The 144179-nt window shown below is 37.3% G+C and overlaps 3 protein-coding genes and 5 pseudogenes across 3 annotated transcripts; 7 read left to right on the top strand and 1 right to left on the bottom strand.

Moving 5' to 3' along the window:
* The first annotated feature begins 26729 nt into the window (after window positions 1–26729).
* Window positions 26730–27647, top strand: LOC122674798 (olfactory receptor 4A15-like). The gene has a single exon (XM_043873349.1). The coding sequence runs from the start codon at window positions 26730–26732 to the stop codon at window positions 27645–27647; it is 918 nt and encodes a 305-aa protein (XP_043729284.1).
* An 8523-nt stretch (window positions 27648–36170) lies between these two features.
* Window positions 36171–37800, top strand: LOC122673954 (annotated as a pseudogene).
* A 13558-nt stretch (window positions 37801–51358) lies between these two features.
* LOC122673797 (olfactory receptor 4A15-like) lies at window positions 51359–52276 on the top strand. Its single transcript, XM_043871658.1, has one exon. The coding sequence runs from the start codon at window positions 51359–51361 to the stop codon at window positions 52274–52276; it is 918 nt and encodes a 305-aa protein (XP_043727593.1).
* A 7194-nt stretch (window positions 52277–59470) lies between these two features.
* LOC122673951 lies at window positions 59471–60387 on the top strand (annotated as a pseudogene).
* A 13685-nt stretch (window positions 60388–74072) lies between these two features.
* Window positions 74073–74999, top strand: LOC122674915 (olfactory receptor 140-like). The gene has a single exon (XM_043873534.1). It carries the CDS (start codon window positions 74073–74075, stop codon window positions 74997–74999), a length of 927 nt encoding a protein of 308 aa, XP_043729469.1.
* An 8350-nt stretch (window positions 75000–83349) lies between these two features.
* LOC122673950 lies at window positions 83350–84284 on the top strand (annotated as a pseudogene).
* A 545-nt stretch (window positions 84285–84829) lies between these two features.
* LOC122673949 lies at window positions 84830–105985 on the bottom strand (annotated as a pseudogene).
* Window positions 105986–114202: 8217 nt separating this feature from the next.
* On the top strand, window positions 114203–115131 carry LOC122673769 (annotated as a pseudogene).
* Window positions 115132–144179: the final 29048 nt, after the last annotated feature.

Genomic DNA, 144179 nt, shown 5'->3' with positions numbered 1-144179 from the left:
TGTTTCCATGTGCACTTGACAAGAATATATATTCTGCAATTATTGGGTATTGTCTAGGGTCTACTGAAGGTCATCAGTTTTCAGTATGTTCTCTCCGCTCTGGCTCATAGAAACTCAAATGTCTCCCAACTATGTGTGAGCTATGGAAATTGTTCCATTTAGAGCTCTCCAGCAGCTGTTCTTTGCACAGTCCTGTAGAATTTAACCCTGTGCATACACAAATTAGTGTTCATCCAAAGACAGAAAAGGGAACCTTATACAGATTTTGGGAGGATTGTCTCTGCTTAGCGCTCTCCTTTCTGTTATTCTTCCTCACAAATTCCAGTCAATCAGCTGTCTTCTAGTGTTCTTATCCTAGTCTCTTCAACTTAGCAAGATTTTAATTTTAGTTTGGGCTTTTTCTGCCTCTTCTAAGTTCCAGAAATTAATCCCAAACAGCCAATGCATTCATAAAGCTCATATAATTTTATTCAAACTCAGCAGAAAGCCAGTGCCTTCCTAAAGCTCATCCTTACTATTTCCTACTCTCAGTAACTTTGCTGTTTATTGCCCAATGTCTAAAATAAGTTTGTCTTGCTTTTTAGGTGTTTACGGTATAAATATGGGATAATTCTTATATGTGTGGTTTGGACAAAAACTTTAATGAAATAAACAAGCAAGCCATGTAGATACCTATCTACAGGAAAAAGCATTCTTGAAAGAAGCAAGAATGGGTTAAAATCTCTGAGGCTAACCCGTGTGTGACTTAGGTTCTACTATTCCTGCTTCATAGTTAAGAGCCCAAGAATCAAAGAGGTTAGCCATCTATCTAATCCCTTTTACAGATAGAAAATGGCAATTTCGGCCCACATTTGAAAACAGTATCTGAACTCCTTCTCTTGGGTCTTATTACCTTCCTTGAAGGCTGTCCTGTTAGAGAAGGGGAGATTTATGGACTATGACTAACAGGTGGAACTTGTCATCCCAGTAGGTTTTATGAGCTGAAAAATATAAATTGCTTAAAAATGTGCTTAGACGAACTCAAGGTTGGTAGATTTGTAATGGCTTATGGGCACCAAGGGACTTTCCAGTGAACGTTTGTTAGTTCTGGGAATGGCACCCTCTCAACACATTTTTCCTCTGCAGTGCTTTCAGCTTGCTTCCTGGGTGGAGGCAGAGCACCTCTCCAACTCAGTACAGATGAATGAGGTCTGCGCATTAACAACAGCTCCAGAACTTCAAAGTCCAGCATGCTCCAGGTGCTTTACATGGATTATCTTGAGTCTGCCAACAGCTCTGTGCAGTAGCATTGTTACACCAGTTTGCAGAGCAATAAAGGAGAGCTCTGAGAAATAACTTGTCAAGTCCATTCAGTTTGCAAGTGGTAGAATCAAGGCTGAATTTTGCTTATCCTCTTTTTGCTACATTTTGCTCCAGTGTTTACTAAACACTAGACAGAAGGATCTTGGGACAGAAGAATACAGCGGGATTATATTCTGAGTCACTTTATCAGGTATGAGACTCTACTTTTTTCTCTTATTTTTTCTGTGATTTCTGTAAGAAGGTTAATAATGAGAAAAATAAATGGCAAATTCAAGGAAGTTGAAGAGACATGTTTCTCCCCTCTTCTAAGACTGTGGATTTTTGCTGTTGTTGTTGTTTATTTTGTGGGGAGTGATTGCAGGTTTAGGATGATGAATCAGGAAGAGCACAGAGTCCAGGTTATATCGTATGGGAGAAGAGTTATTGTAGATTCTCAGATGTGTGAGGTGGTGTAGGTGCCAGAATCCCAGAAAAGAGAGAGAGGCCAGATCCCAGCCAGTTGTGTGTTCACCTACTGCAAAGAGCTTGGGAGAACAGAAAGAACCCTCTACTGGATTTCTTCTGCCCCCGGCAGAGAGGAGAAGGACTGTGTGGGTGACTCTCAGCATCCATAGATAATGTGATCACTGGGAAGTTTTTCACTGTTTCTTTTGAAGCATGGTATTAGGACTGCTTTCAATGCTTGGGTACAGAGTGAATAAGGAAGAGGACATTGCTTGTTCAAGCTATGAGACATTTCTAGGTATACTGTATGTGCAAGCAATGTAAGAAATCTCTAGAAGTAATAATACTTTTACAGGCCAAAGGAAGACATCAAGGTCACTTTTTTTTTTTTTTCTTTTCCCACTTATCATTTATGAGAGTAAGGAGCTTTCTCTCATTTTATGGCATTTCCTCCCTCCTTTTCTTCCTCCCTCTCTCCACCCCTCCCTTCCTTCCTACCTTTCTTCCTCCTCCTTCCCTCCTCCCTTCTGTAATATTTATTGAATTACCTGTTATGTGCCAGGCCATGTCCAAAACATAGCTACCTTTCAATGTTCATAGATGTATATCGCAATCTTGACTACAGTACCGTACCACCACTGACTTCAACATCCCTTTCATCATGACAACAGTCCACAGGCTGTGCTAAGTACCTGGGAAGTAACTGAAAAAGATGAGAAGCAGAAACTCACAAGACCAGTTAAAACAATTCTTCAGCTAGTCTATGGCCTATGAGCAGTTTGCAGATGGACCTGGGATCTTTGACATTATGGCAAAGGAGGGGTGCCATGGTCCTCCATCATTAATAAATAAGATCAACATCAAAACTGCAAAAACCTTACACATCAACCAGGGGAAAGGTGGGGCAAGTTCATTGACAATGGAATATTGGTGCAGGCTTATTGCTCAATGGCTTTTTTTTTAATGTAAGAAAATGCAAAAACTGAGAGGAGAGAATATACTGCCATCACCTGCTCAATTGACCAAAGATAATTTAACTCTAGGCTCCTGTCATTTGAACCACGGATTTTGACTGTATCTTCTCAACATTATCACTTATTAAAAAAAAAAAAAAAGGTACAAAGTAATTTACAGTAAAATCAAATTAAAAATAAGGTGAAATACAATAACAGGATAAAGAACCTAGTGAAAAGTACCCCCAAAAAATATGAAAAAAAGTGTCTCTATAAAGTCTGTAGCGTTTGCACACAAAACTTAGTTTTGAGCTTCCTGACAACTTTGGAAAAGAAGGAAATGTTAAGGCTGACACAGCTCTGACAGTCTGGTGGAAGGATGGCTGCAAATTATTCAGAATCACAGCCCTGAGCTTTGGGAGAATTTTTCACATGACCCCCTATACTGGGGCATTGAACTCTATAATCTTGTGGAAAGATTTATTTGCAAAGATACTCCATGCAACTAGTGATCTCAATACTGGTATGCAATGAAAATACTAATATTTCTGTGTTCATTTCATTTAATACCAAGCTATATTTTATTATTTGAATTAGCTAATTAATTTAATTATTAATATAATGATTGAAATTCAATTGAAGTAAAAATGAATAAATGCAACACAGACATTTACCATAATTCACATAAAATTTATTCACATTTCAAAGCATAAAGTCAAAACATCTATAAAAATGTCACATCCATTATGGGCTTCCCAGGTGGCACTAGTGATAAAGAACCTGCCTGCCAATGCAAGAGTTGTAAGAGATGTGGGTTTGATCTCTGGATTGGAAAGATCTCCTGGAGAAAGGAATGGCAACCCACTCCAGTATTCTTTCTTGGAGAATCCCATGAACAGAGGAGCCTGGCAGGCTAAGGTCCTTAGTCACAAAGAGTCAGACATGATTGAAGCGACTTAGCATGAGTATCAAGCATAGGAGAAGGGATGAAGGAGAGAAGAATTATAGACAGAACAAATGGTGAACAGAATTAAAATATGTGGCCCAGAAATATTGTTTTGTCCATAAAAATGTCATTGTTTACTAGAGTCAAAAATATTCAAAGTTGCATTGCAATCACTAATTGCACCATTATCTTTAAAGAGAAATAATTTATAATCTTGCTTAGATTAGTATGTGTCCAGATGACGAAATATTCAATGACCATTGGCATATAATGTCAAACAATTTTTTATGACCTGAAAAATGTTCACAATACAACTTTAAGTTAAAAAAGTCAGAGTTGAAAACTCTATATTCATCATGATCTAACCAAGAGGATCTTGGAAAAGATTGGGAAAAGTAAACCGAATGTAACCATGGAAAACAAAAAGGGGGAAACTGAGTTAAAGAATTTGAGCTAAAAAAAAATTGAGCCAAAAAAAATTAAACCCAAGAATTGCCATCAGGGGCTAGGCTAGGACCTTGCCCAAGACCCAGAACCATACCTGGGACAAAACATGTTGGCCAAGTTTCTATGGCCTAGAGCAAGAAGCCAAAGCAGTATGGATTTCTGCTTCTCCATTCCTAAGAAGACAAAAAGAGGACTACATCTCCATCATCTTGGCACCACTCTAATGGGTGTCAAGCACCATTTGTTCATGATCTCAGGGGTAATGCAGCTTTTTTACTGTCATTTAAACCATGGGTTTTGATTACATCTTCTCAACATTACCACTTATTTAAAAAACAGATATGAAGTAATTTACAGTAAAATCAAATTTAAAATAAGGTAAAATACAATAACAGGCTAAAGAACCTAGTGAAACTTGACTTGCGTGGGTTGAGTCTGAAGGTGGAAAACTTATAATACATTTCTGTCCCTGACTTTCTTTGTTCTAAGAATGCAGCGTCCTAGACAAATGAAATCATCTTAACAAAAACATGTTCAGTTAAGTTCTGATCATTTAACATGACTATGTAGGCAGTGTCACATTTTGACTCCTACTCAGACAAGCATTACATACACCTGGTCCCAAAAACACCCCGAAGATTTGTTTTATCTTTGAAGCTCTGGTCAGGACTTCTTTTTCTGACTTTGGCCATTAGAAAAATTCAATCCTGTGGGACATGGTTGAGGATTTAAAACAAGTTCTTAGCTTTTAGGACCACAAGGTCTACCTTGTATTCTTCTCTTTTAGCGTAAGTTCCTCCCATGGTTCTTGGCACCTATCAGATGCTCAGTGGAATCAGTTATTTCTGTAGTTACCATGAGGGCTCAACAGAGTTCATATGCCATTGCCTGCTCAATTGCTCAACCCAGCTTGTCCAAAACAGAACTCTAGACTTCCACCCCAATTACTTCTTCCTCAAGTTTTCCCTACCTCCATTCAACCAATGGTTCAAACTTGACCCTAAGAGTCACCCCTGACCTTGACTCTTCTCTCCTTCATGTCCAGTCTATCAGCAAATTTTGTTGGCTCTGCTTCCAATAGATCCTAAATCTTATCACTTCTCTTTGCAACACCATCATCACTCAAATAGACCATGAACTACTTGTATTAGTTTGCTGGGCTGCCATAACAAAATACCAGAAATTGTGTGTCTGTAGCATTAGAAATTTATTTTCTCATAATTATGGAGGCTGGAAGTCCAAGATCAAATTTTCGATAAGGTTCATTTCTTCTGAATCCTCTCTCCTCAGCGTGTAGATAGCTATCTTCTCCCGGTGTCTTCACATAATCATCCCTACGTGTCTGTGTCTTAATCTCTTTGTAGTTAGTATTAGTCACTTAGTCCTGTCCGACTCTGTGATCCCATGGACTGTATTCCACCACACTCCTCTGTCCATGGAATTATCCAGGCAAGAATACTAGAGTGGGTAGCCTTTCCTTTCTCCATGGGAATCTTCCTGACCCTGGATTGAATCCTGGTCTTCTGCATTGCAGGCAAATTCTTCATCATCTGAGCCACCAGGGAAACCCAATCTCGTCTTATATGGGCACCAATCTCATGGAAATAGGGGCCATCCTAATGACCCCTTTTAACTTAATTGCCTTTGTAAAGATCCAAATACATTCTGAGGTACTAGGGGTTAGAGTTTCAAGATGTAAATTTTGGGAGGACACAATTCTGCCCATTACACAGGTATCCTTGCTTTGATTCTTGACTCCTAAAGTCTGGTTCCCATAGTGAATTAGAGTAATCTTTACATATCTTGGCACTCTGCCATTCTGAAAATTCTCTGGTGGTTTCCTATTGCACCTGTATTTACACCAGAGATTCCCTGGTGGCTCAGATGGTAAGTGTCTGCCTGCAATATGGGAGACCTGGGTTCGATCCCTGGGTCAGGAAGATCCCCTGGAGAAGGAAATGGCAGCCCACTCCAGTATTCTTGCCTGGAAAATCCCATGGATGGAGGAGCCTGGCAGGCTACAGCCCATGGGCTCACAAAGAGTCAGACACTACTGAAGCGACTTAGCATGAGTGACTTCACTTTCTTTACATTTAAGACTTCTTCCTCGGCCTGTGAGGCCAGCCCTACCCTCTTCAAGGCTCATCTGTTCTGACCCTGGTCTGCTCAGCCCTTCTGGCTTCGTTTCTCTCCCCCACACATGCCTAAATCATCCTCACCCCAGCGACTTTGCACCCACTGTTCCTGTTGGGCAAAGCACCCTTCCTCCAGCTGTCCCTCAAGGCTGGCATCTGCTCACACTCTGGTTCACCCCAGAGTTGCTATCACTTTCCTGGGTGCTCCCCTTTCCCTCCTGCCCAGCCAGTGTCAGCTTCAGCATGCAGACCCTACCGAGATCCTCATCCTGTTTGATTTCTTTCATAGAATAATCACTTTCTGAAGTTTTCCAATGTTTAAATTTGTTTTTTCTAAATTGTCTACCTCCCCCATATTAATGTAAATACTAATGTAAATTCATAGTTCAGTAAGTAATAGTTATTTAATTAACAAAGGGAACCTTCAAAATGTGGACACAGAACTTTTCTTTTGCCAGTAAACCAGCATTTCTTTACTGATGCTCTTCACAAATGACATCATTCACTAATTCATTCAACAAGTATTGACCAAATGAAGGATGGTAGAGCAGAGAGAGCAATGGATTCTGCAGTAAGCAGATGGGGAATTTAAATGTTATTTCTACCTACAACTTTGTCATGTTGCCTTTTGCAAAATGTTTAACCTCTCTAAAACTTTGTGAGTCTGTAAAATAAAGACTGAAAATATGTTTGTCCTTACTTTAAGATGCACCAAAAATAAGGTGGATTGACAAATATATAGAAGGATGAACAGATGGAGAGTGTGTGATAAAACAAGCAAGCAACCCCATAAATAGTCCATGGAATTCTCCAGGCCAGAATACTGGAGTGGGTTGCTATTCCCTTCTCCAGGGAATCTTCCCAACCCAGGGATCGAACCCAGGTCTCTTGCATTGCAGGCAGATTCTTTACCAACTGAGCCACAAGGGAAGTCTGTAAGCAAGTATGACAAAATGTTAATTGTAGAATCTGGGTGGTGAGTCTATGGGTATTCATGAAAAAATTCTTTCAACTTTTCTGCATGTTTAGAATTTTTCATAATAGTATATTGGGGCGGGGGGAGCAAATCAAACAACAATCTTGCAGGTTTGTTTTCAGGATTAAAGGATGTGGTGTTTATAAGGTACATAGGCGTGGTTGGAGTGCTGTCAGTTCTGTTCAGTTCAGTTCAGTTGCTCAGTCGTGTCCGACTCTGCGACCCCATGAATCACAGCACGCCAGGCCTCCCTGTCCATCACCAACTCCTGGAGTTTACTCAAACTCATGACCATCGAGTCAGTGATGCCATCCAGCCATCTCATCCTCTGTTGTCACCTTCTCCTCCTGCCCCCAATCCCTCCCAGCATCAGGGTCTTTTCCAATGAGTCAATTCTTCACATGAGGTGGAGTGCTATAGGATTCAGTAAATGCAAACTGCTGTTGTCTTTTTCCTCAAATATGCTAAGTAATATGGGAGGATCCAAGAGGAATAAGACCCCATATCCTCTCCTACTGGGGGAAGCAGATACAAATACTCCCAGCCAGGGAAGAATTGCTCTGCTAAAACCGCTGCACCAGCTAAAGGCTGAGGAATCACAGGAGAGGGAAGGACTGAGCATGCTTCTGTTGGGAGGAGGAAAGGTACAAAGAGACTTTGAGGTGTGCCTTGAAGGGTGAGGAGATATCCACATGGAGCAAGAAAGGCACTGGGCTTTGTTTAGTGGACAAGTTAAATTATATCCCTTCCCAGCCTGCAGTAGATTAGAACTCTCCTTTCCACAAACTTTTCTTTGAGTTTTTAGCCACATCTTTCCAACTTGGATGCCAGATATTCCATTTCATATCCTGCTATAGTTAAACTTGGAGCCCTATCTTGAGATGCAATGAAATTTAAACTTGAGGAGTAGAAACTTGAGTGATTAGAGAACTTACATCTACTTCTGAGTTGTGTCTTGGGAAAAAGCTTATTTTAAAAAAGTTATTTATTTTTGACTGTTCTGGGTCTCCATTGTGGTGATGGGCTTTCTCTAGTTGCTATGTATAGGCTTCTCATAGATGGAGTCTTCTCTTGTTGCAGAACACAGGCTCTAGGGTGTGCAGACTTCTGCAACTGTGGTGCATAGGCTTAGTTACCTTGTGTCATGTGGAATCTTCCCAGACCAAGGATCGAACCTGTGTCCCCTGACAGGTGGATTCCTAACCACTGGGCCACCAGCAAAGTACAAAGACTTGCATTTTATTAGTGTTAGGTACTTTAGCATACAGTCACCTAGGAAGATTTCATGATGGTCAAACTTTCTGGAAGACCCAAGCTGAAACTCCAATACTTTGGCCACCTGATGCGAAGAGCTGACTCATTTGAAAAGACCCTGATTCTGGGAAAGACTGAGGGCAGGAGGAGAAGGGGACGACAGAGGATGAGATGGCATCATCGACTCAATGGATATGGGTTTGGGTAGACTCCAGCAGTTGGTGATGGACAGGGAGGCCTGGCGTGCTGCAGTTCATGGGGTCGCAGAGAGTCAGACACAACTGAGCAACTGAAGTGAATTGAACTGAATGTGGCAAGCAATAGGGAGGGGAGTGGGGTGGGTAGATTTCCTATATGCCTTTGCCCTCTAAATAAGGAAGATCTGATCTGATCAGATCAACAGAATTGATCATGGATGAGTGTTTTCTTCCAAAGAACTTGCAAATGAATATATTCATTTCTTACAACTGATGTTATTTCTTCCTGGAAAACCCAGGCAAAAGAAATGTCTAAATGCAGCATAAAATTCAAGGCAGCCAACTGTCAGCCAGGGAAGATGTGAACAAAATCTTTCCAGGTCATGTAGCTGTAGCTACGTTCCAGGCATTCCCTCATTCCCTCAGCAAACTTGCACAACCTTCTGTTCTGAGTCAGGCCCTTGTGCCAGAACTTGAGAATGTGAAGGTACTTTGTGGGGGTTCAGAACAGGCCTCCCCAAGATATGCCACCTTGACATGTGGCCATTTAGACCCTCTGGACCCAAGAGAAGCTACTTTCCCTCCCTTAACTAACCTAGAAGAATTTAAACTGGAGATTTTTCCCAGGAAAACAGTTCTTTTCAGGGATAAATTTGATCTAAGTTACTGTCTGTAAGGCAGGGCAAACACTTAATTACCAAACATCTGCTCTTCTTCTTGCTGCCCTGTGACTGACCCTCCTGTCCTTGAGAGCCCCAAGTCCCTATCCCATTCCTTAGCTCAGGACGGCATTTTTACCTGGTTTTACTTTTCTCTGAACCTCTCACACATGTGGGATTCTTGTACCCAAGAAATTAAATTCCATTTTCTCCTGTTAATCTGTCTCATGTCAATTTAATTCTTAGACCAGCCAGAAGACCCTACAAGGGTGAAAAACAGTTCTTTTACATCCTAACAACTTAGACACGTGCCAGTTCCCCAGGAGCCCACAGGCTAATGGGGTGGACCAGTGCATGTGGACAGATATTAACTATGTGAAGAGGGCAGCATACATACAAAACATACAAAGGGGTGGGACAGAATGAAATTGTGTTGGACATATATAAAAACTATAAATTCATTCTCAAACCTGGTGCACTGGGAAGACCCAGAGGAATCGGGTGGAGAGGGAGGGGGGAGGGGGGATCGGGATGGGGAATACGTGTAAATCTATTGCTGATCCATGTCAATGTATGACAAAACCCACTGAAAAAATAAATAAATAAATTAAAAAAAAAAAGAAAAAAAAGAAAAAAGAAAAACTATAAATTCATTCTTATGAATCAAAACCAGAATATCTTTGCTTTTTTCTTTTCCTTAGAAAATCATCAAAAGGAAAGGCTTTGTGCCTGTTTTCAAGAAGGCCATGTAAAACATGCCAAAAAGAGCTTTAAGACCTAAGGGACTTGAAAAAAGATTTCACCAAGGTTGTGCTGATAAAAGAAGGGAAGGGAGACCCAATGAATACAGAGCATTCATCCTGGGCCAACTCTTAACAGAAAGCATTTCATATAATTCTCACAACAACAGTAGGACATATCACAGGAGGAAATGAGGTTCAGGGAGCTTGAGTGCTCCTCTCAAGCACATGGACCAGAGCTGGGATGCTAACACTAATCTTCCAGTCCCCAAAGCCCATACTCTTTCTGCCAGACCCTCACCTCCAATTTTAGAGAGAATTCTTTTTTTTTTTTTTTTTTTTTGGGGAAGAAGGGCGTTATCATCTTTCCAGGGGCAAATCTGTCTTGTGAGGTTGCTTCAGAGGTCAGGATAAAGGTCACTGCCCTTGACCATGAGCCACAGTAACCTCTGGAACCTGAGGGGAGGAGGTATAGGGAGAATTGAATGGTTGTATCTTTAGGCAAAGGCCCCTCCAAACTAGGGTTTCCCATGGGGTGCTAGTGATAAAGAACCCCCCTGTCAATGCAGGATACATAAGAGACACAGGTTCAATCTCTGGGTCGGGAAGATCCCCTAGTGGAGGGCGTGGCAACCCACTCCAGTATTCCTGCATGGAGACTCCCATGGACAGAAGAGCCTAGTGGGCTAGAGTTCATAGGGTCACGAAGAGTAAGACCTGACTCCAGCAACTTAGCATGCATGCCTCCAAACAAGGCTGAGATTTAGAGCTCTGTTGTTTCATTTCACAGTCTCTTTGGTATTTCTCTTTGGGTTTCCCTTGTGGCTCAGACGGTAAAGAATCTGCCTGCAATGCGGGAGATCTGGGTCCATTTCCTGGGTTGGGAAGATCCCTTAGAGAAGGGAATGGCTACCCACTCCAGTATTCTGGCCTGGAGAAGCCCATGGACCATATAGTCCATGGGGTTGCAAAGAGTCAGACCCGACTGAGTGACTTTCACTTCACTTCACTTAGTATTTCTCTGAAGAGGTTCAGGGAAGTAGACAACTAAAGAACCCCCGGGTCAGCTGAGATGTAGTCATTGTTAATTGGGGTGCTTAGGCATGAAGGGAGGGTAATGTTGATATGGGAAGGTACTATGGGCAAGGACCGAGGCAGGAGTGCTCAAATCCCATTCTGTCAGTCACCCTCCGCCTCTGAAAAAGTACCTAAGGCAGCTTTACACTGAACATTAAGAGAAAAGCTAAAATTAAACCACCACTTTGTCAATATCTGATTAAGTATGTGAAGAGATTTCTGGGAAAGGTTTCTCCAAACCAGCTGCTCTTCTTCAGATCTAACTGAGGGACCAGAATGTCCATGTGGGCTTGATAGGAAAGAGAGAGCTACCCAGACCCATGGGAGGTCAACTTCTCTGAGTGGTAGAGAAGAGGCTGACATTCCCTGAAGAACTAGACCCATTAGGAGATGTGAGAGCATGAAGAGGAAGCATTTAAGATATAGCTATGGTTTTTCCAGTGGTCATGTATGGATGTGAGAGTTGGACTATAAAGAGAGATGAGTGCCGAAGAATTGATGCTTCTGAACTGTGGTGTTGGAGAAGACTCTTGACAGTCCCCTATCCACGTGGAAGTAGCCAGCTCCACATAAATGTGAGCAGAACTTACATATATTTTCGTGGGAATAAACTTAAAAAGCAGGTTCAAGCTTCATCATATTTTTTAACGTTGAGTACTGGTGACAGGTCATATTTCTGCAATGAACTGTTGCCTGTCTATATGAAGGATTATTATATAAACATGGAATTTTGAAACTTATATAACTCTAGAAATAGAACACACAACTAATAATTGCAATTTTCCATGTCCAAATTTATTGTCTGTTATTTTGATTACCTGAATAGCACAAACTTATTATAATAAACTGAACAATCTCAAAAAAAAAAGGGGGGGGGAATAGAACAATTTACTCTGTGGTTTCCATAATTAACAATAATGATTGTTTTTATATTGATCATTTCTAATATGAGTATATATGTAAGGTTTGAGGTGTACAACACTTGTGCTTTTATAGCAGACACTTACTTTTACAAAAATTTAAATCCTTTCCCTTACCCCCTAACTTTCCTAACTATCATCTCTAGGAAAATGTATTAAAAAACCATGACTTGTGAATATTTTTCCAGTCTCATCTTATACATGCAAATATTTTAATGATATCTTTTGTTTTATAAATTCAACAAACCATATTATTATTTACTCTGATATACACATAAATGATGCCTAATATTTATTAATATCATTGTGCAGCATCATTTGTTAAACTACATTCCCAATAAAAGGTGATTTTTACTCTAAGAAATAATTTCCCTGTAGAATAATTGCTAGGCCAAATTATATGTAATATTTTAATTAAGGTCCATTACCAACTTAGTTTTAAAAATTTCTGCAACAACTCTATGGAAATGAATAATATACTTTCCAATAAGTTATATAACTGAGTCTGTATTACAACTGGGCTTGTTATAGCAATTCTTGTCTAAAGTTCTTACCACAAGAGAACATTTCACAATAAGGTTACAGAATTCCCAAACGAATGATTTGCTATTTGTTAACCTATATACAACTGTATAACTGCAGACAGAAATATCTTTTAGAGTTACAAGCAATTTTTATTTTGGTAATAACTACCACTTTATAGACAGATAAATTGAGTTTAAGATAAATATTTATTGAAAATTTATAACAAATATATAAGAAATCAATTTCCAAAATGCAAGTCACTTTTTCAATGAACTAAGGTATTTGCCAAAGCCTTTGACTGTGTGGATCACAATAAACTGTGGAAAATTCTGAAAGAGATGGGCATACCAGATCACCTGACCTGCCTCTTGAGAAACCTATCCAGGTCAGGAAGCAACAGTTAGAACTGGACATGGAACAACAGACTGGTTCCAAATAGGAAAAGGAGTATGTCAAGGCTGTATATTGTCACCCTGCTTATTTAACTTATATGCAGAGTACATCATGAGAAATGCTGGGCTGGATGAAGTACAAGCTGGAATCAATATTGCTGGGAGAAGTATCAATAACCTCAGATATGCAGATGACATCACCCTTATGGCAGAAAGTGAAGAGGAACTAAAAAGCCTCTTGATGAAAGTGAAGGAGGAGAGTGAAAAAGTTGGCTTAAAGCTCAACATTCAGAAAACTAAGATCATGGCATCTGGTCCCATCACTTCATGGGAAACAGATGGGGAAACAGTGGAAACATTGTCAGACTTTATTTTTGGGGAGGCTCCAAAATCACTGCAGATGATGATTGCAGCCATGAAATTAAAAGACGCTTAATCCTTGGAAGGGAAGTTATGACCAACCTAGATAGCATATTAAAAAGCAGAGACATTGCTTTGCCAACAAAGGTCCGTCTAGTCAAGGCTATGGTTTTTCCAGTGGTCCATGTATGGATGTGAGAGTTGGGCTGTGAAGAAGGCTGAGCGCCAAAGAATTGATACTTTTGAACTGTGGTGTTGGAGAAGACTCTTGAGAGTCCCTTGGACTGCAAGGAGATTCAACTGGTCCATCTTAAAAGAGATCAGTCCTGGGTGTTCATTGGAAGGACTGATGCTGAAGCTGAAACTCCAATACTTTGGCCATCTTGTGGGAAGAGCTGACTCATTGGAAAAGACCCTGATGCTGGGAGGGATTGGGGACAGGAGGAGAAAGGGACAACAGACGATGAGATGGCTGGATGGCATCACCGACTTGATGGACATGAGTTTGAGTGGACTCCAGGAGTTGGTGATGGACAGGGAGGCCTGGCGTGCTGTGATTCATGGGATCGCAAAGAGTCGGACACGGCTGAGCAGCTGAACTGAACTGATACCATGTTCATATTTTTATACCTTATTTCGCTTTAGTCAAATTTAAGATACCCATGTGTTCATGCCTAGTTGCTTCAGTCATGTCTGACTCTGTGCAACCCTATGGACCATGGCCCACCAGGCTCCTCTGTCCATGGGATTCTCCAGGCAAGAATACTGGAGTGGGTTGCCGTGCCCTCCTACAGGGAATCTTCCCGACCCAGGGATTGAACCTGTATCTTTTACATCTCCTGCATTGGCAGGTGGGTTCTTTACCATTAGCACTACCTGGGAAGCCCAAGACATCCATATGTATATATTAACATGAAAAGTAAATTTAGAAAATGTATTGACCTACAAGATATATGCCAGTTTTTCCCACACTCATGGGTGTTCCAGAAGAGATGTTTCCCCACAGCACCAGCCTTGTGGAGAACAAAGACCAGGACTTCCTTAGTTTCTTCTGGGTCATGATTTTCTGATCTTAGCATGAATTTTACATAATGGAGGGCTATGGGAAAGTTTTATTTTTTAATATTTATTTTTATTTATCTTTTTTTTTGGCTGCTCCAGGTCCTAGTTGCAGCACACAGGATCTTTAGTTGCAGCACATGGAATCTAGTTCCCTGACCAGGGATTGAACCTGAGCCCCCTGCATTGGGAGCTCGGAGTCTTAACCACTGAACCACCGGGGAAGCTCCGTGGAAAAATTTTAACATGAAAATGCTATTCTCAAATTCATTAAGTTCTAGGATTTTAAAAAAAAATTTTATTCTACTTTTGGCTGGGCTGGGTCTTCACTGCAACACATGGTCTTCTATAGCTGGGACACACATGCTCTAGAGCCCACAGGCTCAGTAGTTGCTGCTCTTGGGCTTAGTTGACCCACTGCATGTTAAATGCTTAGTTCCCTGACCAGGAATCGAACCTGTGTCCCCTGAGTTGGAAGGCAGATTCTTAACCACTGGATCACCAGGGAAACCCCAAATTCTGGGATTTCAATATTGGGTCTTGATTGAAAGAGCAATCTACCCTACCTTTACCACAACTGATCCTGATTTCTATTCACTTCTCAGTTCACCCAATCAGAACTGGCTACATCATTTGCAAGGACCAGTGCAAAATGAAAATATGGGGCCCTTTGTTCAAAACTTAAGAATTTTAAGACAGCAATATCAGAGCTTGAAATTAAATGTGGGGCCCTTCTAAGCACACTGGCCCCATGCAGCCGCATAGCCTGTGTGCCTGTGAAACTGATCCTGGGCATGTGTATTTGAAGTGATCATACCAATTACACATTTTGCAATGGCGAAAATATCATTAAATTGCTTATGTTGGTAAAAGTTTTAGTAGAGGGTACAGGGCACAGTAGACAGATCTCCCCAGTGGTGTATGAAACAAGGAGACTTTACTATTGGTCAAGGTTCCATGACCACTTTGGTGAGGGGAGACAATATCTCAGAGGTTCATCTCAGGTCCATCTCTTGTTCATTTCACCGTTGGAGGCAGGTCAGGCAACAGTCCCCTGATGATTTACTCTGAGCATCTCTGGAGCTTCCACCTTCTAACTCTACCATCTTGGAGTTCTTTGCTTCTAGTCACAAGGAGGGGAGAAAGAGTAAAGGAAGCCCTTTGCTCATGTTCTCATTGACCAGAATTCAATCCAATATTCCCAGGCTAACCTCATGGAACCTGAGAAATACCATTTTCTTGTATGCTCCCCCAAAAAGCAAAGAATTGTGAACCTCTTGCTTGACTTTGCCACATAAATGGAAATATGGAAGTAAAATAAATTCATCAACTACATATTAATTAGTGTTGCCTAAGTAGGGCTTCCCTGGTGGCTCAGAGGTTAAAGCATCTGCCTGCAATGCAGAAGACCTGGGTTCAATCCCTGGGTCGGGAACAGCCCCTGGAGAAAGAAATGGCAACCCACTCCAGTATTCTTGCCTGGAGAATCCCATGGACAGAGAAGCCTGGTGGGCTACAGTTCACAGAATCACAGAGAGTTGGACACGACTGAGCAACTTAACTAACTAAGTATAGGATTGTGCTGCTCTTTGAGAAGACATTAGAGAAAATATTAGCGTATCTTCTGTCAAAAAGTCTAATGCTTCATTATGGATATAAGACACACAAACACCAAAAAGATTCATATCAAAGTAAACTACTATATTAGTGTATCCTGAAGAGTTAGGCAACCTCCTTGCAGGAAATTACTTAAGAGCAAGGATAAATGAAGGTCATTCAAATGCAAACAAGAGAAGGCTTTTTTAAATTAGTTTTTTATTGAAATATAGTTGATTTACAATGTTGTGCTAATTTCTTCTGTATAGCAAAGTGATTCAGTTATACATATATAAACATTCTTATATATATATATTTTCCATTATGGTTTATCACAGGATGTTTAATATATTGATATTTTCCTGTGCTATTCAGTAGGACCTTGTTGTTCTCCATTCTGTATACACTAGTTTGCATCCGCTAGCACCAAACTCCCACTAACCCTTCCCCACCCCACTTCGGCAACCACAAGTCAGTTCTCTATGTCTGTGAGTCTGTTTGTGTTATATTTTAGATTCCACATATGAAGGTATCATATGGTATTTGTCTTCCTCTTTCTGATTTACTTCACTTAGTATGATCATCTCTAGTTCCATTCATGTTGCTACAAGTGGCATTATTTCATTCTTTTCTGGAATCAGTAGTATCACATTGTATATATGTACCACATATTCTCTATTCATTCATCTGTTGATGGGCATCTTTTTTGTGAATTAAAACATTTTCATTTTTTTTTTATTCAAAGCTAACTATAGCAAGAGAGTTATCCACCATCACTTGCATTTGGCAGGGACTCAAAAGCAGGTGGAGGAGCAGGAAAGTTTCACTGTGGAAAAAGACGAAGGCTTCATGTATGCCCTGGCTAGAGGCTGCCAAACTAGGGAAGCTGTAGGTGAGCGAGGTGGACAAGGGACACTGTCTGGGTAGGGGTGTATATTTGACTGTCTCCAGATGACCCTAAGTTGGAAGTGAGGGGTGGGGGATGAGGGAAGTGGTCAGTTATGAATCAAGTCTTGGCCTTTTGGGTCATTGGTCACAGGGGTTTTGGCTTCCTAGACTGGCTGCAGGAGACAGAGGGCTTACTTCCTACAAGTCTGAGTTGTGGATAGTAAGTTAGTTTCCTGGGTTGCTTTCTACAGATAGTGAGTCAGAGTTCTATTTTACACATGGTCTGGGTGTTATCTGTTTGTATATTCAGTCTCTCAAGGAAATCTCAACCACAGGACTGAGCTATGTGGAACTTGGAGCCCAGGCCCAGTTTCAGAAAGTTTCAAGTGGGTGTGTATCTGGTTCTAACTTAGCCTCATCAGGAGGTGGCCATGTGTATCCCAGAAGAAAGTCAGCTTCAAGTTTGCAATCTAATTCTACCCCTGATGAGCTCTGTAACTTTCATAGCTGAGTCTACTGGTCTGGGTCTAGTTCCTTCATCAGTAGAAAGAGAAAAAACACACTTGATAAGGTTTTGAACAACTGAAAAGAAATTACTATTTAAAGTAACTGAGAGGGAGGACTTCCCTGGTGGTCCAGTGGTTAAGACTCTGTGCTCCCAATGCAGGGGGCCTGGGTTCCATCCCTGGTCAGAGAACTAGATCGCACATGCTGCGATGAAGATTGAGGATCCCTCATACTAAGACTCTTCAGATCCAAATAAATAAATAGATTTTTTTTAAGGAAATAATAAAGTAACTGAGAGGGTACTTGCGGGATCTCAAGAACCCTTGGTTCCTCTCCTTTTCCTGCCTCTTTGTTCATGTGCCACCATGAGGCGGTTACAGTTCTGAGGACTTTCTAGGCGGGAAAGGTCTTAGCAGATCTAAGCCCATCTCGGGTCCAGCTCTGAGGAGTCTGTGACACAGTGACCTTGGGCTACTGAACACAAACTGTTCCCTTCTCCTGGGCTGACCTTCTCTTGAACATGCAACTCTGGATAAAACGTGCCCTCTGCAGGCCAGCTAACATGGTGGATCCTGTGCCCAGGGTTTTAGAAACTTGTTTCCAGTCAGTCAGTTTCACTTGAGGAAAAAAGACTTCATTAAAGGAGGCAGCCAGAGAACAAAGGAGTCACTCGCTCCCCCAGTGCAAATACCTTGGCCCAAAGGATTTAAAAGGGCCAAACTCCCAGGGCCCCCACCAAGGTCCAAAGTCACACCATGACCTTTTGTACACTCACCCTTGAGTTCTCAGATTCATAATGAGATTAGTACACCATCAGCTCCCTGGCATCCACTGTTCTGACTCAGAAATCTAGTTCCCTAACTTCCTTTGGAGCAGGGAGTCATGGTCTCTCACAAGAGCCTCTCAGAGCACACAAACCCCTATGCTCCCATGTTGCTCCACAGGTTCCTTGATCCCTGCATTTCTGAGGCAGGAGACACAGTGAAATGTTCCTCTTCTCTATAACACACTCCTTTCTCTCTTTCTCACCCACCCAGAGCTGGCTGGCAGCTCTGAGGGCCACAATGAGCACTGTGCAAAGAGAACCAAAGTGACTCGCACTCCTGCAACTCAGCAGCCAACAGGCCCTGAGACCCACTTCAGCATGTGGCTGTGTTTTCTCAGTTGGGACTGGGATAAAGTCTCTTTATACAGTTGTGTAGATTGCACGTTGGCATGAGGCTATACCCACCAAGAAGACATTAGATGTCTTTGCCTAATCTTCAGAGCTATGGCAATTCTGAATGTCAAGTTATATGCATTCTACATTCTAAAATATTAGAGCCAAAAGAAATCAACCTATTTGAAGGCGTTCCAGGATGGTAAGTTGCCATCTCCACCAGTCATGCCAACACACATCTGCATCAATCTGTATATCATTTCAGAATCCAGTGGCCTCATGTAATGTCAATAGAAGGCAGGACTTGAAGTCAGCTGGACTGGGTTTGGCCCTTGGATCTTTACCTTCATTCATTCATTCAACAACTATTTACTGAGGACCTCTTCCATGCCAAGAGTAGGGCAAAGCGTTAGGGACACAACAGTTAATAAAAGACAAAAATCCCAGCCTTCATGGTGTTTACAAACTATCTGGTAGTAGACAGACAATAAATAAAATTAACAAGTGAAATATGTTAGAGGGTAGAAATTGTTGTGGATAAAGTAAAAATGGGAAGGGGGATCAAGTGTCCTGGAGCAGAGGGCATTTGTATATATGTGGTAGATAAATGGGGGAAGAGCGTTCCGGGCAGAAAGAATAGCAAAAACAAAGGCACTAAAGCAGGAGAACGCTGGGCTTGTTTGGGAGACAGCCAGGAGGCCACTGTGGCTGGAGCAGCATGAGGAAGGGTTACCAAAAGTAGAAGATGCAGTTTAACTATGAGGTTGTGAGCTGTCTTGTAGCCCTTTTAAATCCTTAGTTTCCTCCTCTGTAAAAAGGGACCAGGGATATCATTTCACAGGGAGTGATAAAGTACTGGAATACATGTGGGAGAGCTCTGCACACAGTAAGAAACTGTAAGGTATTTGTAAACTGGGACAGCCACTCTGTCCCCCCTCCCATCGGGCGGCCATTCTCATTCCTCCTTCTCCGTGTCCCTACCCAGCCGCAGGTGCCACACAGAATGGAAGTGCATCATCCCAAATTCTCCCAGAATGAGGTCTAGAATCACCATCCCCATCATATCCTGACTCTGTGAAACATAGAGCTCTCTCACACCCAGTGCTTGGCCAGTTTTAGAGAAGGAAGAAAGGAAATACCCACCAGACACACTTGGCCACCCACCAGCTACTACAAGACGTCACTCAGCTCCGCACAGTGCCTGGAACACGGAAGAGACTCAAAAATGCCCAGTGAACTGGATCCAACTGAAAGAGTTTAAGGTGCAGATGAGAAGACAGAATGATAAGAATATTCACAAAACAGAGGCAAAGAACTAGGGAAGGTCTCTACAGACACTGATAATTAGGATGAAATCTGCAGCTAAAACTATAAAATCTGGGTCTATCACAGAAACCCTTATTGCCCTGTCTAGCACATCAAGCTACACCTTCATGTCAGATGGCTCCTGTGTGCATCTGCTCCCACACTGAGGATACATCTCTGCTGAGGTTGAGTAGACTTATAAGGGAGTTGGGAAATCACTGGAATGGAGAAAATCCCAGAACATTAAGGCTTCTACTCACATCCTTCTACAGAGCCAATCCATGTTTACTGTCTCATCCTACAGAAAGGCTGGTTCCAGCATTTGACCCTCAGAGGGGCCAGTTCCCCACTCATGGCGGGGCAGTGGCTGAACCAGAGCAGTTGTCAGCTAAAAGGGCTGTGGCAACAGCCAAGGGTGATCCACTCAACAAGGGAAAGGATGAGGCTATATCCACCAAGAAGACATTAGATTTCTTTGCCTAATCTGCAGAGTTATGACTTCTTTGAATGTCAAGTTATATGCATTCTACATTCTAAAGACTCTTCAGACCTCGGGGCGATCTAATTACAAACAGCAGATCCAGATGCAGAATCAGAACAAGAGTGAGGAGCCAGGACTCACATCTGGCAAAAAGAAGACCAGAGCAAGAGAAGCTGACCCAGGAAAAAAGAAGCCCAAGTTACCTGGAGCATGAAATGAGTGTGGGTCAGTCACCGTGGCTTAAAGGGCAAGAAGCAGATTCCATACCAATTTAGGAAACAGACATCCTTCTAGCCTTCCTCACTGCGAGGGCGGTGATACCCTGTGAGTCCACTTGAGCTCTCTCCTTTCTCCTAGTTACATTTACCCATGCCTATATTTTCATTTTTATCAAATAATAGAGAACAGTATGCAGATTCCTTTAAAAAAAAAGAGAGAGAGAGAGAGAGAAAGAGAGAGAGAGAGAGAGAGAACTAGGAATAAAACCACCATATGACCCAGCAGTCCCACTACTGGGCATATACCCTGAAAGTGAAAGTCACTCAGTCATGTTCGACTCTTTGCAATCCCATGGACTATAGAGTCCATGGAATTCTCCAGGCCAGAACACTGGAGTGGGTAGCCTTTCCCTTCTCCAGGGGATCTTCCCAACCCAGGAATCGAACCTAGGTCTCCAGCATTGCAGGAAGATTCTTTACCAGCTGAGCCACAAAGGAGGGAAGCCATAAGGGAAGCCCATATAATTCTGGAGGAAACCAGAATTGAAAAAGATTTATTTTAAAATTTAAGATGCATCTATTGCCCTTGAGCACTTTTACTTCAGAAAAAGAGAAACCAGGCCCTTTTACCTTTCAGAACAGGCACAGCAGGGTGCCTACAGGACACATTTTTACATTTAGTGGTACACACCCAGACCGTAAAGGAGACTCAACGGCCAGCATACACTGAGAATGAGTCAACTACCAGACCATGTGCAAAGTACTTCTATCAGAATTTAATCCTCAAAGTACTACCTATGACATGAGGCTACCTTTTAAAATTTAATTATTTAATTTTTGGCTGTGCTGGGTCTTCATTGCTGCGAGGGCTTTCCTCTAGTTGCAGCAAGCAGGAGCTGTTCTGCAGTTGCGGTGTTCAGGCTTCTCATTGTGCTGGTTTCTCTTGTTGCGGAACACAGGCTGCAGACTCTAGTGTGTGGGCTCAGTAGCTGTGGTTCCCAGGCTGTAGGGCACAGGCTCCATAGTCATGACGCACAAGCTTCACTGCTCCAAGGCATGTGGGGTCTTCCTGGATCAGAGACGGAATCTATGTCTTCTGCATTGACAGGTGGATTCTTTACCACTGAGCCACCAAGGAAGCCCTAACACTATGTTATTATCTTCATTGCTGAGATGGGGAAATAGGTACATAGCTTGCCAAGACCACAACACTAGTAACTCATGGGGCTATAGGAAGTTTTTATCTTGTAAATTCATAATTTTTATAGTTATAGGACTAATGATATTTCCTATTTTTTGCATGTCAGATTGAGTAAAACAGATTTCCTAGGAATTTAGATAGCTCATTTAAATATTTGAACTTACTGGCATAAATTTGGTCAAATTTCTCTCATAATTTTAAAAATTCAGCTTCATTTCTGATACGGGTTTTATGTGCTTCTTTCTCTTTTTTTAACTAGTCTTGCTAGAAATGTATAAATTTAATTAGTCTTTACAAAGAAAACATTTTCTTGATTTGTTGTCCCTTTCTATTATAGATTTGTTTCTTATTTCATTAATTTCCCCTCTTATCTATATTATTTCTTCCTTCTGTTTTCCTTGGGAGTTGCTGGTGATTTTTCTTTTCTAGTTTCCTGATATGGATACTTATTAGATCATTGATTTTTAGCCCCTATTCTTGTCTAAAGTAACCCTAACCCTAAACCCTAACCCTAAACCCTAACCCTGACCCTGACCCTAAGCCCTGACCCTGACCCTAACCCCTGACCCTGACCCCTAACCCTGACCCTGACCTTAACCCTAAACCCTAACCCTGACCCTGACCCTGAGCCTGACCCTAACCCTGACCCTAACCCTATAAGCAAGGTGAAAAGACAGCTCTCAGACTGGGAGAAAATAATAGCAAACAAAGCAACAGACAAAAGATTAATCTCAAAAATATACAAGCAACTCCTGCAGCTCAATTCCAGAAAAATAAATGACCCAATCAAAAAATGGGCCAAAGAACTAAACAGACATTTCTCCAAAGAAAACATACAGACGGCTAACAAACACATGAAAAGATGCTCAATATCACTCATTGTCAGAGAAATGCAAATCAGTGATTTTTAAGAACACAAACAATACTGTAGTCAACAAGACATTATTTCTTTTTTTAATTTGTTTTTAATTTTTTTTCTTTTCAAATTTATTTTTATTAGTTGGAAGCTAAGCTAATTACTTTACAATATTGTAGTGGTTTTTCCCATACATTGACATAAATCAGCCATGGATTTACATGTGTTCCCCATCCCGATCCCCCTTCCCGCCTCCCTCCCCATCCCATCCCTCTGGGTCTTCCCAGTGCACCAGCCCTGAGCAGTTGTCTCATGCATCCAACCTGGGCTGGTGGTCTGTTTCACCCTTGATAGTATACTTATTTCATTGCTATTCTCTCCGAATATCCCACCCTTGCCTTCTCCCACTGAGTCCCAAAGTCTGTTCTCTACATCTGTGTCTCTTTTTCTGTTTTGCATATTGGGTTATTGTTACCACCTTTTTAAATTCCATATATATGCGTTAGTATACTGCATTGGTGGTTATCTTTCTGGCTTACTTCACTCTGTATAATGGACTCCAGTTCCATCCATCTCATTAGAACTGATTCAATTAAATTCTTTTTAATGGCTGAGTAATATTCCATTGTGCATATGTACCATAGCTTCCTTATCCATTTGTCTACTGATGGGCATCTAGATTGCTTCCATGTCTTGGCAATTATATACAGTACTGCGATGAACGTTGGAGTGCACGTGTCTCTTTCAGATCTGGTTTCCACAGTGTGTATGCCCAGGAGTGGGATTGCTGGGTCATATGGCAGTTCTATTTCCAGTTTTTTTAAGGAATCTCCACACTGTTCTCCATAGCAGCTGTACTAGTTTGCATTCCTACCAACAGTCTAAGAGGGTTTCCTTTTCTCCACACCCTCTCCAGCATTTATTGCTTGTAGACTTTTGGATAACAGCCATTCTGACTAGTGTGTAATGGTACCTCGTTGTGTTTTTGATTTGCGTTTCTCTGATAATGAGTGATGTTGAGCATCTTTTCATGTGTTGTTAGCCATCTGTATGTCTTCTTTGGAGAAATGTCTGTTTAGTTATTTGGCCCATTTTTTGATTGGCTCATTTATTTTTCTGGAATTGAGCTGCAGGAGCTGCTTGTATATTTTTGAGATTAATCCTTTGTCTGTTTCTTCATTTGCTATTATTTTCTCCCAGTCTGAGAGCTGTCTTTTCACCTTGCTTATAGTTTCCTTTGTTGTGCAAAAGCTTTTAAGTTTCACTAGGTCCCATTTGTTTATTTTTGCTTTTATTTCCAATATTCTGGGAGGTGGGTCATAGAGGATCCTGCTGTGATTTATGTCAGAGAGTGTTTTGCCTAAGTTCTCCTCTAGGAGTTTTATAGTTTCTGGTCTTACATTTAGATCTTTAATCCATTTTGAGTTTATTTTTGTGTATGGTGTTAGAAGGTATTCTAGTTTCATTCTTTTACAAGTGGTTGACCAGTTTTCCCAGCACCACTTGTTAAAGAGGTTGTCTTTTTTCCATTGTATATTCTTGCCTCCTTTGTCGAAGATAAGTTGTCCATAGGTACGTGGATTTATCTCTGGGCTTTCAATTCTGTTCCATTGATCTATATTTCTGTCTTTGTGCCAGTACCACACTGTCTTGATGACTATGGCTTTGTAGTAGAGCCTGAAGTCAGGCAGGTTGATTCCTCCAGTTCCATTCTTCTTTCTAAAGATTGCTTTGGCCATTCGAGGTTTTTTGTATTTCCATACAAATTGTGAAATTGTTTGTTCTAGTTCTGTGAAAAATACCGTTGGTAGCTTGATAGGTATTGCATTGAATCTATAGATTACTTTGGGTAGTATAGCCATTTTCACAATATTGATTCTTCCAATCCATGGACATGGTATATTTCTCCAGTTATCTGTGTCCTCTTTGATTTCTTTCATCAGTGTTTTATAGTTTTCTATATATAGGTCTTTCGTTTCTTTAGGTAGATATACTCCTATGTATTTTATTCTTTTTGTTGCCATGCTGAATGGTATTGTTTCATTAATTTCTCCTTCTGTTTTCCCATTGTTAGAGTGTAGGGATGCAAGGGATTTCTGTGTGTTAATTTTATATCCTGCAACATTACTGTATTCATTGATTAGCTGTAGTAATTTTCTGGAAGAGTCTTTGGGGTTTTCTATATAGAGAATCATGTCGTCTGCAAACAGTGAGAGTTTTACTTCTTCTTTTCCTATCTGGATTCCTTTTATTTCTTTTTCTGCTCTGATTGCTGTGGCCAACACTTCCAAAACTATGTTGAATAGTAGTGGTGAGCATGGACACCCTTGTCTTTTTCCTGACTTTAAGGGAAATGCTTTCAATTTTTCACCATTGAGGGTAATGTTTGCTGTGGGTTTGTCATATATAGCTTTTATTATGTTGAGGTGTGCTCCTTCTATGCCTGCTTTCTGGAGAGTTTTAATCATAAATGGATGTTGAATTTTGTCAAAGGCTTTTTCTGCATCAATTGAGATAATCATATGGTTTTTATCTTTCAATTTGTTAATGTGCTGTATTACGTTGATTGATTTGCAGATATTAAAGAATCCTTGCATTCCTGGGATAAAGCCCACTTGGTCATGATGTACGATCTTTTTAATATGTTGTTGGATTCAGTTTGCTAGAATTTTGTTAAGGATTTTTGCATCTATGTTCATCAGTGATATTGGCCTGTAGTTTTCTTTTTTTGTGACATCCTTGTGTGGTTTTGGTATTAGGGTGATGGTGGCCTCATAGAATGAGTTTGGAAGTTTGCCTTCTTCTGCAATTTTCTGGAAGAGTTTGAGTAAGATAGGTGTTAGATCTTCTCTAAATTTTTGGTAGAATCCAGCTGTGAAGCCATCTGGTCCTGGGCTTTTGTTTGCTGGAAGATTTCTGATTACAGTTTCGATTTCCTTGCTTGTGATGGGTCTGTTAAGATCTTCTATTTCTTCCTGGTTCAGTTTTGGAAAGTTATACTTTTCTAAGAATTTGTCCATTTCTTCCAAGTTGTCCATTTTATTGGCATAGAGCTACTGGTAGTAGTCTCTTATGATCCTTTGTATTTCAGTGTTGTCTGTTGTGATCTCTCCATTTTCGTTTCTAATTTTGTTAATTTGGTTCTTCTCCCTTTGTTTCTTAATGAGTCTTGCTAATGGTTTGTCAATTTTGTTTATTTTTTCAAAAAACAGCTTTTAGCTTTGTTAATTTTTGCTATGGTCTCTTTAGTTTCTTTTTCATTTATTTCTGTTTCATGTTTCATTTATTTCATTTATTTCTTATTCATTTATTTCATTCATTTATTTATTTCATTTATTAAAGATGATATAGCATCTGTAAACCCTGATTCAGTGATTTTTAAGAACACAAACAATACTGTAGTCAACAAGCCATTATTTCAATTCAAACTTTTCTGTTCACAGATAAGCTTCATCATCCTATAATATGTTTCTTGTCCATTTAGATGTATTCTTCTTTAATTGGATGTTGATAATTTAAATTTATTTTATATTTTTATTGACCTTTTTAATTTGTGGACTGCTTAGAAACGTGTATCTGTTTTGGATATTAACTCTATGTATATCTTCTAAAATGTAAATCTTTCAAAAAATTACTTTTGTCAGTTGGCATTATTGTATGTTTTCCTAAATCCTAATAAGAAATTTGAAATTGTCAAATATAGCTATTTGTTGGTTAAGAAGATTTTTCCACACCTATAATGGAGAAAGTTATCTTTTTAATAAATGGAAAGAAAAATAAGAAAATCTTGCTTTACTTTGTAATTAAAATTTTAATTAATGTTTATAAGGTAATAATTATTTGTACAATTTTATTAGCTTCTGGATAGAAAGAGACTGTGGCAAAATATTTACTTAAAATTTGCTCTTTTCTCACTAATGTATCTTGATAACTTGCTTCTGTGTAAGATTTGAGGTTTGGGACAGTGTTTTAAGCAGCTTTGTATTATAATCTCTGAAAATACTGGATCATGATAAACCATACAGCCCAATGGTTAAATGAATAGACAAATATCTTAAGATTTAGGAAATTAATAAGTATATTTACAGAAAACTTTGTCCTGAACAGTGGAAAAAGATATACAGAAAGATCTATGGAACAAAGGAACAATGTAACAGAGTTTGTCCTCTTGGGGCTCACTCGGAGTGTCCAGGGTCAGAAAATATTATTTGTCATTTTCCTGCTTATCTACATTGTGACAATGGTGGGCAACTTACTCATTGTCATGAATGTGGTGGTCAGCTCAATGCAGAATGCCCCTATGTACTTCTTTCTTGGCTATTTATCATTTATGAATGCTGTTTATTCAACTATAGTCACTCCAAATATGATTATAGCCTTGCTGTGTGAGAAGAAAACCATTTCCTTCCAAGCTTGTATGACCAAGCTGTTTATAGGACACTTATTTGGCGGTGCTGATTTATGCCTCCTGGTGGTCATGGCCTATGACCGCTATGTGGCCATCTGTAAACCCTTGCATTATCTGACAATCATGAATAAGCGAGTGTGTGCTCTGCTGCTGCTCTTGGCCTGGGTTGGTGGGCTTTTGCATGCTGTAATTCATCCTCTCTCTGTTTACAACCTTCCCTATTGTGGCCCAAATGTCATTGACCACTTCATCTGCGACATGTACCTCTTGTTAGAACTTGCCTGCACTGACACCCATGTTATTGCCCTCATAGTGCTGGCCAACGATGGGGCGATCTGTATGGTCATCTTCACACTGTTACTCATCTCCTATGGGGTCATTCTGTACTCCCTGAAGAATCTTAGCCAGGAAGGCAGGCGCAAAGCCTTATCCACCTGTGGCTCCCCCATTACTGCCATGCTCCTCTTCTTTGTGCCCTGTATTTTTACGTATGTGAGACCTCCTTCCACCTTATCCATTGATAAATCCTTGACTGTGTTTTATACCATTATTACCCCTATGCTGAACCCTCTAATCTATACTCTGAGAAATGGAGAGTTGAAAAATGCCATGAAAAAGCTCTGGATCAGAAAAAGAAAATGAGGCAGGCAGTAGAGAAACATATCACCTATTGTCAATGAAGAATAGTCTTTCCATGAAAGCCTTTTGTGATTATTTAACTGTAGTGTCTCCTCAGATGTAAAAAGAAGTATGTCAAAGCATTTACATGAATGCTTGCAATCATCACAGCATACTTTAAAGATTTTCATTATTTCCTAGTCCAAAGTATGTATTGATTTTGAAATAGCATTTTTAAGATTTTCAGAGTTTCTTAGAAAATACATACAGTGGGGGTATAAAACATCACTATTCATTTCATTGATTTATCTTCTATATGATAAGGTAAACAATAGTTAGTACTTTAAATTTATTTTTCTTATTGATTTTCTCATGGTTTTCCTATAAATAAATATCATAATCTTTCTCAGATTTGATAGAACACATTCCAGATTTCAGAAAACAAAATATATGACATAAAAATTTCCTTGACTCCTCTCTACACATAGCCACCTATATTAATATAAGAGATATATATTGTATTTTGTATCTACAACACATTTTGCATATATATTTCTTCATATTGCTTAAAATGTTAACATCAAAGGAGAATGGTGTTTCATAATTGTATATTTTAAGCATAAGGAGGCTAAATTTATAAAAATAATCCAAATGAACAAAGTGCAAATATAGATAAATAACCAAATCTTACTTACACTCCCAACTGGGTAATCATAATATCTCGAGTGGAACAGATTTGTTTGCACTATATTTTCATAGAGATGACCCAGTTATATTCTCATCCAGTTTAGAATATCTAATAACACTTCTGCTATTTTTCAGTATCTCCATCTCCTTTTTTGCTTATAGTTTTCCATAGGCTTTTATGGAGAGACAGAGTCTGACTTTCATGTGTAAATTTTGCATAAACCATAATCCATGAACTTCAAAGATGAACTACAAAGCTTGATACAAGATATTTTGGGTGATGTAGACATTAAAAATGCTAACACCATACGCTGTTCTTATAGTTCATTAATAAAATACAAATTATTAGGTAATAAAGAGGTCAGAATATATTGCCTTATTTAGCAAAATCCTCTTTTATAAAATTCTCTGCCTCTCTGAATGAACTTTGAAGCAAAATATTATCCACTTCTAGACAGAATCATGTGGTCAAAGAAGCTTATTATTCTTCCTCCCTCACTTAGAATTCGTGAGGGACTACAGCTATGAGGTGGTGGGTGTTTTTAATAAATCACATTGTATGAGAAAAACATCCTATGTCAATTTTTTTGTCACTGTTACATGAAGATTTCTTACATGATCTCAACAACTTCTCAAACATGATACTATCCACTAAATAAAACCAACCATTTGGGTTTACCAGATGTTCTATAATTTATTTCTCCAGTTTCAGGTACTGTTGTAGATTGAAAATGTGTGTCCCTCTCCAAAATTGTAAATAAGTTCCTTTGTAATGTGGTGAAGTTGGAGAGGAGCTTTAGGAAATATTAACTAATGAAGGTTGTGCCCTGACAAGTGAAGTTAATGTCCTTATAAAGAGACTTCAGAGACCTCACTTGACCCTTCTGCCATGTGAGGACATAGGAAAAAAGGGCAGTCTATAAACTTCCCTGATAGCTCAGATGGTAAAGTGTCTGCCTACAATGCAGGAGACCCGGGTTTGATTCCTGGGTTGGGAAGATCCTCTGGAGAAGGAAATGGCAACCCACTCCAGTACTCTTGCCTGGAAAATCCCATGGACGGAGGCTGCTCCATCCATGGACTCGCAAAGAGTTGGACACGACTGAGCAACTTCACTTCACTTCACTTCATGAACTAGGAAGGGGAACTCCCCAGCTCTGGGAATCTGCTGGGACATTAATCTTGGGCTTCTGAGCCTCCATACCTGTGAAAAATAAGTGCATATGGTTTAAATCATCTAGTCCATGGTATTCTGTAACAGCAACACGGAAGGACCAAGCTTGAACTTTAGTTAATTTTCAACTTTGGGTAGATATCAAATGAAGAGATAAAAGTCTTTGTTAATATGCTAAAGTCTATGTTCATTCATCTGTAATATCCCTGAGGCCATGAAAAGTTACTTAGTTTTCTGTGTTCTTTTTTCCTTGCACAATGTATGGAGCATAGAAACAACTCTATAGATTTTGTCAACTACTTGAATTCTTGATCTATTGAAGTGGGAATTTTTACTGAAAATTATGATTGACTCTATCTACATTAAATACATACATATATATATGTATATATATATATAACATATATTTAAATTTGATACAAATATTAACTTTGTTATGTTATTTATGTTATAGTTATGAGTGCTTTACATACAGGTGTTATATTTTTCTTCCACTTTTTCATGTGCTCTATCATATCACTGTGGTAAAATTCTATACATTTCCAGTGACTTTTAATTTTCAAACATTTTTTAAGTACACTTTAAAATCTGGTAATATAAATATTGATTTCAGTAATAATTTGAAATATTTCCATTTATTCTGCCAGGTTTCACACCATCTAGAAGGTTCAATTTTGGGACAATTTCTACTCTTCTCCCCAACAGTTTCCTCTTCCTCTAAGCTTTAGGCTCATTTGGCAAAGGTAGAAAACGTCCAGTGAAAATATATTTAGAATGTCACGACACTAAATATTTATTTTGAGGAATACTGCATGTTTTAAAATTTTGTTTTCCTATCCAGAATAAAACACATATTGTGAAGGATTGATTGATGTCTCAAAAATTTGGTATTCTTCTCCACAAAATGGACGTAAATCTTGCTTTATGATTTTATTCTTTAAAAGGAGGACACTTTTATCTACATTTGACCTTACACTTAACAATGAGCTAGTCAGAAAAGGCTTAGTGCCTTTTTCATCCATGCCTCTTTTGACAGAATGATCTAACTTCTCACTTCATGGGTACTGTATGTCTAATTTAAGAAGTCAATGGATTCTGTGATCTAACAATATTTAGCAAACATTTTAAGATTATGACGTTGTGACGAAGAGTAAGAACACTACCTTCAGGATCAGGAGACATGAGTATTATTTCACACTATGCCCTCATCTTCCTCTATAAATTTAGCAGACTTCCCTATTTCTACATGAGGTTTACTTAAGTAATTGGAAGGTGTTTCCAAGTTCTGTGATTCTGCCAAGTCAGTGTGTTTATTGTTGTAAATATTTATATTAACTTCTACTTCAGTTAGCAGTAAAATTGGAGGAGTTATGAGACCACGGCCCACCTCCCCAGACTTTTCCATTCCTGGTAACAGCTTAGATGCCCCACTAGGATCTTCAGATGGACTAGTACGATATGAACTCTACTCTCGGGTGCTTTGTTTCTTTGAGGACAGGTTTCTCTGCCTATTGAAAAGCATGAAGATGCCCAGAAGAACACTTTGGCAGGTAGATGGACTTTTTTGAAATTAGGACCTACCAAAAGTCATATCATCCCTCAACTAGTTTCTGATCAACTGTGATATGATCCATTTATGTAATAACTTTTACTTTCATTCCAGTTTATTGCTCAAGTTTGAGAGTCTGAGTGGCTCTTTGTCCAGGGCTTTACTACATTCTGCCCCTGAATTTGTATTCTAAAAACAGAATTTCCTGATATAATTCCAGGCACTACTTTTTTTGAAAAATTTCTTTCATAGAGAACATTTTCAGATTTAGATCAAGCAGAGTCTCTATCCATGGCATGCTACTCTAGTCTCTGGGGAGCTGGAATATGCAGGTGTAGGGATTCTAAAGCAACCACTCTATCAGCACAGTAGCTATTTAAGGAGAGGCTGGATGACCACTCAATGGGCCATTGTGAATGGATTTCAACTTTCTATCAGGTTGGGAATGATGACTCTGGCAGTACTGCTAATTCTCTGATATGAACCTGGCTTTCATTTCAGATATGAAAGAGTCAAGAGATTTTGACTATAATACTTTAACAAAATCCATATTTCTTACAATTGTTTAGATGGTTTTAAATCCTCATTCAGATTTTCTTTGGCATCTGCAATCACAAATGTTCTTATAGCACTATCATGTTAAAGGCTCTAGTCAAACTAGGTTTGGTCATGTGATTTCAGCATTCATAAACTCTTTTCCTTCATGACACATTCTCTAGATTCAATCTGGAGTTCTGTACAATTTATTTGTCTTATTAGCACAAGCAAATGTGAACATGAGAACACCCAAAGTTAATTGAATTAAATTTATTTTTTTAGAAAATTTCAAGTATCATAATTCATTTCTTTTAGTACGTAGTTATAATAGGCCTCATGGTTGGTGGCAGCCTAAACTTGTAATAACACTTAGCTTATAAAACAGTAGTTTAAAGGTAAATATCCTGACCCGGGATTTAGTGGTCTGCTTCTTATTTTGCCTTTGAAAACAGTATTCAGATTCCATGTCCTATATTTCCTGTTGTAAATTATGCATTCATACATATTTTTTCTATTCCGTAAGAATATTATAAGAATAATTTTAAATGACTGAAATAATGAATTCTACTCACTCTGAATATAATTGAAAAATAGAATTATTTTCATCATTGTCATGTTGATCTAATTCCAGAAGTGAAGCAAGAGACAAACAGATACAAATGAAAAAATTTATAAAGATCACCTTATGTGAAGTGCCAGTATTATAATAGAGTTCATATCATGCACTTACTGTGTATTAGAAAGCAGTATTTAAAAGTTATGATTTGGTAAATGGTAGCTCAATTAAAAAACTGAAGTATGTCTACCTAAAGAAACAAAAGACCTATACATAGAAAACTATATGTATGTATGTATGTATGTATATATATATATGAGGTGGGAGAGGGAATCGGGATGGGGAATACATGTAATTCCATGGTTGATTCATGTCAATGTATGGCAAAAACCACTACAATATTGTAAATTAATTAGCCTCCAAATAAAAAAATAAATGAAAAAAAAAACACTGAAGTACATAAAGAAAAGCATTAAATAGTACCCCCCTAAATGATGACTTTATACAATAATCAATAGTCAGGGTACATCTTAAGCTCATTTGCTTTCAAATACCTAAAATCATAAATGGTTAACTTATTTTTTTCTCTTGTAATACTGTTTTGTCTTCATGTTGAACAAGAAAGAGATGACAATGAAAGATGAATGCTATAAAATTTATCTTCTAAAGTTCAGCTATGTTACATGAAATAATTGGGTTGGTGGCAGGATCTACTAATGATGGTGAAATACCCCTGAGGTCCTATTAGCCTGAGCTAAGAACCTGTATAGAATTTGTCTGCAAGCAGGAAATGTGGTAGCACTTTTAAGGTTCAAACGAAAGCCTTATGGCAATGTGCCATCTATAAATCAGCAAAGACATTAACTGTAGTTGAGCTAGTTGACATTTTTATTCTTACAACTTACTTCTTGGTGAACTGACAACTACCTAGGGTTCTGGCCATGGACCCACATCAGACACACTCATAGGTAAGATTCTGTTGTTCAGGAAATCATATAATGTTGACTCTCAGGTTTAAATGGATCTTAGAAACCATATAATCACTTCTCATTCTCACCATTCAGATTTAATCACTTCTTCAGCATGTAAAATATCAAGAAAGGTTAACTCAATTACAACATTATCAATTTAATAGTGAAATAATTGCTTTTAATTTATATGTATAGAAATCATATATCAATAGAAATAGAATAATAAAATAATTAGTTAAATAAATTAAAATAATCATAAATTTATGTTCACATCTAAAATTTTCCCCAATTAATGATATAACATAAGAATTTTCCTATGATTTTATACAATTTTAAGAAAACATTTATTAAAAACTACACACTAATCAAATATATGAAGTATATTTTAATTGATTTCTCCAAAGTTGAACATTCCATGTAGTTTCTAAATTTTCCACAGATCTTAATAATTATGCTGAACATTTGTGCAAGTAATGAGTTTTTTCTTTTGAAAGTATTTTCCTTTAATGTCTATCCTAGAAAGAGTATTGTAGAGTCAAAGAAAACGAAAAACTGATTTTTATGTCTTCATGATGGTTTCTAAAATACTTATGTCTAATTGCTACTTTATATACACTAGCCTCCTTTCTGATCTGTTGGGGGACCCCATCTCAGTATAAGGAAATGGGGTGGAGCTGCAGAACTTTGTTTCCACTTAAGTGTAACATTTTCAGATAATCTTTAAAAATCTCTTTACTTATTTTATTTTATATTTGCTTATATTTTTTTCTACATTTATTCCTTTGTTTGCCTTTCCTACTGGTCTTTCCCCCTTGCACTTAATCTTTATTTATTTATTTATTTATTTATTTATTTCCATTTGTTTTTATTAGTTGGAGGTTAATTGCTTTACAATATTGTAGTGATTTTTGCCATACATTGACATGAATCAGCCATGGAATTACATGTGTTCCCCATCCCGATTCCCCCTCCCACCTCCCTCTCCATCCCATCCCTCTGGGTCTTCCCAGTGCACCAGCCCTGAGCACTTGTCTCATGCATCCAACCTGGGCTAGTGGTCTGTTTCACCCTTGATAGTATACTTGTTTCAATGTTGTTATCTCAGAACATCCCACCCTTGCCTTCTCCCACAGAGTCTAAAACTCTGTTCTGTACATCTGTGTCTCTTTTTCTGTTTTGCATATAGGGTTATCATTACCATCTTTTTAAATTCCATATATATGCATTAGTATACTGTATTGGTGGTTATCTTTCTGGCTTACTTCACTCTGTGTAATGGGCTCCAGTTTCATCCATCTCATTAGAACTGATTCAAATGAATTATTTTTAATGGCTGAGTAATATTCCATAGTGTATATGTACCACAGCTTCCTTATCCATTCATCTGCTGATGGACATCTAGGTTGCTTCCATGTCCTGGCTATTATAAACAGTGCTGCGATGAACATTGGGGTGCACATGTCTCTTTCAGATCTGGTTTCCTCAGTGTGTATGCCCAGGAGTGGGATTGCTGGGTCATATGGCAGTTCTATTTCCAGTTTTTTAAGGAATCTTTACTTATTTTAAATGAAAAGTTTTTTTTGTTTTTTTTGTGTTTTTTTTTTGCAGAAAGCATTGTATTATATTTATGTTTAATCCTCTCTTTTCCTTGGGAAATTTATCTTCATTAATTTTTCATTCTATTCAGTTCAGTTCAGTTGCTCAGTCGTGTTTGACTCTGTGATCCCATGGACTGCAGCACGCCCGACCTCCCTGTCCATCACCAACTCCTGGAGCTTACCCAAACTCATGTCCACTGAGTCGGTGATACCATCCAACCATCTCATCCTCTGTCATCCCCTTCTCCTCCTGCCTTCAGTCTTTCCCAGCATCAGGGTCTTTTCAAATGAGTCAGCTCTTCTCATCAGGTGGCCAAAGTATTGGTGTTCCAGCTTCAACATCAGTCCTTCCAGTGAACATTCAGGACTGATCTCCTTTAGGATGGATTGGTTGGATCTCCTTGCAGTCCAAGGGACTCTCAAGAGTCTTCTCCAACACCACAGTTGAAAAGCATCAATTCTTTGGCCCTCAGCTTTCTTTATAGTCCAACTCTCACATCCATACATGACCCCTGGAAAAACCATAGCTTCAACTAGATGGACCTTTGTTGGCAAAGTAATGTCTCTGCTTTTTAATGTGCCATCTAGGTTCATTCTATTAGTAATGTAGTATTCTGTAACCATGAATTATGGAAGCTGGGTGCTATGGGAAGATAGGAGAAAAAAGTATAGTAATGTATATGGAAGCATAACAGAGTGGGAAGATCATTCCTGCCATGGATGGATGAGCTGCTGCTGTTTGGTAATAAAATTGCAGGCATTAAGAGGGACACTCTTCATGACTTTATGTGAACAAATATACATTCATATACACAATAAGTGTCTAATAAATATCTGTTAATGAATGAACTGCAGTAGCTACATTTAATAATAGATGTTAAATGTGTTTTTCTTAGTTGATATATATATGCTTATAAATATGTTGGCTTAGTTATTACTCCAACTTTTTCAGAAAATTATTTATTTTATTCTCCATATTAACTTTTTTTTCTTTTAAAACATTGAAAATAAGTATTTCCTTTGCTTAATAGACTACCTTGCAATAAACAAATATCAAATAGTTTTTTTTAATCTAAGTATACTGAATTTGTATAATTATTTAAGATGACTTTTAAATTGTATGTGAAACTGAGTTTTGAAGAATAAAATTGTTATTTTAAAAGCACTGCAATTATCTTGACAATAATATGACCTAGTAGGATAATTTCTAATAGAGGTCATAATTATTTTCCTATGTACACCTTACTGTGTGCCAGAAAATATTAACCTGGAGTGTAGCTTTCTTTCAAACATTAATTTATTTTTCTCATTGAGAATTATGGAAAATAGAGCTAGCAGACAGGAGAAATTGATTCCCGATAAGTTTATGGTTTGGGGAACCTGCCTCATGCTCTCCCGTGAAGAACGGCAACTCAGCAAGCATTTGCTCATCACTTAACAGATTCCAGGCACTGCACACGTTATGCCAGGTCGCTATGGTAAGCAAGGAAACACACCCTAATAATATATGTTCTGCAAGGTACCAGCTAGCCTGTGTTGCCAAGGATGTATACATTTCCCTAAACTTCTTGTTTGTGATAAATATGTATTGACAATGTATTTCTTTCCACAGTTAGAGCTGAAGTTTCAAATGTAAATCCTCATGGAAGAAGGAACAACTCTTACCTGAAGGCTTGATCACTTAGCTTACAAGGTGCGTGCATGCATGCTAACTCACTTCAGTTATGTCTGACTCTTTGCAACCCTATGAACTATAGATTGCCTATATCCTCCTCTTTAGGTGGTTACTATTTTTAAACTCATAGAAACAGAGGAGAACGCAAAAGCATGGGACACCAAGGTGACTTAGTAAAGTTAAACAGATTTGGAAACAGAATACAGATCTCATGTAAATAGCCTGGTGTTTTCTTAGTAAATTACGCATCAGCTATTATCTTACAGAGAGTTTACAGGTGATGGGTACTAGATGTCTAAAGAAATAAAAAGCCATCACGGAAGAAGTTAGAAAGAACTGGAAAAAGTACTGGGGCAAAAATTCCAAGGACATGCTCCACAGTCACACTTACTGCTCTAATTTTGTTCTAAGAAATTTAGATGACAAGCCTTTCATGATTCAGAAGTATCAGTCTTTATTCCTTTGTAGGTAATTCAGGTCCCAGGAAGGTGTTACTTACTGAAGGGATCTGCTCATGCCTCCCAACAACATGACTGAATTTGTTCTCTTGGGACTCACACAGAACCAACACCTGCAGAAAATACTCTTCATTGTCTTTCATTTTCCTTTTCACTGTGCTAGCCAGTCTGCTCATTGTCATCACCATCTCCCTCAGTCCCACACTTTCTGCCCCCATGTACTTCTTTCTCACTTACTTGGCCTTCATACATGCCTCTTACACATCTGTCATTACCCCCAAAATGATCATTGACCTGCTGTACCAGAGGAGAACCGTCTCCTGGGGTGGCTGTTTGACTCAGATGTTTTTGGAGCACTTCCTAGGAGGATCAGAGATTATACTCCTTACTGTCATGGCCTATGACCGCTACGTGGCCATCTGCAAACCTCTGCACTACACGACCATCATACGACAGGGGCTCTGCCAGCTCCTGGTGGTGGTGGCCTGGATTGGGGGGATCCTGCATGCCACTGTGCAGATTCTCCTCACAGTCGACTTGACCTTCTGTGGTTCCAAGGTCATCGACCACTTCATGTGTGATTTCTTCTGTGTTGCAACTTGCCCGCAGCGACACCTACTGGTTGGGAATGGTGGTGGCAGCGCACTCAGTGGGGATGCTTTCACTGATTTTTTTTTTTTTTTTTTTTCATGCTCCTCATCTCCTACACAGTCATCCTGAGCTCCCTGAAATCCCATGGCTCTGAAGGACAGCACAAGTCACTGTCTACGTGTAGCGCCCACTTTACAGTAGTGGTCCCTTGTATATTCGGCTACACACGTCCTGTGGCCACTTACCCTGGGGACAAGTTGGTGGCTGTGTTTTTTGCAATCCTCGCTCCCATTTTAAATCCTATCATTTACACAGTGAGAAACACATTAAGTGAAAGATGCCATGAACGGTTTGTTGACGCTGGAGCGGAGAGTAACTTAGGTTATCCACTATGCCAAGAAAAGGATATGTGTGGGAATGATTATATATGTAAATTGTGGGGTTAAAAAAAAAAAAAAAACTTTTGCAGATCCCTGGAAGGAAAAAAAAAAAAAAAGACCTAGAAACTAACATCTGTTGAAGATTTAATTATAACTAGACATTTATAAGACATTTTGATAACTTGTACTTTAACAAGGCTTCAATGTTCACATTTATAGATTCAGAATAAACAATGGAGAGAACAGCTATTAATATTTATGCTTCTGTTGATCACTGTAGAAGAAGATTCTTCCCAGAGTGTTAGTTCTATTTTACTAAATTCTTCATATATGTTATTTGGATGAAATTGATTTTTTTTAGGATCTTGATGTAAGAAATTATTTATTTGTTTATTTTTGCTTAGCCTGTGGTATATCCAGTAAGAAATGGAAATTCTTAGATAGATACATGGGGAAAGAACTGTTGAATGAAGCAATCATTGATTTTATTTTTTTTGCACTATGTATTTATCAAAAGCAAAATGAGAGACAGCCACTAAAAGGGAAAATGATAATTGTTGATCTATCTCTAACTCTTTTTGTTGCACAAATTCAACCAGAAAATTTGAAATTACTGTTAACTTGTTCTTATATGCTTAAATATCCTTTTGGCTTACAGATTTTCTTGAATATAAAGGAAATGTTTTATTTTGCTATATCAAGACTTGAGGAGCCATTAGAAACTAGAAACTAGACTTTATTTTTTGGGGGGTTCCAAAATCACTGCAGAAGGTAACTTCAGCCATGAAATTAAAAGATGCTTACTCCTTGGAAGAAAAGCTATGACCAACCTAGACAATGTATTACAAAGCAGAGACATTACTTTTCCAACAAAAGTCTATCTAGTCAAAGCTATGGTTTTTCCAGCAGTCATGTGTGGAGAGTTGGACTATAAAGAAAGCTGAGCACCAAAGAATTGATGCTTCTGAACTGTGGTGTTGGAGAAGACTCTTGAGAGCCCTCTGGTCTGCAAGGAGATCCAACCAATCCATCCTAAAGAAGATCAGTCCTGGATGTTCACTGGAAGGACTGATGCTGAAGCTGAAACTCCAATACTTTGGCCACCGGATGAGAAGAGCTGACTCATTTGAAAAGACCCTGATGCTGGGAAAGACTGAAGGTGAGAGGAGAAGGGGATGACAGAGGATAAGATGGTTGGAGACATCACCGACTCGATGGACATGAGTTTGAGCAAGCTCCGGATGTTGGTGATGGACAGGGAAGCCTGGCATACTGCAGTCCATGGGGTCACAAAGAGTCAGACAGGACTGAGCCCCAGCGACTGAACTGAAACACCTGTTATCAAATTTCAATAGAAAGACATACGTTTATTTTTCAGAGCTGTTGCTCTGTAGGTCTGCTACATATATTTACATTAAATAAACCCTTTATTATTTATCAGGCATATTCACCTCAGTTGATTTATTCACAAACTAAACAGGTATTAATAGTTCCATTATTATTATCCCCATTTTATGTAGAAGCAAATTGAATACAAGAAAAGCTTACTGACTTAACTGACTCAGCTCACGTATGCTTCCACCATAAAATGTGTCAGGAACTATCACACTGAAACACAGATGTCTTTCACAAGTTTCAGCTACATATTTCAACTCAGGTCTTTAAAACTCAGTCTTACTTTCTTTCAAAAGAAATACAGTTGTCTGTCTTATGTTTAAGTATATAGATAATAAAATTATCTGCAGTTTTAATGATTCAATTTGTCCTTCAAGGAGACAAATGTGTTGTTTCTGCTGTGTTACATTGGTTTTAGCTTTATCTCAAATGTAGTACTAGAAATTGGTAGCATGTTAACTTTTTTTAAAAAATTAACCCCCCCTTAAGATTTATTTCTCATTAATGAAAAGAAGGACTAAAGTATGTCTTCATAAACACAATGTGACTGATGCAAATTTTCGGAAAGTGGGAGATACCTACAATGCTTCTCTATGTAGTTGAAGAATATCTGATCATTCTACATTATAACATAACTCATAAATCAGAACTCCTCTGACTATGACACTCCTACTCTTGTTATTTCTCAAGAAAGTAACTTTCTCAGACTCAATGATGTACTGGGACTATTTCTTCCATAATTTGAACATGCACTAACACCTGAGCATGGTCCTGGGGTGACAGTGTTGTCACTGTCTAAGTGTGTGTAAGTTGTGTATGTGTATACACTGACTAAGTTGTGTATGACTGTCTCAAAATCCTAGGAAAGAGAACCTTTTTCTATGAAGTCTAGATCTGAAAGAGTGTATAATTACCACTTATCTATTTAAATGACCAGGTTTGTAATTACTGGTGAGAACGAAATATTTCAATAGAATCTAGGCTAAATGATATGTGGTTCATTTTGTCTTGTGACTATTAGAGAGGACAGGAGTGTAACCCATGAGTTACATAGGAAAAGTACTAGGTAAATGTTGTTTCTACTCTAAGACCAAAGAGAAGATATGAAGAGGGAAACAAAGGTTAATGGTTGTGTCTTAAGAGCTGTACCAGAGGCTCCGTGGAAGAGTGAGCAGATAAAGGTGGCACAGATTATAAACTGTCAACAGCAAAGAGGGAAAGCCTAAGAAGAAGGAAATGCAAGGGAGGCGGGCATTCTCAATGGATAGAATCTTGCTGGTTTGTGAGTTTAAAGCTTGCTTAGATGCTCCTTTGCCCTCATCACCAAGAATCTTCTCTGAGGAACAACTGCCACCTGACTAGAATGTTGCTTCCCCTTCATGATACTCCATGTTGTCCTGGTGTGAAAAATGCCAAAGACAAATCTAATCACTGGTCACATTGCAAAGGTTGACACTGAGGGATTTTTCTCTTACTTTTGTGTGGAGTGCACTTTCTTCCCATTAGCTCTATGTTGACTTCCATTTCCTATGCTATGTACACTCTCTTGATTGTGTCAAGGAAACATCACCTGACGATCTTTTTTGCAGATATATTTGCTTTCATGGGTATCAAGAAAAGTGGGCTGTGATAGGTTCAAGGAATGAAATTCAAGTTGTTGATTTTCAAAAGAAGTGAAGTTCCACTTGTGTGAAAGAAGTTTGGAGTAAGACAGAGCAATTCAATGATTGAGGAGACTGATACTCTGTACATGTGGTAGCATCTTGAAGAGCTAACTAGATGTAATTTCCACAGGGCTTTTCCTATTGATATCTCACAGTATTAACATTCATTTTGGGAAAAAATGTCATTATGGCCAATCTAATTTAGGTAAGTTTGACTTATTTATTTTATTCACAAAATACCATTCAGTGCAACAGTGGGCCACAGAGTTATAGGAACTGGGGTATCCAGCACAATAATAAAAAGGTTGTGTTTGTGCAGAACTTAAATTCCAGTGGGCATAGATGGATAATAAGCAAGTAAATGATTAACTAGAAATATAATATTTTTAGTAATGAGTAAGATAAAATCATTTTATGAGAGGGTTATGCAGGATAGAATAATTGGATAGAGATTCATGTAGTTGTTTGAAATACAGCTAGAATTTCAATTTGGTCTGAGTAAATAACCACATTATGCTTCCTCCTTTCTGAAAACTAAGTAGGTTGTTTTAAAATGTGCATTTGACATGGGAGAAATGCCTCTACCAATAAGGTACAAATAGTTCCTTGGGGGACAAATGTTTCTCACTGTTTCTATGTATAATGCAGAGATATACATAACTCACATAGATATAACTACTTTCAAGGGACATATGATTAAGGAAACAGGGTATCTAAGAAACACTTTTAGGGGCCAATAGTGGACAAAGATTGAGGGATATTGCCTTAGCTTATGTCTATATGGTCAGGTAAGACCATGGAGTAACTAGAATGTTAGTAAAGTGCATCCAAGCACAGATGTTGGCCCATCATCTACGAGGATCATCTTCAGTAAAACTGAGAGACTCCTTCTTCTTAGAAGATTTCCCAAAGTCAGTGGTCAACTCCATTAATGAACCAGTTGTAATCTGTGATACATTTTCCACAATAAGAGGAAAAAAAATGAAGGCTCTAACTCCAAACATTTCTAGATATAAAGCCTCCTACGGGGCTTCCCTCATAGCTCAGTTGGTAAAGAATCTGCCTGCAAAGCAGGAGACCTGGATTCAATCCCTGAGTTGGGAAGATCTCCTGGAGAAGGAAATGGCAACCCACTCCAGTATTCTTGCCTGGAGAACCCCATGGGCAAAGGAGCCTGGCGGGCTACAGTCCATGGGATTGCAAGAGTCAGACACGACTTAGTGACTAAACCACCACCACCACTGTTATACATGCATGCTAAGTGGCTTTAGTCGTGTCCAACTCTGGGATCTTCTGGGCCCAGGGATAGAACCCACATCTCTATGTCTCCTGCATTGGCAGGTGGGTTGGCAGGTGGGTTCTTTACCACTAGCACAAACTGGGAAGCCCACCATTATGCAGTGATAAAGAATTTATTCAGTTTTTCTGGGTGGTGAATATTTTCAAACTCATTATAATGACAACTGCCCTGCACTTAGATGTGACACAATATTAATAGCAGTTTTGAAAGATGTAGAGACTACCAAATAAAACAATAGAATATTTCAGTCCTGGTACTAGCCAGATGGCCAAGAACAAGTTCTATTGACTTTTCTTCACCTATATTATCAGGCAAATGAATCATTGTGTGGACATTTTACTGAAAAAGAGATCTTAGTTGCGGATAAACTGATTGAATGAATAATACCATGAGCTGACTTTATGTTTGTGGGGCATCTGCTTGGCCTGGCTCCAGTGAACCTCTGCCCCTAGGAAAAGTGAATCATTGCAGGGCTGGATGGAAATTCATTTATATGGTGATTCGTGCCTCAGTCAGCAGAGACACAGTCTCAAAGGGAGGCAGTTCAAAGGATGAAAGTCTGAATACTTTGAAATTCTGTGCCATTGGAAAATGACATCTTGATCTCTTTTAGCCCAGGTCTGTTAACCAAAGGAGAACATCTTAGTAATGATGCTTCTTCTAAGGTGTGGGTTGGAAACAGTTTACAAATTGAATTCAAGTATAGCTAAGTGAAAGGTACGGATCCATCATTTTATACAATGGCCTAGCTGACTGTCTTTCTGGTAGCCTTTTCTATGTAGATGAAATATGAATTCTTCTGCAGCCACAAGCATGTTTTTCTGTTTAAATCTTTGGACACTTATACCATCTGTTTTAATATTTCTTGAAAATCATTAGAAATTGTTGTCCTATTGAAATAACTCCCACTAAGTGATTGGATGATATATAGGATAACAAGTGAAGGGGATTTGCGGGATGAAGTGAGACTGAAAGACACATGGTCATGGATTAGTTTAACAGATGAAGTTTAGACATAGGGAGCAGGAAAAATTGAAGGCAGAAGCAGAGAGGGCAACAGAGGATAAGATCGTTGGATAGCATCAATGATTCAATGGACATGAATTTGGGCAAACTCCAGGAGATGTTGAGGTATAGGGAAGTCTGGCGTGCTACAGTCCATGGGGTCATGAAGAGTCACACATGACTTGGTGACTAAACAACAACAAAAGGAAGCAGGAAGCCCAGAGCTTACAGGAATGGAAAATAATCATGATAACTATTTGGATAGTGCTCTCCAAACATTCTCATGCCTGTTTGATTCTTATGAAAGTGTTGTGAGGCAAGGCGTAAAATTCTTGGAGGGGTTGAGAAGGGAGTGATTAGTAGCCTGAGCTACAAATTTAGCCACATAGCTACCAAAGGCTTTGGGCAAATTACACAAGTTCTCTGAGCCTTATCCACTTCATTAAACAATCAAGATAATGCTAGTTCCTATTTCATATGGGTTTTGTGGGACTTAAAAACTAAAAATCTTTAAGATCTTATCACAGTCTCGCAAACAACTCCCTGACACACACTGACTGACCATTGCATTGTTTTGTTTTTTTTTTTGGATTTGTATTTTGCATGATCAGTAAGCGACCTGACTGCAGTGGAGAGTTAAATCTGCACACCCTGAAACCCAGGGCCTTTCCCACTGCATAAAATAGACTGAAGTGTGTTCAGGAATAAGCGACAGGCTTGACTGAGTGGGAGGGACTCTTAGAAAAACATGCGGTTGACTATCGTGGGGGAGGGTCTTGAGTCTTAGACAGGGAAGTTGCGATGTGAACTAGTAGGCAATGGAAATTTGTGATGGATTCATAGATTCATAGTTTGGTTTGTATTGTTGTTGATATATAGATCTTTATTTATTCTGATATTAATTTCTTTTCAGATATATTTGTAAATATTTTATCCAGTTTCGTGGGCTGCTGTTGGCCTCTATTAATAGTCTCTTTGATGCAAAAAAATTAAAATTTGATAAAGTAAAGTTTTCTATTTTTTCCTTTCTTACCTGTGTTTTTTGTGTCATACTCAAGAAATCATCAATAAATGCAGAGTTATGAACTTCTATATTTTCTACTGTGTTGCATCTCCTGCATTGGCAGATATATTGTTTATCACCAGGTCCACCTGGGAAGCCCACTATTTTAAGTGTCTTTGATAAACTTTGATTTGTTTTTTTGCATATGGTGTAAGGTAAGGGTTCCATTTCACTCCTTTGTGAATATAAGGCTTTCATAACACCATTTGTTGAACAAGATGTCCTTTCCTGGTTGAAAAATCACTGGGCACATACACACAGGTTTATTTCTAGGTTTTCTATTTTATTTCACTGAAGCCCAGGTGGCTCAGTGGTAAAGAATCTGCCTGCCAACTCGGGAGTTGCAGGAGACAGGTTCGATTCCTCGGTCAGGAAGATCCTCTGGAGGAGGAAATGACAACCCACTCTAGTATTCTTGCCTGGAAAATTCCTTGGACAGAGGAGCTTCGTGGGCTACAGTTCATGGGGGTAGCAAAGAGCTGGACATGATTGAGCAACTGAGTGTGACAACAACATTATTTTTCATTCCAGTTTTATTGAAATATAATTGTTATAGGGCACTGTATAAGTTTAAAGATGTATAGCATAATGTTTTGACATATATACGTCATGAAATGATGATTACAATGGGTTTAGTAAACATCCATCATCTCATATAGATATAAACTTAAATAAATAGAAATAAAATTTCCCTTTTATGAGAATTTTTTAAATTTACTCTCTTAACAACCTTCGTATGTAACATAGAACAATGCTAACTATATTTTTCATGTTGTATATTACCTCCCTGGTACTTAGATATCTTATAACTGGGATTTTGTACCTAATGACTGCTTTCATCCGATTCCCCTTTCCCCTCTCCTGTTTTCTTTGGTAACCAGAAATATGAGCTCTTTTTCTGAGTTTGTCCATTATCTTCTGAAGTATTATTGACCTTCAACATACAAGAATGTGACTATTGACTATGTTCCCCATACTGTACACGTCATATCATGGCTCATTTATTTCATACCTGAAAGTTCATTTCTCTTATCTCATTCATCCATTTCTCTCCACAGCCACTCCCATCCCTCAAGCAGCTGTTTATTCTATTACTTTGTTTCTGTTCATTTGTTTTTTTATTCCTCATGTAAATAAAATCATAGGATATTTCTCTTTCTCTACTTTGTTGCACTTATTAATGGTTTAATACTATGTTGTAACAAATGGCAATATTTAATTTTTATTGTGGCAATATTTCTTTATATATAAACTTTCATTGCACACACCTACATACATATGTTCTCTTGATGGGTATTTAGGTTGCTTCCACAATGTTTCTATTGGAAAAAAAAATGCTCCAGTGAACATAGGAGTGCATGTCTTTTCTAATTAACATTTTCCATTTTTTAAGGTAAATACTCAGGAATGAAATTGACTGACTGTGTGGTAGGTCCACTGTTGTGTAGCTCTGGGTCACAAAACAGCTGACTTTGGAGTCCCAGGGTACCAGGGCCAGTGTTGGTCAACTGGTGGGTGGAACTCCACCATCTTGGTCATGCCACACTATATGTCTTTCTCTTTATGTCAATACCATTCTCTCTTCACTACAGTAGCTATATGGTATACTTCAGAATCAGAAAGCATAATAATTTTGGTTATTTGCAATCTCTTGTAATTTTATATAAATATCAGGATGGATTTTCCTCTGTTTGCAATAACATTTTGATAGAGATTACATTGAACATGTAGATCAGTTTGGATAATGTTGATATCTTAATAATAAATAATCTAGCTTGTATTTTTTTAATTTATTTTTTAATTTTTGTAATTTATTTTTATTTACAAAAAAAATGTCATTTATAACATTGTTCAGCAACATTTTGTAATTTTCAGTGCATAAGACTTTTGCTGCTTGATTAAGTTTACTCTTAATTATTTTATTTTCTTTGATGCTAGTACAGATGGGAATTTTTTCTTAATTTCTCCTTTGTGTTCTTTATTGAAAATATAGAAATTCAGCATCCTTTCATGATTAAACAAACAAACAAACAAAAAACACCTCTAGAGCAAATTAGTCACAAAAAGATACCTGAACATAATAAAGGCTGAATAGGACAAATTCACAGGTCACAGGATACTCAGCAGCTTTTCAATTAAAATGTAAGTCAAGACAAGAGTAAATGCACCACTTCTTTGCAACATAAGTACTCCAATGAATTCCAAAGAATTCTCTAAAATTCTTTTAGAGATTTCTACATATATATCAGGTCATCTCTGAAACAAGATAACTTTATTTAGTTAATTTTTACTTAATTTTGCTCTCTGTAACAGTACTCCCACTGGTAGCCACTTTCTGCCCTTTCAATCACCTTTTAGGAAAGGACTTCAATGATTACTTTATTCATAGTAGAATTGTCCCTCCTATGTCTGCCCTCTATTTTTTTTGTCTAGAAGCACTTAATAAGACTATAACTACTTTTTTTAAATTGAGACTGGTGATAATCTCAAAATGATTCTAAAGATATTTTTTCTCCATGGACATCTTTCTTATACTAATTCTGTGATGTGATTTAGTAGTATCTTTGCATAAATATGTACTTTTAAATGTTAGTGGAAAATGACACCGAATTTAATTAAGCAAGAATCAGTCTTGGATCAATTTTGATTCTAATGATGTTAGAAGGGAGACAATGTCCAATTATCTTCACACCTACAGGGAAAAATTATACCCTTTTAGGCCCTTTCTTAGACTTGTGTTTTCCTGCATGCTCAGTTGCTCAGTCATGTTCGACTCCTTGTTTAGCCCATAGACTGTAACCTGCTAGGCTCTTCTGTCCATAGAATTTTTCAGGCAAGAATATTGGAGTTGCCATTCCCTTCTCCAGGGATCTTCCCAACCAAGAGACTGAAACCAAGTCTCTTGCATATCCTGCAATAGCAGGTGGATTCCTTGTCATGGAACCACCTTGGAAGTCCTTGGTAGGCTTAAAGTGGCATTGGAAAAAAAAAGTGTATAGCATTACATATACAGGAATGTCTTTCAAAATCTTAAGTCAAGTGGTCTGGTCACACTAACATGACAGAATAAGAAAGAGTAAACAATTGAATGCTATTATAATACCTTGAAATTAGTAGGAAAAGAAGCTACTTGAGATGCACTTTCCTGGAAAATGGTTAATTGCTGTCTTATTTATTTAAACATAGGATTTGCTGCTCTTTTTGATGAATTATCCTAACATGACAAGCTTTAGTATTTTCATGGTCACCATGGAATTTCTCTTAAACAATATTTAGTGCAAATTAAAGTGCTTCCCTGGTGGCTCAGATGGTAAAGTACCTGCCTGCAGTGCAGGAGACCCAAGTTCAGTCCCTGGGTGTGGAAGATCCCCTAGAGAAGGGAATGGCTACCCAGTATTCTTGCCCAGAGAATCCTATAAACAAAGCACTTATAGACAGAGGAACCTGCAGTGCTACAGTCCACGCAAAATTTGGACACAATTGAGCAACTAAGCACGAGTGGAAATAAAAATATTTTTCTGAATAGTCAGAAGATTCCACTGAGAAAATGGACAGTTAAAGAAGGTATTTACTCAAGCAATGATGCAGTCTTTTGCCCTCTGTGTTCATACTGGATGAAAGAAGAGTTCCAAGTCTTTGTAAGTAACTTAGGAGCAACTCAGATTGTGAACAAGCCTTCATCAGGAAGACTATCAGAAAATTGTGGAAATTAGGATTCACAAGAGTATTGCCATCTTTATAATGTAAGATATTAAATTATTTTGAAACAATTCAAACTTGTATTCATATCCTACCTTTGTTACATAAAAATATGTGCTCTTGGTCAATTAATGAGACGTTCTCAGCCTCAATGATTTCAGGTAAAAATGAGGATTAGCATTCTTACTTAATGTGAGACATTCAACTGTGGGTGTGTGATTGGAATCTACTGTGGGAGTTTTGAACTGTTGAGAGATATAATTAGAACAAGATTTAAAGAGTGTAATTTGTGCTACTTGAAGAGAATAACATCTTCAAAGGGATTATGTAAGTAGAGAGACTTGTCAAGATGCTGTTGTATAAGCAGTGGGCCAGGAAAAAGTGGAGATTGGGTGTGGGGAATGAATAAATAAATGATATATTTTGAAAGTAGAGACAACAGATTTTGTTAAAGTTGTCCATAAGTAATCTGAATGCGATGAGAGAGAAACTGTAACTTTTGTGTCTGACGAATCACAGTGCAGAGGGTACCACTTGGTGAGACGGCATACCGATGCTTTCCAGCACTGATTTACAGTGTCGTGCTGGTTTGAGGTGTGCAGCAAAGCACACCAATGGCCCGCCTCCTCTTGCCCTCAGTCTTCCCAGCATCAGGGTCTTTTTCAATAAGTCAGCCCTTTACATCAGGTATTGGAGCTTTACCTTCAGCATCAGTCCTTCCAACGAATATTCAGGGCTAATTTCCTTTAGGGTTGACTGGTTTGATCTCCTTGCAGTCCAAGAGACTCTGGAGAGTCTCTTCCAGAGCCACAGTTTGAAAGTATCGATTCTCCAGTGTTCATCCTTCTTTACAGTCCAACTCTCACGTTCATACACCCGGGGGACTCAGCTTTCAGTGTCATATCTTTGTGCTTTTCCATACTGTTCATGGTGTTCTCAAGGCAAGAATGCTGCAGTGGTTTGCCACTGCCTTCTCCAGTACTTTATAATATGATATATAAAAATTATATATAAAAATATAAGTGTAGTGCATTACTATCAATCTACCTATCCATATATCTCTCTACCTACACTGTATAAATCCTTTGCAATGTATTGCAGCTAGGCAATGGCATAGGAATTGTCTACTTTGGTATCTGGCTAATGAATACTTTCAGATGAATGGAATAATAGTTTCACAAATGTTTTCTTTATCCCCACTTCCCTACTAGCACCAATTTTATCAACTTGCCTTTCTGAAACTATGTGACAAACTATGTGAAAAAAAATTATCTGCATTTGAAACAGGTTTTGAATGACTTGTTCTGATATCAGCATCCATCATTTTCCAGAAATCAAATCAGATATAATCTTCAATGAAAGAGTTTAAACTGAAGTAGGTTTACCTATTTTGTAGGTCATAATTTAATCAAGGAAATTTTTAGATATTTTACTACTGTCTAGACTGGGCTTTTCCATTTTGGTAAAATGGCCTAAAATTTTTTTTTTATAGCTTTTCTCCTAGAGGACAGGTTTCTCCAAGTCCTGTTCCACATGATGATTACCCTCGTGGCATCTCTAGAGGTAAAGAAAGTACTATCAAAGTTATGATTATGGTTTCCCAAGGAACTTAATTAGTCCAAAATTATCCCTGGAGAAGCACCAATTGAATGACTCAATAATATGTGTGACTTTTCAAATATAGATAAGGTGTTTATGGACCTTTTCTCTCACTTCACATGTCAGACTTTTATGAATTTAAACAGTAGACTCAAATCATGTTCAACTAAGTATATGAAATTATTCTCCATCCTTCAGGAAAACCAAAGTTCAACAATGAAGAGAAAACACTCAAACTGGTTCAGAATCAAAACACTATAAATGTTAGTTCACTATTTTACTTTGATTGGTATAAAATACATAGAGCAACATTTTTATGTAAATAATTCATACATAATTTCCATTTTTCTCTCCAATTAAAGTGTTGATTTATCATTGGTGTTCAGAAAAAATCCTGATAACTATGAATATTCTGAGTCTTTCTTCATAATTGAGTCAGAGTTCTTTAGGTAACAGGACATTCATATTCACATTGAAAATCCAAATAGTTTGAAAGATAATGTCTTTCTGAAATACTGAGATGAATTAGATTTTCTGCAAACATGGAAAGAGTTGGTCACATGGAAAGGCAAATGATAATGAATGTATCTGACTTTTTGTGTTCACAGAGTTGGCATCAGTTACGATGGGAAAAGGAGAAAGCATCAGAGCCCAGAATATGGATTACATGATTATCTTCTTATGCAGGTAAACTGGAATTGCACTTACACACAAGATTCTGCCTTAGGCTTTCCATTTTGCAAGAGTACATTGGTGGTGTGAGAATTCAGTCGTTTAAGAGTTTTCCTTTGTGATTTTCATAATCAGCCATATTAGGAATCTTTTGTGATGACTAAAATATATTAATAGTGATTCCATTTTGTAATACTTTTTAGATATCTTCATGTTCTAATTCACTAAAATAAAATTTCCTTTCATAACATAAAGTTTTAATAGAAATTAATTTCAAGTGTAACTATCTGGGAATATTTTCATGAACATATATTTATAAATTTGATGTTAGATTCATTCGCTATGTTCTCTAAACATTATATGTTAAACTGTTCAAAATTAAAAGATGATGTAGCATCTGTAAATGTTGATTCAGTAACTTTCAAGAAACCAAGGTAAAATATCTACTTTTCTGTTCACAGGTGAGTTTCAGCATCTGATTGTATGTTTGTTGGTCATTTAGATAGATGTATTCTTCCTTTAAATATTTTTATATTTTATTTATAATTTTATTCATAGCTTATAGATATTTGTCTATTTTAGAAAGTTACTCTATGTATACTCCCTAAAACATAAATTGTTTTTCAAGCTATTAATACTTTTTTCAGTTGATGTTATTGGATCTTTCCCTAAATCTAAAACAGAAATATCAAACTGTCAAATATATCAATTTGAAATTTCAGTGATTGGTTAAGAAGATTCTTCCACTCCTGGAATGGAGACAGTCATCCCCTTAATAAATCGAATATAAAATAAAGAAAATATTGCTTTACATTTTTAGCTAAAACTTTATTCAGTTTTTCTTTTATATAAGATATTAACTATGTTTGCAATTTCATTAGCTTCCAGATGGAAAGCTAGTTGTGGCACCTATTTTATTTAATACTGGGTCCTTTTTTCCATGTATATAAGTCTCAATTATTTGCCACTCTGTAAGATTTTTGAGATCAAGCCAATGTTTTGATCAACCTTATAATATCTGACTGTACTGCATCATAATAAACCTTAAGGTTCATTGTTTGAATGAATAAACAATTTAACTTAAGACTTCAGAAATCCTCTAGTAATTATATTTGAAGGTAATTTTGCCCCAAATTTTGAAATAAGACCTACAGAAGAACCTATGGAACAAAGGAATAATGTAACTGAATTTGTTCTCTTGGGGCTCCCACAGAGTGTCCAGGGTCAGAGAATATTATTTGTTGTCTTCTTGCTCATCTACCTGGTGATGATGATGGGCAATCTACTCATTATCCTGACTGTGGTGTTCAGTCCAACTCTGCATGTCCCTATGTACTTCTTTCTTGGCTACTTATCATTTCTTGATGGTGTTTATTCTACAACAGTCACTCCAAATATGATTATAGACTTGCTGTGTGAAAAGAAAACCATTTCCTTCCAAGCTTGCATGATCCAACTTTTCATAGGGCACTTGTTTGGTGGTGCTGATATAATACTCCTGGTGGTCATGGCCTATGACCGCTACGTGGCCATCTGCACACCCTTGCATTATTTGACCATCATGAATAAGCAGGTTTGTATTCTGTTGCTGCTACTCACTTTGGTTGGTGGGTTTTTGCATGGGGTACTTCATCCTCTCTTTGTTTACAACCTTCGCTATTGTGGCCCCGATGTCATTGACCACTTCATCTGTGACATGTACCCCTTGATAAAACTTGCCTGCTCTGACACCTCCATCACTGTCCTCACAGTGCTGGCCAATGATGGGGCAATCTCCTCGGTCATCTTTACGCTCTTACTCATCTCCTATGGGGTCATCCTGCACTCCCTAAAAAATGTTAGTCAGGAAGGGAGGCACAAAGCCTTGTCCACCTGTGGCTCCCACATCACTGTGGTGCTCCTCTTCTTTGTGCCCTCTACTTTTACATATGTGAGACCCCCCTGTACTTTACCTATTGATAAATACTTGACTGTGTTTTATACCATTATCACCCCTATGCTGAACCCTCTAATCTATACTCTGAGAAATGGTGAAATGAAAAATGCCATGAAAAAGCTCTGGATCAGAAAAGGAAAGTGAGGCAGCAGGGAAACATACTATCTATTTTCAAAGAAGAATTGCTCTTTCCAAGAAAGTCTTGTATGATTATTTAACTGTATTAAATTTCTACTCAGAATTAATAACCTGGATATTTTGAAAATATTTATGATTTGAATACTTAATGATCAAAATATGAATTTTAAGAATTTCATCATTTAGTAATTCAAAGTATATATTTTGTTCTAAATGTAATTTTAATATTATCACAATTTCTTATGAAATTATGTATAGTATGGTAGTGTAACATTGTCTATCTGGGGACTATAGATTTTTGGTCTCTATAATAAGTTAAAGTGTAGCAAATACTGTAAAATTAGTCAGTAGAAGATTTTCTAATGTTTCTCATATACTGTAATATTTTTCAGAATTAGTAGGACACATTACAGATTTTGAAAAATAATGTCAGTAATATGGCATTAAACCTTTTGTTCATGTCTCTCCATACAAAGATCACCAATATTGATATCTGAAGCATGCATTTTAGTTTTATGTATGTAATTTTGCTTACATATATTATTTTGTTAATATTGCTTAGTATGTTAATATCAAAGTAGAATGACACTTCAGAGTTAAAAGTATTAATCATAAAAAGTCTAAGTTTATAAAGATAATCTGAATGAGCAAGGTTTATATACAGAAAAATAACCAATCTTAATTATTTTCCAGATTGTTTTATCATAATATATCAGGTGGAACAACTTTGTTTGGAATTATATTTTCATAAAGATGATCCATTAATCTTCCCAGATAATTTAAAATGTCTGGTAATACCTCTGCTATTTTTCAATATCTCCATCTCTTTTTTTGTTTGTAGTGTTTCACAGCTTTCTACAGAGATCCAGGTTCTGCCTTTCATGTGTTAAGCTTAGCATAACTCATAATTCATTAGCTTCAGACATGAATTACAGAGCTCAATACCAATTTTTAAGAAAGATGCCAATAATATATGCCATTCTTATTCCTTTTATTAATGAGATATAGACTACTAGGAAATAAATAGGCCAGAATATATTGTTTTACTTAATGGAGATATCCTTCATAGAGTCCTCTCTCTTTCTCAGTCAAGCTTGAAATTAAATAATATGTGCTTCAAAATGATGAAAGCATGTGATCAAAGAAACACTATGCTGCCTCTCATAATTTGTCTGGATTCATACTGGGCTAAAGCTATGGGGCAATGAGTTCTTTTCAGTAGTAACTCACACTGTAAGAAATCTCATATCCTGATTTTTATTCCAGTTACATGGAGATTTCTTATATTATCTCAAAGTCTTCTCAAACAAAATTGTTGTTTAGTTGCTAAGTCGTATCAGACTCTTTTGCAACCCCATGGATTCTAGCTTGCCAGGTTCTTCTGTCCATGGGTCCATGAATACTGGAGCGGGTTGCCGTTTCCTTCTCCAGGGGATCTTCTTGACTTAGGGATCCAATCTGTGTCTCTTGCATTGGCAGGCAGACTCGTTACCACTGAGCCACCAGACGACTCCCTCAAGCACAATACTGTTCACAGAATAACACCAAGCATTTGAATGGATCAGAACTCAGGACATGTATCTTTCCGCTTCTGAATGTTGCTATATAAACCTGAATGTCTGTGTTGTCCAAAATCTTGCTAACTCCTTTAAAATGTGGTGGCATTTGGAGGTGGGTTTTTTCAGGTAATGAATGTGATTAATACTCTATAAACATACTCCAAGCGTTCACTTGAGCCTTCTGCCGAATGAGGAAACAGCAACAGATGGCTGTCTACCAACCAAGGAGGTAACCTTAACAGACATGGAAACTGCCGGCACTTTAATCTTGGATTTATAAGATTTCAAAACTTCAAAAAATAGATATTTGTTGTTTAAACCATCCAGTCTATGATACTTTTTAATAACGGCACAAAAGGACCAAGACAGAAATTTAGTTTTCAAAATTGTTTAGTTATTTCAAGTGATGAGATAGATTTGTTTGTTAATTTATTAAGTCCATGTTTATTGGTTTGTAATTGCTTTGAAGTCAGGGAAAGTTACTTCATTTTCTTTTTGTTCTTGGTTTCTTGCACAATGTATGGAACATAGAATTCCTTCTTCAGACCTGTCAATTACTTGAATTCTTAACCCATTAGAGTGAGAATTTTTACTGATAAATGTTGATTAGCTCTCTATATCTATTTACTTCATTATAACATTTATGTTATAAATATTATTTTTAATATAAAAATGGTTAAGTATTATTTTACTTTTTGATTAGTTTTATCATATAATTTTTGGAAAATTCCATACCCTTCCAATGCTCTTATAACTTTTAACTTTCTTAAAAATAACTTTTTAAAACACTTAATTTTTTTCAAAACAACTTTATTTATTTTGTTTGTGATAAAGAAATAGTTTATCCCAAACAAGAAAAAATATGTCTACATAATTATTAAATTCAGTGATAATTTTTAAAATTTCCACTTACTATGGTAGATTTTACACCATCTGGAAGCTTCTATTTAGGGACATATTTTTCTCCTCCTCCTCTACCTCCTTATCCTCCTTTTCTAAATTTTAGAGTCATTTTTCCAAGTTTGAAAATTTTCTATAACATTATACTTAGGATGATATGACAATACATATTCATTTTGAGGAAAACTACATTTTAATATCTTGATTTATCATCCAGAGTAAAACAAATATCGTGAAGGATTGTTTGATGGCTCAATAAAAATTTGTAATCATCTCCATAGATGTCATGAATTTTGCTTTATGGTTTTCTTCTTTAAAAAGAGGACAACATCCACTGGATCATCCGAAAAGCAAGAGAGTTCCAAAAAAAAAAAAAAAACACCACACCTATTTCTGCATATTGACTATGCCAAAGCCTTCGACTGTGTGGATCACAACAAAATGTGGAAAATTCTGAAAGAGATGGGAATACCAGACCACCTGACCTATCTCTTGAGAAACCTGTATGCAGGTCAGGAAGCAACAGTTAGAACTGGACATGGAACAACAGCTTGGTTTCAAATAGGAAAAGGAGTGTGTCAAGGCTGTATATTGTCACCCTGCTTATTTAACTTATATGCAGAGTACATCATGAGCAATGTTAGGCTGGAGGAAGCGCAAGCTGGAATCAAGAATGCTGGGAGAAATATCAGTAACCTCAGCTATGCAGATGACACCACCCTTATGGCATAAAGTGAAGAAAAACTAAAAAGCTTCTTGATGAAAGTGAAAGAGGACAATGAAGAAGTTGGCTTAAAGCTCAACATTCAGAGCATGTTGAGCATCTGGTCCCGTCACTTCATGGGAAATAGATGGTGAAACAGTGGAAACCAGGTCAGTCTTTATTTTTTGAGGGCTCCAAAATCACAGCAGATGGTGACTGCAGCCATGAAATTAGAAGACACTTACTTCTTGGAAGGAAAGTTATGACCAACCTAGATAGCATATTAAAAAGCAGAGACATTACTTTGCCAACAAAGGTTCATCTAGTCAAGGTATGGTTTTTCCAGTGGTCATGTATGGATGTGAGAATTGGATTATAAAGAAAGCTGAGCATCAGTGAATTGATACTTATGAACTGTGGTGTGGAGAAGACTCTTGAGAGTCCCTTGGACTGCGAGGAGATCTAACCAGTCCATCCTAAGGGAGATCAGTCCTGGGTGTTCATTGGAAGGACTGATGTTGAAGCTGAAAGTCCAATACTTTGGCCACCTGATGCAAAGAGCTGACTCATTGGAAAAGACCCTGATCCTGGGCAAGACTGAGGGCAGGAGGAGAAGGGGACGACAGAGAGTGAGATGGTTGGATGGCATCATTGACTCAATGGACATGGGTTTGGGTGGACTCTGGGAGTTGGTGATGGACAGGGAGGCCTAGTGTGCTGCGATTCAGGGGGTCACAAAGAGTTAGACACGACTGAGCGACTGAACTGAACTGAGCTGATGATCATAAAGAATTTCCATCTTTGGTACAACGAGGACTAGCTCAAAATATTTTGACAGTGTCTGAATTTAGAAGATGAAGTTGATGATCTGATGAAACCCAGGCAGCTAGAACTCTGAGAGTGGAATAATGTGCATTATAGACCCGCAGACTTAGTGGGAAGGGAAGAGAGAGAAGGAAAAAACAAGAAGAGAGAGAGAGAGATTGAGAATGTTGGAATATTAAAGAGGATCCTGTTTAATTTGTAAATAATTTGAAAATATTATACTATTCCTAGACTTTTTGTTTAATTACATTATATATAATATATAGCATATACAGTAACATATAATATAATATGGCATAGTTGTATAATATGATATGTAAATATAATTTAAATATATTGTTTATGTAATATATTTGCTATATATTTATCCATCTATCTACCTACACTATATAAGTCCTTTGAAATGTATTACAATTTTGCCATGGAATAATATATAGTCTACTTTGGTGAAAGGCTGATTAACACTTTGAGATGAATGGAATAATAGTTCCACAAATGTTTTATTTATCCCCACTTCCATACTAACACTGATTCTATCAACTTGCCTTTATGAAACTATGTGACAAACTCTATGGAAGATTTATCTTCATTTGAAGTTAAATGACTTGTTTTGATATTAGCATCCTTCGTCTTCTGAAAATCAAGAAAGATTTCTTCTCCAAAGATAAAGTTTAAACAGATTTGCCTATTTTGTCATCATGATTTAAACAAGAAAGTTTTTATTACTATACATTTTATTTATGTCAAGACTTTTCCCTCTTGGTAAGATGATCTCAAGTTGTTTTTGTTTGTTTGTTTGTTTGTTTTATAGCTTTACCCTTAGAGGACAGTGTTCTCTAAGTCCTATTCTTAGTAAGTAAATGTTAATCATTCAGATGTGTCTGACTCTTTGCAACCCCATGGACTGTAGCCTGCCAGGATCCCCTGTCCGTGAAATTCTCTAGGCAAGAAAGCTGGAGTGGGTTGCCATTCTCTTCTTCAGGGGATCTTTCTGACCCAGGGATCAAACCCAGGTCTCCTGAATTGCAGGTAGATTCTTTACTGCCTGAGCCAGCAGGGAAGCCCGAGTCCTATTCTACATGGTGACCACCCTTGATCATTTCTGGAGGTAAATGGTGTGTTATCAAAATTATGACCAATGTCCCAACGAATTTAATTAGTCAAGAATTATCCTTGGAGATGTGCCAATTAAATGCCTCAATAATATGTGCCCTATTTCAAATGTATATAAGATGTTCATGGATCTTTTGCCTCATCCCATATGTTAGACTTTTATGAATTTAAATAGGAGACTCAAAACATAATAAATTATGTATATGGAGTCATTATCCATCCTTCAGGAAAAGCAAAGTTTGACAATGAAGAAAAGATATTAAAACTGAGAATCAAAATACTATAAATGTTACTTCACCATTTTACTGTGATTTGTATAGAATACATACAGCAACATTTTTATTAAAATAATTAAGAAACAATTTTCTGATTTCTCTCCAATCAAAATGTTGAGTTAACATTTGTTGGTGTTTAGGAGAAATCTGACAGCTATCAATATTTACTCAGTTGGTAAAGAATCTGCCTGCAATGCAGGAGACCCGGGTTCATTTCCTGGGTCAGGAAGATCCCCTGGAGAAGAGAATGGCAACTCACTCCAGTATTCTTGCCTGGAGAATCCCATGGGCAGAGGAGCCTGGTGGATTACAATCCACGGGTTGCAAGAGTCAGACACGACTTAGCAACTAAACCACCACCACCACCATCAATATTTAGGACCTCTGTTCACATTAAGAGTCAGAATTCATTAGCTAACAGAACATTAATATTCATTTTGAAAATAAGAACAATTTGAAGGTAATGTTTCTCTGAAATACTGAGGTGAATTAGATTTTCTGAAAACATGGGAAGAGTCAGTCACATGGAAACAATTCAAAGTAAAGTGATGCTGCATGTACTTGGCTCTTTGTGTTCACAAAGTTGGCACCAGAAATAAAGGGCAAAGAAGAAAACACCAGAGCTCACAACGTGGACTGAATGGCTGTCTTCTTATGCAGTCAACCCAGACGTGCATTTATACACAATATTCTACACTAGACTTTTTATTTTGCAAGAGTACATTGGTAGGTGTGAGTGTTCAGTCTTTTAAGAGTTTTCCTTTGTGATTTTCATAATCAGTAGTGTTAGGAATCTTTTGTGACTTCTAAACTATGTGAAAATTGATTCTATTTTATAATACTCCTTTAGGTATCTTCACATTCTAATGCTCTGAAGTAAAGTCTCTTTCAGTAAAATGAAGTTGTCTTAGATACTAATTTCAAGTGTAACTATTTGAGGATATTTTCATGGGCAGATATTTGCAAATCTGATGATATTTTCAATTACCGTGTTCTATAAACATTCTTTGTTAAGCTGTTAAAATTGAAAAGGTGAGGTAGCATCTGTAGACCTTGATCCACTGACTTTCAATAAACAAAGGTAATACTTGTAAGCAAGCAGTTGCTGCAATTTCTGCCTTTCTGTTCACAGGTGAGCTTCAGCATCTTGTTTTATGTTTGTTGGCTATTTAGATGCATTCCTCCTTTAAATAGTTGTTTATATTTTATTTATATTTTTATTCATAAATTTGTAAGCTATTTATCTTTTTTAGTTATTAACTCTATGTATATCCCCCAAATGTAAATCAATTTCCAAACTACTTTTTTCAATTGATGTTGCTGTATCTTTTCCTAAATCCTAAAGAGAAATTTCAATTTGTCAAATATATATATTTTAAACTTCAGTGATTTGTTAAAAAGATTCTTCCACTCCTGGAATGGAGACAACTATCTCCTTAATAAGTCAAATGCAAAATAAAGAACATCTTTCTTTACATTTTAATTAAAACTTTATTCATTTTAAAATTTTTATATAAGGTATTAACTATAAATACAATTTCATTAGCTTCCAGATGAAAAGAGACTTGTGGCAACACATCTAGCTAATAATTAAATTGTCCTTTCCCAACATGTATCTTAGTTATTTGCCACTCTGTAAGATTTTGAGATTCAAGACAATGTTTTTATCAGCCTTTTATGATAATGTCTGAAACTACTGAATCATAATAAAGCTCAGTAGTTGGGTGAGTAAACAAACTATCTTAAATTTCAGGAAGTGTCTAGTAATAATTATATTTACAGGTAATTTTTTCCGAAACTCTGACATAAGATACACAGAAGCAATATGGAACAAAGGAACAATGTAACTGAGTTTGTCCTCTTGGGGCTCACTCAGAGCCTCCACGTCAGAGAACGTTATTTGTGGTCTTCTTGCTCATCTACCTGGTGACGATGATGGGCAACCTACTCATTGTCCTGACTACGATCTTCAGCCCAACTCTGCATGTCCCAATGTACTTCTTTCTTAGCTACTTATCATTTCTCAATGGCGTTTATTCTACTACAGTTACTCCAAATATGATTATAGGCTTCCTGTGTGAGGAGAAAACCATTTCCTTCCAAGCTTGCATGATCCAACTTTTCATAGGGCACTTATTTGGTGGTGCTGATATAATACTCCTGGTGGTCATGGCCTATGACCGCTACGTGGCCATCTGCACACCCTTGCATTGTTTGACCATCATGAATAAGCAGATTGATATTCCGTTGCTGCAACTTACTTTGGTTGGTGGGTTTTTGCATGGGGTATTTCATCCTCTCTTTGTTTACAACCTTTGCTATTGTGGCCCCGATGTCATTGACCACTTCATCTGTGACATGTACCCCTTGATAAAACTTGCCTGCTCTGACACCTCCATCACTGTCCTCACAGTGCTGGCCAATGATGGGGCAATCTCCTCGGTCATCTTTACGCTCTTACTCATCTCCTATGGGGTCATCCTGCACTCCCTAAAAAATGTTAGTCAGGAAGGGAGGCACAAAGCCTTGTCCACCTGTGGCTCCCACATCACTGTGGTGTTTCTCTTCTTTGCGCCCTGTATTTTCATATATGTGAGGCCTCCTTCCACCTTACCCATTGATAAATACTTGACGGTGTTTTATATCATTATCACTCCCATGTTGAACCCTGTAATCCATACTCTGAGAAATGGAGAGATAAACAATGCCATGAAAAAACTCTGGACCAGAAAAAGAACATGAGGTAGCAGGGAAATGTGTCACTTGTTTTCAGAGAAGAATTGCTCTTTCCAGGAAAGCCTTGTATGGTTATCTGTATTAAATTCCTATTCAGGATTAGTAACTTGAACATGATGAAAACTTTTATTATTTGAATATTTCTATTGATCACAATTAAAATGTTCATAACTTCATTGTTCAAAATATGTATTTTGTTTGAAATATACTTTTGAAGATTATTACAGTTTTTTATGTAAATATGTATAGTTGTGGGGTATAATACACCTCTATGGAGGCTATAAATTTATGTTCTAGGTGATGGAAAGACCCTGATACTGGGAAAGATTGAAGGTGAGAGGAGAAAGGGATGACAGAGGATGAGATGGTTGGAGGGCATAATCGACTCAATGGACGTGAGTTTGAATAAACTCCGAATGTTGGTGATGGACAGGGAGGCCTGGCATGCTGCAGTCCATGGGGTCACAAAGAGTTGGACACGATTGAGTGACTGAACTGATATGATGAGTTAAGGTAAAGTAAATACTGTAAATTTATTTTAGCTAGTGGAAAATTTTATCATGTTTCTCTTTCCAATAGTACAATTTTGTTTTGGAATTAATGGAACACATTACAGATTTTGAAAAACACTGAAAGTAAATTTTTTGTTCACTTCTCTGCACACAAAGACAGCTAATGTTAATATCTGAAGTATGTGTTTTACTTTTGTATCTATAAGTTAGTTTCTTAACTGAAAGTGTTTGTCTCTCAGTCATGTCTGACTCTTTGTAACCCCATGGACTGTAGCCTGCCAAACTCCTCTTTCCATGGAATTCTTCAGGCAAGAATACTGGAGTTGGTTGCCATTCCCTTCTCCAGGGCATCTTTGCAACTCAGGGATCAAACATGGGTCTCCCACATTGAAGACAGATTCTTTACAATCTGAGGCACCATGGAAGATTACATACATTATTTAGTTAATATTGCTTGACATGTTGGTGTCGAAATAGAATGATGTTTCAGAGTTTTTAAGTATTAATCATAAAGAGTCTAACTTGATAAAACATCTGAATAAACAGTGTGTAATTACAGAAAAATAATCAAATCCTACTTACTCTCCCAATTGGGTAATCACTATATCTCAAGTGGATTACCTTTGATTGGAATCACATTTTCATAGATATTCCATTTATCTTCTAATATAGTTTAGAATATCTGGCAATACTTCTGCTATTTTTTAATATTCTTGTCTCTTTTTTTTTGCTTATGGTGTTTCATAGCCTTCTATGGAGATACGGGCCTTGCCTTTCATGTGTTAGCCTTAGCACTATCCACCAGCTTCAGACATGAAATACAGAGCTCAGTTCAGTTCAGTCACTCAGTCATGTCCAACCCTTTGCAACCCCATGTACTGCAGCACACCAGGCCTCCCTGTCCATCAGCAACTCCCAGAGTTTGCTCAAACACATGTCCATCAAGTCTGTGATGCCATCCAAACAAATCATCCTCTGTTGCCCCTTTTCGTCCCGCCTTCGATCTTCCCTAGCATCAGGTTCTTTTCTAATGAGTCAGTTATCTCCATCAGGTGGCTAAAGTATGGGAGCTTCAACTTCAGCATCAGACCTTCCAATGAACATTCAGGACTGATCTCCTTTAGGATGGATTGGTTGAATCTCCTTGCTGTCCAAGGGACTCTCAAGAATCTTCACCAACACCACAGTTCAAAAGCATCAATTCTTTGGTGCTCAGCTTTCTTTACAGTCCAGCTCTCACATCCATACATGACTACTGGAAAAACCACAGCTTTGACTATATAGACCTTTTTCAGCAAAGTAATGTCTCTGCTGTTTAATATGCTGTCTAGGTTGGTCGTAGCTTTTCTTCCAAGGAGCAAGTATCTTTTAATTTCATGGCTACAGTCACCATCTGCAGTGATTTTGGAGCCCAATAATATAAAGTAAATCACTGTTTCCATTGTTTCCCCATCTATTTGTCATGAAGTGATGGGTGATCTTAGACTTTTTGTTTTTTGGATGTTGAGTTTTAAGCCAGACTTTTCACTCTCCTCTTTTACCTTCATCAAGAGGCTCTTTAGCTCCTCTTTGCTTTCTGCCACAAGGGTGATGTCAGCTGCATATCTGAGGTTACTGATATTTCTCCCTGCAATCTTGATTCTGGCTTGTGCTTCATCCAGACCAGCATTTCGCATGACGTACTCTGCATATAACTTAAATAAGCAGGGTGACAATATACAACCTTGACGTACTCCTTTTCCAATTTTTAACAAATCCATCGTTCTATGTCCAGTTCTGTTATTTCTTGACCTGCATACATGTTTCTCAGGAAGCAGGTAAGGTAGTCTGGTATTCTCATTTCTTTAAAATTTTTTCAGAGTCTGTTGTGGTCCACACCATCAAAGACTTTCACGTAGTCAATGAAACATATCTTTTCCTGGAATTCCCATCCTTTTTCTATGATCCAGCAGATGTTGGCAGTTTGATCTCTATTTCTTCTGCCTTTTATAAATCTAGCTTCTGGAAGTCCATGGTTCATGTACTGGTGAAACCTTGCTTGAAGGATTTTGATCATTACTTGCTAGCATGTGAAATGAGCACAATTGTATGGTAGTTCTAACATTCTTTGGAATTGCTGTTCTTTGGGATTATCATGAACATTAGCATCTAATCTATTAAAATGATCAAGTTTGCAATTGCAGGTGTGAATGGAACATTTCTACAGAATCTGGCTTAAATGATATATGGTTCATTTTGTTTTGTAACTGTAGAAAGGAGAGGAGTGTAACCTAGGGCTAAGGATGGGAAGACTATTGAGTAGATGTTGTTTCTACTTTAATACCAAACAAAGGATTTACAGAGGGAAACTAAGGCCAATGATTGTATCTCAGGGGCTGCACTAGGGACTCAATGGAGTGAGAAGGTTAATGAGGCATGCATTATAAATTGTCAACATAAATCATGGAGTGTGTAGAACTGAAGGAGAAAATGCAAGGCAGTCTGGTGTTCTCAGTGGATAGAATTGTGTTGGTTTGTGAGTATATTTAAAGCTTGTTTAGATACTACTTTGCACTTCTTATCAGAATCTGCCCCGAAGATCAACTATCACTTGATTATTTCTAAAAAATGCAGAAGTAAATAAGTTTTTTGTAAAAATTAATGACAAATACATAAATAATATTTGGATCTATTGCATAAGGATATTTTAGTTTAATTTGGACTTTTAATTCACTGAAAATATTAGGCATTAATTGAAGGGAATGAGTTGACTATTGTTCGAGGGAACTATGAGGCATATATTTTGATAGATTCTCTGTATAGCTTATTCATTTACCTGCAAGTATTATTAGAGAAGTTTATACTCCATTTTCTAAAAGAAAAAGATGAGACTCAATAGAGCTACAGAGATGGCAATGGCACCCCACTCCAGTACTCTTGCCTGGAAAATCCCATGGATTGAGGAGCCTGGTAGGCTGCAGTCCAAGGAGTCGCTACGAGTTGGACAGGACTGAGTGACTTCACTTTCACTTTTCCCTTCCATGCGTTAGAGACGGAAATGGCACCCCACTCCAGTGTTCTTGCCTGGAGCCTGGCGGGCTGCTGTCTATGGGGTTGCACAGAGTCGGGCATGACCGAAACGAGTTAGCAGCAGCAATAGGGCTGAGCAACAATATCAAGCTTTACAGAGCAGCTTCCTCTGCTCCACCCACTTGACAATACTGCTTATTGTCATGATGTGAAAGTAGCAAAACACAGATTGGATCATTGACCACATATTAAAAACTTTATTCCCATATTTTTGTGGTGGGGCTTTTTTTCCTCCTTAGCCCTCTGTTCATCCCCATTTTCTAGGTTACTTTCACTCTCTTGATTATTCTTATGTTAAAGGAAAGTCGCCTGACCCTCTTTTTTATCCTGCAGACATTCTATCCCTCATGCACATCCATAGCATATCCTCCTGCATTTAAATGGTTGAATTTCAAAGGAAGTCATACTCGGGCAAAAAAGACGTTTACAGTAAAACAGAACTCAATCACTGAGGAGACTGGTATTTGGGGCATGCAGTAGCACCTTAAAGAGCTAAATAGGTGCTCTTTCCATACAGCTTTTCCCATTGTTATGACATAGTGTTAATATTTATTACTGGAAAAAATACTCCATTGCCACTTCAATTTAGAAAATTTTGACTTATTTATCAAAAATAAGTTCAATCCATACAGTGTGCCAAAGATTTATGAGGAGTGGATATCAAATATTGTGTGCTTAGTCGCTCTATCGTGTCCGGCTCTTTGCGACCCAATGGACTATAGCCCGCCAGGCTCCTCTGATCATGGGGATTCTCCAGGCAAGAATACTGGAGTGGGTTGCCATGCCCTCCTCCACGGGGTCTTCCCAATCCAGGGATCAAATCGGTGTCTCCTGAATTGCAGACAGAATCTTTACCAGCTGATTTATAGAGCTTGAGTAATGCAAATATGGGCTATATTTGTTCAGAACTGAAATTCCAGTGGTGAGTAGATCGATGATAAGCTAGCAAACAACAAAGCTAAAAGTATTATTTTGTTAATAATGAGTAAGATTAAAAGCATTTTATTAGAGTTTAATACAGGAGAGAAGAATTGGATATAGATTTGTGTAGTTGTTTGAAACACAGCTAGAATTTCAGTTTGGCCTGAGTTTATACTGCATTATGCCCTCCCCTTTTTAAAAATAAGTAGGTTATTTAAAAATGTTCATTTGAAATGGGGGCAATAACTCTCCCAATTAGATAACAATAGTTTCTAGGGATTAAACCAAAATATCCTTACACAATAGATCCAAATATTATTTATGTATTTATGTCATTAATTTTAAGTAAAAACTTATTTCTCCATTTTAAAATTTCTTACTGTTTTTACATATAGCACATGGATATAAATAACCCACATAAGTAGGTAATATGTTTGTAGGATTACTATCTTCAAAGGACAGATAAATAAGGGAACAGAATGTCTAAAAACACCTTTAGAAACCAATAGTGACAAAAAGATTGAGGAATACTGCCCTGGTTTGTCTAGATAGATCCATCAACTGTGAGGTTCACTTTCAGTAAAGCTGAGAGACTCCTCCTTCTCAGGAGAATTCCTGAGTATGTGCTAAACTGTTAGCGAGCCAGTTGTAATCTGTGAAGTGTATTGTAAATTGATATGTTCTAGAACTGAAGATAGAAAAATAATAAAGACTATAGCCGTATTTCTAAATTGAAAGAATGTCATTTGATACTACTCCTTATTATGCATTGAGAAGCAATTTGGTTCTTATTTTCTAGCTAAGGAACATTTTCAAATCCCTTATAATGATGACTATCCTGCAGTTAGATGTGACACAATGTTAATAATAGTCTTGAAAGAATAGAGAGCATTGGATGAAGCGATAGATGAATTCTTCCCTAGTACTAGCTAGGTGACTAAGAACAAGCCCTATTGATTTTTCTTCAGCTGCGTTATCAGGCAAATGAGTCATTGTGAGGCCATTCTTCTATTCAAGAAGAGAGTCTACTTGTTGAACAAATAATTGGATGGTTAATACCAAGATCTGGATTTCTATTTGTGGGGCATAGCTTGACCAGACTCCAGTGAAGCTCTGCCCCTGGGAAAGCAGATCATTGCAGAGGGTGATGGGAGTTCACTGAATAGTGATTAGTGTCTCAATCAGAAGAGAAACAGACTCAAAGGGGTACAGTTGAGATGATGCAAGTCTTCACGTTGGAAATGACATTCTGTGCTCTTTTAGCCCAGGTTCTATTAAAGTAGAACATCTCTATATGATGTGTTTTCTAAGGCATAGACTAGAAACTTTTCACAAATTAAATTCAAATATAGCTAAGTCACAGACAACAGTTCCATGATTTTTTAAACAGCTTAGTTGGCTGTCTTTTTGGCAATGTCTTTTATTTAGATTAGGGACTTTCCTTGTACCTCAGTTCGTAAATAATCTGCCTGCAATGCAAGAGACCTGGGTTCTATCCCTGGGTCGGGAAGATCCCCTGGAAAAGGAAATGGCAACCCACTCCAGTATTCTTGCCTGAAGAATCCCATGGACAGAGGAACCTGGCAGATTACAATCCATAGGGTCGCAAGAGTCAGACATGACTTAGCAACTAAGCCACCACCACCTATTTAGATGGTGGCTTAGTCAGTAAAGAATTTGCCTACAATGCAGTAAACCTGGGTCCAATCCCTGGTTCAGGAAGATCCCCTGAAGAAGGGCATGGCTATCCACTTCAGTATTCTTGCCTGAAGTATCCCCTGGACAGAGGACCCTGGCGAGCTACAATCCATGGGGTCGGAAACAGTCAGACATGACTGAGTGACTAACACTTAGCTGGCTCTCTTCTTGGCAATATTTTCTATTGAGATGAAATTTGAATTCCTCTGCATGGTTTGTTTCCTATATAAATGCTAGACATTTAGAACAAGTATTTTAATTATTTAAAATCCTTCAAAACTCTGGTCCTATAAAAATAACTCCCCACTAAGTGATTGGATGATTTGCTCCCATTTTGGCCCTGATTTACTTGACTAATGCTTGGATTTGCTAACTGGAAACTCTGGTTTGTCATGATTCCTAACTCTTTTGTTCAGAACATTTCTTGTCAGTACATGCTGGATGGAACCATACTTTAGATTACCCTGACATGATCCTAGAAATTTTAGTTACACAATTTCTGCCTTCTACGTATAGGAACCATCAGGTAACTGGGCTTTAAAGGTCACAGAGATGATATGACACTAAGTTTTTGAGGTGATTTTAGAAACTTAATGAGAATAATAATTTGAATGACTATTATGAAATCATTGAAGCAGCGGGATCATTTATATACAAATCTTGCAGGGCAAAGCCAATTCTAACTTCTTGTTTAGTTTCCTTTGTTATTATAATCACGCATAATGCTCAGACTCAGAGAATTCTGCCCTTCTGCTTGACTGTTAAGCTAAAATGCCTTTGTTCAGAACCCTGTGCATCAGTAGATGGTAGAAAGAAATTTAACACATCTTCTGCCTGAGGCTTGTCATTCCAGGAGATATTTGCAAGATTAATGGCCTTTTTTACTTTGTTTCCTCATCTCCTCCCATCTCTGATCTATAAAAGAACCTGGCATCCAGATGCTAATATAATGTTTTTGTTTTTGAGACATTAGATTGCCATCTTCTAGGTCAGCCAGCTCTCCAAACAAAGTTATATTCCTTGCCTCAACATCTCTAGTTCATTGACCTGTCCTGTAGTGAGCAGATTGAGCTTGGACTTGGTAACACAGGGACAATTATATTTAAAATGTGTCAGTAGTTCATTTGCTTTGTCTATATAAACCAGTTGTAGCCTCAGGATGAAGAGTTTTGAATTATCAACAAATTTTAGCTTGATTTATTCTTTTCTGGAAAATAACAAAAAATAAGTGTCTACTTTTTTGTCTCTACCCTGATCATGAGTTGAGCAAATATAACATTGTGTTTATGTTTCAGTGATGTGTCTTAGAAAAAGGAGAAACAGGCTTATCTAGTATGTATAGAATAGTTTTAGAGAGATTTTCTGTTTCCCTCCTTTCATATAGTTTTCTGTGTGCACTTTATGTACATTTTTCTTTACTCTTGTACTGATTTCCTTTGCTTTATTTTTCTAGTAATCATCTTTGAGAAAGACTTTATGTGGTGTTTTTCTTTCTGTTTTGATGAGTTATTGATCCTAATTATTTAATGAAACAACTAAGTTGGATTACACACACACAGACATACACATATCACACAAACACACATGTAACCACACACATTTATTTGTGAGCAGCTGTGTCCACAGGGTTCGTGTTGGTTCTGAGGGTGATACTGATAATCTGCTCAAGGATGGGGTGGTGGAATCATGAAATATTGTTTAAAGATCAAGCCCCTCCTTCTGGAAGCATTCCAAGGAAGCATTAAATTCTGTAGCTCAATCAGTAAAGAATCTGCCTGCAATGCAGGAGACCCAGGTTCGATTCCTATGTCGGGAAGATCCCCTGGAGAAGGAAATGGCAACCCACCCCAGTATTGTTGCCTGGAGAATCCCATGGGCAGAGAAGACTGGCAGGGTACAGTCCATGGGGTCACAAGAGTCGGACATGCCTTAGTGACTAAACCACCACCACCACAAAGATAGCAATTTCCTTTCAGAGAAAGTGCTACTGCAAATAATTCCATCTCAACTCATCTTTTAAGAAAACACAGTGGGTTGGGAAGACTTACTACCAGAAAGAATCTTCTAAAAGCCTTTCACTGGAGACATAGTCTGTTGATGATGCCTATGCTCAGGGCACGGGTCTTCTGAGGAACACAGGGCATTGTTGCTCCTTAAAACTTATGAAACAAAAGCTCTCCTGAATATACTACTATTACTTTCCTGCTATCTAGGATTTTGTTGAATAAATCATTTAGTTTCATGAGAAAGCCAGACACAAGAAACACATATCAGCTGTAAAGGCAGCTTCTTGAGTTTAAATCCACTTACAAACTGTATAGTGTTAAGAAAATTATATTTCCCTTTTTCTCAGACTTAAAAATGTGTCTCAGTATAGCTAATTGTGAGTAAAAAATTAGAAAACGTGCATAAAGTATTAGCAAAGTGTCTGGAACATGGTACATTGCATGTACTAAATAACTTATTATTTTTATTAGTGTAATATAGATATGTATGTAAATTATGTCATTCTGTATAGAAATTACACTTCATTTAAATTTATCTAAAGACCAATCATAAATGTATCTTTTATGTCATCAATAAAATTATATGAATGAAGGATTGAATGAATGCATATCAAAATGAGATTTTTTTAAACTTTGTATTTGGTCAATATGTATTCAAAAATCACAATATGTAGAGCTGTGAAGACTGTGGGGAAAATTCCTACTTTTCTGTTCATGGGTGAGCTAAAGCATCCTATCACATATTTGTTGACCATTAATATGTAATAGTCATATTAGTATGTTTACACATGTTAATGGACCATTAATATGTAATAATTATTACAATGGACCAATAATATTAATGGACCATCAATATGTAATCTTCCTTTAATTGCTTATATTTTTATTCATTTTACATTTATAATTTTGTTAATTGCTTAGATATTTATCTATGTTAAATATTAACTCTGTGTATACCCTCTAAAATACAAATCTTTTCCAAACTAGTTAATTGATGTTGTAGTTTCTTTTCACAAATTCCTTAAAATGATGACATTACTAAATATATTTATTTGGAATATCAATGGTTGGTTAAGATTTTTCTACCATTACAATGGAGAAAATAATCTTCTTAATAAATAAAAGTAAAACAGATATATTGTTTTAACTTTTACTAAAACTTCAATCAATATTAAATTTTGTATAAGAAGTTGATTATATGCACAATTTTGTTAGTTTCCAGATGGAAAGATAATTGTGTACCATTTTATGCTTTATAATATGCTTTTTTCTAATTATATTTCTTTATTACTTAACTCTTCATTACTCTTATCAGTTTTTTGAGGTCAGGCAGGATGTTTTAACTAGCCTTATATCATGGTCTCGGAAAGAACTGGAACAAAATAAACTATACTGCCTATTGATTAAATGGATAAACAGATTAGTTTAAAATTTAATGAAGTCTCTACTAATAATTATACTTATGGACAAAGATGGGCACAATAAAAGACAGAAATGACAAGGATCTAACAGAATCAGAAAAGATAAAGAAGTGGCAATATTACACTGAAGAGCTACACAAAAAAGATCTTAATGACCCAGATAACCCAGATGGTGTGGTCACTCACCTAGAGCCAGACATCCTGGAGTGTGAAAGCCAAGTGGGCCTTAGGAAGCATTAGTAGGAACAAAGCTAGTTAGAAGGGATAGAATTCAAAAAAAAAAAAAAAAAAAGGAAGTGATAGAATTCCAGCTGAGCTATTTCAAATTCTAAAAGATGACGCTATGAAAGTGCTGCATTCAATATGCCAGCAAATTTGTAAAACACAACGGTGGCCACAGGACTGGAAAAATATCAGTTTTCATTTCAATCCCAAAGAAGGACAATGCCAAAGAATGTTCAGACTTCTGTACAATTGTGCTCATTTCACATGGTAGCAAGGCAAAATGCTCAAAATCCTTCAAGGTAGGCTTTAACAGTACGTGAACAGTGAACTTTCAGAAGTACAATTTGGATTTATAAAAAGCAGAACCAGAAATCAAATTGCCAACATACACTGGATCATAGAAAAAGCAAGGGAATCCCAGAAAAACATCTATTTCAGTTTCATTGACTATGTGAAAGCTTTTGACTGTGTGTATCACAACAAACTGTGGAGAATTCTTAAAGTGATGAGAATACCAGACCACCTTACCTGTCTCCTGAGAAACCTGAACTTGTCTGAAGAAGCAACATTTAGAACCAGACATGGAACAATAGACTAGTTCAAAATTGAGAAAGGAATACCTCAAGGCTGTATATTGTCTTTTTGCTTACTTAATTTCTATGCAAAGCATATAATGTGAAATGCTGGGCTGAGTGAATCGTGAACTGTAATCAAGATTGCGAGACACATCAACAACCTCATTAGATACCATTCTAATGGCAGAAAGTGAAGAGGGACTAAAGAGCCTCTTGTTGAGGGTGAAAAAGGAGATTGATAAAGCTGGCTTAAAACTCAAAATTCATAAATGGTTAACTTATTTTGTTCTCTTCTCATAGCATTATGTCTTCATGTAGACCTAAGGAGGAGATCAAACTAAAAGATGAGTGATGTAACAATTATCCTCTGAAGTTAAGTTGCATTAAATAACTGACTTGTAGGCAAGATTTGCTATGGATGATGAAATACCCCTGGGTTTTAATTAGCTACAGCTAAGAAACTTCACAGAATTTGCTTACAAAAAGGATATGTGGTAGCACTTTTACAGTTTAAGAGAAAGGTCTCATGCAAAGGTATCAGCTATAAATCAACAAAGATACTTATTGTAGCTGAGCTAGTAGACACTTTCCAGTCTTACAAATTTCTCTTTCTTGGGGAACTAACAACTGCCTGGGGATCTGCTGGAACTATAGACTTATGTCATACGATGGACCTACATCAGTCATGTTCATAGGTGAGATTTTTTTTTTCCAGGAAATCAAATAATCAGAGACTCTCAGGTTCAAGTGGATTTTGCAAATCATCCTCACCAATCTTAGAGGCAAAACGTCAAGAAAGGTAGACCCAATTCAAGTATTATCAAACTAGAAGAAAAATATGTGTCTTATTGCCATATAATCAATAAATTAGCTCTAATTAAATGAGAATAATTATCTAATTCCAATGTAGATACAAAATTTTCTCCATAAGAAATTTCCTATGATGTTGTACAATTTTTTAGAACACTTCTGTTAAAAACTGTACATTAATCAAAGAGATGCACTATATTGTAGCTATCAGATTTTTAAATGTTGAACAGTCCCATGTAGTTTCTAAATTTTCCACACTTCATAATAATTATGTTGAACATATATGTAAATAATGATATACCTACTTTAAATATGTTTTCCTTTACAGTTTATCCCTAGAAAGAGTTTCATGGAGCCAAAGAAAAAGGAAAAAGTGATTTTTATTTCTTCATCAGGGTGTATGTGAATGTTCAGTTGTGTCTGACTCTTTTTGACCCCTTGGACTGTAACTCGAGAGGATCCTCTGTCCATGGAATTCTCCAGGCTAGAATACTGTAGTGGGTTGTCATTTCCTCCTCCAGGGCATCTTCTTATCCCAGGGACCAAACCCGTGCTTCCTGCATCTCCTGCATTAGCAAGTGGATTCTTTACCACTTAGCCACTTGAGAAGCCCTTTTATTTTTTCATAGTTATCCCTAAATCACTTTTATTAATTATGTCAAATTCTTATTTTATATACACTGTACTTCTTTCTGATACACTAGAGGATCCCACCCCGGAATAAGGGAATGCAATAACCTGCTGTACTTGGCTTTCCCATAACTATAAAATTTTCATATTGGATTACTAAAAAATAAAGCTCTTTATCAACTTATTTTTTAAAGGAAAAGACTTATTTTTGAAGAATACATTTTATTTTATTTATGTCTTTTCCTTAGGAAATTTATGTCCTCCAAACTTCTCATTTTCTTAGTAATGCAGTAGCTTCAAACCAGGAATGATGATTGATGGATGCTAAGGGGATTTAGGAGAAGGCATAATAATGCATGTGACAGAAACATAAGGCGTGGGAAGGTCATTTCTGTCATGGATGGATGCGTTGCTGTTTGGCAATAAAATTTCAGGCATTAAAGGGCATTTAACAGGGGTACATTTTACAACTTTAGGTGAACACATGTACATTAACATACAAAGTCTGTGTCCAAAAAGTATTTGTTAAATGAGTCAACTTGTAATAGGGACTTACAGTAAATAATAGATTTTAGATGTGTTTGAGTTAGTGTATATATATATATATATATATATATATATATATATATATGTAAATTATATAATCTATTTATCTAACTTATTTAAGAAACTATTTTTTTCTCCACATTAGTTTTTTCTTTAGAACTTTGAATATAAGGATTTCCTGTACTTAATAGATCCTATTGTAGTTAACACCTATGCAAGAGGTTTTTTTGTTGTTTTTTTTGTTTGTTTGTTTTTTACCTTCCAGATCTACTGAAACTGTAAATTTATTGAATTTGACTATATGTGGAACATAATTTTTCAGAACAAAAACTAATGCTTAAAATAATATAATTATCTTGATTTTAATATGACCCAGTAACATATTCTTTCCTAAAGAGAATTATTCTTTTCATACTTACCCCATAATGTGTGCCAGAAAGTATCAGAAAGTATTAAGCTAAAGTGTAGCTTCCTTTCAAACATTAATTTATGTTTATTAAAAAAGTAATGATAAACAAAGCTGGAGGATGAGGACACCTGAATTCTTGCCAAGTTTATGGTCTAAGGAAGCAGGACTATTTTACCTATAGAGGATGACAATTCATCAAGCATTTACTCAATACCTGACAGGTTCCAGGTATTGCTGACATCATGTGTCCACTGCACTGAAGTAGGGACAATGAAGAAACATGCCTCACTTATGTGTTTCTGGTCAGTGTGCATTGCCAAGGACTTATATACCTTTCCCTAAACTGCCTGCTTGGATATTTTTTGGCCATGTTTTTCTCTCCATGGTTAGAGCTGAGGATTCAAATATAAGTTCTCCTAGAAGAAAGAATAACTCTTACCTTTGTAAGGGTCCCTCACAATATCCATCTGAGAATTACAATTGTAACATTAGAGACAGAGAGGATGGGTTGGAAACATGGGGCACTCAGAAGACTTGCAGAGTCAAATGCAGTTGGAACCAGAAGGAGAATCCAGATCTCAGGTACATAGTACCACGTTTTCTCAATAAATTACAAATTGAAAGTTGCCCTATAGATCATTTATAGGTCTCAGGTACTAGGTGTTTGAAGAGATAAAAAGATATCATGGAAGAAGTAAGAAACCCTTGAAACAAGTAGTGGGGCAAGAATACCAAAGATATGCTCCGTAGTTACAGTAACTGCTGTTTTTGTTCTAAGAAGTTCAGACCACACGTCTTTCATGTTTGACAGGTATCATACATTATTTCTTCTTAGGTAATTCAGACCCCAGGAAGGTGTTACTTGCTGAATGGATGTCCTCAGGCCTCCCAACAACGTGGCTGAATTTGTTCTCTTGGGACTCACACAGAATCCACACTTGCAGAAAATACTCTTCATTGTCTTTTTGTTTATTTTCCTATTTACTGTGGTGGCCAACCTCCTCATTGTCATCACCATCTCCTTCAGCCCCACACTTTCTGCTCCCATGTACTTCTTTCTAACTTATTTGGCCTTCATAGACGCTTCCTTCACTTCCGTCACCACTCCCAAAATAACCATTGACCTGCTGTACCAAAGGACAACCATCTCCTGGGGTGGCTGTCTGACTCAGCTTTTTTTGGTACACTTTCTTGGAGGAACAGAGGTCATCGTCCTCATTGTCATGGCCTATGACCGCTACGTGGCCATCTGCAAGCCTCTGCACTACACGGCCGTCATGCGACAGGGGCTCTGCCGGCTCCTGGTGGTGGTGTCCTGGATCGGGGGGATCCTGCATGCCACTGTGCAGATTCTTTTCATGGTCAACTTGACCTTCTGCGGCCCCAGTGTAATTGATCACTTCATGTGTGATTTCTTCTCACTTTTGGAAATTGCCTGTGGCAACACCTACAAGATCGGAATTATAGTGGCAGCCAACAGTGGGGCCATGTGCTTGCTCATTTTTTCCCTGCTCCTCATCTCCTACATAGTCATCCTGAGCTCCCTGAAATCCCATGGCTCTGAAGGACGACGCAAAGCCCTTTCTACATGTGGTGCTCACTTTACAGTAGTGGTACTCTACTTTGTCCCTTGTATATTCAGCTACACACGACCTGTGACCACTTACTCTGTGGACAAGTTGGTAACTGTGTTCTTTGCAATCCTCACTCCCATGTTAAATCCTATAATTTACACAGTGAGAAATATAGAAGTGAAAAATGCCATGAGTAGTTTGTTGAAGAGGAATGTAACATAGGCTGTTCATAATACCAACAAAGTGATGATTTACATTCATAGAACAGATATTGCGTGGGTGTGAGCAAAGTAGCTTCAGTCATATCTAACTCTTTGTGACCCTATGAACTGTAGCCCAGATTCTTTACCACTGAGCCACCGAGAAGCCCATACAAAGAGTTATACCTGTTGTAAATTGTGAGAGAAAAAAAAAATTTGCAGATAACTGACAGAAAAAGAACCTAGAAACTTGCATTTGTTGACTATTTCAAATGGCTAGGCATTTATGAGGCATTTTGATAAATTTTAATGTACTTATCATGGCTTCAATATTTCTTTTCATAGATTCATAATTGGCAATGGAAAGAAAAACTATGAATCCCTGGTTTGGTGATTGTAGATTATGATTTTCTTCAATTTTATTGCTACTCTCTTTATGCTACTTGAATGAAAGTGGCTTTTCCATAGGATCTTGACCTCAGAACTTTTTAACATTTGCTTTGCCTATAGTGCAGACAATAAGGGAAATAGATTTTTAGGTTGATACCTGGGGATGGACAGGACTGATGGTATGTGAAAGAACTGCTGCTGGTTTATTTTTCTGTGCTATGAATTTACCAAAGTCAGTTAGAGAAGCACCCACAAAGGAGAAAATAATAATTCACAATTTATCTTTGATTATTTGTGGCACAAATATTAAGCCAAAATTTCTGAAATTGCTCTTAATCTTATTTGCTTAAATGCCTCACAGTTTTTATTGCATACAGTGTACTCATTTTCCATATCAAGACTTGATGAGCCATTTGAAACAAGAAAGGTTAACATTTTTACCAAATTTAAACAAAAAGGCCTATAGTTGGGATCCAAAGCTATTGCAGGTCTATTTTATATATACATTTCAAGGCCCCTGTAGTATCTATCAGGCACATTCACCTCAGATGATTCATCTACCCACTAAAGTATTTAGAAAGATGGTAACGACAACCCTGCATGCAAGACAGCAAGAGAGACACATATGTATTGAACAGTCTTTTGGACTCTGTGGGAGAGAGCAAGGGCAGGATGATATGGGAGAATGACATTGAAACATGTAAATTATCATATGTGAGACAAATCACCAGTCCAGACTCGATGCATGATACAGGATGCTCGGGGCTGGTGCACTGGGATGACATAGAGGGATGGGATGGGGAGGGAGTTGGGAGGGGAATTCAGGATGGGGAACACATGTACACCCGTGGCAGATTCAAGTCAATGTACAGCAAAACCAATACAATGTTGTAAAGTAAAATAAATAAATAATTTTTTTAAAGTGGTTGTTCCTTTATCATTATCTACATTTTACAGAGAAGCAAATTGAAGCCAAGAGAGGTTTACTAAGTTAACTGACTCACATCACAGGTGCTTCATTCATAAAATGTGTCAGGAGCTATTACACTGGGATGCAAATTTCTTTTTTTCCCCCATTTATTTTTATTAGCTGGAGGCTAATTACTTTACAATATTGTAGAGGTTTTTGCCAGACATTGACATGAATCAGCCGTGGATTTACACGTGTGCAGATTTCTTTCACAAATTTCAGATACAAACTTCCAACCCAGGTCTTTAAAACTCGGTCTTTCTATGAAATGAAACAGTCGTATGGTATGTTTAGCTCTATAGATAATAAATTATCTGCAGTCTTAATGATTCATTTATTTCAAGAAGATGGTTTAAAATTTGCTGCAGTCTTATCTCACATGTAGCAATATATCTCAGCACAGCAAATGGATAACATAATAAGATTTTTTTTTTTTTTTTTTTGGTAAAAACAAAAGTCCCCATTAGATTTCTTTCAGCAGTGAATACAAATGTTAATCAATGTTGGCCTTCATAAAAGCAATGTGGCTAAGTTGAAGGTTCACAAAGTGGGGGATACCTGCAATGCTCCCCTATGCATGTGGGAAATTATCAGGTCATTCCACATTATGACATAAATCTTATAAATAGAGCTTCTCTGACTACAATACTCCAGTGCCTGTTTGTTCTCACAAATATCACTTTATCAAGCTCAGTGATCAACTGAAGCTATTTCTTTTATAGTTTGACTATATAGTAATGCCCAAGCAAGGTTCCAACAGCTTAGACTGTGTTTACTAAGTTGTACATAGCTGTCTCAAGTTAATGAGAAACAGAAATTTTTCCCACAAAGTATAGGCCTGGAAGATGGAATAATCAGCAACTAATCTATTAAAATGAGTATTTACAATTGCAGGTGAGAATGAAGCATTTCAACAAAATCTAGACTAGATGATACCGGGCTCATTTTGTTTAGTGACTAATAGGGAGAAGAGGAGTACTCCTATGAGTACCTAGGAGTAAGGACAGCACTCTGAGTAAATATTGCTTTTAGTCTAAGACCAAACAGAGGAATTGAAGAGGGAAACAAAGGTCAATGTGTGTGTATTAGGGGCTATAACAAGGGCTCAATGGGGAAGTGAGAAGATTAATGAGACGCAAATGATAAATTGTCAAGAGAGACATTAAGAACTGAAGGAGGAAATGCAAGGCAGTCTAATATTCTCAGTGGACAGAGTTTTACTGATTTGTGAGTAAGTGTAAAGCTTATTTAGATGCTCCTTGGCACTCGTCACCAAGAGTCTCTCCTGAGAATAAACCTGATTATTTATGATAGTTTAAAAAATTAGTGAGTATATGTGTCATGAATCTTAATGACATAAATACATAAATAGTGTTTGGATCTGTTTTGTAAGGAAATTTTGATTTAATCTGGACTCTTAATTAAGTGAAACATTAATATTAGGCATTAAGTGAGGGGAATGAGCTTATTGATTGAGGCAACTATGAGGAATGCATTTTACTAGGCTTTTTACATACTTTAAATCCATTATTGTACCAACAAGTATCATTACAGGTGTTTATACTTCCTTTATCAAGAAGAAAATTAGATCCAATGGAGTTAAGCAACAATATCAAGTCTTTTAGACTCAGCTTCCTCTGTACCTCACAATAACAATACTAGTTGATATCGTGAAGTGAATATACCAAACATGGATCTGATCATTGGCCACCTTGTCACCACGGCAGTATTCTCTTGTTTCTGGAGGGTGGCATTTTCTTCCTTTAACACTCTGACTCCATTTCCCAGGTTACATACACTTTTTTGATTCTTCTTGCGTCCCAGGAAAAAGTCATCTAATGATCTTTTTCTGCAGATATATTGCTCTTTGTGGGCATCAGGAAAAGTGGGATATAACAGGCTCAAGAAGCAACACTGAAATGTTTCAATTTCAAAGAAAATGAACCTTGGGTAAAAAACACATTTAGAGGAAAAACAGCAACCCAATCATTGAGGAGATTGATACTTTGGACAAAAGGGGAACACCTTGAAGAGCTGAATAGATCCTCTTTCCACAGGCATTTTCCATTGTTATCACATAGTGGTAGCATTAATTACTGGCAAAAACATATGAATCCATGGTCAATTAATTTAGGAGATTTTCACTTAGTTAATTTATCACAAAACACAGGACAGTGCATACAGTGGGCCAAAGAGTTATGGGAGCTGGGTATATAAGACTGAAAAATAGAGACAAAAATTGTGCTTATGAGGAACTTAAATTCCAGTGGGGAATAGTTGGATGATAAAGAAGTGAGAAACTAAACTAAAAATATAGTTTTGTTAGTAATGAGTGGTATGAGAGACATTTTATAAGACATGGTACGGGAGAGAAAAATTGGATAGAGATTTGTGTAGCTGTTTGAAGCACAGCTAGAATTTCAGTTTGGCCTGAGCTTAAATAGCCACATTAAGTCTCTTCCTTTCTAAAACTATAAAGGAAAACTAAAACTAAAAAGTTTTATGCTATTTAAAAACATGCATTACGAATGGGGACAATATGTCTCCCAATAAAAATAGTTTATGTGAGGACAAAGATTACTTACTGTTTTTACACATAACAAACACACATAAATGGGTAATATGTCTGTGGTATTACTACTTTTGAAGGACAGATTGTCAAGGGGACAGAATGTCCAAAAACATCTCCATGTGGCAATAATGAAAGAAAGATTGAGGAATACTGCCCTAATTCATGTCTAGATTGTTAGGTAAAAGCATGGAGTAACTAGACTGCTAGTTAAGGTCATCCAAGCACAGATGTTGGTCTATCACCTGTGAAGATCACATCAGCAAAACTGAGAGACGCTTCCTTCTCAGGAGTCTTCCCAGACTGTGTGGTCAGCTATGCTAATGAGCCAGTTGCAATCTGTAAAGGATGTTGCAAACTGATATTTACTATAACTTAAGTTAGGAAAAGAATGAAGGCTATAACTCTTAAGTGTTTCTAAATTGAACACATGTCACTTGATAACACTAATCATCTTGCATTGAGAGAGAATTTAGTTATATTTTCTAGCTCAGGAATGTTTTCAAGTCAGTTATAATGGCAACAGTCTTGCAGCTTGATATGACATTTTTGTAACAATAGTCTTGAAAGAGTAGTAGTCACCAGATTAGGTGATAGAAGAATTCAGTCCTGGTACTAGCTAGTTGGCCAGGAAGTTCTATTGACGTTTCTTCATCTGTATTATCACACAGTGAAGCATCACATGGCCATTCCTCTATGCAAGAAAACAGTTTATTTGTTGAACAAATAACTGAATGGGTAATACCACAATCTGGGTTTCTATCTGTGGAGAGTAAGCTTGACTAGAGTTCAATGAAGCTATGCTTCTGGAAAAAGTGGATCATTGAAGGGGTGGATGGAAATTCACTGGCATAGTAATTAGTGCCTCAGTCAGTAGAGACACAGCCTCAGAGGGATGCAGTTGAAATGATGCAAGTCTACATGTTTTGAAATCCTGTGCCATTTGAAAATGGCACTCTGTACTCTTTCAGCCTGGGTCTATTGCCCAAAGGAGAACATTTCAGTAATGATGTGCTGATGCTCTACAGTAAGGTTCATATTGTCAGTTAATGTGCATGTGAAAGTAGTAATTAACTTATGATTTGCATGAATAAATTAAAAATACAAAATGTTGTAACTAAAAAATGTTAAAACAGATAGTTACCCACTTAAATGATTAACTTATTCAGACTCCATATTAGGATCGTTTGTTGTCAAATACCTCAATTTGTAAATGGATAAGTTAAAATATTTTGTTCTCATCATAGTGTTTTGTCTTCATGGAGACCTAAGGAGGAGCTTGAAATTAAACATGAATGCCATAAAAGTTATCCTCTTCAGGAGGGAGAGGGTATGTCTATACCTATGACTGATTCATACTGAGGTGTGGCAGAAATCAGCACAATATTGAAAAGCAATGATCATTCCATTAAAAAGAAATACAGTTTTTAGAAAGAAAAAAAAAAGTTATACTCTGAAGTTCAGTTAAGTTACATGAAATAATTAAGTTGTTGGCAAGATCTGCTAATGATGGTGAAATACACTTGGGGTCCAATTAGCCATAGCTAACAAAGTTCACAGAATTGTCCTACAAATAGGAAATGCGGTTGTACTTTTAAGGTTCAGTAGAAAGACTTCATGGGAAAGGAACACCTATAAGTTAAGAAAGACATTTAATAACTGATCTAGTTGACATTTTTGATCTTACAACTCACTTTTTTTTTTTGGTTAACTTGCCCCTGCTGGGGATGTGGCTGTGAATGAGTGTCAGATAAATGCATAGGTGAGATTTTTATTTCCAGGAAATGATATAATCATAAATTATCAGTTTTAAATAGATCTTTCAAGTCATATAGTCACACCTCATCCTCACCTATCTGTCGTTTAACAACCTCCTTCTTCAGCATGCAAGTGATCAAGAAAGGTAGACCCAATAATAATACAACCAACTTAGAAATAAATTTTTTTTCATATTGATATATATTTAAATTAGGATAGTAAAATAATGTCATAATATAAAAGAATAATTATACAATTTAAATTGGCATCCACAATTTTCCCCAATTAATTATACAGCATAAGAATTTCATTATGATGCTGCACATTTTTTTTTAAAACACCTGTGTTAAAAGCTACACATTAGTTAGAGATGCAGTATATTTTCATTGCTTCCCTAATCATTGTGGTTCTTAAAAATTGTGTTGAATATACTTGTAAATACTGATTTTTCTCCATTAAAAATCTTTTACATTAGAATTTCCTCCCAGAAAAAGAATTAGGGAGCCAAAGAAAAGACAATTGATATTTTTTTCACACCTACTTCTAAAACAACTGTATTTACTATGTCTCACTCTTACTTTACGTACACCAGTCTCTTTTCTGATATGTTGGGGGAATCACATCTCAGAATAAGGAAACACACTGGAGCTGCTGCACTTTGTTTCCACTAAGGATAAAAGTTTCATTTTACATAGCTAAAAATAAAGCTGTTTATTTTTGAAAGAAAACTATATTTTGCAGAATTTTATTATATATATATATATATATATATATGTATATGTCTTCCCTCTTCTTTGGGAAATAATTGTCCCCCAGATTACTCATTCCATTAGTAGTGCAGCCTCCTGTAACCAGGAATGATGGAAGATGGATGCTATGAGTACATAGGAGAAGAAAGCATGAGAATGCATGTAGCAGACACATAAAAGAGTGGGAAGGTCATTCCTATTATGGGTGGGTGCTCTGCTGCTGTTTGGTAATAAAATTTCAGGCATTAAGAGCATTTAACAAGGGCACGCTTCATGACTTTGTGTGAACAAACATGCATTCATATACATGGTGGTGGTGGTGGTGGTTTATTTACTCAGTCATGTCCAACTTTTGCAACCCCATGAATTGTGGTGCACCAGACTCCTCTGTCCATGGGATTTCCCAGGCAAGAATACTGGAGTGGGCTGCCATTTTCTTCTCCATCATATACATATCAATTACCAAATAAATATTTGTTGAATGAATGAACTTGTGATAGGTACTTACAACAAGTAATAGATTTTATATGTATTTCTGTTAGCTGGCATTTATATGTTTATATGTATAGTACATTACCTATTTAGCTTATCTATTAAACTACTTCTTTCTGTTCCCCATATTACATTTTCTTTTCCTTTTAGATTTTGAAGCTAAGGATTTCCTTTTCTGAACAGATCCTCTTGTACTGAATACCTACGTAGGAGAGTTCTTATTCAAGTCCGTTGAATCTGTAAATGTATTGAAGATGAATATGTTAAAATGTACGCAGGTCAGAATTTTGAAGAATAAAAATATCAGTTAAGTCACCATAATTGTCATGAAGCTACACTTTCCTAGAGGCGATGATTGTTTTCATGCTTACTCCATAGTGTGTGTCAGAAAGCTTTAACCTGGGGTGCAGCTCCCTTTGAAACATTACATTATATTTCTTATAAATAGAGTTGGAAGACAACAACACTTGAATTCCTGGTAAGTTTATAGTCTGGGAAAGCAGGACTATTTTTATCTGTGAAGAATGTCAATTCACCAAGAATTTCTTACCACCTAGTTTGTTTCAGGCACTGCAGACACTATGCCAGCCACCATGGTAGGTGCAGTGAGGAAACACACCTCAATAGCGTGTGTGTTCCAGCGGGTACTAGGGAATGTTTGTCACCAAGGACTTCCATATATTTCCCTAAACTTCCTGTTTATGAGAGATAATTTTTGACTGTTTTTCTTGCTGCAGTTAAAGCTTAGAGTTCAAATGTAAATCCTCATGGAAGAAGAAATAGTTCTTACCTTTGTGCAGGACTTCTCAGTTTATGAGATACATCTGAGAATTACAATTTGTAATCTTACAGGCACAGAGGAGGTCTTGGAAGCATGAGACACTGAGATGATGCAGTAAAGTCAAATGGAGTAGGAGCCAGAAAGAGAATCCAGATCTCAAGTACTTAGTGCCATATTTTCTCAGTGAGAGTGAGCAAGTGAGTGAAAGTTGCTCAGTCATATCCAACTCTCTGCTACCCCATGGACTATACAGTCCATGGAATTCTCGAGGCCAGAATATTGGATTGGGTAGCCTTTACCTTCTCCAGGGGATCTTCCCAACCGAGGGATCAAATCCAGGACTACTACATAGCAGGCAGACTCTTCACCAATTGAGCTACAAGGGAAGCCCTTTCTCAGTAAAATACACATCAAATATTGTCCTTATAAATGTCTTACAGGTGATAGTACTAAGGTGCCTAAAGAGATAAAAAGCCATCATGGAAGAATTAAGAAAGAATTGACACAGATATTGGGGCAGAATTGCCAAGGACATGCTCCACAGTTATAGTGATTACTCTACTTTTGTTCTAAAAAATTCAGACCAGAAACTCTTGATGACTAATAGATATCCTTCTTTATTCCTTTGTAGGTAATTCAGACATCAGGAGGTGTAGTTCCAAAATGGATCTCTTCATATCTCCCAATAATGTGACTGAATTTGTTCTTTTGGAACTCACACAGAATCCACATTTGCAGAAAATACTCTTTATTATCTTTCTGCTCATTTTCCTGTTTACCATGGTGGCCAATCTGCTCACTGTTATCACCATCTCCCTCAGTCCCACACTTTCAGCTCCCACGTACTTTTTTCTCAGTTACTTGGCCTTCATAGATGCCTTTTACACATCTGTTACCACCCCTAAAGTGATCACTGACCTGTTGTACAAGAGGAAAACCATCTCATGGGGTGGCTGCCTGACTCAGCTCTTTTTGGTACACTTCCTGGGAGCATCAGAGATCATTGTCCTCATCGTCATGGCCTATGACCTCTATGTGGCTATCTGCAAGCCTCTGCACTACAAGACCATCAAGAGACAGGGGTTCTGCCAGCTCCTGGTGGTGGTGGCCTTGACTGGGGGGATTCTACATTCCACAATGCAGATTCTTTTCATGATGGACTTGACCTTCTCTAGTTGCAATGTCATTGACCATTTCATGTGTGATTTCTTCTCACTGTTGGAAATTGTCTGCAGTGACACCTACATGCTTGGAATGGTGGTGGCAACCAACAGTGGGACCACGTTCTTGCTCATTTTTTCCGTGCTACTTATATCCTACATAGTCATCCTGAGCTCCCTGAAATCCCATGGCTCTGAAGGACGATGCAAACCCTCTCTACATGTGGCTCTCATTTTACAGTAGTGGTGCTCTTTTTTGTCCCTTGTATTTTCAGCTACACATGTCCTGTGACCACTTAACCTGCAGACAAGTTGGTGAGTGTGGTCTTTATAATCCTCACTCCCATGTTAAATCCTATCATATATACAGTGAGAAACACAGAGGTGAAAAATACCATGAAGTGTTTATAAAAGAGGAGAGTAACAGGCTTTCCATGATGCCAAGAAAGTGACAATGTATATACATAGTGAGGATTATATCTCTTGTGAAAGAAAATGAAGACATTTTCCAGATAAACTGCAGAAAAGCAATCTTAAGAACTAGTATATGTTAAGTATCTAACATTGGCTAATTATTTTGGGGCATTTTAATAGTTTTTAACGTACTTTGCTAAGGCTTCTACGTCCACATTTAAGATTCTGAATATGCAATGTAAAGAACATCTACAAGCCCCTGTTTCATCATTGTTGCTTAAGTTTTCCTTCAGAGTCTGTTACTTTACTAAATTATTTATATAATCACATGGATGAAATTAACTTTTTCATAAGATCTTGGCTTCAGAATTTCTTTTAAGTTAAGTAGTGTCCAACTCTTTTGTGACACCATGGACTGCAGTCCGCCACGCTCGTCTGTCCACGGGATTTCCCAGACAAGAATACTGGGCTGGGTTGCCATCTTCCTGAGCCAGGGGTCAAACCTGTGTCTCTTGCACTGGCAGGTGTATTCTTTACTATTGAGCCGCCAGTGAAGCTGCTATTTTTGCTTAGTCCATGGTGAAGTAGTCGGGGTAAAAATTCTCAGATAGATACATGGGGAAGGGACAGATCGCGAGTGCAAAAACCACTGCTGGGTTTCTTTTTCTGAGGTAAGAATTTACCAGAAACAAATAGAGAAATACCAGAAAGGAGAAATGAATAATACACAATGTAATTCACTTTTTGCCATATAAATTCGGCTTGGAATTATGAAATTGCTCTTAAATTGATCTTATTTGCTTAAAAATTCTATGATTCACAGGTTTTCTTGAATATGAAGAAAGCATTTCACTTTTTAGTATTGACTTGAGATAATGGTGCTGATGAATCTATTTTCAGGGCAGACACAGAGAAGGAACGAGTAGACACACTGTGGGATGGAGATACTGGGAAGAATTGAGAGAGTAGCACTGAGATATATATATATATATATATATATACATATATATATATATATTATACACACACACACACACAATGCTGTGTGCAAAACAGATAGCTAATGGGAAACTGCTATAATGCAGGAAACTCAGCTTGGTGCTCCTGACTTGTTTCAAATGAAGCACTACATGTTGATAATATGGTAAATTACTTTTTTTTCTTTCTTTTTCTTAGTTTCTAAATTATGAAAGTATGATAACACATTTATCCCTCTGTGATGACCTAGAGGGGTGGGTTGGGGGATGGGAAGCTCAAGAAGGAAGGGGTATATATATAGCTAATTCACATTGTTGTACAACAGAGACTAAAATAATATTGTAAAGCAATTATATGTCAATAAAACTTTTAAAAAAGACTTGGGGGGCAGTCCTAAGATGGTGGAGGAATAGGATGGGGAGACCACTTTCTCCCCCACAAATTCATCAAAAGAACATTTGAACGCTGAGCAAATTCCACAAAACGACTTCTGAATGCTGGCAGAGGACAGCAGGCACCCAGAAAGGCAGCCCATTGTCTTTGAAAGGAGGTAGAAAAAAATATAAAAGATAAAAAGAGAGACAAAAGAGCTAGGGATGGAGATCCATCTGGGGAAGGGAGTCTTAAAAAAGAGAGAAGTTTCCAAACACCAGGAAACACTCTCACCAGTGGGTCTGTGGCAAGCCTTGGAACCTCATAGGGCAACATAACTGGGAGGAAAAATAAATAACTAAAACCCACATTACATGCCTAATGGCAACTCCCAGTGGAGAAGCAGCACAGACACTCGCATCTACCACTAGCAAGTGGGGACTGGACAGGGAGGGGCGGGCTGCATTGTTTGGGTAAGGACCAGGCCTGAATGCCCAGAGGGCAATCTGAGGGAACTAACTTGAGATAGCAACCCAGACTGTGGGATAGTTATCCCGTGAAAAGCCCTAATCTAAGACACGGTCAGGCCCGCTCACAGAAAAAGGACCAAGCACAGCTAGCCGGCTACAGACTGGCCCATCCCCCACTGGAGACAGGCAGGCCAGGACAGCCAGAGCCAGAAGGGCGCAACTGTGGCCCCAGCGAGGCATCTTCCACCAAACTGCAAGCAGGCTTCATTGCTAGCCAAGACTTCTTGGGATTCTGGATGGTCGACATCCGCCAAGAGGTTTGCAGCCAGAGATCAGCTCCCCAGCAGAGACACACGGCACACCTGAGACGGCTCGCCCGTTGTACACCCAGAAAACTGAGCGGATGGGACGTGGGAGGCAATAAGCTGCAGCCTCCAACACGGGGCGACCACACTCGCCAAGCACCTGGTCACCTAAGCTGCTCGGACCTGGGAAGGGCACAAAATAAGAGGCCCAACCTAGTCTGTCCCTTTGTGGAGTACCCGAGTACCTGAACCTGAGTGGCTTAGGCCTGGGAGGTGCACACAACGCAGGGTCCGCCTGACAGTTCCCATCAGAGCAACCTAGAGCCTGAGCAGTGTCGACTGGGAAAGTACACACACCATGAGCAGGGGCAAACCCAGTGTGGTGGAGACACTGTGAGCACTCCCCTCACACGCCAGTGATATTGTTTGCAGTGCTCCTCCCTCCCCACACACCACTGAATAAGTGAGCCTAAAAAAGTGACCACCACCGCCCTCCTGTGTCAGGGCGGGAATTAGACACTGAAGAGACCAGCAAACAGAGGAATCTAAAATAAACAGAGGGAACTGCTTTGGAAGTGACAGGTGCAACAGATTAAAACCCGGCAGTTAGCACCAACTACGTAGGAAGGGGCCTATAGATCTTGAGAAGTATAAGCCAGATCAAGGAACTATCTGAAAATGAACTGACCCCACACTGTCCACAACAACACCAGAGAAAGTCTTAGATATATTTTTACTATTATAATTTTTTAATTTTTTTTTAATTTTTTTTCATTTTTAAGTCCTCTATTACTTCTTTAATTTTCATTTTTATAACCTACTATTACTTTGCAAAAAAAAAAAAGACCCTATTTTTAAAGCAAACTTTATATACATATAATTCTTGTGACTTGTTTTTTTTCTTTAATATTGTATTTTTGAGAATCTAACCTCTACTCTAGATTTTTAATCTTTGCTTTTTGGTATTTGTTATCAATTTGTTGTTGTTGTTGTTATCAATTCTCTACCTTTAAGAAGGCAATCTTCAGTACCCATTTTAATTTGGGAGTGAGATTACTGGCTTGATTGCCCTCTTGCCCTTTGGATTCTCCTTTTTCTCCACCAGGTCGCCTCTATCTCTTCCCTCCCCCTTCTCTTCTCTACCCAACTTAGTGAATCTCTTTGTGTGTTCTGGGCTGTGGAGAACAATTAGGAAACTGATTACTGGCTGGATCTGTATCTCTCCTTTTGATTCCCCCTTTTTCCTCCTGGCCACCTCTGTCTCTTTTTTCCCTCTTCTCTTCTCTGTGTAAGTCCATGAACATTTCTGAGGGATCCAGACTGTGGAGAGCACATAGGGACGTGGTTACTGACTAGCTTGCTCTCTCCCCTTTTGATTCCCCCTCTTCCCCTCCTGGTCACCTCTATCTCTCTCCTCCCTCTTCTCTTCTCCATGTAACTATGTGTACCTCTCCGGGTGTCCCTCACTGTGGAGAAACTTTTCATCATTAACCTGGATGTTTTACCATCGGTGCTGTATAGATGGAAAAGTCTTGAGGCTTCTATAAGACTGAAAACCAGAGGCAGGAGGCTTAAGTCCAAATCCTGAGAACACCAGAGAACTCCTGAATCCAGGGAACATTAATCGATAGGAGCTCATCAAACGCCTAAATACCTACACTGAAACCAAGCACCACCCAAGGGCCAACAAGCTCCAGAGCAAGATATACCATGCAAATTCTCCAGCAACGCAGGAACACAACCCTGAGCTTCAATATGCAGGCTTCTCAAAGTCACACCAAACCCACTGACGTCGCAAAACTCATTACTGGACACTTCATTGCACTCCAGAGAGAATAAATCCAGCTCCATCCACCAGAATACCGACGCAAGCTTTCCTAACCAGGAAACCTTGACAAACCACCCGTCCAACCCCACCCACAGCGAGGAACCTCCACAATAAAGAGGAACCACAAACTGCCAGAATACATAAATGCCACCCCAAACACAGCGATATAAACAAGATGAAAAGGCAGAGAAATGCCCAGCAGGTAAAGGCACAGGATAAATGCCCACCAAACCAAACAAAAGAGGAAGAGATAGGGAATCTACCTGATAAAGAATTCCAAATAATGATAGTGAAAATGATCCAAAATCTTGAAGACAAATACAGATAAATAGCCTGGAGACAAGGATCGAGAAGATGCAAGAAAGGTTTAACAAGGACCTGGAAGAAATAAAAAGGAGTCAGTATATAATGAATAATGCAATAAATGAGATTAAAAAAAAAAAAACACTCTGGAGGGATCCAAAGGTAGAAAAACGGAGGCAGAAGATAGGATAAGTGAGGTAGAAGATAGAATGGTAGAAATAAATGAAAGAGAGAGGGAAAAAGGAAAAAAAAAAAGAATTAAAAGAAATTAGGACAACCTCAGAGACTTCTGGGACAATGTTAAATGCCCCAACATTCGAATCATCGGAGTCCCAGAAGAAGAAGACAAAAAGAAAGACCATGAGAAAATACTTAAGGAGATAATAGTTGAAAACTTCCCTAAAATGGGAAAGGAAATAATCACCCAAGTCCAAGAAACCCAGAAAGTCCCAAACAGGATAAGCCCAAGGCAAAACACCCCAAGACACATATTAATCAAATTATCAAAGATCAAACACAAAGAACAAATATTAAAAACAGCAAGGGAAAAACAAACAAACAAACAAACAACAACAACAACAAAAAAAACAAATAACACACAAGGGGACTCCCAAAAGGATAACAGTTGATCTTTCAATAGAAACTCTTCAGGACAGAAGGGAATGGCAGGACATACTTAAAGTAATGAAAGAAAATAACCTATAGCCCAGATTACTGTACCCAGCAAGGATCTTATTCAAATATGAAGGAGAAATCAAAAGCTTTACAGATAAGCGAAAGCTGAGAGAATTCAGCACCAACAAACCAGCTTTCCAACAAATGCTAAAGGATCTTCTCTAGACAGGAAACACAGAAAGTGTAAATAACCACGAACCCAAAACAATAAAGTAAATGACAACGGATCATACTTATCAATAATCACCTTAAATATAAATGGGTTGAATGTCCCAACCAAAAGACAAAGACTGGCTAAATGGATACAAAAACAAGACCCCTGTATATGTTGTCTACAAGAGATCCACCTCGAAACAAGGGACACATACAGACTGAAAGTGAAGGGCTGGAAAAAGATATTCCATGCAAATATTCCACCAAAAGAAAGCAAGAGTAGCAATACTCTTTTAAGATAAAATAGACTTTAAAACAAAGGCTGTGAAAAGAGACAAAGAAGAATGCTATCTAATGATCAAAGGATAAATCCAAGAAGAAGAAATAACAATTAAACATATATATGCACCCAACATAGGAGCATGGCAATATGTAAGACAAATACTAACAAGTATTCAGTTCAGTTAAGTTGAATTGCTCAGTCGTGTCTGACTCTATGCAATCCCATGAACCGCAGCATGCCAGGCCTCCCTAGCCATCACCAACACCTGGAGTCTACCCAAACCCATGTCCATCGAGTAAATGATACCATCCAGCCATCTCGTCCTCTGTCGTCCCCTTCTCCTCCTGCCCCCAATCCTTTCCAGCATTAGGGTCTTTTCCAATGAGTCAACTCTTCACATGAGGTGGCCAGAGTATTGCAGTTGCAGCTTCCACATCAGTCCTTCCAATGAAAACCCAGGGCTGATTTCCTTTAGGATGTACTGGTTGGATCTCCTTGCAGTCCAAGGGACTCTCAAAAGTCTTCTCCAACACCACAGTTCAAAAGCATCAATTCTTCTGCACTCAACTTTCTTCACCATCCAACTCTCACATCGGTATATGACAATTGGAAAAGCCATAGCCTTGATTGGATGGACCTTTGTTGGCAAAATAATGTCTCTGCTTTTAAATATGCTGTCTAGATTGGTCATAACTTTCCTTCCAAGGAGTAAGTGTCTTTTAATTTCAAGGATGACATCACCATCTGCAGTGATTTTGGAGCCAGAAAAATAAAGTCTGACACTGTTTCCACTGTTTCCGCAACTATTTCCCAAGAAGTGATGGGACCAGATGCCATGATCTTAGTTTTCTGAATGTTGACCTTTTAAGCCAACTTTTTCACTCTCTTCTTTTACTTTCGTCAGGAGGTTTTTAGTCCATTTTCACTTTCTGCCATAAGGCTGGTATCGTCTGCATATCTGAGGTTATTGATATTTCTCCCGGCAATCTTGATTCCAGCTTGTGCTTCTTCCAGCTCAGCGTTTCTCATGATGTACTCTGCATATAAGTTAAATATGTAGGGTGACAATATACAGCCTTGACATACTCCTTTTCCTATTTGGAACCAGTCTGTTGTTCCATGTCCAGTCCTAACTGTTACTTCCTGACTTTCATACAGGTTTCTCAAGAGATAGGTCAGATGGTCTGGTATTCACATCTCTTTAAGAATTTTCCACAGTTTATTATGATCCACACAGTCAAAAGGCTTTGGTGTAGTCAATAAAGCAGAAATAGATCTTTTTTTTTTTTCCTGGAACTCTCTTGCTTTTTTGATGATCCCGCAGATGTTGGCAATTTGATCTCTGGTTCCTCTGCCTTTTCTAAAACCAGCTTGAACATCTGGAAGTTCATGGTTCACAAACTGCTGAAGCCTGGCTTCGAGAATTTTGAGCATTACTTTACCAGCGTGTGAGATGAGTACAATTGTGCAGTAGTTTGAGCATTCTTTGGCAATGCCATTCTTTGGGATTGGAGGGAAAACTGACCTTTTCCAATCCTGTGGCCACTGCTGAGTTTTCTAAATTTGCTGGCATATTGAGTGCAGCACTTTCACAGCATCATCTTTTAGGATTTGAAATAGCTCAACTGGAGTTCCATCACCTCCACTAGCTTTGTTCATAGAGATGCTTTCTAAGGCTCACTAGACTTCACATTGCAGGATGTCTGGCTCTAGGTGAGTGATCGCACCATCATAATCATCTGGGTCGTGAAGATCTTTTTTGTACAGTTCTTCTGTGTATTCTTGCCACCGCTTCTTAATATCTTCTGCTTCTGTTAGGTCCATATCATTTCTCTCGTTTATCAAGCCCATCTTTGCATGAAATGTTCCCTTGGTATCTCTAATTTTCTTGAAGAGATCTCTAGTCTTTCCCATTCTATTGTTTTCCTCTATTTCTTTGCATAGATCGCTGAGATAGGCTTTTTGTGTGTCTCCTTGCTATTCTTTGACACTCTGCATTCAGATGGGAATATCTTTCCTTTTCTCCTTTGCTTTTTGCTCCTCTTCTTTTCACAGCTATTTGTAAGGCCTCCTCAGACAGCTCTCCATTTTGCTTTTTTGCATTTCTTTTCCATGGGGATGGTCTTAACCCCTGTTTCCTGCTTAATGTCATGAACCTCCATCCATAGTTCATCAGGCACTCTGTCTATCAGATCTAGTCCCTTAAATCTATTCCTCACTTCCACTGTATAACCATAAGGGATTTGATTTAGGTCATACCTGAAAAGTCTAGTGTTTTCCCTACTTTCTTCAGCTTAAGTATGAATTTGGCAATAAAGATTTCATGATCTGAGTCAGTCAGCTCCTGGTCTTGTTTTTGCTGACTGTATAGAGCTTCTCCATCTTTGGCTGTAAACAATATAATCAATCTGATTTCCGTGTTGACCATCTGGTGATGTCCATGTGCAGAGCCATCTCTTGTGTTGTTGGAAGAGGGTGTTTGCTATGACCAGTGCATTCTATTAGGCTTTTCCCTGCTTCATTCTGTACCCCAAGATCAAATTTGCCTGTTACTCCAGGTGTTTCTTAACTACCTTTTTTTGCATTCCAAGCCCTATAATGAAAAGGACATCTTTTCAGGGTGTTAGTTCCAAAAGGTCTTGTACGTCTTCATAGAACCATTCAACTTCGGCTTCTTCAGCATTACTGGTTGGGGCATAGGCTTGGATTACCGTGATATTGAATGGTTTGCCTTGAAAACGAACAGAGATCATTCTGTCATTTTTGACATTGCATCCAAGTACTGCATTTTGGACTCTTTTGTTGACCATGATGGCTACTCCATTTCTTCTAAGGGATTCCTGCCCACAGTAGTAGATATAATGGTCATCTGAGTTAAATTCACCCATTCCAGTCCATCTTAGTTCGCTGATTCCTAGAACATCGACGTTCAATATTGTCATTTCCTGTTTGACTATTTCCAATTTGCCTTGATTCATGGACCTAACATTCCAGGTTCCTATGCAATATTGTTCTTTACAGCATCAGACCTTGCATCTATCACCTGTCACATCCACAACTGGATATTGTTTTTGCTTTGGCTCCATCCCTTCATTCTTTCTGGAGTTATTTCTCCACTGATCTCCAGTAGCATATTGGTCACCTACAAACCTGGGAATTTCATCTTTCAGTGTCCTATCTTTTTGCCTTTCATCCTGTTCATAGGGTTCTCAAGGCAAGAATACTGAAGTGGTTTGCCATTCCCTTCTTCAGTGGACCACATTCTGTCAAGTATGAAAGTGGAAATTAACAATAACACAATAATAGTGGGAAACTTTAATACCCCACTCACACCTATAGTAGATCAACAAAACAGAAAATTGACAAGAAAACACAATCTTTAAATGATACAATAGACCAGTTAGACCTAATTCATATCTATAAGACATTTCACCACAAAACAATGAATTTCACCTTTATCTCAAGGACACACAGAAACTTCTCCAGGATAAATTACATCCTGGGCTACAAATCTAGCCTTGGCAAATTAAAATAATAATAATAATAAATAAAATAATTCCAAGCATCTTTTCTGACCACAATGCAGTAAGATTAGATGTCAATTACATGAGAAAAACTATTAAAAATTCCAAAATATGGATGCTGAACAACACGCTGTTGAATAACCAACAAATCACAGAAGAAATCAAAAAAGAAATCAAAATGTGCATAGAAACGAATGAAAATAAAAACACAACCACGCAAAACCTATGGGACACTGTAAAAGCAGTGCTAAGGGGAAGGTTCTTAGCAATACAGGCTCACCTCAAGAAACAAGAAAAAAGTCAAATATATAACCTAACCATACACCTAAAGCAAGTAGAAAAGGAAGAAATGAAGAGTCCCAAGGTTAGTAGAAATAAATAAATCTTAAAAATTAGGGCAGAAATAAATACAAAAGAAACAAAAGAGACTGTAGAAAAAATCAACAAAGCCAAAACTGGTTCTTTGAGAAGATAAATAAATTGATAACCCATTAGCCAGACTCATCAAGAAACAAAGGGAGAAGAACCAAATTAACAAAATTAGAAATGAAAATGGAGAGATCACAACAGAAAACACAGAAATACAAAGGATCATAAGAGAATACTACCTACAACTATATACCAATAAAATGGACAACTTAGAAGAAATGGACAAATTCTCAGAAAAGTACAACTTTCCAAAACTGAACCAGGAAGAAATAGAAGATCTTAACAGACCGATCACAAGCACAGAAATTGAAACTGTAATCAGAAATCTTCCAGCAAACAAAAGCCCAGGACCAGATGGCTTCACAACTGAATTCTACCAAAAATTTAGAGAAGAGCTAACACCTATCTTACTCAAACTCTTCCAGAAAATTGCAGAGGAAGGTAACCTTCAAAACTAATTCAATGAGTCCACCATCATCCTAATCGCAAAACCTGACAAAGATGCCACAAGAAAAGAAAACTACAGGCCAATATCACCGATGAACCTAGATGCAAAAATCCTTAACAAAATTCTAGCAAACAGAATCAAACAGCATATTAAAAAGATTATACATCATGACCAAGTGGGCTTTATCCCAGGGATGCAAGGATTCTTCAATATCCACAAATCAATCTAATACACCACATTAACAAATTGAGAAATAAAAACCATATGATTATCTCATAAGATGCAGAGAAAGCCTTTGACAAAATTCAACATCCATTTATGATAAAATCCCTCCAGAAAGCAGGAAGAGAAGGAGCATACCTCAACATAATAAAAACTATATTTGACAAACCCACAGCAAACATTATCCTCAATGGGGAAAAATTGAAAGAAGTTCCCCTAAAGTCAGGAAGATGACAAGGGTGCCCACTCTCATCACTATGGTTCAACATAATTTTGGAAGTTCTGGCCACAGCAATCAGAGCAGAAAAAGAAATAAAAGGGATCCAGATAGGAAAAGAAGAAGTAAAACTCTCACTGTTTGCAAATAACATGATTCTTTACATAGAAAACCCTAAAGACTCCACCAGAAAATTACTAGAGATAATCAATGAATATAGTAAAGTTGCAGGATATAAAATCAACACACAAAAATCCCTTGCATTCCTAGACACTAACAATGGGAAAACAAAAAGAGAAATTGAGGAAATAATTCCATTCACCATTGCAATGAAAATAATAAAATACTTGAATATATCTACCTAAAGAAACAAAAGACCTATATATAGAAAACGATAAAACACTGATGAAAGAAATCAAAGAAGACAGAAATAGATGGAAAAATATACTGTGTTCATTGGTTGGAAGAATCAATATAGTGAAAATGAGTATACTTCCCAAAGCAATCTATAGATTCAATGTATTCCCTATCAAGCTATCAATGGTATTCTTCAGAGAACTAGAACAAACAATTTCACAATTTGTATGGAAATACAAAAAACCTCGAATAGCCAAAGCAATCTTGTGAAAGAAGAATGGCACTGGAGGAATCAACCTGCCTGACTTCAGACTCTACTACAAAGCCACAGTCATCAAGATAGTATGGTACTGGCACAAAGACAGAAATATAGATCAATGGAACAAAATAGAAAGACCAGAGATAAATGTACGCACCTATGGACACCTTATCTTCGACAAAGGAGGCAAGAATATACAATGGAGAAATGACAATCTCTTTAACAAGTGGTGCTGGGAAAACTGGTCAACCACTTGTAAAAGAATGAAACTAGTACACTTTCTAACACCATACACAAAAATAAACTCAAAATGGATCAAAGATCTAAACGTAAGACCAGAAACTATGAAACTTCTAGAGGAAAACATAGGCAAAACACTCTCTGATGTAAATTACAGCAGGATCCTCTATGACCAACCTCCCAGTATATTGGAAATAAAATAAAAAATAAACAAATGGGCCCTAATTAAACTTTAAAGCTTCTGCACAACAAAGGAAACTCTAAGCTAAGTGAAAAGACAGCCTTCAGAATGGGAGAAAATAATAGCAAATGAAGCAACTGACAAAGAATTAATCTCCAAAATATAGAAGCAACTCCTGCAGCTCAATTCCAGAAAAATAAATGACCAAATCAAAAAATGGGCCAAAGAACTAAACAGACATTTCTCCAAAGAAGACATACAGATGGCTAACAAACACATGAAAAGATGCTCCACATCACTCATTATCAGAGAAATGCAAATCAAAACCACAATGACGTACCATTACACGCAAGTCAGGATGGCTGCTATCCAAAAGTCTACAAGTAATAAATGCTTGAGATGGTGTGGAGAAAAGGGAACCCTCTTACACTGTTGGTGGGAATGCAAACTAGTACAGCCACTATGGAGAATGGTGTGGAGATTAATTTAAAAATTGGAAATAGAACAGATACATGACCCAGCAATCCTACTCCTGGGCATACCCACTGAGGAAACCAGAATTGAAAGAGACACGTGTACACCAATGTTCATTGCAACATTGTTTATAATAGCCAGGACATGGAAGCAACCTAGATGTCTATCAGCAGATGAATGGATAAGAAAGCAGTGGTACATATACACAATAGAATATTACTCAGCTTTTAAAAAGAATACATTTGATTCAGTTCTAATGAGGTGGATGATACTGGAGCCTACAGAGTGAAGTAAGCCAGAAAGAAAAACACCAATACAGTATACTAACGCATATATATGGAATTTAGAAAGATGGTAACGATAACCCTGTATGTGAGACAGCAAAAGAGACACACATGTAGAACAGTCTTTTGGACTCTGTGGAAGAGGGCGAGGGTGTGATGATTTGGGAGAATGGCATTGAAACATATATATTATGATATGTGAAACCAATCGTCAGTCCAGTTTTGATGCAAGATACAGGGTGCTCGGAGCTGATGCACTGGGATGACCCAGGGGGACAGGATGGGGCGGGAGCTGGGAGGGCGGTTCAGGATGGGGAACACATGTACACCTGTGGAGGATTCATGTCAATGTATGGCAAAGCCAATAGAATATTTTAAAGTAATTTGCTTCCAGTTAAAATAAATACATTTATTTAAAAAAAAAAAAAAGACTTGGGGAACAATAGTAAACATTTTTCATTAAATTTCACCAGAAAGTCATTTGATTGGGTTCCAAAGTTATGGAAGAAACTATTTGTAGCTTTATGTAGATCTGGTTCATATATTTATATTAAATGAACATTTTATTATTTGTCTCCCATATTTGCTTCGACTGATTTATCCTCATATTAAACTAGTAGTTCCATTGTCATTATCCCCATTTCACAAGAAAACAAATTGAAGCCAAGAGAAGTTTGCTAGTTTACTGAACCACAATGTGTGAGACGTATATTCACTTCCTCATTTTTTAATTGTCAGAAATAATCAGCTGGCTGATTATTATCTGGAAACTGTTTACAAATTAGACTTAAATATAGCTAAGTGACAGGTATAGTCTTATAATTTTGTAACCAGCTTAGGTGACTGTCTTTTTGACATTTCTTATGTAGGTGAAATTTGAATTTCTCTGCCACCCACAAGGTTTATTTTCCACATGCTTAGACATTTAGAACATCTTTTTTTTTTAATTTGTTTTTATTAGTTTGAGGCTAATTACTTTACAATATTGTAGTGGTTTTTGCCATACATTGACAGAATTATTTTAAAAAAATAAAATATCTATTTTAAATCTTTCTTTAAAAACCTTAAGAGGTCTGGTCCTAACAAAATAACTACCCATTAAGTGATTGCATATTTGTTCCAAGTTTGATCCTGATTTACTCAACTAATGCTTAGATTTGCTAAGTTGAAATGCTAATGTGTCATGATTTCTAGCTTTCTTTTTGTAGAGTGAAGTTCTCATCAGTACATGCTGGATGAAGTCATCTTTAGGTTATCCTGACATGATCCGAGAAATTTTATTTGGATAATATCTTGTCTTCTACGTACAGGAGTCATCAGATAACTGGACTTTAAAGATCACAGAGAAGACATTAGACTGAATTTTCTAGGTGATTTGAGCAAATTTTTTGATTATTAAACATGGTCTTATTAATACGAACTTCTATTATGAAACTATTGTTATAATTGGACCACTTGTATACAGGGACAATAATATCATATTTAAAATGTGCCAGTAGTTCACCTGTTTTGTCTGTGTAAACAAAGTGTAGCCTCAGGATGAAAAGCCTTGCACTATCAACTGTTAGCTCTATTTAATCTCTTTTGGAAAAATATCAAAACTTAAGTGTTTACATTGTGGTCAATATGTAGATCAAGAGATGAGTGGATTAAAGAGCATGTCTGTGTTTCAGAGACATTTCTTAGAAAAAGGAGGAACATGAGCATCTAGTATGTATAGGAGAGTTTTAGAACAATGTATATTTCTCTTTTATGCAGTTTTCTATGTGTGTGTATTACATGTATATTTCTGCTTTCCTCTTGTACTAATTTCATTTAACTTTATTTCTCTACTAATTATCTTTGAGAAAGTATTTATGCAATGGTTTTCATTCTTTTTGATGAGTTAATGATTCTTTTGACATAACGAAATCAGTAAGTTGGATTACACACACATATCATACACACATCACACACACATATGTAACCACATACATGGCTGGTGTTAATATTGGTGCTGAGGGTGATGCTGATGATATACTTGGGGTGGGGAGTGGTGAAATCAATAGAGATTGTTCAGGGGTTTAGTCCCCTCCTTCTGGAAGCATTCCAAGAAAGCATTAATTTTTGTATAAACAATGGGATAGGAATTTCCAACAAAAGACAGTACTACTGCAGACAATTCCATCTCCTCATTTTTCAAGGAAAACACAGTGAATTGAGGAGACTGAGAGGTAGAATCACGCTTATACAGTCCTTCATCAGAGTCTGTTGATGATGCCTGTGCTCAAGGCATGGGTCTCTAAGGAGCACAGGGCACTGCTCCTCCTTTAAAATGATGATCAAGAGGCTCTCCCTAAGTACACCGCTATCACTGCCTGTCATCCAGGATTCTATTCAATCATTTAGCTCCATGAGAAATTCAGATGCAAGAAACACATATCAGCTTCTTGGATTCAAATCCGGGCTTTAACAGCACAAACTGTATATTGTTAAGCAAATTATAGTTTGCTTTATCTCAGTCATAAAATGTCTCATTATACCTCTTTTGAGAATTCAATGAGAAAACATGTATAAAGTCTTAGCAAAATGTCTGATACATGATGCAGAGCATGTATTAAATGATTCATTATTTGTATTTTTTAACATTTGTATCTGTATATAAATTATCTGTTTCCATATAGACATTACTTTGCAGTTAATTTATCTGGAGACCAATAATGCATATATCATTTATGTCACCAACAAAATTTTATAAATGCATGGTTGAATGCAAAACAAAATGAGATTCTTTTTACTTTATTGTTTGGCTAACCTATATTAAAAAAATCACAATATAGTGTAGGTAAGGCTATGGGAAAAAATTATATTTCTCTGTTGATGAGTGACCTACAACATCTTATCACATATTCATTGATCATTTAGATTTATTTTTACTTTAATTTTTTTGTATTTTTATTAATTTTACATTTTTATTTATTTTTGTTCATTGCTTAAAGATATTGATTTATCAGTTTATTCAATTCTATGTGATTCATATATGTAATATCTAGAACATCTCTACTAATATTTGTTCATGCTGCATAATCTGCAGAATTTATTATTCATTTGACAATGTTTCATTTGTAATTTAATATACCAAGTAATCCTAGTTGGTTTAATATTAATATTTATCTCCAACATCACTCAGGGATCCTCTGAAGCATTCCAGGTTTAAAGTGTCAAGAGAGCTTTCATTAGAATTTGATAGGAAGTTTATTAAAAATATCAAGAAGTTTTAAACCACTTGTTCAGATATTATCAGGTGAATGTTTATTCACTTAATCAAAGTGACAAAAGATTTCAAAAGCAAATACAATTCACTTAAAGGCAAGAAAGCTCACATAAGCTTTATCAAAAGCCACATCAAAGTAAACTTGTTCTCTTTAACAAGAGTAACCAAATTGAATCTTACACCTGCCTATTTTAATAACAAAATTCCTTTACCCAATTAAATTTAATCTAATCTCAATCCTCCCATACACAAAACTCCTTTTTCAGGGCTCACTTTCTAAAAACCTTTCATAAGTTTTTGAATCCATAATAGTTTGTTCCTTAATATTACTTCAAGAAAACCATTTTTGAGGAAAAAATCTACCTTTTGGGGGGGTGGGATATAAGGCATATATGAGACTTCCCTGGTAGCTCAGCTGGTAAGGAATTCACCTGCAATGCAGGTGATCTAGATTTGATTCCTTGGTTGAGAAGATACCCTAAGAAGGGCTAGGCTACCCACTCCAGTGTTCTTGGATTTCCCTGGTGGTTCAAATGGCAAAGAATCCTCCAGCAGTGTGGGAGATCTGGGTTCAGTCTCTGGGTTGGGAAGATCCCCTGAAGGAAGGCATGGCAACCCAGACTAGTATTTTTGCCTGGAGAATCTCCATGAACAGAGGAGCCAGGCAGACTGCAGTCAATGGGGTTGCAAAGAGTCGGACACAACTGAGAGACTAAGCAAGGCACAGCACAATGTGTGTGTATATATATATCTACACACACAAACATATATACTATCTATATATAATATTTTCTTTAAGTATTCATCCATCAGTGGATATTTTGGTTGGTTTTATGTTGATCATGGATGTTTGGGTATCTCTTCAGATTCTTGGTGTCATTTTTTAATATTTACATGACCATTGAATTGCTGAATTGTATGGTAGTTTTGCTTTTAATATCTTGAGAAACCTCCATAATGTTCTCCATAGTCACTGAACAAATTTATAGTCCCACCAATAGTATAGTAGGCTTCCATTTTCACTATATCCTCATCAAAGTTTTTGTTGGTGAATACTTGATATGCCATGCTTACAGGTGTGAGGTGATAATTCATTTGGGTTTTTATTGCATTTCCCTGTTGATTAGCAGTATGAGCACTTTCCAATTTCCTTTTGGCAATTTCTATGTCTTCTTTCAGAAAATATTCAGTTTCTTTGTCCATGTTTAAGTTTGGTTATTTTCAGGGGGGTTTCTTGCTATTTAATTGTAGAAGTTCCTTATATATTTTATTTATTAACGCATTATGAGAGTCATGTGCTGTGTGTGTATATCTGCTTCAGTCATGTCTGACTTGTGGACTGCAGACCGCTAGGCTCCTCTGTTTATGGGATTCTCTAGGCAGGAATACTGGAGTGGGTTTCCATGCCCTCCTCCAGAGGATTTTTCCAACCCAGGGATCAAACCTGAGTCTTCTGCATCTCCTGCACTGCAGGCGGATTCTTTACTGCTGAGCAACTGGAGAAACCCATGAGATACATAATTTGCCCATGTTTTCTCCCCTTCCATAGGTAACCTTTTCACTTTGTTGATTGTTTCCTTTGATGAGTAAAAGCAGTCTGAATGTAAAACTTGTGATCCTGAACTTCAGACTGATGTCATGATGGGACGAGAGTTCATTGACCCAATGGCTATTTTTTAAAATTAAGGTTAAATTTTATAAATGTATTGAAAGAGTATGGAATTTTCCAAGAGTGTGTGATAGAATAAATTAAAAAGTAGAAGAATATTAAAATAACATTTTATAATAAACACTCATAATTAAAACATAAAAACATAAATATTTAAAGCAAACATCAAAGAAGAGTAAATATTTGTAGCAAATATATACATATATTTAAAGTAAAAAATATTCATCAAAATTCATTAGTAGTAATTCTTAATAGATGAAGAATTCAAGTAACTAACAATGTCTGCAGAGTGAAACTTACTGTCTATATGTTGTGCAAGAAACTGAGAGCACACAGACAATTAAGTAACTTTCTTTGACTTCAGGGCAGTTACAGACCGGTAATCACAGACAATGAACAAAGACTTTTAAATATTCACAGAAAATAACTACACAAAGCTGAAAATTAACTAAGTTTCTCTCTCTTGGTCCATTTGAGCTGTTATCACAGAATAGCAGAATACCATTGGAGGGCTTAAACAATGAACACTTATTTTTCAGAGGTTTTCTGTCTTGGAAGTCAAATATTAAACTTCTAGCAGATTCCATGTATGGTAGGTTTCCTCCTGAGTTGACAGCCACCTTTTTCCTGTCTTCACATGGCTGAAAGATCAAGTGAGCTCTTGGGGGCCTCTTTATAAGGTTATTGATTCCATTCATGAGAACCACAACTTTATGATCTAGTCATTCCCTAGGGTCCACCTCCAAGTACCACCACATTATAAAGAAGTTAACTTATGATTTTGGAGAAAGGACACACATTTCCAATCTATAGCAACATCCAAATGATGGGGAATAAATTACATAAGATCTGATAAAGACAAATGTTTGGTTTCATTTGTTGAATAGTATTGTTTTGAGAGGGACTTCTCTAGTGGCTCACACAGTAAAGAATCTGCCTACAATGCAGGAGACCTGGGTTCAATCCCTGGGTCAGGAAAATCTCATGGAGAAGGAAACGGCAACATGGCAAGCCACTCCAGTATTCTTGCCTGGAGGATTCCATGGACAGAGGAGCCTTGCAGGCTACAGTCCATACAGTCCATGGGGTCCCAAAGAGTCGGACACGACTGAGCAACTAGCACTTTCACTTTCACTGTTTTGAGAAGACTTTGAGATATTATAAGAAATCTCCATGTAACAGGGATAAAATCAGGATATGAGGTTCCTTACACAGTGTGATTTACTAGTGAAAATAACCCATGGTCCAATAGCCTTACCTCTCATGTGAATGCAAAAGCCACTTAGATGTGTCTGACTCTTTGGGACCCCATGGACTGTATAGTCCATGGAATTCTCCAGGCCAGAATACTGGAGTGTGTAGCTGTTCCCTTCTCCAGGGGATCTTCTCAACCCAGGGATTGAACCCGGGTCTCCTGCATTGCAGGTGTGTTCTTTATGAGCTGAGCCTCCAGGGACGCCTACCTCTCATGAACCCAGCCTAAATAAGGGAGGCAGAGTAATGTTTCTTTGACCACAAACTTCCAATCATTCTGAAGAAAATAATATTTTATTCCAAACCTCATTCAGAAAGAGAGATGATTCTATGAATGATGTCTCTGTTAAATAAAGCAATAAATCTATTCTTTTTATTTCACAGCAACCTGTATTTCATTATTAAGTGAGATAAGAATGGCATATATTGTTAGCATTTTTTAAAACTGTATCACCCAAAATATCTAGTTTTTTTTTTTAATTTTTTTAAATTTTTTTATTAGTTGGAGGCTAATTACTTCACAACATTTCAGTGGGTTTTGTCATACATTGATATGAATCAGCCATAGATTTACACTTATTCCCCATCCCGATCCCCCCTCCCATCTCCCTCTCCACCCGATTCCTCTGGGTCTTCCCAGTGCACCAGGCCGGAGCACTTGTCTCATGCATCCCACCTGGGCTGGTGATCTGTTTCACCATAGGTAGTATACATGCTGTTCTTTTGAAACATCCCACCCTCACCTTCTCCCACAGAGTTCAAAAGTCTGTTCTGTATTTCTGTGTCTCTTTTTCTGTTTTGCATATAGGGTTATCGTTACCATCTTTCTAAATTCCATATATATGTGTTAGTATGCTGTAATGTTCTTTATCTTTCTGGCTTACTTCACTCTGTATAAGGGGCTCCAGTTTCATCCATCTCATTAGGACTGGTTCAAATGAATTCTTTTTGACGGCTGAGTAAAATTCCATGGTGTATATGTACCACAGCTTCCTTATCCATTCATCTGCTGATGGGCATCTAGGTTGCTTCCATGTCCTGGCTATTATAAACAGTGCTGCGATGAACATTGGGGTGCATGTGTCTCTTTCAGATCTGGTTTCCTCAGTGTGTATGCCCAGAAGTGGGATTGCTGGGTCATATGGCAGTTCTATTTCCAGTTTTTTAAGGAATCTCCACACTGTTTTCCATAGTGGCTGTACTAGTTTGCATTCCCACCAACAGTGTAAGAGGGTTCCCTTTTCTCCACACCCTCTCTAGCATTTATTGCTTGTAGACTTTTGGATAGCAGCCATCCTGACTGGTGTGTAATGGTACCTCATTGTGGTTTTGATTTGCATTTCTCTGATAATGAGTGATGTTGAGCACCTTTTCATGTGTTTGTTAGCCATCTCCTTATGATTAATATTTACAACTCTGAAACATCATTCTACTTCAACATTACCATGATAAGCAATATTAAAAAAAATAATATATATAAACTAACTTACAATTACAAAACTAAGATATCAACTTCAAATATTAATATAGGTTATCTACATGTGGGGCTTCCTTAGTGGCTCAGTGGTACAGATCCTGCCAGCCAATGCAGGAGACACAAGTTCAATCTCTGGGTCAGGAAGATGCCCTGGAAAAGGAAATATCAACCCACACCTTTATTCTTGTCTCGGAAATTTCATGGACAGAAGGAACCTGGCAGGCTATTGTCCATGTAGTTGCAAAGGAATTAACCATAACTTAGTAACAAGCAACAATGTTTGTGTGTAGAGGAATGAACAAAATTTTTATGACATATAACTTTTTTTTTGAAATCTGTAATGATTTATATTAATTTTGAAAAATACTATATTATTTGAGAGATAAACTTGAGAAATTCCAAGAATAACTAAAATATGCTTACAGTATTAACTATAACTAAACTCATATATAGAATATATATATACAATCTCAGTAGAGACATTTTACACTGAAAAACTACATATAGTTTCTTTAAAAAAATGAGGCAAACTTAAAGGTGTATTTCAAGTAAAATAAATACTTTGAACTAGAGAAAAATGGAAAAATTAAAAATATATTTTATTCCTTAGAAGAATTCACATAATAAGTGAATTGAATCAATTGAATCCTGAGGAGAAATTTAATAAATTTTGATATTGCACAAGAGCATTTGATATAACACCAGAAAAGAACAATTCTTCATTGAAAGTGGGTCATACATTTCCCTGTTGTACCATTTTCTTTCTCTGGTCCAGAGCTTTTTCATGGCAGTTTTCATCTTACTATTTCTCAGAGTATAGATTAGAAGGTTCAGCATAGGGATGATAATGGTGTAAAACACAGTTAAGGATTTATCGATGGGTAAGGTGTGAAGAAAGCTGAGTGCTGAAAAATTGATGCTTTTGAACTGTGGTGTTGGAGAAGACTCTTGAGAGTCCCTTGGACTGCAAGGAGATTCAACCAGTCCATCCTAAAGGAGATCAGTCCTGGGTGTTCATTGGAAGGACTGATGCTGAAGCTGAAACTCTTAATACTTTGGCCACCTCATGCGAAGAGTTGGCTCATTGGAAAAGTCCCTGATGCTGGGAGGGACTGGGGGCAGGAGGAGAAGGGGACGACAGAGGATGAGATGGCTTGATGGCATCACTGACTCGATGGACATGAGTTTAAGTAAACTCTGGGAGTTGGTGATGGTCAGGGAGGCCTGGTGTGCTGCGATTCATGGGGTCGCAGAGTCGAACACGACTGAGCGACTGAACTGACTGAACTGGCAGACTGAACTGAAGGTGGAAGGAGGCCTCACATACAGAAAAATACAAGGCACAAAAAGAGGAGCCACAGGTGGATAAGGCTTTGTGCCTCCCTTCCTAACTAACAATCCTTACGGAGTGCAGGACGACCCCATAAGAGAAGAGTAAGAGTGTAAAGATGACCACAGATATTGCCCTGTCATTGGCCACCGCTGTGAAAGCAGTGATATGGGTGTCAGTGCAGGCAAGTTTTAACAAGGGGTACACATCACAGATGAAATGGTCAATGATATTTGGGCCACAGAAGGGAAGGTTGTAAGCAAAGAGAGAATTAAATACGCCATGTAAAAACCCTCCAACCCAGGACAACAGCAGGAGCAGAGTGCACACTCGCTGATTCATGATTGTCAGATGATGCAAGGGTTTGCAGATGGCCACATAGTGGTCATAGGCCATGACGACCAAGAGGCATATAACGACACCACCAAAAAGTGCCACATAAAAAGCTGAGTCATGCAAGTTTGGAAGGAAATGTTTTTCTTCTCACACAGTAAGCCTGTGATCATATCTGGGGTGACTGTAGTAGAATAAACAGCATCTATAAATGATAGGTAGCCAAGAAAGAAATACATGGGAGCATCCAGGGTTGGACTGAACACCACAGGCACAATAATGAGTAGGTTGCCCACCATGGTCGCAATGTAGGTGAGCAAGAACAAGACAAATAATATTTTCTGACCCTGAATGCTCTGAGTGAGCCCCAAGAGGACAAACTCAGTTACGATGTTCCTTTCTTCCATACTTGTTTCTGAATGTCTATGTTCTGGATAAAATTACCTGTAAATATAATTATCATGAGAGATTCCCTGAAATCTTTAGAAAATTTGTTTTTTCATTCAGTCAATAGGCAATATGGTTATTATGTTTCATACTTTCAGGGTACATAACACAAAACTTATTAAAACGACATCTCTAACCTCAAAAACCATATATAGTAATAAAGAGGTAGTAATTTAGAGACATGTGTGAAAAAGTGACACATTTTTAAGTAAATGAGGTTCCTCACTTACCTTTCCAACTGAAAACTAACTAAATTGTATGTATAGTTAATATCTTATCAAAGCTGAATATTGATTAAACTTTTAATAAGGAGGTAAAGCAAAACTTATCTTTACTTTTCATTTACCATGGTGTGACTGTGTGCATTCTAGGGGTAGAAGAGTCTTCTTTACCAATCACTGAAATTCCATATAGATATATTTAACAATTTCACTTTTCCCCAAAACTCAAGAAAAGAAATTCACAACATCAATTAACAAAAGTATAATAGTTTAAAGAAAGATTTACATTTTGGAGGATATACACAGAATCAATATTTAAATTAATTTACATATATGAATCACATAGAATTGAATAAACTGATAAATATGGTTATATTTTTTGGTTTGTCTGAAATATTACTGACTTTTAATGTTTTGTTTTAGATGTGAGGAAACTTTCTCCTTAAACAAATAATGATTTGCAATAACTTGGTAAATTATACCTTTGTAAATAAAATTAGAACATTTATTATTTTCTCTCTCAAGTCATCCGTTCAGGACATGGAAGTTCTTAGGTTCCTATCAGCTTTATCGGGTAAATCTAGAAGGCCATGGACTGACTGGTGATATTTCAGGGCCTGAAAATGGGAGGAATTCACTTAAATTTGTAACATGAAATCTGTGACAGGCACCTGACATGGTTTTCTTGGCCCTGAGAAAGAGGCCTTTTAAAAGTTGAGACTGAGGTTTTTAAGAAAAGTTCCAGCACAACCAATTTAAAAGAGCCTTTATGATCAAATAAAAAGCTATGGTTCATCCATCCATATTAAAATTAGGTGGCCACTGTGGGTGTAAATTCAAACACGATCCTGTACTATCAGGAACTTGAATTCTCTGAGCAGTGTCAGAGGATTTTGTTCCTATCACAATCTTTACATTTTCATATTTTATTACTATGAAACACTCACATACCTCACCAGGCACAAGCATATTTGTGAGATAGATGTTATTATTATTATTATTATCATTGTTATATTTCAAATTAAGAACATTGAAATTCAAAAAAAGTTAAGTAATCTGCCATTGTTAGAGACAGAGTTAGTATTTGCATCTTTATTATTCTAAGTCCAATTGTGATACTCTTCCAACCATTTCAAATGATATTGGAATAAAAGACAGCATTTCATTAAAACCTCACTTGCTTTGTAGTAATCAAAATGTTTTCCTTTCTGATTACAGAGTTATATAATGTGCCTGTGTATATAAGAAGTTGGCACTCAGAAAGCTATGTGGCCTGCTGGTTCTAGGTTGGTGTGGAATATAAAGAAGACACATGCCAATACTCTCTTGAGACACATACAGCATACCCAACATTTAAAATTGTATTGGGTTTATATGTACCACAGCTTCCTTATCCATTCGTCTGCTGATGGACATCCAGGTTGCTTCCATACACACCATGGAATATTACTCAGCCATTAAAAAGAATTCATTTGAATCAGTTCTAATGAGATGGATGAAACTGGAGCCCATTATACAGAGTGCAGTAAGCCAGAAAGATAAAGACCAACACAGTATACTAACGCATATATATAGAATTTAGAAAGATGGTAACAATAACCCTATATGCAAAACAGAAAAAGAGACACAGATGTACAGAACAGAATTTCGGACTCTGTGGGAGAAGGCGAGGGTGGGATGTTTAGAGAGAACAGCATCGAAACATGTATATTATCTAGGGTGAAACAGATCATCAGCCCAGGCTGGATGCATGAAACAAGTGCTCGGGCCTGTGCACTGGGAAGACCCAGAGGAATCGGGTGGAGAGGGAGGTGGGAGGGGGGATCGGGATGGGGAATACATGGAAATCCATGGCTGATTCATGTCAATGTATGACAAAAACCACTACAATATTGTAAAGTAATTAGCTTCCAACTAATAAAAATAAATTTTAAAAAATTGTATTGGTTTTATTAGTCTGTTGCGAACAAGTTGTCAATTCTTCTAAAAAAAGATTGTCCTCCATTTAAACTGATGTAAATATTTTGAGTGTTCTCAAATGGTCAGAAAGACATTACAAAATTAAAATATACTGTTCTTATTTTATAGAAACAATGAAGATTAGAAAACTTAAGTAACTAGACCATACAACAGGTAAGTCAGCTTTAAACCCAAATACTCTTACTCCACATTCTATGAACTTTATATTATACAGAATTCCTTGGGGGTGATATTTGATTATGGTTTAGAATATAAACATATTTTTGACTGCATGTCAAGGAAGTGACCTATTATTAAATTATCAACTATTAATAGCAACTAAGTGCAGGTATTTTTAAAAGGCACATAGTAAAATAGATCTGTGAAAACATTCACTATTAGAATGTTGGCTTAACACTTAGCCCCTTGAATCTGGAATCTTTGTTGAAAATTGCTTTAAGAGATCATTTAAATGGGATATACAAAAACAAAACAGGAATCATTAGTCCACTGTTGACCAAAGAAAATATTTCTCAGCTAAACAACTCAAATAAATTATAAGACTTTGTTTTTAAATATGAATATTTCATAAATGAAGTCTGATTCAAAATAAAAATGTGTGTATGTGTCATAGATGTGTTTATCATCTTCTCTTTTGTCAGAAAGATCCTGCCTGCAATTTCAAGGGTCCATATGTTTTATTGAAAAAACAAAATCAATCAACACTATAGTGCAGCAATCTTTAGGAAATGCTATTGCTATAAAATCATGATGGAGAGTAAGAACACTATTTTAGGATGAGGAGATATGAGTTATATTTCACATTATGTCATCATCTTCTGTAACTTTGAACCAGTCATCCCTATTTCTACAAGGAGTTTACTTAAGTAAATGGAAACTGGTTCCGATTTCTGTGATTTTGCCCAAGCCAGTATGATACTGCCATAAACATAGTTGCTTCTACTTCATTTAGAAGTAAAATTGGAAGAATTATGAGACTACAGTTCACTTCCCCAAACCGTTCCATTTCTGATGAACAGTTTAGGAGATGCGCTCTGCGATTAAAGTCCTTGGGATTGGACTAACATAGAATGAGCTCTACTTTGGAGTGCCTTCTGCCTTTGATATCATGCTTCTCTACCCATGGAAATGCACAACACTGCCCATAAGGACAATGTGGCGGGTACCCGGCTTTTGTGAAATTAGTCCCTGAAACTATCAAAAGGCAAACCACACCTCAACTATTATCCAATCAACTATAAGAAGATTCATATATAATTTCTTCTGCTTTCATTCTATTTTAGCCTTCAAGTTTGAGAATCTGTGTGGCCCTTTCTCAGTGGTTCTCAACCATTCTGTCCTTGGATTTGTAATCTGAAACTACACTTTCCTCGTACAGCGCCCGGACCTCCTTTTTAAAAAAATATATTTCAAAGGACACTCTTTACTGATTTAGACCTAACTGTGTTTCCATTTTGGTGCAACTCTAGGGCTTAGACAGCTGGGTAGACAGGTATAGGAGTTGTAAAGCGATCTCTTTGCACTATACCATAGCTATTTAAGTGAAAGTTGAATGGCCACTCAATGAGCATAGTGAATGGAGTTCAATCTTTATGAGCTTGGAATTGATGCCCTTGTTAGTATATCCTGTTTTTCTGATAGGATTCTGCCTTTCATTCCAGAGTGACACTCAGAAAGATCTGTATTTCTATAGCTTGTTAGACAGTTTCAAATCCTCATTCAGACTGTCTTTGGTATCTGCCATCACTCATATTATTACTGCCCTATAATATTTGAGTGTTTAGTCAAGTTAGGTTTAATCATGTGGTTTCAGTTTTCTTTTCCTTCATGACATATGCTGCTCACAGTGACACATATTCTGGAGCCAATTAAAAGTTAGGTGCAACCTATTTTTCTTCTATCAATACAACCATATTTGAACATAGTGTGTGTTTCTATGTAAAAAAATTTCTCAATTAAATTGAATTAAATACATTTTCAATATAATATCAAATATCAGCATTTATTTTAGTAGATAATTGTAATAGACCTTACATGAGGTGGCAACCTGAGCTTCTCATGACGCTTAGGTTGAAAAACAGTAGTCTAAAGAAATCTTTAGTGCCCTGGCTTCTTATTCTGAATTTGCAATGGTGTTTTGATTCTGTATCTTATATTTCCTTGCTATTAATTGTGGCTAATTTCTTTTCTATTTAGTAAGACTTATTATGCTTTTTTTTCTACTTAGTAGGGCTATTAAGAGGTAAATTTAAATGATTGAAATATATGTGTCCTACCATCTCTGAGTATAATTTGATAGACTTATTTTAATAAGTTCCACATTAATCTAATTCCAGAATAAATTCAAGATATAGTCATTTTGAAAAAGTATTGTAAGCTTTATTTGTTTTGAAGTGCCAATACTATTGTTGCTGTTGTTCAGTTGCTAAGTGATGCCCAACTCTTTGTGGCAAATATTACTGTAAAGTTTGTATTATCACTTATGGTATATCTGAAAACAATAGTAAAAATTATGATTTTCATGAATGGTAGATAGATGGGAAATATTAAGTATTATCATGAAAAAAATTTGCATCAGATAGTTATCCACTTAAGTGACTAATTTATAAAATGGTGATATTCAGGCTCCGTATTAATCTCATTTGTTATCAAATGCCTAAATTCATGAATGGTTAACTTATTCTGTTCTCTTGTCATAGTGTTTTGTTTTCATGTAGACCTAAGGAGAAGTTCAAAATTAAAGATGAGTACCAAAAAATTATCCTCCAAAGCCCATTTAATTTACATGAAATAATTGAATTGTTGGCACAGTATGCTAAGGATGATGAAATACCCTTGGGGTCCAATTAGCCAGAGATAAGAAACTTCACAAAATTTACCTACAAATAGAATATCTGATTGTACTTTTAAGAGTCAACAGACAGACCTTACAGAAAGGTACCATTTATAAATTAACGAAGACACTTACAGACAGTTTTAATCATATAACTTCTTTGTTTATGAACTAACAGCTGTCTTGGTCTCTGGCCATGGACCTATATCAGACAAGTTTATAGGTGAGATTTTTATTTTCAGGAAAACATATAGCCTTAAACTCAGGTTTAAATGGGTTTTGCAAATCATATAATCATGCCTTATGCACACTTAACTGAAATTTGGCACCCTTCTTTAGTATGCAAAACATCAAGAAATGTAGACTCAATTACAATACTACCAATATAGAAATAAAGATATTTTGCTTTTTTCCTATTGATGCATATTTAAATTAGGATTAAAAATAATTAGTGTTAAGAATAATATCAATATGTTTCCCAGTTAGCAATGCAGCATAAGAATTTCCTTTAAGAAGCTGAACAATTTTTAAAACATCTATATTAAAAATTAAGTTTAAATAAAAAAGATGCACTTTATATTACTTACCCATTTCTCTGATGTTAAGTGATCACTGTAGCTTTTGAATTTTCTACAGCTCTTCAAAATGTGTTGAACATATTCGTAAATCATGATCTTTCTCCATTAAAAATATTTTCTATCTGATTTCTTCCCAGAAAAAAAATATTATGGAGAGAAGAAAACGAAAAAAAGTATTTCTTCAAAGTTATGTCTAAAATACTTATATTTATAATATGTCTAATCATTGCTTTATGTAAACTAGTCTCTTTCTATGTAGGGGTATATGTAGGCTGATGCCACCTCAGAATAAGGAAATACAATGAAGCTGTTGCACTTTGTTCCACAATTATACAATTTTCATTTTAGATAATTTTAAAAGTATCCATTTATCTTTGAAAGGAAAAGACATATTTTTTTTTTGAAGAATACATTTTATTATATTTATGTTGTCTCTTCTCTTTTCTTTTTTTGTTACTCATTCTGTTAGTAATGCAGAATGCTGTAACCAGGAATGGTGGAAGATGGATGCCGTGGGAAGATGGGAGAAGGAGCCATGAGAAACATGTAGCAGAAACAGGAAGGGGTGGGAAGATCATGCGTATCATGTATGGATGTGCTGGCGCTGTTTGGTAATAACATTTCAGGCATTTAAGGGCATTTGCCAGGGACACTTCAGCATACATAATGGGTGTCAAATAAATATTTATAGTAATAGATTTTATATGTGTTTCTATTAGTTGGTCTTAATATACTTGTATGCATACTGTATTACCTATCTCTATAACTTATCTATTAATGTTATTTCTCTCTGTTCTCCATGTTCTTTTTTTTTTTCTTTTAGCATGTTGAAAATAGGGATTTCCTTTTCTTAAGAAATCCTCCTTCCTCTGAATACCTATGCAAGTTTTTTTTTTAATCCAAGTCTACTGAAGCTATCAATTTTTTGAAGATGACTATGTTAAATTGTATGTGGAATATAATTTTGAAGAGGAAAAAAAAATCACTTGAAACAATACAATTATCTTGACATACTAACATGCTCTTTCCAAGAAGCAATAATTATTTTCATACCTACCCCATAATCTGTGCCAGAAATTATAAACCTAGACTGCAGCTACCTTTCAATAATTAATTTATGTTTCTCATAGAGAATAACAATAAACAGAGCTAGAGGACAATAATACTTGAATCCATGTAGTTTTATAGTCTGTGTGATGGTGGTTTAGTCACTAAATTGTGTCCAACTCTTGTGATCCCATGGACTGTAGCCTGCCAGGCTCCTCTGTCCATGGGATTTCCCAGGCAAAAATACTGGAGTGGGTAGCCATTTCTTTCTCCAGGGGATCTTCCCAACCCAGAGATCAAACCCCCATCTCTTGAATTGCAGACAGATTCTTTACTGACTGACCCACTAGGGAAGATCATAGTCTGGAAAAGCAGGGCTATTCTTATCCGGGAGAATGACTATTTACCAAGCATGTCTTATCACTTAATAGGTTTCAGGCATTGCAGACATCAGGCCAGACACTATAGCAGTCAGAGTGAAAAAATACACCTGAATAGCTTATGTATTCTGATAGGTACCAGAGTGAATGTGCTGCCAAGGACTTATATACATTTCCATAAATTACTTGCTTATGATAGATAGATAGGGGCTTCCCTGGTAGCTCAGCTGGTAAAGAATCTGCTTGCAATGCAGGAGACCTGGGTTCAATCCCTGGGTTGGGAAGATCCCCTGGAGAAGGGAATGGCTATCCACTCCAGTATTATGACCTGGAGAATTCCATGGACTCACAAAGAATTGGACATGACTAAGTGACTTACACTTCACTGTGATAGAAAATTGTTGATCATGTATTTGTTTTCACAGTTAGAACTGAGTGTTCAAATATAAATTATCATGGATAAATGAATTATTCTTAAATTTGCACAGGACCTCTGAGACTTCCCTGGTGGCTCAGACAGTAAAATCATCTGCCTACAGTGTGGGAGACCCAAGTTTGATCCCTGGGTTGGGAAGATCCCCTGGAGAAGGAAATGGCAACCCACTCCAGTATTCTTGCCTGGAAAATCCTATGGACAGAGGAGCTTGACAGGCTACAGTCCATGGGGTCGCAAAGAGTCAGACATGACTGAGCGACTTCACTTCACTTCACTTCACTTCTGAGCCTACAAGATACATCTGAGAATTACAACGTATAACCTCATAGACACAGAGGAGGGCTTGAAAGTTTGAGATACTGAGATGATGCAGCAAAGGCCAACGGAGAAGGAACCAAAGTGAGAATCCTGATCTCATGTACATAGCAGAGTGTTTTTCAGTAAATCATGTATCAAATGTCCTTATCAATATTTTACAGGTGATAGGTACTAGGAGTCTGAAGAGATAAAAGGCATCATTGAAGAAGTAAGAAAGTCTTGAAGCAAATACTGGACAAGAATGACAAAGACATGCTCCACATTTACAGTGACTGCACTATTTTTGTTCTCAGAAATTCAGACCAGAATCCTTTCAAGATTAACAAGCACCATTCTTTATTACTTTTTAGGTAATTCAGGCCCTAAGAAGTTGTTACTTGCTGAATGGATCTTCTTATGCTTCAAAACAATGTGACTGAATTTGTTCTCTTGGGACGCACACAGAATCCACACTTGCAGAAAGTACTCTTCATTGTCTTTCTGCTCATTTTCCTGTTTACCATGGTGGCCAACCTGCTCATTGCCTTCACCATCTCCCTCAGCCCCACACTTTCTGCTCCAATGTACTTTTTTCTCACTTACTTGGCCTTCATAGATGCCTTTTACACATCTGCCACAACCCCTAAAATGACCATTGATCTGCTGTACCAGAGGAGAACCATCTCTTGGCATGGATGCCTGGCTCAACTCTTTTTGGTACACTTCCTGGGAGGATCAGAAATCACAGTCCTCATTGTCATGGCCTATGACCGCTATGTGGGCATCTGCAAGCCTCTGCACTACATGACCATCACGCGACAGGAAGTCTGCCAGCTTCTGGTGGTTGTGGCCTTGACTGGGGGGATCCTGCATGCTACTGTGCAGATTCTTTTCACAGTAGACTTGACCTTCTGTGGTCACCATGTCATGGACCACTTCATGTGTGATTTCTTCTCACTCTTGGATATTGCCTGCAGTCACACACACACACACTTGGAATGGTGGTGGCAGCCAACAGTGGGGCCATGTGCTTGCTCATTTTTTTCTTGCTCCTCATCTCCTACATAGTCATCCTGAGCTCCCTGAAATCCCATGGCTCTGAGGGACGGCGTAAGGCCCTCTCTACATGTGGCTCCCACTTTACAGTAGTGGCACTCTATTTTGTCCCTTGTATATTTAGTTACATGCGTCCTGTGACCACTTACCCTGGGGACAAGTTGGTGAGTGTGTTCTTTATAATCCTCACTCCCATGTTAAATCCTATCATGTACACAGTGAGAAACACAGACGTGAAAAATGCCATGTGGAGTTTGTTGAAGAGGAGAGTAGCTTAGGTTATCCTTGAATCCGAGAAAGCAATTATTTATATACATACATAGGGAAGATTTTACCTGTTGTAAATTGTGAAAGAAATTTAAGAAATTTTTCAGATCATCTCCATTAAAAATATTTCCCATGCTGATTTGTCCCCAGAAAAATGGTATTTTATTGACTAAAAAAAGGACTAGAAACTAACATTTGTTGGGTATTTGATAATGGCTAGTTATTTTTGAGTCTTTTTGATAACTCTTAATGTACTTTACCAAGGCTTGTATGTTCACATTTATAGATTCTGAATAAGCAAGGGAAAGAACTGTAATCCCCTAGGGGATCATTGTTGCATAATTTTTCTCCAGTCTTACTGCTCCTGTACTAAATTCTTTATATATGTTTCTTGGATGAAATTTGCTTTCCATTGGATCTGATTTCATAACATCTTTAATTTCTGCTTAGCCTGTGGGAAAGTATTCTTGTATAGAAAATCTCAGATAGATATGTGGGAAGGAGACAGATGGGAAGTGCAAGAATCATTACTGATTTTCTTTTTCTGAAATAAGAATTTACTAAAAACAAATAGAGAAGTACCCGCAAAAGGAGGAATGAATAATTCACAATCTACTTCATTTTTTCTTGCCACACAGTTTAGGCCAGAAATTTTGAAATCACTCTTAATTTGTTCTTTCTTATTTGTTTAAATATCCTTATAGCTCATGGTTTCCTTGAATATGAAGGAAATGTTTCCTTCCATACAAAGACTGAGAAAACATTTGAAATAAAAATGGCAAGTATTTTTTTTATCAAGTTTCAACAGAAAGTCCTTTAATTAGGTTCAAAGCTATGAAGGGAACTATATGTAGCTATGTGTAGGTCTAATACATATATTTACATTAAATGATCCCCTTATTATCTATATGGCATATTTGCTTCAGTTGATTTGTCCATGTAAACTGGTGGTTCCATTATCATTATCCCCATTTTACAGAGAAACAAAATGAAGCCATGAATATTTACTAATTTACTGAAATCAAATCACACATTTTTATCCTATAGTGTGTGTCAGGAAAACTAGAATACAACTTCCTTTCAAAAGTTTCAGCTATGAACTTCTGACCAAAGTCTTTAAAACTTAGTTTTGCTTTCATTCAAATGAAACACAGGAGTCCATACTATGTTTAGGTATACAGATAAGAAACTTACCTGTAGTTTTAATTATCCACTTTGTCCTTCAAGAAAATCATGTTGGAATTGCTGCAGCCTTGTAACAAATGTCTCAAATATAGCACTACAAGCTGATAGTATGACAAAGGATTCCTTTTTTATAAAACTAAAAATTTCTTTCAGATTTGTCCATTAATAAATATTTAATAAAATATCATATTAAATACTATTATTATATAATTATAATATCAATAATGATGTTATATATTAATATAAATTTTCCCATTTATAAAACTAAAAATTTCTTTCAGATTTTTTCCAGTACTTAAATTGTCCATCATAAAAATAAAATAGCTAAGATAAACTACTGCAAGGTTGCAATGCTCTTCTATGCATGTGAAGGATACGAGGTCATCCTACATTATATAACTCATAAATCTAAGTTCTCTGACTACAACACTTGTAGCAAATATTACTTCTGTTATGTCTCAGAAATATCACTTTCTCAAATCCAGTGATCAACTGGAACTATTTTTTCCCCTAACTTGCACATACTGTAATACCAGAGCATCATATTGGTGTGACTGTGTTTACCAAGTTATGCATGAATGTCTCCAGTTCATAAGAAACCAAACATTTTCCAACAAAGTCTAGGTCTAAAACATATCATCAGTACTTAACTTATTAAAATTATTCAGTTTGTAATTGCTGATGAGAATGAAACGTTTCAACAGAATCTCAACTAAATGCTATGTGGTTCATTTTGTCTAATGATTTTTAGAGAAGGGAGGGTAGTACCCTGGGGGTAAGGATGGGAAAAACACTGAGCAAAAGTGGTTTCTATGCTAAGACCAAACAGAGGATTTGGAGAGGGAAACTCAGGCCAGTGATTGCATCCTAGAGGCTATACCTGGGACTCAATGGAAGGGCGAGAAGATTAATGATGCATAAATTATTAATTGCCAACAGCAATCTCTCAAGTTATAAGAACTGAAGGAGGAAATGAAAGGCAGTCTGGCATTCTCAGTGGATAGAGTCTTGATGGTTTGTAAGTTTAACGCTTGTTTAGAAGATACTTTGCACTATCACCAAGAATCTCCCCTAAGAACCAACTGTCACCTGCTTATTTCTGATACTTAAAAAAAAATAATAATGACATAAGCAATGTTTGGATATGTTATGTAAGGATATTTTGGTTTAATCTAAACTTTTAATTCCATAAAAATATTAGGCATTAAGTGAATGGCATGAGTGTACTACTGTTGGAGGCAAGTATGATGCATACATTTTGATAGGTTCTTTACATACTTTATTCATGTAGCAGCAAGTATTATTAAAGAGGTCTTCACTCCATTTTATACAGGGGGAAATGTGATTCAATGAAGTTAGACAACATTATCAGGTCTTTTAGTCTTTGCTTCCTCTACTCTTCTCACTTATCAATACTCTTTGATATCATGAAGTGAAAAATAGATAAACACATATCTGATCATTGGCCACATTGTGAAGAGTGTCACTGAGACATTATTCTCAGTGGGAGGCATTTTCTTCTCTTCATCTCCCTGTTTACCTTCATTTTCCAGGTTACTTATACTCTGTAGACTCTTCTTGTGTTTTTTGTTAATGAAAAGCCATCTGATGATTTTTTTTTTCTGCAGATATATTCCCTTCATGGGCATCATGATAAACGAGATGAAATAGGCTCAGGAATGAAATTAAAATGTTTGAATTTCAAAGGGCATGACACTTGGGTGAAAGAGATATCTAAAGGAAAAATAAGCAGCTCAATCACTGAGGAAATTGACATTCTGTTTAAGCATAAGGTAGCAACTTGAAGAACTAAATAGGTGCATTTCCATAGAGCTCTCCCAATGCTATTCTGTAATGTACGCAATTATTACTGGAAAAAGTGGCTCTATATTCAGTGCAGAACATAGAGCCACTTTCTCCAGTAAATATATATATATATATATATTGTTTGGTGCCTACACTGGGCCAGAGACTTATGGGAGCTGGCATACAACTTTAAATACACACACAAAAGAGTTTTTTTTTTTTATGGGACTAAAGTTCCAATGTGGAGTAGATAGGTAATAAGCAAGTAAACACCTAAACTAAAAGCATAATTTTGCCAGTAATGGGTAAGATTAAAAACATATATATTTATAAGAGGGTGATGCCAGAGAGAAGAATTAGATATATCTATTTGTGTAGTTGTTTGAAGCAAAGACAGATTTTCAGTTTGATCCAAGTTTAAATAACTACATTATACATCTTCCTTTTGAAAAATAAGTAGGTTATTTTAAAACATGCATTTGAATTGGGGGAAATATCTCTCCCAACAAAGCAAAACTAATTCCTTGGGGGATGAATATTTCTTACAATTTTTCTGTTATAATGCACAGATAAACACAATCACACAAATAGCTGGTATATTTGTGGCATTACTCTTTTCAAGGCAGAGAAAATTAAGGAACAAAATCTCTAAGAAAGCACATCTGAGATGAATAGTGAAAGAAAAAAAAATCACTAACTTATATCCAAGCCACTAAGTAAGATCATGGGGTAACTTTAGAAAGATAGTAAAGATCATCCAAACACAGAACATGACCCATCACCTTCAAGAATCATATTCAGTAAAATTCAGATGCTCCTCCTTCTCAGGAGATTTCATTAAGTGGCCAACTACATTAAGGGACAAGTTGTAATCTGTTGTGAAATGTGCTGTAAATTGATATTTACTACAAATGAGGTTAGAAAAAGAATGAAGGCTGTAACCCTCACTATTTCTAAATTGAAAGTATGCCACTTGATAATACTAACCATTATGCACTGAGAAGAGTTTCCCAGGTGGCACTAGTGGTAAAGAACACGCCTGCCAATGCAAGAGACATAGGCAACATGGATTCAATCCGTGGGTCGGGAAGATCCCCTGGAGGAGGGCATGGAGACCCACACCAGTATTCTTGCCTGGAGAATCCCATGAGCAAATGAGCTGGGCCACTGCATTCCCCATGGCCTCAAAAAGTTGGTCAGGACTGAAACGACTTAACATGATGCATGCATTGAGGAAGAATTTAGTTATTATTTTTCAAACTTGAGGTACATTTTCAAATCCTTTATAAAGGCAACTGTCCTGTAGTTAGATGTGACACAGTGTTAATAGTAATATTGAAAGAATAGAGAGCACCAGCTTACATGATCGAAAAATTCAGTCCTGGTACAAATTAGGTGGCCAAGAGAAAGTCTTATTAACTTTTCTTCTTCTATATTATTGAGCAAATGAATCATTGTGTGGGCTTTCTTACATTCAAGAAGAGAGCTTACCTGTTGAAGAAATAAATGAATGGTTAATATTACAACATGATCTAGCTTTGTACGTGTGGGGCATCAGTTTGACCTGGGTCCAGGAAAGCTCTGCCCCTGGGAAAAGGGGATCATTGTAGGGGTGGATGGAAACTCACGGGTATGGTGAGTAGTGCCTCAGTCAGTAGCAACAACCTCAAAGGGATGCAGTTGAAATGATGAAAGTCTACACATTTTGAAACCCTGTGCCACTTGAAAATAGCACTTTGATCTCTTTTAGCCCAGGTCTATTACCCAAAAGAGAACATCTCAATGATGCTATATCTTCTAAGATGTGGCCTGTATCTTCACAGATGTACACTTCTAAGAAGTGTAAAATGTTTACAAATTAAACTCAAATATACCTAAGTGACAGGCTTATTTCCATGATTTTGTAAATCTCTGCATTCATTTGGGTAATTTTTTACCCAAGCTTAGCTAAGACAGCTTAGCTGGCTGTCTTTCTGGCAATCTTTCCTATTTAGATGAAATTTGAATTCCTCTACCATCCACAAGAGTGTCTACCTATATAAGTCCTTGGCCACTTAGACCACCTGTTTTAAATATTTCTTCAAAGTCATTAGAACCACTGGTCCTATCAAAATGATTCCTTATTAGTTGATCAGATGTTTTGCTTCAAATGTGGTTCTGATTTACTTGCCTCCGTGCTTGGATTTGCTATGATGAAAATGATTCCTAGAGAAAAGTTTGCTTTAGCACATCCTAGATGGGACAATTGTTTTGGCTGTCCTGATGTGATCCCAGAATATCTACTTGTACAATCTGTGCATTCTACTTACTGGGACCACAGGTGATTGTCTTTTAGAGATCACTAACATGAGATAACATGAGACTGAGTTTCTGAGGAGACAGTTTTAACAACTTATTTAAGTATTAAACATGCTTTTATTAATCGGAACTACTAATTTGAAATCATTGAAAAAATTGAATCACTAATATAAGGCGACAAGTATATTTAAAAAGTGTCAGTACTTCACCTGTTTTGTCTGTATAAACACATTAAAGCCTCAAGAGGAAGAGCCTTGAGTAATCAACAATTTTTATCTTGACTTACAATCCAGATCATGAGATGAGTGAATGAAAGAGTGTGTTTCAGAAACATTTCTTAGATAAAGGAGGAACAGGAGAATCTAGTATGTAGAGAAGAGTTTTAGACAAATTTTATGTTTTCCTTTCTTCATGCAGTTTTCTATGTGTGTGCCTATATGTGTATTATTATGTGTATTTCTGTTTTCCACTTATAATAATTTTCTTTAACTTTATTTTTCTGCTACTCACCTTTGAGAAAGACTTTTGGCAGTGTTTTTCTTTCTGTTTTGATGAGTTAATAATTCTAATTATTTAATGGACCCGATAATTTGGATCATGCATACAGACAAAAATGCAACATATGTATGTATTTGTGAGCAGCTCTGCCCACAGGGATGATGTTTGTTTTGGTGCCGAGGGTGATGCTGATGATTTGCTCAGGGAGGGGGTGGTGAAACAAAGAAAGTTTGTTTAGGATTTAAGTCCCCTCCCTCTGGAAACATTCCAAACGCAGTTTATATATCTACAAAATGATAGTAATTTTCATCCAGAGAAAGTGTTACTGTAAGTAATTGTATCTACACTCATCGTTCAAGCAAAACAAGTAGCTTGGGAAGACTTACCATCATAAATAACCCTTTTAAAGTCCTTCATTAGAGACATAGCCTTTTGCTGATGCCTGTGTTCCAGGCAGAGGATTTCTGAGAAACACAGGGCACTAATGCTCCTTAAAACTGACATGGAGACTCATCCTACAAACATTTCTATCACCTTGCTGTTATCCAGGATTTTACTGAATAAATCATTTAGCTCCATGAGAAATTCAGACATAAGAAAAATCTATTAGCTGTAAAATTGACTTCTTGAATCAAATCCAGGCTTTATCATTTTATAGTATTAAGCAAATTAATAATTTTGTTCTATTATATAATCCATGAAATTATCTTATTGTAGCTAATTGTGAGGATTAAATTCTCATTTAATTTAAAATGGTATAGATTATTAGCAAAATTTCTGATACATAGCATGTGCTAAATGATATATTACTATTATTAGCTTAATTGGCATATGTGTATAGATTATGCATCTCTATATATGCATTATATTACATTTAATTAAATTTTATTTGGAAACCAATAATACATGCATTATTTATGCTATCAATAAAATTCCATGAATGAATGAGTAAATGAAAGCAAATTGATTTTTTACCTCATTCTTTGGTTAATATGCTCAATAATGACAATATTTAGTATCAGTAAGGCTGTGGGGAAAGTTACTCTTCAATACATTATTTATGTGAGTATGGTGTTGTTGTTCAGTTGCTAAGTCATATCTGATTCTGTGACCCCATGAACTGCAGCACACCAGTCTTCCCTGTCCTTCACTGTTTCCCAGATTTTGCTTAAATTCACTTTCATTGAGTCAGGGATGCTATCTAAGCATTTCATCCTCTGTCCTCATCATAAGATGCAAATGCAAGAAAGCAAAGTGATTGTCCAAGAAGACTTGACAAATAGCTGAGGAAAGAAGAGAAGCAAAAAGCATGGGAGAATGGAAAAAAAAAAATTACCCAAATGAATGCAGAGTTCCAGAGAATAGCAAGGAGAGACAAGAAGGCCTTCTTAAATGAACAATGCAAAGAAGCAGAGGAAAACAATAGAATAGGAAAGCCTAGAGATCTCTTCAAGAAAATCAGAGATATCAAAGAAATATTTCATAAAAAGATGGGCACAATAAATAACAGAAGTGGTAAGGACATAACAGAAGCAGAAAAGATCAAGAAGAAGCAGCAAGAATACACAGAAGAGCTATACAAAAAAGATATTCACTACCTAGATAACCACAGGGGTGTGGTCACTCACCTAGAGCCATATATCTTGGTGTGTGAAGTCAAGTGGGTTCATTACTATGAACAAAGCTAGTAGAGGTGACAAAACATCAGCTGGCTATTTAAAATCCTGAAAGATGATGCTATTAAAATGCTGCATTCAGTATGCCAGCAAATTTGGATAACTCAACAGTGGTCATAGAAATGGAAAAGGTCAGTTTTCTTTCCAATAATGCCAACAAATGTTCGAACTACTATATAATTATGCTCATTTCTCATGCTAGCAAGGTTATGATCAAAATCCTTCAAGGTAGGCTTCAGCAGTACATGAACTGAGAAATTTCAAATGTAAAATCTGGGTTTAGAAAAGGCAAAGGAACCAGAAATCAAATTGCCAGAATTCTTTGGATCATAAAGTATCCATGGCTGATTCATGTCAATGTATGGCAAAAACCACTACAATATTGTAAAGTAATTAGCCTCCAACTAATAAAAATAAATGAAAAAAATTAAAAAAAAAAAAGAAAGAAAGAAACCAAGGGACTTTGAAGGAAACATCTACTTCAGCTTCATTAGCTATGGTAAAGCCTTTGACACTACAGATCACAACAAACCGTAGAAAATTCTTAAAGAGATGGAGACACCAGGCCACCTTATGGTAAAGAAACCTCTTGTAATGTAGGAGACTCAGGTTCAATCCCTGGGTCAAGAAGATCACCTGGAGAAGTGAAAGACAAGCCATTTCTATATTCTTGTCTTTAGAATTCCATGGACAGAGGAGCCTGGTGGACTGTAGTTCATGGGGTTGCAAAAAGGAGGACACGACTGAGCACCTAACACTTTCCTTTCTTTTCACTTTCTTTTTATCTGTATGCTTAGAAACCTGTTCAGTTCAGTTCAGTTCAGTCACTCAGTTGTATCTGACTCTTTGCGACCCCACGAACCACAGCACGCCAAGTCTCCCTATCCATCACCACTCCTGCAGTTTACACAAACTCATGTCGATTGAGCCAGTGATGCTGTCCAACCATCTCATCCTCTGTTGTCCCCTTCTTCTCCTGCCCCCAGTCCATCCCAGCATCAGGGTCTTTTCCAATGAGTCAGTTCACATTCAGGTGGCCAAAGTATTGGATTTTTGGCTTCAGCATCAGTCCTTCCAATGAACACCCAGGACTGATCTCTTTTAAGATGGACCAGTTGAATCTCCTTGCAGTCCAAGGGACTCTCAAGAGTCTTCTCCAACACCACAGTTCAAAAGCATCAATTCTTTGGCTCTCAGCCTTCTTCACAGTCCAACTCTCACATCCATACATGACCACTGGAAAAACCATAGCCTTGACTAGATGGACCTTTGTTGGCAAAGTAACGTCTCTGCTTTTAAATATGCTATCTAGGTTGGTCATAACTTTCCTTCCAAGGATTAAGTGTCTTTTAATTTCATGGGTTCAATCACCATCTGCAGTGATTTTGGAGCCCCCCAAAATAAAATCTGACACTGCTTCCACTGTTTATCCATCTATTTCCCATGAAGTGATGGGACCAGATGCCATGATCTTAGTTTCCTGAATGTTGAGCTTTAAGTCAACTTTTTCACACTCTTCTTTCACTTTCATCAAGAGGCTCTTTAGTTCCTCTTCACTTTCTGCCATAAGGGTGGTGTCATCTGCATATCTGAGGTTATTGATATTTCTCCTGGCAATCTTGGTTCCAGCATGTGCTTCTTCCAGCCCAGTGTTTCTCATGATGTACTCTGCATAGAAGTTAAATATACAGGCTTGATGTACTCCTTTTCCTATTTGGAACCAGTCTGTTGTTCCATGTCCAATTCTAACTGTTGCTTCCTGACCTGCATACAGGTTTCTCAATAGGCAGTTCAGATGGTCTGGTATACCCATCTCTTTCACAATTTTCCACAGTTTATTGTGATCCACACAGTCGAAGGCTTTGGCCTAGTCAATAAAGCAGAAACAGATATTTTTCTGGAACTCTCGTTTTTTCGATGATCCAGTGGGTGTTGGCAATTTGATCTCTGGTTCCTCTGCCTTTTCTAAAACCAGCTTAAACATCTGGAAGTTCATGGTTCATGTATTGCTGAAGCCTGGCTTGGAGCATTTAGAGCATTACTTTACTAGCTTGTGAGATGAGTGCAATTGTGCAGTAGTTTGAGCATTCTTTGGAATTGCCTTTCTTTGGGATTGGAATGAAAACTGACCTTTTCCAATCCTGTGGCCACGGCTGAGTTTTCCAAATTTGCTGGAATATTGAGTGCAGCACTTTCACAGCATCATCTCTCAGAATTTGAAATAGCTCAATTGGAATTCCATCACCTCCACTAGCTTTGTTCATAGTGATGAAGGCCCTCTTGACTTCACATTCCAGGATGTCTGGCTCTAGATGAGTGATCACATCATCGTGATTATCTGGGTCATGAAAATTGTTTTTGTACAGTTCTTCTGTGTATTCTTGCCACCTCCTCTTAATATCTTCTACTTTTGTTAGGTCCATACTATTTCTGACCTTTATTAAGCCCATCTTTGCATGAAATGTTCCCTTGGTAGAAACCTGTATACAGGTCAAAAAGCAACAGTTAGAACTAAACATGGAACAATGGGCTGGCTCAAAGCTGGAAAGGAGAATGACAAGGCTATGTATTGTTAGCCTGCTTATTTGAATTCTTTGAACAGGGATCTTTCCTGTTGGTCTTTAGGTCATTGTCATCAACAGTTGCACTGTACAGAGCTGCAATTTTGATGTACCTGAGGGAGGTCATGTGGTTAGGGTCTTCCAACTCCAGCAACATTACAACTTCCCCTTTATCTCTGTCTCTATGCTGACACCACACTGTTTTGATTATCATAGCTTTATAGTACATTTTAGAATAAGGACATATTATTGTTTTGGCTTGCTCCTAGTAAGGAACGCTAGGAGAAAACTAGATAGTGTATTAAAAAGCAGAGACATCACTCTGCTAACAAAAATCCATATAGTCAAAGCAATTGTTTCCCCAGTAGTCACGTACAGATGTGAGAGTTAGACCAAATAGAAGGCTTGGAGCCAAAGAACTGGTGCTTTTGAACTGTGGTGCTGGAGAAGACTCTTGAGAGTCCCTTGGACAGCAAGGATATCAAACTAGTCAATCCTAAAGGAAATCATCCTGAATATTCATTGGAAGGATTGGTGCTGAAACTGAAGCTCCAATAGTTTAGTCATCTGATGTGAAGAACTGACTCATTGGAAAAGACTCTGAAGCTGGAAAAGATTGAAGGCAAAAGGAGCAGTGGAGGTGCAGAGGATGAGATGGTTAGAGATCATCACTAACTCAATGGACATGAAGATGGACAAATTCTGGGAAACAGTGGAGGACAGAGGAGCCTGGCGTGCTGCGTCGGTGATGCCATCCAACAATCTCATCATCTGTTGTCCCTTTCTTTCCTGCCTGCAATCTTGCAGAGCATGAGGGTCTTTTCCAATGAATCAGCTCTTTGCATAAGGTGGCCAAAGTATTGGAGTTTCAGCTTCAACATCAGTCCTTCCAATGAACATGTTGGACTGATTTCCTTTAGGATTGACTGATTGGATTGTGTTGCAGTTCAACAGACTCTCAAGAGTCTTCTCCAACACCACAGTTCAAAAATATCAATTTTTTGCTGCTCAGCTTTCTTTATAATCCAACTCTCACATCTATACATGACTACTGGAAAAACCATAGCTTTGACTAGATGGACCTTGTTGGCAAAGTAATGTCTCTGTTTTTTTTAATATATTGTCTAGGTTTGTCATAGCTTTTTTCCCAAGGAACAAGCGTTTTTTAATTTCATGGCTGCAGTCACTATCTGCAGTGGTTTTGGAGCCCCAAAAGGTAAAGTCTGTCACTGTTTCCATTGTTTCCCGATCTATTTGCCATGAACTGATGGGACCAGATGCCATAATCTTAGTTTTCTGAATGTTGAGTTTTAAGCCAACTTTTTCACCCTCCACTTTCACTTTCAACAAGAGGCTGTTTAGTTTTTACTGGAAATGACTTGAAGTAGATTCTAAGCTAAAGCTTACTGCTAGTTGCCAGAATGCCACTGTTCTCCACTGATCAGAAACTAAATTGATGGTTTTTGAAACAAATAGACTGTCATATTTTATTCCAGAAAAGATGGGTTTATTTCAGATCAGCAAGAATTGCAATTGGGGACCTAGATAGTCAAGGACAGAGAAACTTGGCATGCTACACTTCATAGGGTTTGCAAAGAGTCAGAAACAACTTAGTTATAGAACAACAACAACCACAGCAAACCATGTCCAATTTTTCCCAAGGCAAGGGAAGGGTAATTCTTTTAGAGAGGGGAAAGGAGAGTTAAGGGCTGGGGAGCTAGTAAATAAAGAGCCTGTGGTTTTTCATTGGCTAAGCCCTTGCCAGCAAAGAGGAGTGTTTCTTCTTCTTGTTTTGTTCTGCTATGTTGTAGGCCATAAGAGTTCCCCATTCTGGTCTCCCAGCTCCATTTAACTAAGTATTTGTTCATTTATTATTTTAATGTGAGAGAATGCTGGCCCAAAGCTCTCCTAGTGGGTCAGTTCTGAATATTTAGTAGACTACATGTATTCTAAAGAAGGCACACCTTTCCATATTGAGTCCTTGGTGCTTGAGTAGTTTTCATAGTGACTGAGTAGAAGTATTTGGAACTAATTTATTGTTTCACATTGGTAAGCAAAAAGCAGCACCACATTATTGTGCAACCAAAGAGATTTGATGAATGCCGAGACTAAGTCTTATCATGTTCCCATCTAAGTTACTTGCTTGGTTTAGGAATCAAGTGAAGAGACTGGTTAAGTCAGTGTGGAAACTGGAAGCTTTAAAAAAAATCTGTATTACTAATCTTTACTTTGTATTACTTTTTTTTTAATATGATGAAATCCTATAAGAGTGTCAAGAGATGTATTTTTGTATCTCTTATATTTGTATTTTGTATCTCTTGTATTTGTATTTTGTATCTCTCAATATCTTTAATTCACTCCTCAGATCTTACTTGGGAAAAAAACCATGAAGCTTATAAAAGTAATGGCATAGATCATTCGGGCATGTCTTTTGTTTTAATTACTCTGTAACAAGTGGGAATATCAGATATTCCATGCAAGGAGAAGATAAAACAGGTCAGAATTTAATGAAAACTTAATTCTTGCTTTTAAACTGATTGAACAAATATGCTATTTTAGAAATGTTTCTTTCTTTCATAGGTCTCAGTTTTTCCATATACAAAACAAAAAGAATGAGTAATTTTGAATAAAGTAATTACTCTCTCATGTTCCTGCTCAGTCACTCAGTAGTGGCCCACTCTTTGTGATCCCATGGACTGCAACCTGCCAGGTTCCTCTTTCCTTGGGATTTTTCAGGCAAGAAAACTGGAGGGGGTTGCCATTTCCTTCCCCAGAGGATCTTCCCACTCAGGAATTGAACTTGAGTCTCATGCATTGGCAAGCAGACTCTTTACCACTGAGACCCCAGGGGGATCAAAACCTTACCTGCTCACTGTGGTGACTATCATATGCAGCCAGACTTCGCACACTCTGTGAAGTATTCCTTCCTGGTCTTCTTGTCACTGGTGAAAGTGAAAAGTCACTCAGTCATGTCTGACTCTTTGCGACCCCATGAACTTTAGCCCACCAGGCTCCTCCATCCATGGAATTTTCTAGGCAAGAGTACTGGAGTGGGTTGCCATTTCCTTCTCCAGGTCATCTTCCCGACCCGGGGATCGAACCCTGGTCTTCCACATTGCGGGCAGACACTTTACCATCTGAGCTACCAGGGAATCCCTTTGTCATTGGTAGACACCTGCTATTCCTCTTCACAATCCTTCAAGTGCTAGCTGATTTGCTCTCCAATTCAAAAGTTGTGTAATTCAGAGACTTCCCTGGTGATCTAGTGATTAAGACCCCACACTTTCACTGCAGACTCGTGGGGTTCGATCCTTGCTCTGAGAACTAAGATCTCACATGCTGCAATGCAGAGCCAAAAAAAAGAAAAGAAAACCTGTCCAATTCAGTGGCTGAAAGTAACAGGGTTGTGGAAGAGGAATAGCAGGTTGTCTGTGACAGTGCCAGTGTAGGTGATAAATAACATCAAAAATAGAATTCTTTGCATCTGAGGATTCTGTGCATGTTCCATTAGAATGAATTCAGTCACTTTCATTGTATCTTCTTTCACTTCAGTGATATGATGAATTCAGAAGTGGAGACCTAATGAAATAAGACAATGTTTTCAACACCAAGGTTTTAAGAAGTTAATGCTTTGGGTTTTCAGATATGTCCAAAACTTTTCAGTAATAAGAAAATATTTTTCCCATGGTATGCAAGAAGAAAAAAAATGTTACTTTTTCCATTTTATAAAAATAAATTGTTTTGCTAACATTATTTTATTTTTTTAAATTTTAATCAGAAAATAATTGCTTTACTATGTCGTGTTGTAGACTCTCATTTCCCCTGTGTTTTCTTTTTTTCTAGCTAACCCCAAGAAAAGCATTTAGTTTCTTACTTCAGGGAAAAATAAAAGCTGAATAAATGGTTGGGATGTTTAAAAATACATAGTTCTTTCACCCATTGAGATTGCTCACTCTCTCCACCTAAACATCTGTCTTCCTTGGTCTGTTTCAATCAATTCACTTACCTTCTGGCCAAGAGGTAGCCCTAGCTGAATATTAGAGGGCAGGTGAGAAGGAAAAACAAACAAAAAAATAATGTCATGGTGTTTACTGTCCTGGTTCCCTGTTGTGGTTTGTCAAAGGCTGAATGCCTTTAACTGAGGCTGTTCCATTTTGAGTGAACCTTCTAAGTTCCTAAGATCTTCCTCTTCCCTTGGGGAAAATCGTCAGTGATTATGAAAATCCGTTGTACATTATTTAAGCTGATGTGAAAAGGTCCAGTTGTTCTCAAATGGAAACAAAAACATTGTATAAGTAAAATTTAGTGTTCCTATTTACCAGTAAGTTGGAGGATCAGAAAGATTAAATAATTAAATCATAAAATATGTAAGTCAACATTGAGCCCAAATACTCTTATTCCATGTCCCGTGATCTTTGCATCGTACAGAATTCCTTTGTGTTAGATGAGGTTTGGTCTATAAAAACAAAAATATTTGTTTTTGTTTTTTTTAATTTATTTTTATTAGTTGCAGGCTAATTACTTTACAATATTGTCGTGGTTTTTGTCATACATTGACATGAATTAGCCATGGATTTATATGTATTCCCCATCCCGCTCCCCCCGCCACCTCCCTCTCTACCTGATCCCTCTGGGTCTTCCCAGTGCACCAGGTCCGAGCACTTGTCTCATAGGAAGTGACATTTCATTAGGTTAACAGTTACTAGGAGCACTTACATGCTTTTTTCTTTTTTTCCCAAAAGCACCCAGTAAAATGTTTGAAAAAACTATGCCACTATTAGAAAGTTGGCTTTGCACTTAATTCCTTGAAACTTGTTTCTTCTTTGGAAACTGCTTTGGATATCATTTAAGGAATGTACATGTATTTTTAAAAGAATAGTGGACACCATTATTCTACATTTAACCAAGGAAAATATATCTTGGCTAAAAAAAAAATTATCTGGGCTTCCCTGGTGGCTCAGTGGTAAAGAATTTGCCTGCAATGTAGGAGATCTGGGTTTGATCCCTAGATTGGGAAGATGCCCTGGAGAAGGAAATGGCAGCCCACTCTGGTATTCTTGCCTGGAGAATTCCAAGGACAGAGGAAGCTAGCAGGCTACCATCCATGCAAAGAGTTAAATAAAACTGAGCAACTAACTTATAAGATTTATTGAAAATTAATTTTGGATCTTTTCAAAAACGATGTCAATCAGCTATCAAAATATATACATACAAAATATATATGTATTTGTATATACATATGTATACATATATATTTATGTATATATATACAGAATACATACACACACACACACACACACATACACACACACCATGGAGGGGATTATAGTCTCCTCTTTTGTTGGGAATGCCCAACCTCCTACTACATAGGTACCATATAATACTTTATTGAAGAAATCAATGGACATCATGATGTAACAAAATTCAGCAAACATATTTTGGCTATGGAATCATGGTGGAGAGTAAGAACACTAGCTTTAGTATCAGGAGCCATGAGCTTTATTTCACACTATGCCATTATGTTCTTCTTTAGCCCTAAACAGTTTTCCCTATTTTTGCAAATAGTTTACCTAGGTAAATTGCAGTGTGTTTTCAATTTCTGTGATTCTGGCCAAGCCAGTGCATTTATTGCCATAAATATTGTTATATTTGTTTCTACTTAAATTAAAAGTAAAACTGGAAGGCTTATGGGACCACAGTCCACCTTCCAAAACCTTTCCATTACTAGTAAACAACTTAGAAGGTGTCTTTCTGAGATGAAAATGCTTTTTTGAATTGGACTAAAAGAATATGGACTCTGCACTCCCTTTTTTTTTTTTAAGCATCATTTACTATTAGGCTAGTCTTTGGATTTAATATGATGAGAAATGGCAAGATGACCCAACATGCCATTTTCTGGTCATCCGTTTTCTTTTTTGTTTGTTTGCTTTTTTAAATTTTGTTTGTTTGTTTGCTTTTAATATTTATTTATTTTTATTTTGGTTGCATGGGATATTTTTTGCTGTGTAGGGGTCCTTTAGTTGTGCATGTGAACACCTAGTTATTGCATGCATATTAGATCTAGTTCCCTGACCTGGGACCCTTGCAGTCATTATTCGGAGTCAGCCACTGGACCAGCAAGGAAGCCCGTAGCTCTGCTATTGAGGGCTTTGAGAACATGTTTCTCTACCTACTGAAATGCATGAAGCTTCCATAAGTACATTTTGCCAGTACATTTTACCTGGTTGTTGTGAAAATAATCCCTGAACCTGTCAAAAGTCAAACCATACCTCAACTGGTTTCTGATCAATGATAAGGTTCATGTATAATTTCTTCTGTTTTAGTTTTACTTTACCATTCAAGATTGAGAATCTGTATTGCTCTCTCTCCAGGGTTTAAATTGCTCTGTCTTTAGAGTTGCAATCTGAAAACAGACTTTGCCAGTAAAGCTCTGGAAATTCCTTTTTACAAGATATTTCTCGGACAACTTTCACTGTTTTAGACCTAAATTCTGCTCTGTTTTTCATTTTGCATTTCTCTAGAGCTTGGGGGGAGAGGGGGCTAGACTAGATACATGTAGGAGTTCTAAGGCAAACTCTCTACCTAGAACTGTAGCTATTTATGTAGAAACTGCATGACCACTCAATGAGGAATTGTGAGTAAATTTCAAGCTTTTATGAGATTGGAAATGAAGACTTTGTCAGTACATGATCATTATTTGATCTGAATCTTGCTTTCATTCCAGAGTTGAAAGAAGGGTTCAAGATATTTTCATGATGACACTTCAGCCAAATTCATATCCCTTATAGTTCTTTAGATCATTTTATATACTTATGCAGATTGTCTTTGGCATCTGACATCACAAACAGCACTATAGGACATGCAGCCATGTAGCACTACTCTAATATTGGAGTACCTACGATGGTGTGGTTACCCACTTAGAGCCAGACATTCTGGAATATGAGGTCAAATGGGCTTTAGGAAGTATGAAGTGAAGTTGCTCAGTCGTGTCCGACTCTGCGACCCCATGAACTGTAGCCTACCAGGCTCCTCCGTCCATGGGATTCTCCAGGCAAGAATACTGGAGTGAGTTGCCATTTCCTTCTCCAGGGGATCTTCCTGACCCAGGGATCGAACCTGGGTCCCTGCATTGAAGGCAGACGCGTTAACATCTGAGCCAAACTCCAAACAAAGCTAGTGAAGGTGGTGGAATTCCAGCTGAGCTATTTCAAATTCTAAAACAGAGTGCTGTAAAAGTGCTGCACTGAATTTATCAGCAAAGTTGGAAAAGTCATTAGTGGCCACAGATTGGGAAAAGTCAGTTTTCATTCTAATTCCAAAGAAGAGCAATGAGAAAGAATGTTCAAATTACCATGCAACTCCACCTATTTCACATGCTATCAAGATAATGCTCAAAATCCTTCAAGCTAAGCTTCAACAATACATGAACCAAGATCTTCCAGATGTCCACCTTGGATTTAGAAAAGGCAGAGGAACCAGAAATCAAATTGCCAACATCCGTTGGCTCATAGAGAAAGCAAAGGAATTCCAGAAGAATATCTACTTCTTCTTCATTGACTCTGCTAAAGCCTTGAACTGTGAGGATTACAACAAACTGTGGAAAATTCTTCAAGAGATTGGAATACCAGACAACCTTACCTGCTTCCTGAGAAACCTGTATGCAGGTCAAGAAGCAACAGTTAGAACCAGACATGGAAAAATGAACTGGTTCAAAATTGGGAAAGGAATATGACAAGGTTTTATAGTCACCCTGATAATTTAACTTCTATGCAAAATACATCATGTGAAATGCCAAGCTGGATGAATCACAACCTGGAATCAAGATTGCCAGGAGAAATATCAACAACCTCAGATGTGCAGATGATACCACCCTCATAGCAGAAATTGAAGAGAAACTAAAGAGCTTGTTGATGAAGGTGAAAGAAGAGAGTGAAAAAGCTGGCTTAAAACTCAACATTTAAAAACTGAGATCATGGCATCCAGCCCCCTCATTTCATGACAAATAGATGGATAACAAATAGAAACAGTGGCAGATTTTATTTTCTTGGACTACAAAATCACTGTGGATTGTGACTGCAGTCATGAAATTAGGATGATTGCTCCTTGGAAGAAAAGCCATGACAAATCTAGACAGTGTGTTAAAAAGCAGAGACATCACTTTGCTGACAAAAGTCCATATAGTCAAAGCTATGATTTTTCCAGTAGTCATGTATAGATGTGAAAGTTGAACCACAGAGAAGGAAGACTGAGAGTTGAAAAATTGATGCTTTTGAATTGTGGTATTGGATAAGACTCTTGAGTGTCCCTTGGACAGCAAGGGGATCAAACTAGTCAATCCTAAAGGAAATCAACCCTGAATATTCATTGGAGAGACTGGTACTGAAACTTTAATACTTTGGCCACCTGATGCAAAGAGCCAGCTCATTGGAAAAGACTCTGATGTTGGGAAAGATTGAGGGCAGGAGGAGAAGGGAATGACAGAGGATGAGATGGTTGGATGGCATCACTGACTCAACGGACATGAATTTGAACAAACTCCAGGAGTTATTGAAGGACAGGGAAGCCTGAAATGCTGCAGTCCATGGGTCGCAAAGAGTTGGACACAACTTAGCAACTGAACAACAATAACTACAGTGAAGCTAGGATTGTCCATGTGATTTCAGTTTCCTTAACCCCGTTTCTTTCATAATACATACTGCTCAGAATGATCACATTCTCTGGAGTCAATGCAGAGTTATGTACAGTTGACTTATTTTTCTTATTACTTAAAGCATATTAAAACATGATGTGTGAGTATGATTCTATCTAAAAATATTTCTTTTTTATATATGCAGGAGTATTTTTTTAGTTGAATTGAAGTACTTTTTTTTTTTTTACAAAATAATTGCAAATATCTGTATTTTTTTCTTTCAGTAGGTAATTGTAATGAGCCTTACCATTGGTGGGAATACACTTCATGCCACTTTTGCTGTAAAACAATACCTTAAATACAAGAATGCTGGCTCACAATTTAATGCCCTGGCCTCTTCTTTTCCCTTGGTAAATGGCATTCTCATTCCCTGGCTCGTATATCCTTGCTATAAATTTTGAATGTCATTTATTTTATCCTATTCCATATAAATATTATAAAATTATATTTAATTGATTGAAATAAATGTATTTTCCCTTCTCTAAGTATAATTGAATAATCAAATTATTTCCATCATCATCATGTTAATCTAACTACAGAATTGGCACAAAAGAACTACTATAAATTTCACCTGGTATGAGGTGTCAGTGTTATAATAGGGTTCAAAAACTATCACTTGCTTCAGTGGTGGCTCAGTGATAAAGAACCCACTTGCCAAGCAGGAGATATGCGTTCAGTCTCTGGTTTGGGAAGATCCCATGAAGAAAGAAATGGCAACTCACTCCAGTATTGCCTGAGAAATCCCATGGACAAAGGAGTCTGGTGGTCTACAGTCCTTGGAGTCACAGAATGGTCAGATACAATTCAGTGACTAAACAGCAATTACCACTTAAAATATATTTGAAAACAATATTTTAAAATTCTGATTTTCATAACTAAATTAAAAACAATTATTATAATAAAATTTAAATATCTGATAAATACCCACATACATCTCAATTTACACAATACTAAATATTCATATTCCATAATAAACCCATATGTTTTCCAATATTTACATTTATGTAATCCACTGCTTTCTTTTTTTTTTTTTCCTTCTTTAATAGTGTTTTGCTTTCATGCAGACTCAAAGAAGAATTTGAAATTAAAGATGAGTGCTCTAAAAGTTCTCCTCTGATGTTTAGTTACTTTACTTGATATCACTGGGCTGTTGGCAAGATCAGCTAATGATAGCAAAATACCCCTGAGATCTTATTAGACACAACTAAGAAACTGTAAAGAATTTGCCTACAAACAAAATACATGATCCTACTTCTAAGGTTAATACAAAGGTACCATTTATAAACCAACAAAGACATTTATAGCTGAGCCAGTTGGCATTTTAAAATCTTATAACTTTACTTCTTTCTTGCTGAACTAACTGCTGTCTGAAGCCTTAGCATAGACCTATGTCAGATATGTTCATAGGTGATTTGTTTTTTTTTTTTTTTCCAGAATATCAGAGACTCTCAGGTTTAAACGGATGACATAAATGATATTATCATTCTTCACCTTTAACTATCTGACATTAAAATGTATCTTTTTCAGCATATCTGTCAATAAAGATAGATTCAAATGCAATACTGCCAATTTATAAGTAGAAATATTTTGGTGTCTTTTTTTTCCTTACTGACATATATTTAAACTAGTAAGAAGAAGAATAAAATTGGGTAGAATTAGAATAATTAGCAATTCAAACATACATCCCTAATTGTCTCCACTTTATATTACAAATGAAAAATGTTCCTGGGATACTGAACAATTTTTAAAAGCATCCCTGTTAGAAAGTATATATTAACTGGACTTCCCTGGTGGCTCAGTTGTTAAAGAATCTGCCTGCAATGCAGGAGACCTGGTTCGATCCCTGAGTTGGGAAGATCCCCTGGAGAAGTGAACCAGAGGTAGCACCCCCTCTGGTATGCTGGCCTGGAGAATTCCATGGGGTTGCAAGGAGTCAGACACGACTGTGCAACTTTCAGTTTTCAATTTCAATTTCAGTTATCCACTTTTTTCAATGCTGGATATTCCATACCATTTCCAAATTTTCCACAACCCTTAATAATTGTGTTGAAAATATTAGTTAGTAATGATTTTTCTCTTTTAAAAATATTTTCATTGGAATTTATTCCTAGACAGAGTATTGTGCACCAAAGAAAAATAAAAACATAAATTTCTTCATAGATATTTCAAAAACAGTTTTATTATGTAAATGATCTCTTATTTTTACCTTGTGTATATACCCTTTTCTGATCTGTTAGAGGATTGTACCTCAGAATAACAAAATGAAGTGAACCAGCTCCACTTGGTTTCCTCATAACTATAGTTTTCAGTTTTTAATTAATGTTTATAGGAGTATAGGGCTTCCCTGGTGACTCAGATGGTAAAGAGTCTACCTGTAATACAGGAGACCCAGGTTTGATCCCTGCGTTGGGAAGATCCCTGGGGGAAGGGAATGGCAACCCACTCCAGTATTCTTACCTAGAGAATTCCCTGGGCAGAAGAGCCTGGCGGTCTATAATCTATGGGGTCGCACAGAGTCGGACATGATTGAGTGACTAGCACACACACAGAAGAGTATGTGTTCATTTTTTCTAAAGATTTATTTTTTCTTGTGAACCATTTTTAAAACCTTTATTGAGTCTGTTACAATATTACTTTTTAAAATATATTTATTTATTTATTTATTTATTTATTTTGGCTACATGGCATGTGGACTCTTAGGTTTTCAAACAGGGATCGAATCCCCAACCCCTCTGTAACCACTGGACTGTTAGGGAAGTCCCTGTTGTGTTCCTTTTGGATAATTAAAAAAAATAAAGCTCTTTATTCATTGACTTTTGAAGGTAAGGCATACTTTTGCATAATACATTTTACTGTACTTATGTTCTCTCTTGTCTTTGCTTTGGGACATTTGTGTCCCCAGATTTCTCATTCTATCAGTAATTCAGTGGTCTATAACCAGGAATGAAGTAAGATGGATCTTATGAAAACGTGGGAGAAGAAGACATGAGAATGCATGTAGTAGAAGCAGGAAGAGGTGGAAAGACCATTCCTATTGTGGATGGACACCTTGCTGTTGTTTGGGAATGAAATTTAAGTTTTAAGGGCATTGAGTAGGAACACTCTTCATGGCTTTGTGTTAACAGATGCACATTCATAGGCAGTAAGTGTACAACAAATATTTCTTGAGTGAGGGTACTTGTAATAGATACTTCAGTAGAAGATTTTATCTGTGCTTGTGTTAGTCTGAGTATTTGTTGATATGCATGAATGTATAGTACATTGTCTATCTCTGTATCCTTCAGACTTTTCTGCTCTTCACATTAAAATTTTACTTAAGAACTTTGAAAATAAAGCTTTCCACTGCTTGAAAAATCATTATATACTGAAAAACTTTGCAAGAGTTTTTATTTTTATTTTTTTATCCAAGGTTATAGAAGCTTTACATTTACCGAGCACAACTACATTAAATTCAATATGAAACAGAACTTTAAAGAATAAAAAAAAATGATTAGCAAACACTACAATTATCTTGAAAGTAAAAAGACCCCATAACATACTTGTTCCTAGAGGCAATTAAACATTTTAAGACTTCCCCGATAAGGTGTGCCAAAACTATTAAACCGGAGTGCAGCTTCTTTTCAAATGTTTATTTCTGTTTCTCTTAAAGTAGAGAGTAATGATAAGCAGAATAGGAGAAAAAAGAACACTTGAGTTCCTCCTAGGTTTATGGTCTGGGGAATCAGGCATATACTTACGCGTGGTGTATAGCAATTCATCAAGCGTCTACTTACCACCTAATAGGTTTCACACACTACAGACGTCATGCCAAGCACTGTAGCGAGTGAGGAAACACAGCTGAATAGCTTGTATTCTGGTTGGCACTAGCTACATTGTGTGAGCAGTGACTTATATGTATTTCCCTAAACCCACTGCTTATGAGGAATATATTTTGACCATGTCTTTATTTCCAAAGTTAGAGCAAAGGGTTCAAGTATAAATTCTCACGGGAAAAGTGAATAACTCTTACTTGTGTGTGGCACATCCCAGCTTACAAGGTGCATTTGAGAATTAAAATTGGTAACCTCACACAAAGAAAGGAAGGCTTGGAAACATAGGACACTGAGATGACTTAGCAGAGTCATATGGAGTTGGAAAGCAGGGGAAAATCCATATCTTATGTAGATAGCCTAGTGTTTTTCAGTGAATGACACATCAAATGCTGCCCAGGAGATATTTTATAGGTGACAAGTTCTAGATTTTAGAAGAGGGGAACACATCACAGAGGAAGTAAGCAAGAACTGAAGCATGTGCTGGGCCACAGTGTCAAGGACATGATCCAGAGTTCCAGGGACTGCTGTGTTTATGTTCTAAAGAATTCAGACTCTAACACTTTCATGATTAACAGATATCATTATTTGTCCCTTTGTAGGTAGTTCAGGACCCAGAAAGGTCTATGTTGCTAAATGTATCTCTTGACATCTCCAAACAATGTGACTAAATTTGCTCTCTTGGGACTCACACAGAATCCACACTTAAAGAAAACAATTTTTGTTGACTTTTTGTTCATTTTCCTATTTACTGTGTTGGCCAGTCTGCTCATCATCATCACCATCTCCCTCAGCCTCACATTTTCAGCTCCCATGTACTTCTTTCTCACTTGCTTGTCCTTCATAGATGCCTGCTACACATCCGTCACCACCCCCAAATTGATCACTGACCCGCTGTACCAGAGAACGATCTCCGGGGGTGGCTGCCTGGCTCAGCCCTTTTAGGAACAATTCCTGGGAGGATCAGAGGTCACCATCCTCATTGTCATGGCCTAGGACCACTACGTGGCCATCTGCAAGCCTCTGCACTACACGGCCATCACGTGACAGGGGCTCTGCCAGCTCCTGGCCCCGGTGGTCTGGATCGGGGGGGATCTCACATGCCACTGTGCGGATTCTTTTCACAGTAGACTTGACCTTCTGCGGTCTCAACACCATTGACCACCTCATGTGTGATTCCTTCTCACTGTTGCATCTTCCTTGCAGGCTTGGGATCGTGGTGGCAGCTAACACTGGGGGGAATGTGCTTGCTCATTTTTTCATGCTCCTCATCTCCTACATAGCCATCCTGAGCTCTCTGAAATCATGGGAGCTTCCTTCATGGCTCTGAAGGAAGGCACAAAGCCCTCTCTACATGTGGCTCCCACTTTACAGTAGTGGTGCTCTATTTTGCCCCTTGTATATTCACCTACACGCATCTTGTGACCACTTACCCTGAGGACAAGTGGCTGACTATGTTCTTTGAAGTCTTCACTCCCGTGTTAAATCCTATCATATACACAGTGAGAAACACAGAGGTGAAAAATGCCATGAGGAGTTTGCTGAAAATTATAATGACTTAAGTTGTTCACAATAACAAGAGAATGATTTATATACATAGGTAAGATTATACCTGTTATAAATTATGATAGAAAGTAAAAATAAAATTGTAGATCATTGACAGAAAAAAAAAGGGACAGATACTAATATTTGTTGATTGTTTAATATTGTCTAGATATATTTTAAGCATTTTTATAAGTTTTAATATACTTTTTGAGTGCTCAGCTGCTTCACTCATTTCTGACTCTTTGAGACCCCATGGACTGTAGCCCACCAGGCTCCTCTGTCCATGGGATTCTCCAAGCAAGAACACTGGAGTGGTTTGCCATGTTCTCCTCCAAGGGATCTTCCTGATTCAGTGATAGAACCTGGGTCTCTTAGTCTCCTCTTTTGCAGGCAGATTCTTTGCAACTGAGTCACTGAGGAACCCCAATATACTTTCCCGGATGGTTCAATGTTCTTGTCCAAAGAATCACATTAGGAAATGAAATGAGCAACAATAAACTCCTGGTTTGAGAACTGTAGAATGTTTTTCTCAAGAGCCTGACACGTATTGTACTAAATTCATATTTATTACTTAGACAACATAGGATTTTCCACAGGACATTGATCTCAGAACTTCTATTTTTGCCTAGCCTTTAGTAAGGCAAATAAGGGATAGAAATCCCTGGGTAGATACACAGGGAAGGGACAGTTAGTGAATGACTCACAACTGAAAATTTCTTTTTTACTATGATTTTACCAAAAGCAAAAAAGAGAGGCCATCACAAAAGGATGAAAGAATAATTCACCATCTGTTTTCTTGGCACAAACAAAAAAATAACCCAGAAGTTTTGAGGTTAGTCTTCATTTGCTCTCTATTCTTGAATATCCTTAGGTGTCTGTGCTATGTTTGGGTGTATAGATAAGAAAATTATCTGCAGTCTTAATGAGTCCCTGTCCTTCAAGTAGATGGTGTCAATAGGTGGCAGCCTTGTCTCACATGTATTAATAGTAGTATATTTCAACATTGCAATTTTTTCCTTTTTGAAATTTCAAATTATGCCACTTTACTTTTACAAAAGAACAGCATTAGCATGGTAACAAAATTTTTTTAAGCAAAATCCCCTTCAGTTTTCCTTGCTGTTATTGAAAAAAAGAATTAGTGTTGATCTTCATAAAAGCAAAGCGGCTAAGGTGAACTTTCAGGAAAGCTGGGGATGCCTGCAATGCTGCTCTCTGCATCTAGAAGACATCAGGTCATCTTACATTTTTACATCACTCTTTTTAAATCAGAGCTTCTCTAACTACAACACTTCAACTCATGTGTCTTCTCACAAATGTTACTGTGTCAAACTCAGTGTTCAACTGGAGCTGTTTCCTCCATAATTTGAGTGCACAGCAATGATAGAGCCTTGTACTGGGGTGACTGTGTTTACTAAGATGTACAAGACTGTCTCCAAGATGGATGAATATACAATGGGAAAAAAAAGTGCCTCTTCAACACATTCCCTTACCTCATATACAAAATAAACCTAAAATAGACTAAAGACTTACATGTAGGATTGGTCACTATAATACTCCTAGAGGAAAACTTAGAAAAAAGCACAACCTTAAAATGTTAGCTGATTTGCTCTCTGATTAAAAGGCCATCTAATTCAGGGAATTCCCCAGAGGTCCAGGGCTTAAGAGTATTCACTTCCACTTCAAGGGTTCTGGGATCTAAGATCCCACGGGCTATGTGCCATGGCCAAAAACAGGGGAAAAAAAACAGGCTGTATAAAACCTGTATAATTCAGTGACTTCTTCTTTGGTTGTTGTTTGTTTGTTTTATTTGTGTATACTTGATTTACCATGTGTTAGCTTCTGTAGCGCAACAAAGTGAATCAGCTATCTACGTGCATAGATATATCCCCTCACCCTTGAGCCTCCCTCTCACCCCCTGCCCCATCCCACTGCTCTAGGTCATCACAGAGCACCAATGAACTCCCATGCTATACAGCTGCAGGAAACAGGTCTTACCCTAAACAGTTCTTTGGAGCATCAGAGACTGTCCTTCTTGTGGTCTTGGCCTGTGATCATCACATGGCCATCTAAAGACCTCTCTGCACTATGTGGCCATCATGAGACACCATACATTCTGCCTCCTCAGGGGGATGTGTTGGGCAGTGGGTTTTCTCCACTGGGTTGGACAGACCCCAGTCACTTTCCATCTCCCATTCTGTGGCCCCAACATCAAGTATCATGCCACATTTGACATTTCCCCCTGACACAACTTGCCTGCACTGACACTTTTCTTGCTGGCCTCTTAGTTGTTGCCAATAGCAGAATAAACCCTGTGATTAGTTTTGTAATGTGGCTGGTATCCTATGTGGTTATCCTGAGCTCTGTGAGGACTCACAGCTCTGCAGGGAGGAAAAAAGACTGGTCCACCTGTAGCTTTCATGTCACAGCTGTCTTGTTATCTGTGTCCTGTAGTTTTATGTCTCTGCAACTAGTAGCTCCTTTTCCCATGGATAAAGCCACAGAAGCGTTCTGTATTCTTGTTAGTCCCACGTTAAGCCCTATTATCCACACAGTAACAAATATAAAAGTCAAAAATACCATTAGAGCATTATTAAATGGAATGTGACTTAGGGAACTAAATGACCCAATATGAATATTTTATTTCTCTCATGATCTTTGCATTTTCATTTTTATTATTACAAAGTCTTTCCCACACATATCATCTGACACTAACAGCACCTCTGCAAGGTATGTATTGTGATTATCCTAATTTTACATGCAATAAAGAATAAATTAAAAAAAAAAAACAGTAACTAATCTATCCAATTTCAGAGACAGAATTAGTATTCAGATCTGCATCCTTCTAAATCCAAATTTTATTCTTTTCAGCCATTTAAAATTGTATCAGAAAAATGACAGAATTCTAGCAGGACATCTCTTGTTTTGTAGTAATTAAAAAGTTTTCCATAGTAATTGCATACTTTCATAATGTGCCTGTGTATAGAAGCAATTGGTTCTCAGAAAGTTCTAAGATGGTATCTAAGATAGTGTGGAATACAAAATAGAAAGAAGACACTTACCAATATCCTCTTAATGCATTCTTAGCACAACTGATATTGACAATTATATTGGATTTCTTATTTTCTTGGGAAACATTAGAGATTATAAAAATTATCAAACTTATGGGGAAAAAAGAAGTTAAGATGCTTTCAAATGGTTTCAAACATTACAAAATTAAAGTTTAGTGTTCTTATTTACAGAAAAGATAGCAGTTCAGAAAGATTATGTAATTAAATCATAGAAAATGGAAGTCAGCATAGGATCCAAAACTTTAATTCCACATCTTCTGATATTTCATTATACAGAATTCCTGGGGCTTGGTATATACTTATGATTTAGTATATAAAAATCCTTTTGATTACATGTCATAGGAAGTGACCCTTCATTAAGTTAACAATTATTTGTAATATTAAATGCAAGTTTTATCTAAAGCACACAGTAAAATATATTTTTAAAACAGTTTTGTTACAGAAAGATGGCTTTATACTTAGTTCCTTGAATCTGAAATCCTCTTTGAAATCTGCTTTAGGAGATTATTTATAAGGAATATGCATATTAAAAAAACCATGCTACATTTAACCAAGGAAAGTACTTCTTGACTAAACAATTTACTTATGTTATATGACTTTATGTAATTAATTTAAACTCTTTTCAAAAATAAATTCTGCTATCAAAATTTAAATGCTCAACATCATTCATTATCAGAGAAATGCAAATCAAAACCACAGTGAGGTACCATTACAAACCAGTCAGAATGGCTGCTATCAAAAAGTCTACAATCAATAAATGCTGGAGAAGGTGTGGAGAAAAGGGAACCCTCTTACACTGTTGGTGGGAATACAAACTAGTACAGCCACTATGGAAAATGGTATGGAGATTTCTTAAAAAACTGGAAATAGAACTGCCATATGACCCAGCAATCCCACTCCTGGGCATAGACACCAAGGAAACCAGAACTGAAAGAGACACATGTATCCCCATGTTCATAGCAGCACTGTTTATGATAGCCAGGACGTGGAAGCAACCTAGATGCCCATCAACAGATGAATGGATAAGAAAGCTGTGATACATATACATAACAGAATATTACTCAGCCATTAAAAATAATACATTTGAATCAGTTCTAATGAGATGGATGATACTGGAGCCCATTAAACAGAGTGAAGTAAGTCAGAAAGATAAACATCAATACAGTATACTAACGCATATATATGGAATTTAGAAAGATGGTAACGATAACTGTATATGCAAGACAGAAAAAGAGACACAGGTGTATAGAACAGACGTTTGGACTCTATGGGAGAAGGCGAGGGTGGGATGATCTGAAAGAACAGCACCAAAAACATGTATACTATCAAGTGTGAAACAGATCGCCAGTCCAGGCTGGATGCATGAGACAAGTGCTCAGGGCTGGTGCACTGGGAGGACCCAGAGGGATGGGATGGGGAGGGAGGTGGGAGGGGGGTTCAGGATGGGGAACACATGTAAATCCATGGCTGATTCATGTCAATGTATGGCAAAAACCACTACAATATTGTAAAGTAATTAGCCTCCAACTAATAAAAATAAATGGAAAAATATATATATATATATATACAATCAATTCCTGCAGCTCAATTCCAGAAAAAAATTGGCGATCCAATCAAAAGATGGACCAAAGAACTAAACAGACATTTCTCCAAAGAGGACATACAGATGGCTAACAAACACATGAAAAGATACTCAACATCACTCATTATCAGAGAAATGCAAATCAAAACCACAGTACCATCTCACGCTGGTCAGAATGGCTGCTATCAAAAAGTCTACAAACAATAAATGCTGGAAAGGGTTCGGAGAAAAGGGAACCCTCTTACACTTTTGGTGAGAATGCAAACTAGTACAGCCACTATGGAGAACAGTGTGGAAATTAATTAAAAAACTGGAAATAGAACTGCCATATGACCCAGCAAT

Source organism: Cervus elaphus, chromosome 18 (assembly GCF_910594005.1).
Source record: "Cervus elaphus chromosome 18, mCerEla1.1, whole genome shotgun sequence".
NCBI lineage: Eukaryota > Metazoa > Chordata > Mammalia > Artiodactyla > Cervidae > Cervus > Cervus elaphus.
Note: the sequence above shows the minus strand (reverse complement) of the source record. Positions and strands in the feature narration are given on the sequence as shown.

Bases quoted from the DNA above. Each gene is read 5' to 3' on its own strand.
- LOC122673797 (XM_043871658.1), top strand. From the start codon at position 51,359: ATGGAACAAAGGAATAATGTAACTGAATTTGTTCTCTTGGGGCTCCCA.
- LOC122674915 (XM_043873534.1), top strand. From the start codon at position 74,073: ATGGATGTCCTCAGGCCTCCCAACAACGTGGCTGAATTTGTTCTCTTG.
- LOC122674798 (XM_043873349.1), top strand. From the start codon at position 26,730: ATGGAACAAAGGAACAATGTAACAGAGTTTGTCCTCTTGGGGCTCACT.